General features: G+C 44.0%; 2 protein-coding genes and 1 long non-coding RNA gene across 3 annotated transcripts; all 3 read left to right on the top strand.

The window, feature by feature from the left end:
* The first annotated feature begins 73931 nt into the window (after nucleotides 1–73931).
* Nucleotides 73932–89085, top strand: LOC129060927 (uncharacterized). The gene is made up of 4 exons (XR_008527825.2): nucleotides 73932–74164; nucleotides 74278–74553; nucleotides 82646–82786; nucleotides 88907–89085. It is a non-coding gene; the product is annotated as an uncharacterized LOC129060927 (long non-coding RNA).
* A 5092-nt stretch (nucleotides 89086–94177) lies between these two features.
* NKX2-6 (NK2 homeobox 6) lies at nucleotides 94178–99116 on the top strand. Its single transcript, XM_002818909.3, has 2 exons — nucleotides 94178–94609; nucleotides 97771–99116. The coding sequence occupies exons 1-2, from the start codon at nucleotides 94336–94338 to the stop codon at nucleotides 98400–98402; spliced, it is 906 nt and encodes a 301-aa protein (XP_002818955.2). The 5' UTR covers nucleotides 94178–94335; the 3' UTR covers nucleotides 98403–99116.
* Nucleotides 99117–117865: 18749 nt separating this feature from the next.
* NKX3-1 (NK3 homeobox 1) lies at nucleotides 117866–122140 on the top strand. The gene is made up of 2 exons (XM_002818908.5): nucleotides 117866–118255; nucleotides 119221–122140. Exons 1-2 carry the CDS (start codon nucleotides 117964–117966, stop codon nucleotides 119637–119639), a joined length of 711 nt encoding a protein of 236 aa, XP_002818954.1. The 5' UTR covers nucleotides 117866–117963; the 3' UTR covers nucleotides 119640–122140.
* The last annotated feature ends 22039 nt before the right edge of the window (nucleotides 122141–144179 follow it).

Raw genomic sequence — 144179 nt, 5'->3', positions numbered from 1 at the left:
GTGAGTGTGCACCCTGTTCCAGACACTTGTTTCCTCTTTGAATTCTCACCAAACAAGGCAGAAGTATCAGCAAAAATAAACCAAAAAATAGTATATACAGTTTCACTGCACCTCTTCTTCTGGGGCTGAAGATAAATAACCCAAAGTTCTTGTCCCCTAGGATATGTATTCATGCTTCATGTCTTTGGCTCCAAATACAGTCCATTGTTTTTCATCAAACAACGCATACTACATATCTAGTACGTGCCTGGCACCAGGCTCTGGAGGGGTAGACTTAAAAAAATGAACAGGCTTCCATTTAGCTTTCCATCAATCCTTTGGACACTTAAAGACTATACATGAGTTTTAGTACAACTTTCCCTTGCTTTGGGAATTGGAGGCTTTGTCTACTAAAACAAGGAATAGTTTTTTGCTCCATATCCTGATATGATTAAAGTTATGAAAAATCCAATCCTATCAAAACTTTACTGCCAATTATCTCAACATCCTGCTACAATTTTATAATTATCCAAGGAATATATACAGCCAAAAAATAAAGTTTGAGGAATTATTTTTATACCGAATTTACAATTTTGCTAATGGTTGTTCCAAGGGTATTTTAAATTATTTTTCCCAAAGAATCTGCATTTAACTAATTAATATGCTCTTTCAAAATATTTCCTTGATTTTTAACTTTTTACATGTTTATATTATTTTCCTAGCTAGGGCTTATGCCTGTAACCCCAGTATTTTGGGAAGCCAAGGTGGGAGGATCACTTAAGCCCAGGAGATCAAGACCAGCTTGAGCAATACAGGAAGACTCTACAGAAATAAAAAATAAAATTCAAATTTAAGAAATCAGCATCTTATATTTTCCTCATTTTGGACACAGCTCCAAACATCTTGCTGGTTATATAGTATGCCCTTAATACACGTGTGGGAGTTTTGTTTGCTTGGTTGGTTTTGGTTCTGGTTTTGTAGCAATACACTCAAGAAAGGTATAAAGAACATATTTTTTTAAGCTTTATGCAATCTCAATGTTATTGCCTCCATTTAAAAATCAGTCTTGGCTGAGCCAGGTTGCTCATGCCTATAATCCCAGCATTTTGGGAGGCCAAAGTGGGAGGATCACTTGAGCCCAGGAGTTTGAGACTAGCTTGGACAATAAAGGGAAAACCCATCTCTACAAAAATATAAATAATTTTTTAAATATAACAGTCTCTAGTAACCACACTATAGTTATGTAAGAAAGCATCCTTAGAAAACACACATTGAAGTATTTAGGAGTTAAAAGGCACAATGTCTCCAATTTACTCTCGAAGGGAATGTATGTGTATATAAAGAGAGAGACAGAACAAGAGACAGATAACAGAGCGAGAGACAAACAGAGAAATGGTGAGACAGAGAAACGGTGAAGTGAAAATTGGAGTAGCCAAAAACATAGAGACAGAAAGTAGAATGGTGGTTGCCAGGGGCAGAGGCAAGGTGGAAACACAGTGTTATCACATCATAGGTATAGAGTTGCAGCTTTGCCAAATGAAAAGAGTTATCAGATGGAGTTATGGATGGTGATGATGGCTGCATAACATTATGAATATAATTACTACTACTGAACTGCATACTAAAAAATGATTAAGATGTTAAATTTTATGTTATTTGTATTTTACCATAATTTTTAAGTTGGGGGAAAAGACAGCAAATGGGGGAAATTGTCAACAGGTGATGAATCTGATAAAGAAGGGTACATAAAAGTTCTCTGGACTATCGTTGCAAATTTGCTGGAATTTTAAAATTACAGAAAAATAACAAGTGACCCAAATAAGTCAATATCTAGAAAAAAGTATACCCTAGAGTGAAAAATTCTATCTTCCATGCACTAGAAAGCAGGAGGAAAAAGAGGTTTCAAGTGCTGAGTTTCAGATGATGGATGAGGTGATGAACTATCAATTGCTTCAGTAAAGAAAGAGCCCTGATGTTAAATGAATTTTCACTTTTGCTAGGCTCAGTTTGGCTCTTAGACAACTCAGCCGTCAGACTTTAAGGAGCTTTGGGAAAATCCCAGCACACACGTTTGAGCACTGTCTAGGACTGCTTCTGAAAGCCCTGCCCTGAGACAGGTCCACCCTTGAGACACTGTCCAATGAGAAAGGAAGTCAGTGGAACAATGAGTTATAATTACAAGGGAGACGAGATGGCTGAGAGGCTGGGAAACAGCTGACATCTCTCTGCTTCTGAAGGCAATTCAAGGTGAGCTCCTAATGCTACAATCGCTCCTGAAACCACAAACTATTCCTTCTCTCCCCCAGTAAGTCATTATCAAATGCCAAAATGCATGGACTCGTGTGCTTCAGCTCCTGTATATTGTTAGGAATTTACAATTTAGAAGCCAGCATCTGGCACAGTCGGCAAAGTATTCTAATTTCCCAGCTCTCCCTTGCTGCAACCTGGTCCTCCCGAGTCCTTCTGCAGTGACCTGTGAAGCCCAGGATGGGCTTCTCATGTTCAGGTTTACTATAAACTGGCAAAGAATTAAGTCAAGAAGACTCAGGCAATGAAGAGACGCACGGGAATGCTGAGGCCTGACCACAATTGAAACTGTCTGAGTCAAAAGTCAAGAAGTCATTCACATGCCAAGGGCCATTTCCCCCACCTCGCCCCCACCCCGCTATGCTGGAAGTCAATTCTCCACAGTGCGTGGTGAGTCAGGCATGAGCACTTTGATTACAGCTCAGCTGATGTCATTCAAGAAAGCGGGTGGGGGGGGGTTACCCACTGCATCAGAGGAAGAGACATTTGACTGAGACAGATCCACCCTCGAGCCCTCTGGGGAGCCTGACATTTCCAGGACACGGAAAGCAAACTTCCTCTTAGGAGGGAATATGCTTTCAGTGTGGGAAAAAAATAAAAAAATTAAAAAAAGAGAGAGGGAGAGAACTGGAGAGGGTCAATAGGTGCTCACCTCTGGCTGAAAGCCCACAATCAGGGAAATTACTGTCCTTTCCGAAAAGGTGAAAGCATCAAAATGTCCTCTGGTTCACAGGCAGATCTCTGTGTACTGCACGTACACAGAGAAAACCTCAGTCTTGACCCAACAGAGCCTACTGGGTCTAGCAACCATGTAACTCCCTTTCAATTCAGCTCATACATTTAACTATTTATTGAGAGGCCACCTTGTATTTGGTGTCAAAGCTATTCTTTGTGGTGGGAAGATGGAATTCAGATCCAACAGGGCCAACACATAAGCTTCTGTTGTTGCTGCTGTTGTAACTTACCTTGAGTTCTTATGTTCTGACACTCCCTTTGCATGGATTATCCTATTTAAATCTCAACAATTTTGCCAAGTAGATACTATTATTTTCTCTATTTTATAAGCTAGGAAACTGAGACACCAAAATACTAAGTAATTGATTGAAGATCATGCAGAAAATGAGTGGAAGGGCAAGGGTTTGAGCCCAGCCTAGACCAGCAGTGTTCAATTGAACTTTCTGCAATGATTGCAATGTTCTATATCTTCCCTGTGCAATAAATAGGGTAGCTACTAGCCCTATGTGGTTAATGAGCCTTGAGATGTGATCGCTGCAACTGGAAAACTAGATTTTAAATTTTTATTCAATCTTATTTAACTTAAATTTAAGTTGTACTTGTTGCTAGTGGCTACCCCATTGGACAGGGCAGATTTAGACTGACTCAAAACCAAGGTACTTAACCATGTGCTAAATGGCAGATGACAGTAGGGAGGACCACACCCTCACCATCTTTTAGCTGATAGAAAGCCAAATTACAATAGACATCCACGCCATTCTTGAAGAGAAAGAGGGTCGTCATGAGGCTGTAGGGAGTGGACGAGAGAAGGCCATGACCTGCGGTTGCCAGAAAAGGGAACATAGGCTGACTGGTGCTCTCCTCCAGGCACTGATGGCATATGTGTTTAGACATGCTGAAAGCATGTGGCTCATATCCCTAGCTATCTCCCTTTTCCCCCATCTACCCACAACAGCCTCTATACAACTGTGACCCTGCTCCTGTAGTGCAGTCTGCAGGCCCTGAGTGCATGGAACCCCAGGGCATTCCACCCTCTGATGGGCACTGTGCCCAACACCAAGGAGGACGCATGGGAAAGATGTGCCCCTGGCCACCTGCTTGGGAGGAAGTAGCTCACACCCCAGAAGGCCAAGACTTAACAGCCTGAACTCACTGAGTCACAACAAGAGACAGTGTGTGAGTCAGTATAGGATGGGTTTCAAGGGAGAGACAAAAAAAGGATAACAAAGTTGGGCTGGATGAATAGGTAGGGACAATGTCATACAGGAAGAAAGATTTGAGCTGGGCTGCAAAGAATGGATGAATTTGGAAGGTACAAGAGGTGGGGAGGAAAGTGCCAGCCGACAAGAGTGAGCACAGATGTCATGAAGAGAGGTCTTGTGGCTTACGTTTGCAAGGTGGGACAGTGGTCAGCTTTGTGGCTAACCCTGTCTCACTCCAATGTTGGGAGCTCTGTTAAAAATGTCCTTGTTCTCAAAGTGCCAGAAGAGATCTGAGAGAATTTTTTTTTTTTTTTAAAGACGGAGTCTCACTCTGTTGCCCAGGCTGGAGTGCAGTGGAGTGACCTCAGCTCACTGAAACCTCCACCCCCAGGCTCAAGTGATCCTCCTGCCTCCCAAGTAACCAGGACTACAGACAAGCACCACCACGCCTAGCTAATTTTTATTATTTTTAGTAAAGACGAGGTTTCACCACGTTGGCCAAGCTGGTCTCAAACTCTTGACCTCAAGTGATCGGCCTGCTTTGGCCTCTCAAAGTGCTGGGATTACATGCGTGAGCCACGGCACCCAGCCCTGGGAGATTATTTAAGCTGGCAGGAATTTCATCCAATATAGAGATTTCAGAGACCACCCCATAGGGATTCCATGAGGTGTGGACCAGGAGTCCATTCTGTTTTGTTTTGTTAGCCAGTGAATGGGGTGATTCTGATGCTTCTGAAGCTCTCATGGGTGTACAGATCTCAACCACTCCCTTTTCTAAGCTAGGACTTGCTCAACTGTCAGAGGTCAAGGAGAATTTACCCCATTTCAGAGCTGTCCAGGAAGAATGACCCAGACTCTCCTGGGAAGTGGTCCTGAGAATTAGTAAGCTTAGCTCAAGATACAAGCCCTGGCAGGCTAAGGGAAGAACTGTCTGCCAAAACCCAGCAGCAACTTCAAGTGGCTGTATTGGAATTAAAGATTTCTTTGCAGGGAATTTATTTTTTTGAGGCAGAGTCTTATTCTGTTGCCCAAACTGGAGTGCAGTGGTACAATCTCGGCTCACTGTAACCTTCGCCTCCCAGGTTAAAGTGACTCTCATGCCTCAGCCTCCGAAGTAGCAGGAACTACAGGCACGCACCACCACACCCAGCTAATTTTTGTATTTTTAGTAGAGATGGAGTTTCATCATGTTGGCCAGGCTGGTCTTGAACTTCTGACCTCAGGTGATCCACTCGCCTTGGCCTCTCAACATGCTGGGATTACAGGCATGAGCCACCGGGCCCAGCCTTCTTTGCAGGAAACTGAAAATAGTTTCTCCAAGCCTTCCATTTTGCAGTAGAGGAAGCTGAGGCTTAGAGAAGAGAAGTGACATGTTCAAGTTCAGACAGCTATGGGGCCATACGCAGGAGGTAAAAACAGGTGCCAGAATTTGCGGCTGGGATCCTTTGACTCAGCGCCACCTGGACAGAACAGGTCTGTCCCCACTGCATTGACTCCTGAGTGCCATCCAAAACAAGAGACAAAACCCTTCTCTTGGCCTCTTTCATGCCTATTTTCATTAAACTATTTGACTTGACAGCAGTTCTGTATTAAAAAGCAGGCACATATCTTTCAAGGGCTGTGTTCTTTGTTGTACTATCTCAGTATTTTCCAAAAGCACAAGGAGATCCCGGGGAAGATAAACCTCTGCCAATAAGGTAAATGTTCACGTTGATTATGGGGAAAAAATATGAAGTCCCTCAGTGTTTGCTGCCCCTATGGGAAGAAGGTGGTGGTGAGCCTTGTTTTAACTCTGAATTTCCTCCTGGAGAGTGCAGGTCCTTTTTGTTTTTTGGTCTCCTAGCCAAGTCAACACATTTTCCTTCCTCTCTTAAGGAATTCCTACTCCGGATGGCAAATTTCACCCACGCAGCTCTGGGGTTCCCATGTGTCCAACTCAGAAGGAGACAGGTTGCAAAGGTAGCACTTCCCTTTCCTTTTTCATCAGCATAGGCTTGTGCATGATGAAAGTGCCCAGCACTTTCAGAGGCCAAGGAAAAGGCAGACCCGAAACAACAGCATGCATGATAATGAGCCTTTGCTTTCTCCTGGGAGGTGTCATGTGATATTCCCCTAGTAGCATCTCTAGTCCCTTCTGGATTCCCTCCTTGCAACCACTTTATAGGGTGGAAAGAAACATGGAGCATCGGAATATTTTTACGGGGGAAGAGAGGGTCTTGCTATGTTGCCCAGGCTGGTCTCGACTCCTGGGCTCAATTGATCCTCCTCCTGCCTCACCCCTCCATGTAGCTGGGATTACAGGCTTGAGCCCCCGTGCCTAGCTCAGATTTATCTTCTAACAATTTCTTTTAAAAGGTCATTTTAAAGACTCACTAATGATAGAACTGGTACAAGTAGCATCAACTACAAAGTGAAATTCACTTTAGCCTACATGGATCTCACTGTACATACATATCAATCCCTAAATTGAATGGTGGAGGTTGCAAAGTGTATTTGCACATTTTAAATCATTCTGTTTTAGTTTTTCCATTTTTATTCATTCTTATCCCTAGCCCCTTCTCATTCCCTCATCCCTTCTGTGGGCCAATAAAGTTTATTCTTCCCCCAAAAAAAAATAAAATAAAATAAAAAAATAAAAAATAAAATAAAGATTCTTTTTATCTAGTTTAAAAAAAAAAAAAGTCCCAGGAAGAAACTGAAGCAGGAAGACTCCTGCAAAGTTCGTCTCATAAATAGGTTGTTTTTTATCTGATGAAAATGCTCAGGTTGTGAATATTTCTGACAACAAGCTGGTTCACACAACAGAAGATACTGCTGGGAAATGTGGGGAGGAATTAGCCTGTGTGTGTCATTAGTCACAATGGGCCTTTCCTATTTAAAAAAAAAAAACAAAAAAAAAAACCCACCCCACACTGAAGAGGTTCAGAAAACGAATTGCTCATTTTTGAGCTGCGTTTCAGGTTGTGATAGAACTTAGAAACAAAGGAACATGCTCTGCCAGTCACAAACTCCATTCCAGAAATTAAGGCCCAGGGCAATTCTGATATTTTGATTTTTTTTCTTTCCTTTTCAGTGTGTAGAAAATGACTAAAGTCAAAAGCAAAGATTCCTAAGAGTCATTCTGACCGTCATGTGGGGCCAGGGACAGTGCTGGAAGATAGAGGACAGGCGGTTCCAGATGACATGCGAGATACACTGAAGCCCTGCACTCCTGCCCCCACCTCCCCAGACCAACGCCAGCCTCACAGTAGTAGAGGAGTTGATGTGTTTCAATAAATAAATATTTCTCTAGGCATTTAGTAAAGCCAGGGCATGTGATCCATTTATTTGGAAACAGAGTTTTATGTAGTGTTTTATTATTTTTCCCTTGTAAGATTTTTTTTTTTCCCAAAGAAGAGTACTCATTAATTTCAACCATGGCCCTTAGGTATGTTGAAATCTCCTACTTATATTGGCTACCAGAGAACCTAAGTTCAAATACCAATCTTTTACGAAGAACAAATATTTGTCAGTACTAAAATTGAATGTGTTCCTCTGTGAGACACACTCCAACACCATCCTAGAGACTCCAGGAACTTGGGTGAAGCTGTCACATAAAGAAGCTGGAACTTGGGGCTCTCTGATACAACCCCCAACTGTGATGCTCAGAGGGTCCATGTTTTCCATGGCTGTAAACTGGGATTTATCTTCCATGGGTATGCATCCAGCTGCTGGGGTACTGCATTATAATACATGACAAGCACCTTGAAGATAGAATTTAAGTCAATTCATTCCTAAAGCATCTGAAAAATCTGGCCAATGCCTTTTTCAGGGTGTGTATCTTCAGTAAATAATATGAGCTCATATATATTGAAAGCTTACTTTGCACTAGGTACTGTGATAAGAGCTTTCCATGTGTTGGCCATGCACAGTGGCTCACTTCTGTAATCTCAGAACTTTGGGAGGCTAAGGCAGGTGGATCACTTGAGGTCAGGAGTTCGAGACCAGCCTGGCCAACATGGTGAAACCCTGTCTCCAGTACAAAAACAAAAATTAGCTGGGTGTGGTGGCACACGCCTGTAGTCCCAGCTACTCAGGAGGCTGAGGCAGGAGAAACGCTTGAACCTGGGAGGCAGAGGTTGTGGTGAGCCGAGATCACACCACTACACTCCAGTCTGGGTGACAGAGTGAGACTGTCTCAAAAAAAAAAAACCTTTGGATTATTAACTTTTCTGTTTCTCTCAAATCTCACACACCCTACCCATTATGAGATAATGTTCACACTATATCAGAAATATATCCAATGTCCTGCCTCCTCTAACTACCCCCACTGCTATGGGTTTGATGGGAGCCACCATAAATTCTCACTTGGATTATTGAGATAGCTCCCTAATTGCTTTTCTTACTTCCACCCTTGCAAAATCCCCCTTTGAGAAAAATATTCATTTGGGCATGGTGACTCATGCCTCTAATCCCAGCTACTTGGGAGGTGAAGGTGGGAAGACTGCTTGAGCCAAGGAGTTCAAGACCAACCTGGGCAACATAGCAAGACCCCATCTCAAAAAAAAAAAAAAAAAAGAAAAGAAAAGAAAAGAAAAAATTCAATCATGTTCCTTGCAGTAGGTTGAAACACTTCCCTCTCTCCCAGATATCCACATCCTAATCCCTGGAACCTGTGAATATGTTGCTTATATGGCAAAAGAGACTTTGCAGATGGGGAGTGTATATAAGTATACCCACAAGGGCCCATATAAGAGGCAAGCAGTAGACAGATGCTGAGAGAGAGGACAGCTTCATGATGAGAGCAGAGAGAGGCTTGAAGATACCACATAGCTGGGTTTAAAGATGGAAGAAGGGGACCCAGCGTGGTGGCTCATGCCTGTAATCCCAGCACTTTGGGAGGCCTAAGTGGGTGGATCACCTGAGGTCAGGAGTTCAAGACCAGCCTGGCCAACATGGTGAAATCCTGTCTCTACTAAAAATACTAAAATTTAGCCAGGCATAGTAGCAGGTACCTGTAATCCCAGCTACTCAGGAGTCTGAAGCAGGAGAATCACTTGAACCCAGGAGGCAGAGGTTGCAGTGAGCTGAGATCATGCCACTACACTCCAGCCTGGATGACAGAGTGAGACTGTCTCAAAAAAAAAAAAAAAAAAAAAGAGTTTTCCATGTGTTATTCTCTCAGATCCTCCCAACAAGTCAATGATAGAGTCATCATTGTTATTCCCATTATATAGATGACGAAATGAGGCACAATAAGTAAAGCCAATCGCTCAAAATCATACAGCTAATAAGTGGTGGATGTGAGATACACATCTTAGTATCCAGACGCCCAAGCTTTAGAAAGCAAAGTCTCAAAACTATAACGCTATCCTGCCTCCCATGGAATAAAAGATATCAATCCTTGAGTGAGACATTGTTCTACCTTCAGAGTCAGCTCTTCTGAGATGGTTTTGCAAAGTTAGTTTTTGTATAGATCTGCATAAAGTTAGGTTATGCTACAGTAATAAAAATACCTCCAAAATCTCAATGGCCCAACACAACACAGGTTAACTTCTTGTTCACTTCCACTGGGACGTCATTATCCAGGTCTAGTCATGCAGCCCCAGCCTGACTACTAAGAAATACTGGGGGACACCCAGAACGTTTGGTGAGCAGTGACTATGCGCCACCACCTGGAAAGTTCTTCTCAAGTCTCCAAGGACTTTGTGGCAACAGCATTGCTCTGAAGGATGAGGTTCCAGTCCCAGGTCTTCCACAGACCCACATGTGGCTTGAGCAAATGACTCCTTTTCTGAGCTGCAGTTTCTTCATCTCTTAAATGATGTGATTACACTACTGTCCTTCAAGGTCACTCCAGCATATTTTTGAATTTACAAATTAATGTCCCTTACAAAAGACATGTGCCAAGGCTACGCTGGCACCCTCCAGAGGATGTGGAAACATGTCTTGATGTGAGGCAAGGCTGTTCTGTGGCACAAGTCAAGCTCACCGTTTTGCTTGGATGGCGGGCTTGGGGAGGCTGTTTGCCAACCTCACGGAATGGGGTCAGCGGTTCATGGCAACTCCCAGGCCTCTGGAGATGTTGGGAGCTTTTTTTGTTGGTTTTTACACCTAATAAAAAGCAATTTCCTCTTTTCAAAAGACACATTTTTTTTCTGTTTTGAAAGATTAGTGGTTTGTAGTGGGAGGGTTGTTTGGCTTTGTTTTTTAAATGAAAAGGACATCATCTTTTAAGGCTAAAGATATGAGTAACAGAAAGGACAGACAGGTTAACCCAGGTCACTCTGCAAGACAAGAGCAGAGCAAAGAGGAAATCCCACTGCCCTGGATGGGCCTCACTCCAAGGCAGGAAATCATTCCGGGATAAAAATGATTGCCAAATGGTCCGTGGTGAACGAGTGTAACGGGTCCCAAACATGGATTTTATATCCCTTTGAACACACCTAGAAAAGAGGACTCAGCAAAGTAGATTTTGGCTCCAACCTAGCTCTGAAAAGATGCCCATTGAGACACAACCCTGAACCAACCCAGGAGCGAGCTCCTTGCTGGCACCTTCTGGGAGCGGAGCAATTTTACCTTTTCTGGAAGTGAGATTAAGGGAAGGTAAGTGAACAGTCACACATGAGCCAGCTTTCCCTTCTTCAGAAACAGCCTTGGCTGTCTCTAGAGTGGAACGTGAAGAGCTCACACACCACGGCGTGTTCACACTAAGTTCTACCACCATTCCATCACACTAGCCCTGAAAAAAACATCTGCACACCCACAAGGCCAGCCTGCAAAGGAAAAAGAGAAATAGCAGCAGTGCCAACCCTTTCCCTGGCAACATGAATAATTCCCAGGTGTGTCTAAAGACCACGCTGCTTAATCCACTTCCTCCTCTTTTACCCTGAGGACCTGCTTGCCTATCCAGCAGAACATACTTCTCAGAGGTTTGCGGGACTAGCCAAGCTGACCCTGTGATATCCTTGGGACTCTGACAATACCCCAAAAGTTTCACGATATCTGAGGGGCTAATGCTCCCCTTTTCCCCAATATGCACCCCTCATATTGCCATAAGGAAAAAGCCCCTTACCCTACACCACTCGTGGTGACTTGATTTGAAAATACTTCCTCAAACATCCAGTTTGATGTTTATGACAAACTTCAGGGAACAAAGATTCTCGTTTCCACTGTAAGATGAGGAAAGTGCAGCTCGTAAGGCTTTGAGGGGCTTGCTGGGCTTCCGTGGCATTCACAGGTACAGAGTGAGAGTGTCGCAGCTAGAACTTGGACTTGGATGTTCTAGTTCCATATCCAAGCTCCTCTACCATTTGCCTGACATTCACACGGGTTCTTGGTTGAGTGTTACCAACATGATGTTTCCCTGCTGAGAGCATCAGGACCCCAATATATCTAAGTTGGCCCACAAGTTCCATAAACAGAGGCCGGTATTTCTCATGTCGGGGAGAGGACTGCCAGGAAATGATTATGAAAGTAAAGGAAACTGAAGTCAGAACAATCCTGACCCCAGGTCACAAATAGCCCTCGCACAGGAGGACATTCTGGCTGCTCCATGACTCAACCTGCGTGGGAGGCCCCTCTAATATCCAACTCATCTCCCAGATTGTTCAGGTTACCAGGGGCCATTTGCCTGGGAGAAATTCAAGCTCCTGGTCATTCGTCAGAGGCCTCGGGCCTCTTGTGGTCAACAGTCTCTTTTCCCAGGTCTCCATGCAACCATGACCCCAGGAAGCATCAGATGACAGGACGGCACATGTGATAACTGCCCAAGAAGCCCCTGCAGGCCTTGGAGCTCAAAGTCTATGAGACACCCCAAGATCTCCACTCCCCAACAAAGGCCCACTGACCTCAATAGGAAATTGGCACAGGGCTAGGACGCAGCGTACAGACACCCACTTCAACTGCTTTTGCATAGAAGGAAAGATCCACTTGAGGAAAAACAGGCAGTTCCACTGACGGCAGTTAATCATCAGGACTCTGGTTATCTGGAAAACACACAGAAAGTTACAAAGCAAGCTAGAGCGAAAGGACATGAAGAATCTTATTCTTGCCTGAAGCTTTTAATGCTCACAAGTGCACAGAGTCACCATCACATCTGATCCCACAACACCCCCCTCCCCCCCGGGAAGTGCAGAAATAATTATCCCCATTTGAGGAATAATTATCCCCAAGGAAATAACTTCCATAAAGATAAATTTGCCGCTGGTTCCAGAAAATTCCAGAAAAATAGATTTGCCCGTGATTCCACAGCTGTCTAGTAGATGTTCCCCACACAGACCAGCCTTGTTCAGCTTCTTCTGGGTCAACGGTGTCCTCCCTTTTGCCCTCTGCCCTCTCAAACCTTTCAAGGTGAAGTTCATGTTCATCTTCTCACAGAAGCTTTGCCTATTCACTCTAGAGCTAGAATTTGGTCTCTGAACTCCCTCTTCAGGCCCTTGTCCTTTTTCTTATCCATTCACCATTCATTCATCCATTCAACAATGAGATGCTGCAAGAGTTCTTCATCGGTGCAAATACCTCCCAAGCTTGGCTTCCCAGCAGACTTGGAGTTACTTGCTTTGCAGTCATTTGTGGACTGCGAATGTTTAGTTATGTTACTGCTCTGGAATCTTCTTTTTCCTTCCCATTTCTGCTCTCCTCTCCCATTCCCATTCAAACATTTTCTGAAAAATATTTTTTTGAGACAGAACAATTTATTCTTCCTCACATTTATTTTTAGCTTTAAGTTCAGGGGTACATGTGCAAGTTTGTTACATAGGTAAACTCATGTCGCGGGGGTTTGTTATACAGATTATTTCATTGCCCAGGTATTCAGCCTAGTACACATTAGTTATTTTTCCTGATCCTCTCCCTCCTCCCACCCTACATAATAGTGTGTGTTATTCCCCACCATGTTTCCATGTGTTCTTGTCATTTAGCTCTCATTTATAAGCGAAAATATGTGGTAGTTGGTTTTCTGTTCCTACGTTAGTTTGCTAAGGATGATGGCCTCCAGCTCCATCCATGTTCCTGCAAAGGACATGATCTCATTATTTTTTATGGCTGCACAATATTCCATGGTGTATATGTACCACATTTTCTTTATCCAGTCTACCATTGATGGGCATTTGGGTTGATTCCGTGTCTTTGCTATTGTAAATTGAAATTCAGGAAATCTTTTAGCAGGGTAAAAATAGGAGCTAGAGACCAAAGGATAAATCTAATACAGAACCATGATTTTGTCTTTTATTGTTGTATGATTTAGATCATTCAGTGTCTCCACTCTACTTTCACTATAAAGTGAGAGAAACTTATCACCAAGAACTAAATATCAGTGAAAACTAACTCATCAGTCTCCTTCAGTACAGCTGCATTAGCTGTTAAACTATTTCAATATGTCCCTAATGGTTTTAAAGAATGGTTAATGAAGCTAGACATGGCGGCTCTCATCTATCATCCCAGCTACTTGGTAGGCTGAAGTAGAAGGACTGCTTGAGGCCAGAAGTTTAAGACTAACCTAGGTAACACAGTGAGACTCCATCTCTTAAAAAGAGAGAGAGTTTTTATCCTTGCGATAGTTTACTGAGAATGATGTTCTCATTCACAGGTGGGAATTGAATAATGAGAACACATGGACACAGGAAGGGGAACATCGCACTCTGGGGACTGTTGTGGGGTGGAGGGATGGGGGAGGGATAGCATTAGGAGATATACCTAATGCTAAATGACGAGTTAATGGGTGCAGCACACCAGCATGGCACATGTATACATATGTAACTGACCTGCACATTGTGCACATGTACCCTAAAACTTAAAATATAATAATAATAAAATAAAATAAAATAAAAAAGAAAAAAAAAAAAAGAGAGAGAGAGAGAGTTCTACGACTCTCCTCTCCCAAACATAGTCCTAGAGCCACCCACACTTCCCATGATCCAGCAACTGAAGGGTGAACACCTGGACCAGCCTTAGAAACTTGCTTCAACACAAGGACACATCCTTTCTGACTGGTCAAAGCCTAGACATAAGTAACGGCTACAAAAAATCAGGAAAATAAGCCGAAGAGGGAGATGCAGCTCTGCGTGGAAGTGCAGCTCCTAAAAGCTCAGCAATGTAGTTGCTAAGTTGTTGAACTGCAGTGAAATCCGGGGTCATAAAGCAATTTTCACCTAGACCACAAAAGTTCTTCTCAAAACACATCACTTCTCCCATTGAGAAACACTGGACTTCTATGTCCTGTTTTGTTTGCTTTTAGCCTCTCTGCATGTCTTTTGGGGTTCTCTCAGCCTGTTCCCCGCAGACCCCAAAGTGAGCCCTGGCTGTGAGCAGGCTGATCCCCACACAGACCAGTCTTGTTCAGGTTCTCCTGAGTCAAAAATGTCTTTCCTTTTCCCCTCTGCCCTCTCACATCCTTCAAGGTGAAGTTCATGTTTATCTTCCCAGAGAAACTTTGCCTTTCCACTGTAGTGCCTAGTGGTTCCTCCCTCCTTTGAGCTCCTACAGCACCTATGATTTGGATAATATAATCTTTTGCTGCCTTTTGTTGTTTTTCTCTCATTTCATGCGTATTGATCACTTATCTTCTGTTTCACTAAAAGATCGAGAACCAATTCTTACCTTCTCCTAGATCCCCAGAGCACTGGCATAAAGCAGGCAACTTAGAAATGGTGTGGTACCTGCTTGTCCATGGAAATCATGCTCACATCTAGCTTGGTTGGTCTGCAAAGGTCTCTGTCTGAAATTCTTCCACAGGTCTATTTGGGATCCATTTTAGAATACATGGTGGGCATTTTTGACATCTGACAGCAAACTCATGAACGTAGCTAACATCATTCTAACCCCACAAACTGTGAGAAGATCCTAAAACCTGCTTTAAAACCAGACATTGATCAACAGTTACAGAAACCACCAGCCCTGTTGATTACCTTTGCCTAAAGTAAAATAAATATGTGCATAAACTCATTGACCATGAAACTGACCAGGGGGGTGGGGCGGGGGTGGTGCAGGGGGCAGTGGGGAGGAAAACTAACACCTGCCTTTACTGTTTCTAACAAAAGAATTAGCACCTCATTCCCACCTTCCCTCCAGAAAAGGGGAGGGAGACATGGATTGGGACTGGGGGAGGCCGATTTCCCTTCTTTATCTTTTTTTTAATCTGTAGAGTTTTAAAAGAGAAAAATCTCCTCTGCAGACAAGAAAATGAGACCAAAGACTATGTCTGTGCGTCTTATCTTTGGAAAAGGCTTATGTTTACTCTCAATAAACTTGACTGCTTCTGAGACAATGAAAAGAACGATTGCTTAGATTATGTTTGATGATCTCAAAATGTCAAACAATAATAAGGGTCAACCTTTAAGAGAGAAAATTATAAAATGAAAGGCAGGGGAGAGAAGGACAGCTGGAGGTACATGCAGTCACATTCCAAGTGTCCCTTTATAAATGGAGAAAGTCACATGGAGAGGGGTCCTCCCACTTTGATGAGCTACATCAGAATCATCTGAGGAGCCTGTAAACAGAAAGACACCTAGCCCCCACCCCAGGAATTCCAACTCAACAGGTCTGAGTAACAAAGTGTCTAGAGCATCACTCTTTGAGAAATCCCTTGCTAGAAGAAGGAAAAATAAAAATATAGAAGGCTTAGTGTTCCAGAGAGTAGGTCAGATTGGGAGACTCTGAATTAGCCAGAAAATTTAGGAATCCAAGTTACCCACAGAGAGGTATTAACAAGACAATTCACATATTCCTATATATATAGGGCTGGTTTGCAGCTTGCATGCACCTGCAGGGCCATACCAGTGATCTGTACCTAGTATCTGTGCTGATTGGCCTGGGCCTGTGCTATCTCAGTTGCTAAACCTTATGCATGTCACCATTGCAAGGACATGGTAAAAGCAGCTGAACACCAGCCATGGTAATTCTTAAAAACACTTAAGGGACCTTATTTGTAAAACTGACAAGTACACAAATATGGAGAGCAGATGAACATTTAAATGTTCGAAGGAGGTTTTGTTTCTTGTTATTCTTGCTTGAACTGAAATATTTGGTGATTTATGGAAGTAAAAGAAAGCTGCATATGTGACAATGTTTCTGCCTAAAAAGCAGAAGTATGGCCGGGAGTGGTGGCTCATGCCTATAATCACAGAGCTTTGGGAAGCCAAGATGGGCGGATCACCTGAGGTCAGGAGTTCGAGACCAGCCTGGCCAACATGGCCAAACCCCATGTCTACTAAAAATACAAAAATTAGCCAGGCATGGTGGCGGGTGTCTGTAGTCCCAGCTACTCCAGAGGCTCAGGCATGAGAATTGCTTGAACCTGGGAGATGGAGGTTGCAGTGAGCCAAGATTGCACCACTGCACTCCGGCCTGGGTGACAGAGCAAGACTCTGTCTCAAAAAAAAATAAATGAAAAGCAGGAGTGAATCCACTGGCTTATTGCTGCTTCCCTCAGTTCTCCATGTTTGAAGTGAATTCAGCTATAGTGTCAAGGGTGCCTCATGCACTCAAGAATCAGAAATTGCCCTGTGATTTGCCCACCACCTGGACCCTCCTCAAAGTGAAGTGGCTGTCCTAGTGACTGTCCTCCTTCTCATCCTCTTGACTGATTTCCTCTCACCCTGCCCTTCTGCCTCTACTTTGATCTGACCCCCTCCCGCTTAGTCACAACGCATCTGTTTATCTAAACATTATTGAGCTTTGGAGAAATTACACTACAGAAGCCAAATAGATAAATAAACTCTGATCTTAGACATCAACTAGATCAAGTTTATTAGTCCCATAGGGATGTTTATCTTGGAGAAGTGCAACTTCAGATCTGGATTCATTATTTGTGGAGGCTGCCAGATCCATCCATGGTACAATCTATGTGGGAAAAGGGCAAATGAGGACTGTGCTAATCCTAGCATTCAGGTTTAAGAGGCTCCCTAAAGAGCATCTCTCTTACTGGCCTGGGTTCTGAGACAACTGAGAAATGAAAGTAAAGCCTCTCTTTAATGAGAGGCTAAATTATCATCTTTATTACTGATAAATATTATAGTAGAGAATGTGGTGGCTAAGATAATGGAACAAATAGGCTTCCTCGTCTTGGATCCCAAAATTTTCCATATTTTACCAGGCAATCACAAGACGATGCTATCCTTGTTTTAGCACTGAAAGCCCCACATCCCAAGAAACCCCTAAGTCCTGAGCAAACCTGGATGATGGGTCACCCCAGCTAGACCAGTGTAGACCGCCTCCAACACCATGGGGAGAAGAACAGATTACACTTCCTACAGGCAGCTCCCTCTCAAGAGAAAAGAACCAGGAAGGCCTCGGCTATGGAGCCCAGTTTCTCCTTCCAAGCTCACCCATCAAATAAGGACAAGAGCATCAAGCTGGTGGATCACCACCTCATGAAAGGAAACATTTAAAGTGGGGGGAAACATTCCTTTTCATCACCACATTCGATCAATGTAACCAATACAAATAAACCCTTAACAATCCAGTAAGAATTCATTGAAAGTGTGACTATAGACTAATTTGAAAAGAGGTAATTTTAACCCACCAGGCCAACATGGTGAAACCCTGTCCCTACTAAAAATACAAAAATTAGCCAGGCATGGTGGTGCGCACCTGTAATCCCAGCTGAAGTGGGAGAATCATTTCAACATGGGTGGCAGAGGTTGAAGTGAGCCAAGATCTCACCACTGCATTCCAGCCTGGGATACGGAGTGAGACCCTGTTTCAAAAAAAAAAAAGAAAGAAAAGAAAAGATATATAATTTTGTGGGTTTCATACAATAACTCAAACTAAGCTTTATAAGTATTATTTAATAATAGTTTCATTGTTTAATAAAGTATGCATGGTATAATGGGGGTTTGTGGTTGGATTAGGCCACGTGATCAGTTCTTGCCATTGATTTGCGAGCATAAGCATTATGTGTCATTTCCTGTGCAAATGTTTAATTTCCAGTGCGCGGCCATTCAGTGCACTCTTTTCACCCTACTGTGGTAACCAGAAAAGTTCCAGATCGTGATTACTCTGAGTAAAGGCGATAATGACATGGCTACAGGGTCTCCAATCAATCTGCAAAGGACATGTAGCACAAGTGAGAAATAAGCAACTGTACTCCTGCACAATCAAAACTTGGAGGTGAGTATTACCACATAACAACAAAGTCTATCATGACTGATACCATGGGTCATAGCAACTACCTAAAACATGAATAGAAACAAGATTGAAAGGAAATATTAACAGTAATTGCCTCTCTGAGATAGGATTTTAAGGTCTTTAATTTCTGCTCCTTGATACTTTTTTGTCCTCCTAGGTTTGTTTTATTGAGATTGTTTTAAATGTCCCCACTAAAAAAAAAATAAACAAAAACAGATGACTTTAGATCACCTGCTTTGAAAATATAAAGAGGAATGCTTTAAAAGTATTGTATCAGTTGTTTATGTGCAAATCATGTCATAATACTAGTTTAATCTCGGTTCTAAAATATTTTCACATAAATTGAGTTAAAAATTCTGCTCTGTGTCGCATATATGAAGAAATACTTTCCGCAAAATTTCCTAACTGAGATGTCTATAAAACTCTTTGGTTTCTAAGGAATGCTGAAACTATTTAACTAACAAAGCACAGGATCCAAAGAACTTCCAACAATTCTCCACCTGAAAAGGAATTCAAAAATGTTTTACTTTTTAAGAGTCACCATGAAATCTACATTTCAGAAGAATAAAATGACACGAAGTGCATGCTTCTTATCATTACAGACATTCTATCCACTGTTCTCTTATTCTTTCTCTCTGTGATATTTACACGGAGAGAGAGGAGGAGAAAGAGAAGTCATTCCAAAAAGCAGAAGCTACATTTATTGGGCTACTCTATCAATTAACAGTATACTCTGGGAGCAGGATGTTCAAAATGTGGCTATAGTCAATACAAAGTCCTAACAAGAATTAATACAAATATCTCAACAAGGCCACATAGTAAGAGGTAAATTGCTGGAGATATTTTATAACTGAATATTGTACACTTTTTCTTTTTCCAACTCAAGGAGAATATTGAGCCTTCAGTGCTCCTTGGCAATTCCTTCATATAATTCTCAATCAGTGCTTTCTCTCAGATTCTCTGCAGTGGTTTTTTCAAACCCAATCCATCCACTCAATCCTTGGATCCAACCACTCCTTCCTAAAAGTTGACCTGACCCCAAGGAAGATTTATGAGTTGTTGGCCTTCCTGGTATGTAGTTCCCTTTCTAGTTTACAGAGAGTAACTTCAGACAAATAATTTAAGGAGCTCATTGTTACCTGACACATTAAAAAGTAAGTATCCATGCGATGGGGTGCGGGAGGGAGAAGTGGTACTCCTGGAACATACAGTACCTACTAGTTAATGGGTTGCCGATTTATGGTGACTTTGCTTGAGTGGGAAGGCTCGCTGGTGCAAGGCACTGAAGAGGAGTTGAAGGGTAATGTGTTGCTGGAGTAGTTGGTTCTTTCCTGACCTGAAAGCCAACCACTTACTAGACAGAGAGACACTGAAATTCCTCATTATAAAATTATAAAGGTAGGATTTGAATTGCATCTAAAATAAACTGAGTTGTAACTCATATAGCATTTTCATAATGAGCCACACATCACAGTTTACTTTTTTAAAAATCACTTCTTGCAGTTCTAAGAAGGGCATGGAGAATACCTTCAAGGACTTTTCAAAAAAGAAAAATTGGTTTCATCATGGAAGAACAAGTCATCTTAAAAGGCTATGAAGTTATCCAATAAACTTGCCTTTTTAGAGTGCTTAATAGCAGTCATTTAAAATAAAAGAATATCAAATTTTTTCTTTAAAAATTGTCACAAGCATGTAATAGGTACAAAGCCTCCACTGAAAATAAGGCTTATGAGAACGTTACCCAGCCGAAGCCAGCTTTGGCCCCGTCGGATGGGCTGAGGAGCAGTTGGCAATAAAGCAACAGGAGCTATCCTGCCATAAGCCCAGGTTCACAGGCATTTGCCAGGAGATCATCAGTTAGCGGAAGGCACAGACAAAGGCTCAGATATTGAGGTTAACTTCCAGTTTCTGAGCCTGGCATTTGATCCCCAAAACTCACAGGTACGACCTGTATAAACCAGGGACAAAATGTTACATTGTGAAGGCCTTCTATTTTGTTACTTCCATCAATATGAGTCTCACCTTCTGTGATGGTTAATTTTATGTTTCAACTTGAATGGGCCGTGGGATGCCCAGATATCTGGTTAAACATTATTTCTGGGGATGCTGGAGAGGGTGTTTCTGGACACAGTTCACATTTGAATGAATGGACTGAGGAACGCAGATGGTCCTCCCCAGTGTGGGTTGCATCAGCAACCTATTGAGGGCCTGAGTAAACAAAGAAGTGGAGGAAGGTGGAATTCATTCTTTCTCTCTCTCTCTCTCTCTCTCTCTCTCTCTCTGCCTGACTGCTTGAGCAGAGACATCAATCTTCTGCCTTTGAACTGGGATTTATGCCATTGGCGCTCCTGGTTCTCAGGCCTTTGGTTTTTTTTTTTTTTTTTTTTTGGCCTTTGGTCTTACATCATCATTCCCCAGTTCTCAGCACTTCACACTTGGACTAGGATTAAAACACACTATTGGCCGGGCACGGTGGCTCACACGTGTAATTCCACCACTTTGGGAGGCCCAGGTGGGCGGATCACAAAGTCAGGAGATCAAGACCATCCTAGCTAACATGGTGAAACCCCGTCTCTACTAAAAATACAAAAAAAAAATTAGCCAGGTGTGGTGGCGGGCGCCTGTAGTCCCAGCTACTCAGGAGGCTGAGGCAGGAGAATGTCGTGAACCTGGGAGGCAGAGCTTGCAGTGAGCTGAGATTGTGCCACTGCACCCTAGCCTGGGCAACAGAGTGAGACACCGTCTCAAAAAAAAAAAAAAAAAAAAAGACTCACATTATCAGTTCTGCTGATCCTCAGGCATCACACTCAGACTGTAACTATACCACTGGCTTTCCTGTCTCCAGCTCACAGATGTCAGATCATGGGACTTCTCGGCCTCCATACCATGTGGGCCAGTTCCATAGACAGACAGACAGATAGATAGACAAATGATAGTGAAGACAGACAGATAGATGATACATGATAATGAATATGATAAATAGATGATAGACATGACGATGATGATAGATAGACAGACAGACAGAAAGATCTCCTATTGGTTCTGTTTCTCTGGAAAATCCTGAGTAATACACCTTCCCAAAGTAGAATCAAAAAACAATATACTTCCCAGACTCCCTTGCAGCAGTTACAGGCAACAAACGACCTATCGGATCCACATGACTTGGATGCAGAAGGGAATTATATGAGGCAGTAACTGAATGCAAGCAGATGGATTTTGGGGAAGTGTAGTGGTAGAGGTGTCTGGTTCTCCTGGGACAGCTAGGATGGAGCTTCTGGATCCAGTACCAGACACCATTACAGTTGGGGAAGGTGGCAGCAGTGGTAGTTTTGCCAGAACAGTTCCATTATGTGGCTCGGGGTATCTCCTAACTACCTTGTTCCTGGATGGGCTGCCCACTCTCAGTTGGGCAGCATCCATTCTGGTGATCTGGCCCTCCCAGGGATTTTATAAGGTATGCAACATTCTTTTTTTTTTTAGAAACAAGCTCTTAGTCTGAGGCTGAAATACAGTGACGCAATCATGGCTCATTGCAACCTTAACCTCCTGGACTCAAGAAATCCTCCCACCTCTGCCTCCTGAGTAGCTGGGACTGCAGGTGCGTGCCACCATCCCTGGCTAATTTTTTACACTTTTTATACTTTTTTCTGTAGAAATGAAGTCTCACTATGTTGCCCAGGCTGGTCTTGAACTCCTGAGCTCAAGTGACCTTCCTGCCTCAGCCTCCCAAAGTGCTGGGATTATAGGCATGTGCCACCATGCCCAACCTGCCACATTCTTCAATAAATCTCTTTTGGCCTAAATTACCTAAGGTAGATTCTGTTATTTGCAAGAAAGAACCTTGACTGACAGAAATGACAGCTTACAAGATAAGGATGGAGCCAGTAAATATGGAGAATAATAATATCCAGGAGTGGCAATTATCATTTCAGGAGCACACAGAAGGCTCCATTTTCCCTCAGCACCACCCCTAAGCACCTGCTCTTGGTGCTTAAAGAGTGCTCTCAACTGAAGAAACCTCTATTTCTATGATCAAGTATAAGGATTAGAAGGCAGATATTTTTGGTAGAAATGGCACACAGGCTTAATCTCACAACATATTTTTTAAAGTCATGTGATTTTTTTTCTCTAGAGCAGGTTTTAAGATGAGGTGGTGAGGAAAAGCATGAAGTAACTGGATGAAGGATGAGCAGAAAAGAAGCAAGAGAGAAGGCAGAAGCAAGCACCAGAGATTTCATCTGCTTCTCAATTTTTCCTAAAACGTGGAGGGAAATACTGAAAATAAACATGCCAAAATATTAGGACCGTCGTCCCTCTTTATCTGAAGGTATTGGTTTCAGGACCTCCCTTGGATACTAAAATCCACCCATGCTCAAGTTCCCGATCTAAAATGACACAATAATTGCATAAAATCTATGCACATCCTCTCCTATACTGTAAATCATCTCTAGATTTCTTATAACACCTAATACAATGTAAATGCTACATACTTGTTATACTGCATTGTGATCGTTGTTATACTGCATTATTTGTATTATTTTTTACAAATAGCTGTTACATTGTGCTGTTTTTATTTGTATTATTTTTATTGTTGTATTATTGTTATTTACTGGGATTTTTAAAAATATTTTCCATCCACAGTTGGTTCAATCTGCAGAGGCAGAACCCACAGATACAGAGGGCTGGCTGTAGTTGTTACCATTACGTAGGATTATGAACAACACATTTCCTACACATTTATATTTTTCTTTACTTCCCAAATATTTTATAATCCACATGTATTTTATAACTGAATTTTAAAGTATTTTTAATAATAGATTATTCTAAGTCTCATTGCACTGAAAGCAATTGGTTACCTATTTAGACCCAGAAGAGAACTTTGGAGTCATCTAGCCTAATTTCCCACAGACAGAAGTGCCCCCAACATGCGAGACCTCCAGGATCCTGGCTGAAGAGACCCTGACCCTCACAGACCCTTCTTCACCCAGAGTTCCCTGACATACAGAGGACAAGCCCCTGCTTCCTCTCCTCATGACTCTGCCTCAGATGTTTGAAAATAACTTTCATTTGAAGGTCCTGAGACTTCTCCAAGTTAAACATCCTTGTATTTTTTAAGTAATTTCTCAAATGGCTTCTCACAACTCTAGTATACTGAGATTTACAAATGTCCTTCATAAAATATGGCACCCATATATGGAACAAGATATTCACATTGCCATCAGACCAGGATACGGTATACTGCCCTTGACATAACATTGACCATCAAATATATGTTTCTTTCCTTTTCTTTTCCTTCCTTTTATTTTCTTTCATTTCCTTTTCTTGTTCCCTTCCCTCCCTTCCCTTTCCTCCTCTCCCCTCCCTGTCTCCCCCTTCTTCTTCCCCTTCTCTCTCTGTCTCTCTCCCTCTCTGTCTATCTCCCTATGGCAAAATGTTGCCTTTAATGGATGCAGACTTTCTCATAGAAGCATTTTATGTTCCTATGATGATTTCATAAAATGTTAAACATAAAAAGAGATGTGTATAGAGAAATGCACTGAGCCCAACATACTGTGAAGGAGGCATAGAAGCAAGTTCATGTTCCCATCCCAAACCCTGGGCCTTCTTCCTATTTGCAGAGCCCTTGTTCCCTCCTTATGTACTGTAGCTGCTCAAGCCTCCCCTCACTGTGGAATAAACTCAGGCTCATGTCTGTAAAACACTTATCCTCCCTTCTCAACATATACATCTGGCATAGCTAGGAGGCATAATCTTGGTATTTGGCTTTATTTTCCAAGGTGACCACTTTTATTTGGTAAACCCCTATTCTTACCAATATGCCTATGGTCAATGATAGTTTTCTATTTTTCAACAGTGTTTGCATTTCAGCAGAGAATAATGCCTCTGCTCACAAGTCACACAGATCTAGGCAAACTGTCAAAGTGAAAAAAGTAATAACTTTACAAAAGTGAGTGTCATAATCTCCATGTTATAAACGAAAAAATGTCAGACCCTTAGAATTTTGAAGATGTTGCCAGGGGTTAACCCACTCATGAGTGGCAGAGCTGAGAACGTAATGACTGTCAACTCTGCGCTGCCTTGCCCTACTCCTCCAGATCAGTCACCGTGACCCCAGATCCTTTATTCTCTCCCTTCCCCGACTAGGAGCATCCTGTTTCTCCAAACACAGTAGCCAGGGGGCTTCACTGTCTTTCTCTCCTCTCAAATCAAAGCCTGCCCTCCAATCCTCTTTTCCTACAAGTGTGTTAAATACTAGTAGATATTATCTGTCCAGCAGGTTATATAAAAGACATTAAGGAGCTAAATAATATAACTCTAAAGTCCATTTTAAATATCAAGCTGGAGCAAGGAAGAATTCCTCTGAAATCACACCATATATTCCTCCTTTCATTAAAACTCACTTTGCCCTGTTGCCTAAAGATTAAGATTTTAGAGCAAAGTTGTCAGTTCCAGGAGGGCGCTCTTTCTCTCTCGTTCACTTCCTTTGGTCTCAGCACCTAATGCATTTCCAAGCACATTGTAGGAACTCAGTAAATACTTGCTGAGTTAATTAATGAATATGAATAGCCAACCCCCTACTGAAATGTTCTACAGGCCTGATGTGGAATTCCAAAGCCCACTTGACTTACAGATACTGAGCCCCCCAAGAAGGGGAGACCTGAGCTAGGGAAAATTTCTTGTAAGTTGAGGCTCCAGATTTACACAAAATAAAGAAAAGTTCAAAAAACTTCTCATTAAACTTTGGAATTCATTCCCATAGTCAATAAGCATGTATTAAAGCCTTCCACGAAGCAGGCACTGTGAGAGAGACTGAGCGAGCTGAGATGAATAAAACACGGCCCCTACTCTCAAGAAACCCACAAGCTACTCTGCAATACAGGCACATTAACAGATAATTGTGTCAAAATGAAGTAGGACTTCTCCTCCCCCGCTCTATGGAAAGGATATTTTAAAACTATGAGAAATCTAATTAAACCTGTTACTGGGCCAGGCATGGTGGCTCATACGTGTAATCTCAACACTTTGGGAGGCCGAGGAGAGAGAATCGCTTGAGGCCAGGAGTTCGAGACCAGCCTGAACAAGATAGGAAAACCCCATCACTACAAAACATTTTTTGAAAAATTAACCAGGTGAGGTGGCTCAGCCTGTTACCAACTGGCTGAGGCTTAAGGGCACTGGTAGCCACCAGGGTGGAATGGAATACTCATCACGAATGATAGGTTTTCTTGCTTTGCAACAGGCTGAGTCAATCACACCAGGAGAAGAAATTGTCCTTCCTCAAGCCTCAACTGTGTTGCCTGCCTTTATAAGGTGAGCTTGAGTTTAGTTAAAAGTCGTGGAGAGATCACACTGAAATTAGAGCACCCACCTCAATCCTTATTTTGAGAATTACAGTCCAACTCTATCCAGCCACAGGCAGCAATGAAAATTGGGACAAGTCCCATCAACATTCAGCCAATGCAAGAGGCATTCAGATCTGTAAGGTGCAGGGATTGGGGGCGTACACTTTGTATGGGGAATGGTGGAGTTTTCTGTGAAAGGTAATGGAGAAAAGGAACAGAAAACAGATCAGAAAACAGGGAGCACCACCTGAGATGTCCACTTTTCAAAGACCTCCATTTGTAATGCCCTCCCTGGGCAGGTACAAGGGAACAAGCACATTAGATACAGATATCATCTCCATTCAGTTCGCCTTCTTTTGTTCTTTTGACATCTACACAGCCCCTCAAAAAATGACATATTCCTCCACTGTCATAGAGTTGGGTCTGAAGAAGACTGGAAAAACTCTAGGAAGACATAGGAACTGCTCCTCAATCATGCTGCAGAGCCAAGGCTGGAGAGGCATCCATTTCTTACCCTTCAATCAGCACCTCTCTAAAGGCAAAGTCACCATTGATTAGCAACAGCTGCCTAGAAAAGCCCACGTCCAAAAGGCAGTAAATTCCCAGGTAATCCTTCATGCATTAAGAACAAGAATTAAAAGGCATGAAAAGTGAGGATCCCCCTACATGTGGGTTATAAAAAATATTATAATAGACACAGCAATGAAGATGTCAATAATAAATGCCATTTACTGAGTACTTACAATAGGCCCTGACAGTACACGTACATTATTTAAGATCATCCTTCCACTATCCCCATAAATGAAATATCATTATCCCCAATACATAAACAGCAAAATTGCAGCTCAAAATTGGAAAATACTTTTCCCAAGGCCTCAGTGCTGCCACTTATATCCAGGTCATGCTTCCTCTACAGTCCTTGTTCTTTTCATTACACCACAGTGCTCATTTGTTGGCGGACTTTGGAGGACTCCGAGCAGAAGCTGTTTAAGGGCTCCAGGAAGGCTTCCCGGAGGAGGTTTCACCTGACCTGGGTCCTAAAGGATGAGTATGAAATATTCAAAGAAAGGGCAGGAAGAGGAAAGGCACCATCTTCACCAAGAGGACCATCTAAGCAGAAGTGTGATATGAGCAGGAGCCCAGCAAGAGCTGAGAATGCCGAGGCCACCAGTGTTGTTAGAGCATAAATGTGAGACGGGCAGGCAGGAAGAAAGGGCAGAGGAGGCCGAGAGATCTGGAGAGGCTGGTTTGGGCTGGGTTTTGCATGCTGTTAGGAAGTCTGAACTTTCTCCTATAGACAGCATGGAGCTTTTGGAGGAGTTTAAGAAAGGGGAGTGATGTGATCAGATCAGCATTTTAAACACATCGTGGCAGATGAGTGAAGGGTAGATTGAACAGGAAAAAGACTAGAGGCGAGATAAGTCAGGAGACTGTGACAATAGTAAGGTAAAAAGTAATAAAGACCCAAACAGAATGTTTTTAATAGGAATGAAGATAAGAGACAAATCTAAAAATTAGAAAGAAAAGTTGGCAGGTCTTGGTGGTGATATAGATATTGCAGATAGGCGGGTGGGGGTGGCATTCGGTGGTGCATGTGGCATTCAAATCACCAGAAACAGAGCTAGTTTAAGGAGAGAATGAGGCCAGTGTTGGAGACATTGGGCTGAGGTGTCTGTGGGACCTTGAGTAGGATGTCTAGAAGGCAGCTGAATATACATGTCTGGGGGTCTCCATGGAGACCCGGAAGCTGCCAGCATGTAGGTGGTAATTGAGGTCATGGGTTTCGATGAGTTCTTCCAGGATGGAGGACCATGGGCTAAGGACAGGACCCAAGAGAACACAAACAGTGAAAAGTTGGACAGAAGGCCACATGCAGTGGCTCATGCCTGTAATCCCAACACTTTGGGAGGCCAAGGTGGATTGCTTCTTCCCAGGAGTTCAAGACCAGACTTAACAGCAGCATGGTGAAACCCTATCTCTAGAAAAAATACAAAAAATCAGCCAGGTGTGGTGGCACGCACCTATAGTCCCAGCTACTTGGGAGGCTGAAGTCAGAGAATCACCTGAGCCCCAAAAGTTGAGGTGGCAGTGAGCCATGATCATGCCACTGCACTCCAGCCTGGGTGATGGAGTGAGATCCTGTCTCAAAAGAAAAAAAAAAAAAAAAGTTGGACAGAAGGTAGGGAGCTCCTGAAGGAAGTGTTAATAAATGGTTGGAAAGGAACTAGAAAAATCAGGAGACTAACGAGTTCTGGAAGCCAGTGTATAACATTTTCAGAAGGTGAAAGTCATTCATAGTATTAGATTCGGAGGAAAGCTAGAGAAAACTCAGTACAAAAAAAAATCCTTTAGATATGGCTATTAGGGAGATGCTGTAACATAAAAAAAGCAGTGTCAGTCATGCTTTGAGAAGTGGTTAAGGGGGTTTCAAGGTCAAAGGAGAGTTGGGGGAACATCGGTATTATTAGGATGGGAAGGAAGTAACCATGTTTACAGACTGAGAGGAAGGAACTGTAAGGAGACAGAAAGATCAAGGATATTAGCCAAGGTAGGGAAAGAGATGGAGGGGTAGGTTAATGTATCAAAGTGATAGGAGCTGTGGTCAAAAGCACAGGCAAAGCAGCAAAGCAGGTGGCCATGGGCACAGAGCACAGGTGCACCCTGAGATGGCAGAAAATAGCAAGGAAACTACAGCTGCAGGTACATTGGAAAAGATTCTGGGAAGATTTAAATATATTGAAGAAAATCATGCCCTTTGGTTTCCATTTTTCTTGACAAAGTAGAAAGCAAGCCTTCAGGCCTTTGTAGTGATGTTAATCCACAGAGTTGTGTGGTTATCTCCAGCAGGAGTCAGGAAACGGAATGATGGGTTGTGGGGAGACAAAATTCAACATTGGCTTATTTGGGGATTTTGCAGCCAAGCAAAGCTGTGAGAAAGCCTAAAAGATGCATCTAGTGGCAGACAAAGAGTAAGTCTAAGAAGCTCAATCTGGGGCAGTTCTGAGAGTCCCACTCAAGATACTGTCCTACAACTCCCAATGTGATTTTAGTCCTGGAGAAAGACAAGATTCTTAGAAGCACCTTGCACTCAAATAAGTTGAGCTTCATCATGCTAAGCAGACTCTGCTAGTTTTGGGTTGTCCTATAAAGAAGTATTAAATTGGGACAATTGGTAGGACTCGAGCTAGTTGAATGGCACAGGCATCTCCATGCTCCCTGGCACCTGTGGGGTTTGTTTGCTTGTTTTGCATTTTGGGTGCTCCTAGGGGCTAGCTTAGTCAATGGACCATGCCTTACCCTTCTCCCCACTGCTTCTGTAGCTTTGTTTCTCTTCCAATAAAAGAAAATATTTCAGCCTCAAAGCTTTTAAATCAAAACCAGTTAATTCCAGGGCTCTCACCCTCTCCTCTTTGACCTTGGTCCATGCCCCTGTGCCTCCCTGCTGACTCAAAACCCCATGTATGCTACTGAAAGAGACTCTCTCCATCAACTTGCCTTGACTAAAGCTCACCCTTCCCCAGCATCAGTGCTTTCCTTTGTAGCTCTCTAGAATGAGGAGTGCATGCATTCCTGTGCCCCATATACTAGAGCTGGAATATTCTCCCAGATCTTCATTGTCACATTGAAAGTCCCTCCCTGTTGGCCCCCATGCTGTCTGGCTCTACCACTCACTGACTCTTCTCACAGTATTCGTGTCCTGACCTCCCAGTAAATCCCACTACGGTCATCAGCCTTTGGCAACTGGATCACTAGCTTCTTCCTCACCTTAAGCACTGCTGGCATCCTGGGGACAATGCTTCCGGCACCCTGGTTTCATTGTCCCAAGGTCAACTGCTCCACTTGCAAAATATTAGCCTCTTGGACCCTGGAGCCCACCTCCAGTGAAAACATCCCACCCTTGCAGCTTCCTCCCTCTTTTTTCCTACCCTACTCTCCAGCTTCATGGAGCACCCAGGGCCTTGAAGCCTTTCCTCCAAAGCTGTTCACCCTCCTCTGCTTCATCTCCACCCTTGTCCAGGCCAGACCCTAAGTGGAAGAATGTCAAACACTTCTCCCCATCACTCTCAACTCCCTTGTCCTGCCCTGAGCTACGCTGGTCCCTCAAGCTCCCAGGATCCCAACTATCCATGTTCCCCAGGATTATAGGACTTACTAAAGAAACATTACAGCTGGGGAGATTCGACATTCCCAATATATAGATTCCATTCTCAGCCAAACCCTCAGGTCTGCCAAGATATCCTGTTATATTCCTGAGTCAGCTCTCTTTCCCCAGTCTCTGCAGTAACGATTCCAACTTTAATACTCTTCAAACCCTCTCCATAACAACATCTCCACTCTGAATAAGCTTCTTGCCTCTTATTTCACCAAAAACAAGATGCCTCAGGCAAGATCTCCTTTGGCTTCCTAAGTGTTTCTGTACCTACCATTTCTTCTCCAAGCAGTGTTCTAAGGTTCATTCTTCCATCCGCCTTTGCTTTAGAGACCATCCCTGAAACATTAATTCTCCCTCTTTTTCTGTATCTTCTATCTCTATCCTTCCCTCAGATTTTAGCTTATAATTGCATTTAAGCCCCTCTCAACTTTAGAAAAAGAAGATAGTTACTGTAACTCAAGATCCCACTTCTAGATGGTGCTCTGCATAGCCAAGCTGTGCAAGAAATACTTTTCATTCATTTTTTAAATCAAAGGAATGCATAAGCATAGCTTTTGAAGTTAAATAATGCTGCAAGGCTTAACAAATTTTAAAGATATTTTTCCATAATCCTCATTTTTCTAAATAACATATGTACATTATACTTTAACTTTTTATATTTAAATATTATATTTCCCTAGCATGGAAGATGAGGATCAAGCTCTCTCTACCAACTGCTCACCATCTCCCACCAGACATACAAACATCCCTTTTCCCCTTCCTTCATCCTCCTCATATTGTTATACCATAATTAGTGGTTAAATTATTAATCAATATTCACATGGATATGTCTATATATATATCATACATTTAGTGTACTATGTTTTTCCTTGTACACATTTTGTTTTTACATATTTTTTCCTAATCTTTCTTTCCCTGTTCAGTCCCACGCTTTCCAAAAGAACAGTAAAACTCTTCTCAATACAGTGAAACACATGAGGAAATCCACCACTTAATATTTGTGTCTCCTATAATCTCTCCATCATCAGTTCCATATGGAAGGATTACTGCCTAGGCTGACTGTCCAGCTGTCATACTGAGGTTTTCCTTTGCTACCATCTGTTAATTTTTTCTTTGCTTCTCCCGGTTTTAGAAACCCCGATTCCTAGATTCTAAGTCTTTCTGTTTCTTAGTTTATATCCTTGTTTCGGTGGATCGCATCCTACAGTAGCTTTCTGAAAACAAGTGCAGGGAAAGAACATCTTTTGAGATCTTGCAAGTCTACTCTCACTCTTGAATGGTCATTTTGTTAGGACTAGGACTCTAGGTTGGAAATCATTTTCCCTCAGAATGTTGAAGGCACTGCTGCACCATCTCCAAACTGTAGAGATGTTCTATGATATTCTGATTCCTAGTCCCTAGTATATAACCTGTTCCTCTCTGGTAACTTTTACAAACTACTCTTTATCATTAGAGTCCTGATATTTCACCATGATGTACTTTATGTGTGAATTGTTTTTCATCTATTATGCTAGGCACTCACTGGCTCTTTCAGTTTGGAAACCCAGGTCTTCAGAAGACTTGAAAACTTTGTTCTCATTTATTTGATAACTAACCCCTTCTACTTTCAATTTTCTCCTTCTGGGCTCTTACTAGTTAGATGTTTGATCTTTTGGACTGATTTTCTCATCTTTTCTACTTTCCATCACTTTATCCTTCTTTCTACTTCTGAGACATTATCTTTCCTCAGCGTTATCTATTGGTCTTTAAAATTTCTACAATCTGCCAGGCATGGTGGCTCATGCCTGTAATCTCAGCACTTTGGGAAGCCAAGGTGGGAGGATTGCTTGAGGCCAGGAGTTCAAGACCAGCCTGGGCAACATAGTAAAATCCTGTCTCTAAAAAATTTAAAACAATAATAATGAGTATATGTGCTGCCAAAGAGAACACAAATAATAATAATTAGCCAGGCATGGTAGTGCATGCCTGTAGTCCCAGCTACTTCGGAGGCTGAGGTGGGAGGATCGCTTAATCCCAGGAGGTTGAGGCTGAGGTGAACTGTGATTGTGCCACTGCACTCCAGCCTGGGCAACACAGTGAGACCCTGTTTATTAAAAAAAAAATTCTACTATCATATTTTAATTTTCAAAAGCCCTTTCCTGTTCTCTGAATGCTTCTTTACATAAAATCCCATTCTTATTTCATAGATATATTTCCTCTTATCATATGAATAGCATTAATCATTATATTTTGAACTTTTTTATGCCCCCTACATTGTCTCTACTCCTTTCTTCCATTCATTTATCTGTCAGGACCTCCATGTACACTTATAATCTGCCTCAGTTTTTTGGTGATTCCTGGCTTCTCTTCATACTTAATGATTAGGCACTATATTTATAAGAAGTTTGTCATGCATGGGCAGAGGCTACTGCCTCGTGAGCTTCTCCAGAGTTTAAGAAAGGATCCATCTATTATGCTGCTAGGCCCTGTGTTTGGGGAGGCCAACCTCCTCATCTGGCTGCCTATGTTGAATGGGCTCTAAAGCAGAAGAGGCCAAGGGAACCTTCCTGTTCAGCATGCAAAGTGTCACTTAGTGACCCTGCTTCCAGCACATTACCTGAGTGCCAGAATTAATCTCCAGGCATGGGGTGTGGCAGGGGGAATGGCAGGTACAGGGGAAGTTGCCTAGTTGCCTGAAGATGGGAGAGAAAATATGGGTATCTAAATGGTTCCTTATGCAAATGTTCCTGCAGCCTGCTTTTTGCCCTTTCCCAGTGCCTCCACCTTCAGTGGTACCTGATGCCTCTGATTTCAAGCTTTTCAGAGTTTTCACAACAAGAATGGGTTTCTTCCTTCTTGATTTTACCCCCATGCCAACCTCACAGAGAGCTGAGTGTTAGCTTTCTCCAAAGGAGAAAGAGGGAAACAGGGAAGGTGGTGGGTGGGGGGGAAGAGAAAGGAAGGAGAGGGAAGGGAGAGATGGAGAAGAGGGAAAGTTTTCTTGAACATCTATTACGTACCAGATTCCATCTGTCTTGGGCCCTTCACATAAAGAAACATTGTAATCCCAACAACCTTCTTAGATGGCTACTGGTATCATTACTCACATCCATCATACAGTTGAGGAAACACTGCTCAGAGATACTATTGGGTTGGTGCAAAAGTAATTGTGATTTTTACCATTAGAAGCAATGGCAAAGACCACAGTTGGTTTTGCACCAAACTAATAGGTAGCTTGCTCAAGGTCATACAACTAGCAAATGTCTGCATTCATACTCAGAGCACTGTGACCCCCAAAACCCATGCTCCTTTCCCCTAATAGAGACATATGGCCCTGGGGACCACTGGCCACCTCTTAAGTCACAAATTGTTGGCAACCTCTGCCTTTCTTTCATGCAAAGCCAGTTCTGCTGCTGGGGTTGGCTCTGGAGGCCCTTCCATCTTCTGGTCCCCTCAAGCTTAGCTGGCCTCCTCAGGCAGTGGATAGAGTATTTTATATTCTTCCTGGAAGGGGACCAAGGCCCTGTGTTCTCAGCTGCCTGGGCTAAGATCTGAAGCTCAGACCCAGCCACTGACGTCACTCGGCGTGTCCTCCACTTCCACTGGGCCGTTTATGCTGGCACAGCCGGAGAGCAAGGCTGGCAGGAAGAGGATCAGCCCAAACAGCATTAATAAGAGGCAGCTGGTCTTTAAAAGCTTCCCTGACAATGTAAAGAAACTAAGTCAGATGTTTTTGGAAAGGGTATTTGAATGAATGTGTCTAGCACCTCATCTCTTTCTAGTGCCACTCTTCCTACTTCCTTCCCCACACACTTGCTGCAAGTTTCCTGTGGCTCCTTTCAGCACAAATGGATGATGACCTGATGGGCTAAGGTCAGACACTGGCCAGCGTGAGTTAGGGTCCCAGGACTGTGTTGCAGTTAGGGTGCAACATCAAAGCAGGTGCTCTCTCAGGATCACCCAACAAGCACTCTCAGTGCCTGGCTTACCATGCCCTGGTACCAGCCCTGTGGGGCAGAGTTGCTAAGATTTTTGGGTGAAAAAAGGGTAAGTGGACACAGAAAGTGGGCAGGGATTAGCCTCTTTGTGGATTGGCCTAAAAGCTGCATTAGCTACCACAGTCAAGGCATGGATTATGCCGACAAATGGTAACCTTCCTTCAGGGACTAGAAGAAACTAAACTAAGATAAACTGTGCACCCATCGCACACTGGGCAATGTGTTATGGTCTTTTATGTGCTTCAATTCCCATGCTTAATCAAGCCCTACCCATGCTGTCTTCATCTCAAGCTATTCCAAATACTTCCCCTCTGCATGACCAAGTTCTTGCCTCTTCTGTGAAGCCTTCCCTGGTCATCTCCTCCAACAGAGACCTCTGAGACCTTTCTGTATTTTCTATCTAACCAGTCCACTCTGAACCACATGGTTTTTGTTAAGGACAATCTGTCCTTTACATTGGCCTATGATTCCTACAGGAGGCCCCATGCAGGAAATTTCTTTACAAATTCTGTGCCAGAGGAAACTCTCATCGTGAAGAACTAGGATTCTCTCTCATTTCTGACAGTGAGATATTTGTAATGGACCATGTTTCCTTCTTGGCCTACCAGGAAACTCCAAGCACAGGGAAGGCTTAATTTAGGTTAGGCGTTCAGAGAAGGTGTCTACTCTATAAGGAAATGGTTTTTTAAGCTGGGACCCAAAGGATGAAAAAGAATTAGCCAGATGAATACTGGAGGGAGTATCATCCCTTTCTAAAATGGCAGCATGTGCTAAGGTCCTGAGGCAGAAAAGAACCAAATGCCCAGTGTGGCTGCAGCATGCTGAGTAAAGGAGCCAGCAGTACCAACAAGGCTCAAGAATGCATTTGAGACCCTCCAAGAAAGGGAGCTAACTCTTACAGATCCTGTGGGCCATGGACAGAAGTCTAGATTTTAGTCCAAGTGTGCTGGGAAGCACTTGGAGAGGTTAAGTAACACATTCCATCTTACCTGGCTTTTCAGCAGCAGAGCCAGGTCTCACAACAATTGTGCCTGGTTCTGAAGCCATTCCTTATGGTACCTTTGAAAGCTTGAGAAGTTTTACGTGTAGGTCTGACATGAGCCAATTTACCTCTTAAGATGACTTCTCTAGCAGCTCTGTGGAGAATGCATTGAAGAGAGACAAAAGCAGGAAGAGACAGATCAGTTAAGAAACTATTGCAAGTTGCCAGGTACAAGATGATGGCAACCTAACCTGGATACATCTGTGGTCATAAAGGGAAGTGAAGAGCACCATGGCATATTTTGGGCATGGAATCAACGGAACATTTTGGTCGCATAAAGTACCAGAAGGAGGCCAGGCATGGTGGCTCACGCCTGTAATCTCAGTACTTTGGGAGGCCGAGGCGGGCAGATCAGCAGAGGTCAGGAGTTCAAGACCAGCCTGGCCTACGTGGCAAAACCCCATCTCTACTAAAAATACAAAAATTAGCTGGGTGTGGTGGTGCGTGCCTGTAATCCCAGCTACTCGGGAAGCTAAGGCAGGAGAATCGCCTGAACCTGGGAGGCAGAGGTTGCAGTGAGCCAAGATCTTGCCGCTGCACTCCAGCCTGGGTGACAAAGTGAGACTCCATTAAAAAAAAAAAAAAAAGAAAAGAAAAGAAAAAGGATACGATAAGGAATGGCTTCAGAACCAGGCAGAATTGTGGTGAGACCTGGCTCTGCTGCTGAAAAGCCAGGTAAGATGGAATGTGTTACTTAACCTCTCCAAGACATAGACCCTTCATCTGCACGATGGAAATAACACCTACCTCAAAGGCCTGAATCAAGTATTAAAAAACATGATGGCCAGGCACGGTGGCTAACGCCTGTAATCCTAGCACTTTGGGAGGCAGAGACGGGCAGATCACGAGGTCAGGAGATCGAGACCATCCTGCCAACATGGTGAAACCCTATCTCTACTCCAATACAAAAAATTAGCTGGGCATAGTGGCGCATGCCTGTAGTCCCAGCTACTTGGGAGGCTGAGGGAGTGGAATCGCTTGAACCTCGGAGGCAGAGAGTGCAGTGAGCCCTCTCTGGGAAGAAGCTAGGAAGTAAAATTAGCTCTTTACTGAACATTTTGCAGTGTCTTCTTTCTACAAAGTCCCCTCTTTCTCCCCGCCCTTCTTTCCTTTCTTTTTCCTCCTGTACCCTCCTTTTCCTTTCACTTCTCCTCTATAGTCATGGACTCTGGAGATCTCCTGTCCCCAGTGTTAGGACCAAGAAAGCCCACCTCTGTCTGTTTTCCACCCTTCTTTCCTCAGCAGCTCACAGCTGAATTCTCTAAGGTCAGTGAATTCTCTAATGAGAAGTGAGCCTCTGAACTCGAATTCTCTCTTTCTCTGCTAGGAACCTAAGAAGTTCGATTTCACCAGCTTTCCCCACAAATTTTCTACAGGCTTAGGGCCACTGGCTATAGAATTCAGTGTCTTCAGTACACAAGACCAAAGCGGTTGCATAATGTCCGGCCAGGCTCCCAGAAGCCTCACAAAGCCAAGCTTCCAAAATAGCCCCGGTGAATGAGCTCAAATAATATGTGAAATTGTATCAGGGCTGCTGTGCCCAGAAGCCTCACACAGAATGGGGAGGGGCACTCACCAGACCAGGTTGCTGACACTCGATATCTTCTCGCCGCCATGGGCTGATTAGAAAGGGATTAAGATTAAGTGGACGGGGGCAACTCCAGTGCATAAGGCTGGAGCGTGACGATGAGAGGAGAGCAGTCAGCTAACAACTAAGCCCTACGATGGGACCCAAGCAGCCAACACACGGAACCCTTAGCGGTGGCCGGGATTCCTGTTCTGCACTTCACCTGTGTTGCTCTCACGTGTGTCCCCACGGCTCCATCATCATTCCCTCTTGGTAGATGGAGACACCGAGGCTCAGAGCTGCTCAATAGCCTGCCCAGTCACCATCATCTGTCTCCTCAAAGGTGTGCTCTTGCTCTAGGCCACAAGGGCTACCAGCTGTAGTTAAGTCATATGTCACAGGTGCAAGCCGGGCTAAGCTGCTGGGCTCCAGAAGGGAGGCAAGGAGGTGCTCCGGGAGAGACTGGCTCTCAGGAAGGACATATTTGGATCTGTCTCTGTTTAAAGTTCTCTGTGGCACTGGTTTTAATGCTGCATAATTCTAGCTGTTGAATAACAGCTCAGAGGACAGGGCAAACAAAAGGAGAAACTATGAATACAGTGGGAGCCCCTGGGAGCTGCAGGAGGAAGTCATGCGCAGTGCGGCCAGGTGTCCCACCTGCAGGCACTCTCGGCAACCCCAGTTGCTCCAGCAGAGGGTGCTGCTCGTGGTCCCTGCGTGGACCCCAAACCTGGCTCTTCATGCTGCAGCTGCCCTGTTGCCACCAGGCCTCTCTTCCATGGAGCCTCCCTCCTGCATCTGCCAAGAAAACGAAGTCTCTGGGACAGGACCTGCCTCAGGGTCCCATGCCCTTACCCTCAGCCTACCTATGTCCTCCCAATCCACTCCTAGCTTTTCTGTGCCAACCTCAGTGGGATGCATGCCCCTTTCTTCACCCAGGCAGGGCCACCAAAAATGCCCTCCTGAGCCTTGGTTCCTGTTGCTGCTCTAGTTTCGAATCCCATTTAACTCTTTCAGCCCCTAACCTTGCCCATGTTGTACTCAAAAATATCATTTAACATCCCAAGTGTCCATGTCAGATGAACGGATAAATGAGGTCTATACATACAGTGAAATATTATTCAGCTTTAAAAAGGAAGGAAATCCAGACCAAGTGTGGTGGCTCACAGTTGTAATCCCAGCACTTTGGGAGGCCGAGGTGGGCGGATCACTGGAGGTCAGAAGTTTGAGACCAGCCTGGCCAACAGGGTGAAATTCTGTCTCTACTAAAAATACAAAAATTAGCTGGACGTGGTGGCAGGCACCTATAGTCCCAGCTACTCAGGAGGCTGAGGCAGGAGAATCACTTGAATCTGGGGTAAGGGGTGAGGACGCAGTGAGCCAAGAGAGCACCACTGTACTCCAGCCTGGGCAACAGAGTGAGACTCAATCTCAAAAAAAAAAAAAAAAAAAAAAAAAATTCCTACAAAAAAATTAAAAAATTAGCTGGGCATGGTGGCGCACTCCAGTAGTCCCAGCTGCTCAGGAAGCTGAGGCAGGAGGATCAGCTGAGCCTGGGGAGGTCGAGGCTGCAGTGAGCCATGATCATGCCACTGCACTCTATCCTGGACAACAGAGTAATGACCTTGTCTCAAAAAATAAACAGATTTTTAAAAGGAAGGAAATCCTGACACATTGTGACAGGATGCCATGTGAAATAAGAGTCACAAAAAGACACACCGTATGATTCCATTTGTATGAGGCACCTAGAAGAGTCAAACTCACAGAGACACAAAGCAGAACAGGGCCGCCAGGGTCTGGGGGATGGGGAAATGGGAGTTTGTGTTTAATGGGCACAGACTTTCCATTTGGAAAGACGACAAAGTTCTGCAAATGGATGATGGTGGTGATGGTGGTCACACAATAATGTGAATGTTTTTATTGCCACTGAACCGTACTTAAAAAGGTAAATTTTATGTTATGTATATTTGATCCCTTTTTAAAACTTCACATAGAAGTAAAAACCAGTTTCAAAAATGAAATCGCTTAGAAGCCTCTCTCCAGGAAGCCTTCCCCAAACACCCAGGCTTCACTAGATGCTGCCCTGAGCTCTGTCCCTAGCTCTATCATAGCGCTTCTCACATTTTACTTAAAATGTCTACTATGTGTCTGTTTGTGTTTCACAATAGAACATTAAAGCTGCAGGCACAATTTCATCCGCTTTCGGGTACTTGGTGCCTGGTCAGCGCCTGTCACATACACACACTCACAATACATGTGCCTCCAATGAAACAACTGAACCCTACATCTGTAGCCTCTCATCCTCTGTTTTTCCATTGTCAAGCTCCTCAAAAATGTCAACCTATACACCCTTTCTTGTTTCTTCAGTTTCCATTCCTTCCTCACCCTCCAGCAATCAAACACCTTATTCAGACAGTGCCCTAGTAATTACTCCACCTCGTAAGCCTCTGCTCCGGTGACTGCTCTTCCAGAATCTTCCACCATCACCCAGTTGTGCCATGTGGTCTGTTCTCCGTGTTCTCACAATCCCTGAGTCACCTCCGTGACGTGATTTTCCACACTCTATATCAGTTATTAATTTACGTGACACTCCATCAACTGTGAGCTTCTTGGAAGCCAGAAAGGTATCTTACACATCTCAGAGCTCCAGTACCTAGCAAAGAGCTTGCCACATGGTAGATACTTGATAAATGTTTGTTGAATGAATTACTGAGCCCCAAGCACTTAGTTCCTATCACCAGTCACTTCCCTCTTGTGAACATCAGATTAAAAAAAAAAAGAAAGATAGGCAGACAGAAAGTGTAGTGCATGACTTAAAAAGGAACGAAAGAAAAAGAAAGAGGGGAGGAAGGAAAAGGGGAAGGAGGATGAAAAGGAGGGGAAGGAGGATGAAAAGGAGGGGAAGGAAGGAAAAATGCGGGAAGGGGCTGTCTACAGGACTAGCTCCTTAAAGTTTTGTTTCAGTTGACTCTAACTCAAATCCTTCCAGTGCCATCTCATGCCTCCCGAGGTGTCTTGTTCTGGCAGTTTGATTCATTCTTTATTTTAGCGGGCAGCCAAATACCCCACTTCCCTTAGTAGGCAGAGTCTCGGACAGATCTTGTTGCACCAGGAATCATCTGTACTCCAGAATCATCTTCATCTGTATTTAACTATCCAATTAAATCCAGGCAATCAGCCATCCTTCCAGATAGGGCTGGGGTCTGTGGTCCCCACGCATTTTGTGAGCTTGCAGCAACTCAGACCGACAGCTGCACAGTGTTTAGGTCTTTTTTGCAGTGGTGCGGGGGGTGGTCTTTTTGGTATGTTCTTATGGAAGGGATAGAGGAGGGGAAGCTGGGTAGATGCTGAGTGATCACAGTGTCCTGGAGCATATCGAGCATTGGGGGAAATTACCTTCCTGATGACTCAGAAACAGGAAGTGGTGACCCAGAGCAACGCACGAAGGGGAGGCATGCACATAAGTGATGACATCGTTTCCTATTTTGATGAGTGTGGTCGTATGGGAGTGGAAAAGAGGGGAAGAAAACAATCAGAGGGATAGGACAGTGAATCTCCTGCGTGTCTTTGCTCATCTCCCCACATCCCCAGCCCCCATTCCTCCACTGTCATAGGGGCAGCACCTCCGACAGCCTTCCTCTCTGTCAGCCTCTGGCTCTGGTGGAGAAGAGAGAACCTAGCAGAGCTCATTTTTTTTTGAGTCATCCTGACCAAGGACAGGAGCTACATGAGCAGGCAGGTGCCCTCAGTCCTGCAGAAGCCAACGTGCTGGAGGTGGGAATCCTCTGAACAGTCAGTGGAAGAAACCAGAATCCTAAGCTTGTGAACTCCTCACCTGCTCCTGTAGCACAGGAGTGGCCCCCGCCACCCCCATTTCACCACTGGGGGGAATGGGTAAAAGGGGTTGGAGGTGGCAGAGTGAGGACAGAGAGACCCAAGAATGTGCAGCAGAGCATCCCAAATGTCACCATAACATCCAGCAATTCTGGAGGGAGGTCAGAGCACAGACAGAACTAGGTCTATCGTGACTACAGAATCAGGCAAAAACTGAGGGCCAAAAGATCTTCCTTTCCCAAAGTTGGAATCTCGGCCAGGTGAGCATGCCCCCTCTGCCAAGCAAAAACACAGCCCCAGCTCTCTCTTTGCCAGGGTCCCCCAAACTTGCCCTCCACCACAGCAATGAACTCTGTATTAGTCTGTTCTCACGCTGCTAATAAAGACACACCTGAGACTGGGTAATTTATAAAGGAAAGAGGTTTAATGGACTCACAATTCCACATGGCTGGGGAAGCCTCACAAACAAGGCAGAAGTCAAAGGAAGAGCAAAGAGATGTCTTACATGATGGCAGGCAAGAGAGCATGTGCAGGGGAACTACCCTTTATAAAACCATTAGATCTCATGAGATGTATTCACTACCACAAGAACCGTATGGAGGAAACTGTCCCCATAATTCAATTATCTCCACTTGGCCCCACCCTTGACACGTGGGGATTATTACCACTTGGCCCCACCCTTGACACGTGGGGATTATTACAATTCAAGGTGAGATTTCAGTGAGGACACAGCCACACCACATCAAGCTCCTCCATCCCAAGAATCCTCTCTTTAGAAGTCACTCTGGTTGCACAGGCTTATCACCCACCCCTGGGAGCCCCCAGGTGGGAGAGCCCCAGCAGAGAGAGTATGGGCGACCCATTGGGAAGTTCTTGGAATGTAATTGACATTCCACATGCAGCAGCCTGCTCCCAATGTGCTCTCTTTGCAGAAGCTCAGGATGAAACCTGCAGCCCCGGTTGTCAATTTTGTGAAAATTGATAGATGCATAGAGCACAGCACATCAAGTCCACCTGCATAGATGGCACCAGGCCCTTGTGTTTGCCCATATTTGTCCCTCTGGCCATCTCCTCTAGGGGAAACCAAACCACCACCAATGCTTAGCCAGCCTTCTATGTGAGCAAACCCATGTCAGCCAATTTATCCAACAAGACAGCCAATCTGCAGCTAACCCAATAGGCAACTGTTTGGTTCTCTGGGATTTTTTTTCATGGAAACTCAAGTTTCCGTGAAACTAAATGGCTACCTGAGCATGTGTGCCCCAAAAGTCACTGTAGAGGGAACAGGAAAATGAAGCGTTATATCCAAAGTCTTATCTTTGGAAGGGACTGATGAAAAGTTTGTCCAGTGAGTCTGGGAATGTCCTGGTCCTGGGGTATCACATTGGCTCCCCCTGGTAGCATCATGTGTCCCTCAGCTCTCTAGCCTGCTCCAGCACCTGGTACCTTGGTCCACCCATTCCTTATTGGGGTAGAGTTGAGATGGTGGCTAAAGTGGAGGAAAGAGCCACCTTTGAATCACTGGGCATTAAAAGGGGTTCAATGGGACAAGCATAAGGAGAAGGAAAGGGAAGAAAAGGAAACATCTCCCTTGGGTCCAATGGGAGGTGTTTCCCATGTGTTACGAATTTGGTCCTCACACTTCTTCTACAAAATATTATTACTGCAGAAACTCAGGCTTGGGGAAGCAGAGTAACCAGCCCTATACATCACAACGAGTCATCAGCTGAGGCAAGGTTTGGCCTGAGGTCCTGAGATGCACTTTCTCTAATTTATCCTGTTGCCTCTGAAGAAAAAGGAAAGAAGTCACAGAGATTGATGACATGTGAGATGCCATGAAGTACCCTCCCCAACAGTAGTCTCCTCTGCTTCTATCACAGAACCTGAAATTGGACCACCCAATCATCATTCCCTGGATCTTAAAAAGGTTCTGGAGGTTTTGCTCAATTCATCAACACAGAGTAATTCTGTGGGCTTCTGCTATGTAACCAAAAAAATATAGATCCTAATTCTGTAAAGACTGAAAGTAGATTTGTGGTTGCCTAGAGGTAGGGTTAGGTGGAATGGGGATTGACGACTAATGGATATGAGATTTCCTTCAGGAGTGATGAAAATGTTATAGGTCAAGCACGGTGGCTCATGCCTGTAATCCTGGAACTTTTGCAGGCTGAAGTGGGAGGATCACTTGAGCCCAGGGGTTCAAGACCAGCCTAGGCAACATGGCAAATCCCTGTCTCTACAAAAAAATACAAAAATTAGCCAAGTATCACTGGGTGCAGTGACTCACGCCTATAATCCCAGTGCTTTGGGAGGCCAAGGTGGGTGGATCACCTGAGGTCAGGAGTTCGAAACCAGCCTGACCAACATGGAGAAACCCCATCTCTACTAAAAATACAAAATCAGCTAGGCACAGTGGCACATGCCTATAATCCCAGCTACTCGGGAGGCTGAGGCAGAAGAATTGCTTGAACCTGGGAGGCAGAAGTTGCAGTGAGCTGAAATCATGCCATTGCACTCCACCCTGGGCAACAAGAGTGAAACTCCATCTCAAAAAAAAAAAAAAAAAAAAAAAAAAATTAGCCAAGCATCATAGCATATGCTTGTAGTCCCAGCTACTCTGGAGGATTAAGCCCAGGAGGTCAGGGCTGCAGTGAGCCGTGATAGTACCACTGCACTTCAGCCTAGGCAACAGAGGAAGACCCTGTCTCAATAAAAAAAAAAGAAAATGTTCTAAACTTAGATTGTGGTGATGGTTGCACAACTTTGTGGATATATAATTCATATTGCATACTTCCAATGGGCAAATTTGTTGGTATGTGCCTTACATCTCAATAAAGATGTTTTAAAAGATAGGACCTATTCTTGAGGAGCTTAAAATGTAATTATAGTGAGAAGACCCATGCAAAAAAAAAAAAAAAAAAAAAAAAAACAAACAGTATACGCCAAATAGCAAGAGGCACCAAAGGAGTTCAGAAACAAGAAGGATCAGCTCTAATTGTAGGATCACAGAAGGCAGAAATGGTTGTATTTGGATAGATATAAAGGAAAAATCAACATTTCCAGGTTGGAGGAGTATGACCATGGGTGCAGGAGAAGGTGTGAATGCATGAGGCATACCCAGAAATAGTGAGTGAGCAAACCAACAAAACCCTGTTTGGCATCAGACACAAAGATAACTTACAATACTGTATCAGCTATCTATTGCTGTGTAACAAACACTCCAGAACTCAGTGGCTTATCAACTATGTATATGTTTGCAATTAAACAATCTACGTTAGGCTCAAGTGAATGGCTGATCTCCACTCCATGATAAGTTCATAGTTCCCCCAGGGCTGAAGAACCCTATGGCCTCACTCATAGTCTGGCACATCTAGCTAGCTGCAACTAGCTAGAGCTCGGTGTTCCTCTTCCTTTCCTCATGGCCTTTACTACTCAAGGGCCTTTCTGTCTTCCAAGAACATGCATCCTCAAGGAAGCTGGCCCAGGCTTTCTTGCATGACCTCTCAAGACAGCAAAAGAGCAAAAACAAAAGCTACAGGTCTCTTCCAACCTAGGCCCAACATCACATCCAAGCAAGTCATAACATCAACCAGATTCAGTGAGAAAAGGAACTATACAGGTGTGGATTAAGGGAAGTATGACTTGCTGGGTATCTACCACAAGGACCACTTAGTAAAGTATATACCTGCCTCAGAAGAGCTTCTTGTTCAATGGCCTGGCTGGCTTGAAAGGTATTTAGAGGCAGAACATATTTGGGAACATAGGATGGGGAGCTAAGCATAGAGGATATTGAATTCAAAGCTAAGGAGTTTGGATTTCATTCAAGAGTTCTTAGTGGAAATGCAAAAATCCCTAGGAGAGGTGATATTGTGAGAATTTATCGGACACCTTAGTAGAAGTTGATCATGTTGGCCAGGAATGGTGGCTCATGCCTATAATCCCAGCACTTTGGGAGACCAAGGTGGGTAGATTACTTGAACCCAGGAGTTCGAGACCAGCCTGGGCAACATGGCAAGATCCCATCTCTATAGAAAATACAAATATTAGCTGGGCACGGTGTTGTATGCATGTAGTCCTAGCTACTCGGGAGGCTGAGGTGGAAGGATCACCTGAGCCAGAGGAGGCCAAGGCTGCAGTGAGCCAAGATCACACCACTGCACTTCAGCCTGGGTGACAGAGAGAGACCCTGGGAGTAAGGCAGAATAGAACCCTGGGTCTATCTACGAAGTCCAGTCAGCTACAAGGACTACGCATTCCTGTTCCCTAAATCAGACACCACCACCTTTTGATAGAGGACTAGAGGATGATAAGCAGGTTTGCATGCCTGCAGCCCGGGGGACAGGCACATACCATAGATGATAAGAGACTCTGCTCCTTTATCCACCCTGTCTCTTCAATTCTCCTGTTCTTCTTTCCTCAAGAAACTGTTTGCATCTCCAGATCAGTGGATTGTAACATACTGAAGCTGGAGTCAGAGCTCAGGGAGTGAGAGAAAGGAAAGCAAAGACAGCCAGGGCAGAAGCCCGACTATGCTATGGCAATAAACAGCAGAGGGAACACTGAAAACGGCTGGTCCAACCTAATTATTTGAATAACAACTGCTCCTTTTCTGACCATTTCTCTCCTGACTTCACATTCCACTCCACCAAAACTCTAAAGCTAACACATTAATTAAATTGATTGTGGTAATCATTTCACAGTGTACACATGTATCACAACATCATGTTGTACACCTTAAATACATACAATATTTTTTCTTTTTAAGAACAAGATCTCGCTCTGTTGCCCAGCCTGGAGTGCAGTGGTGCCAGCATGGCTCACTGTAGCCTCAACCTCTTCAGTTCAAGTGATCCTCCTGACTCAGCCTCCTGAGTAGCTGGAACTACTCAGTTGTGTGCCACACCATGCCCAGTTAATTTTTTTATTTTTATAGAGATGGGGTCTCACTCTGTTGCCTAGGCTGATCTTGAACTCCTGGGCTCAAGCAGTCCTCCCACCTCAGCTTCTCATACACAATTTTACTTGTCAATTATACCTCAATAAACCTGGAAGAAAACAGAAAAAACTTAGAATTCTAATTCACAGAGTAGCGTGATTTCAGCTAACTGTGAGTGTGAATGAATATATGTTTGCTAAGAAGGCTCCCTATACCCCAAAGAAATGAATGTGGCCTGGTAGCATTTTAGGTAGAATGGAGAACATTGGTTTGTGATAGATCAGAATTTCCAGATAGATTTGTCTTTGTTTTTTGTTTATTTATTTTATTTATTTTTTTTTTTTTTGAGATGGAGTCTCACTCTGGAGTGCAGTGCTGTGATCTCGGCTCACTGCAGCCTCTGCCTCCCGGGTTCAAGCTATTCTCCTGCCTCAGCCTCCCAAGTAGCTGGGACTATAGGCACATGCCACCATGCCCAGCTAATTTTCGTATTTTTAGTAGAGACGGGGTTTCACCATGTTGGCCAGGATGGTCTCAATCTCTTGACCTCGTGATCCACCCGCCTCGGCCTCCCAAAGTGCTGGGATTACAGGTGTTAGCCACCGTGCCCAGCCTATATTTGTCTTTCCAAAGAAAAGTTGAACCAGGGAGAGAAAGGAAGGAGGAGAAGATAGGGACTTGACCTCACCTCTTGACACCTCATTCCTCCCTGCCCCCATCTCAGTCGTATCAATGTAACATCAGCCACCAACTGCGGTGACCCTCTGTGTATACAGAATGACTGTCCTGTGACAACAAGAGCCACGTGCCATCCACGTAAACACGGCATACATCTCATTCCTACTGTAAACCATTGTGAAACATCCAGAGGAGGGGACTGTTTCCGGCAGAAATCACTTCTGACGTCACTCCCCAAGTCTGACAACCGAAACTTTCCAGTGAGACAACAGCAGCAAACTTGGGCCTTTTGAAGCTGCTGAGATGCCAGCAGCTTCAAAAGAAAGGGGTAAAAAGAAAGAAACACTCACACTTGACAAGGAGCACCATCTAGGGGATTTATAAGGCAAAACTTTTCTTCAAGCAAATCCTAGAGCTGGGAGCGTTCAATAGTGAGGACTAAATGCTACCTCTACCTTGGGCCAGGCTACCAGGAACCTAGATCGGAGACGTTTAGCCACAGCTGACCCCGAAGCCCAGCTCTGGGCATCCATCTGACAATTTGGAGCGCCGCTGAGTGCAGAAAACTGCCTTTCTGGCACTGGAGAAGGGATTCCTGTTTGGAGAGTTGGGGAGAAAGGAAAATGTCTCTAAGCGCACTTCTGTGATTCTGGCAAAGCAAAAACATCAAGATCCATGTTTCCAAGTCTTCCTAAATGAAGATATTTAATTAGGGTGATTAAGAGTTCCACATTCAAGCAATTGAATTTAGTGTTTTCTCTTGAATTCTAACCTTTTAGTTTTAAAAGGATGTCACTGTTGGCATTATCTGACTTTATTTTGAGATTCTAATCCCCACCTGTACGAGGCAGGGTTCCTTCATTGGTACTGCGGGAATTATGCCTGCTGGCAGTGAGCAGGAAGACACCTTGCACAGTGAGACCCCCACTCCTCAGCCACTCTGAGCAGCAGGGTCCACAGGGTTAGAGGTCCTGAGGGAGTTAGGGGAGTAGTGAGAGACTCACTCGCTACCTCTCAAGCCTATCTGGGTCTTTAAAAAGGAGACTCCAGAAAAGTCCATTTAATTCAACCCCTCATTTTAGTGACAAGGAAAATTGAGACTCAGACTGATACTATAACGGTGGCTATGTATCCTTTGTCCAAATCCACAGAATGTCCAATAGCAAGAGTAAACTCTAACTTAAACTATGAGCTTCTGGTGATTATGACATGTTGATGTAGTTTGATCAATTGTAACAAATGCTCCACTCTAGTGGGGGATGTCCACAGTAGGAGAGGCTGTACATGTGTCAGGGCAGGCAGGATATGGGAAACCTCTGTGCCTTTTGTTCAATTTTGCTGTCAATCTAAATACTCTAAAAAGCCTATTTGTCTATTAAAAATTCATCTATTAAAATGTCTACTCGGCTGGGCACAGTGATGCATGCCTGTAATTCCAGCACTTTGGGAGGCCAAGGCAGGCAGATTGCTTGAGCTCAGGAGTTTGAGACCAGCCTGGGCAACATGGCAAAAACCCTTCTCCACTAAAAATGCAAAAATTAGCCAGGTGTGGTAGTGCATACTATGGTCCCAGCTACTCAGGAGGCTGAGATGGAATGATCGCTTGAGCCCAAGAGGTCAAGGCTGCAGTGAGCCTTGATTGCACTATTGCACTCCAGCCTGGGTGACAGAGCAAGACCCTGCCTCAAAAGAAAAAATCAATAAAAAGATTTACTCTAAATTCCCAAGAGAAGGAGGGCACGCTAGGCCATGGGAGGCCATCAGGATTGGGTCAGGAGGCAGAGGGCTTCCATGTGAAAGAAGAGGCAAGGCAGGGTAAGCAGGCTTAGGGCCAGCCAGTTTGAATAATTTCAGTGGGCTCTGGGGCTAGGGGTTGGCCCTAGTCATCTAGTACCTGACACTGGGGTAATGAAGACAAGGGAATAGCAGTCCAGAATGTGACAGCCAGATATAGAAGGTTGTTGAAGGAATGGGTTTTAGATGAGTTGCTGTGTATACGAAAGGTACACTCAAAAGCAAGTTCTTTACCATCTCTGGAAATTAGCTAGCCTTGGGAGGGATAGTCCCTCCAATGTCAGCAAGGCCCCACATGTCAAAGCATCAGAAACACATGGGTAATACACTATGGTCACGCAGTGCGCTTAGTGACACAGACAGGTAGGACCTGGGACTCTCAACCCAGTTCTCTCCTCACTGAAGTTCACTGCAGTCCCTCCAGCCCAGCCCAGCCTCATCTGCATCCTCTACCACCCTGCAAGCTCAAAACATTCTTTCTTAAGGAACTTGCTCATTTGACTCTGAGAGGCTTCTTTCTCTAGTTTATCCTTTAATTTTCTCCTCTTACCGTTACTTCTTTTCTAACAACAGAAAATCCTTTTATGCACATGATGCACATAAAGTCACCGTGTCCAACTGGGACTCACACCATAGGTTATTGGGCTTTACCCACTTTCCAGGATTTAGCTAATTAGCACACGAGGCCAACTGCATGAAACGGGCAGGTGTCAGCTCTGTGTTTTCCCTGGGGCTGGATAAGGTTTCTTGCTGCCATAAGGGGCTGTCTGCGGAGGCTCAGCCTGTCCTGCCCCATTACAGTTCAAGCGAAGAGTTAGCATCAGGGATGCATTATCTGTAACAAGATGTTTCTTCCCACACGGAGCAAGCCCAGGCCCCAGAAGGAAGGACTCTGAGGTCCAGGCACATAGGCAGGCATCGTCTGAAAGGTGTGAGTCACAGGACTCTGCCACCCAGAGAGGTGAGGCACTTGGTCTCAGCACTTGAGGAGGGGAAACTGGCAAGAATGAGACAGTCACGGAGGACCCCACCAGGTGATCAGAACACGAACCCACAGGGACGTAGCTCTTTGTGCAGGTACAAATCCTGGCAACCAGCACAGCCCTGAGCAGGGACTCAGTGAATACGGAATGAATAAAGGAACGAATGACAAAAATATATTGGGTGCATGGCAAAGGCTCCAGCGGTGGAACTTGGAAAAATAACCTTGTTATAAGGCCAAGTTCATGTATCAAATATAAGAGTGCAGGGGGAGCTGTGCGAAATAACAAGGCAGAGGTCTGTGGCTATAGTTGCAAAAAGAGTGACTCAACACTGCTTCGCACTTCAGTGTGTGTGTGTGTGTAGATTTGTGTCTGGAAGTAGGGGAACTGTTACAGAGCTGAGCCAGTGTAGACTACTCCTGCCTCGATTCAAAGTTGGCCTGAAAACTGGTGTGGAAGCTGAGCTGTAGGGGAGGTAAATCAGTAGCCTGCTCTGTAGAAACACAGTAACAGGGGAACCGAGGCAGGATCAGGGTTGAGTTAGGGTTAGGACAGGATTAGGGTTATAGTTAGAAAAGGGAAGGCAGCTGATGCAGTAAGCAAAAAAAAAAAGCTAATAGTTTATGCTTCTGACAGCATCAGGAGATTAGATTAATCTTCAGGCTTCAGTGTTCTGGGGCACATTGACCTCCCAAAGCCACCTTTTTCCTATTTTCATGCCTTGCACTAAGAAGAGCAAATCCCTTCCTTCCTTCCTTCTCAATTCTCAAAACTATGCTACCATCCTCAGTTTGAAAAGAACATTTGATTCTCAATCAACACAAGTTTGAAAGCCCACAGTATCCATGATGCTGCATTCATGCAACACTGCTTAGTGAGATGTGATCAAAGGGGTAATGTGTAAGCTGCCCTTCCCCTTCCCACAGATACACATCAACCCACTTGCACTCAGACATGTACACACAGTTGCATGCATCTGCCCTAGGCACAAGTTATTCCTTCATATGAAAGCATGTAAAGTGGAGTTTACACGTAAAAACACACTCAAAAAGACACTGCAATAAGTCAGGCTTTGCATCAGGAAGTAACTTCATCAGAAGGTAAATGTGAAAGATAACATATTTTCCCCACCGCCTCCCATCTTTCCACATATGTGTGATTCTAGCCACCCAGTGCTCTGGTTATCATCTTGTATTAAACAATTAGAATCCTGTTCAACCTGTACTAGACACAAAGCTGCTTCCTGCCCCAGAGCAAAGCAGGGCAGAGATCACCTCGGGGATGAGTCTGCCTCAAAAAGAGAAAAGAAGATATTAAAGGTTAAAAGGGAGAATTCCTTAGCAGGGTCCTCTTGTCCGCTTTTCTTCCAAAGGTCCCAAGTGAACAGGTACAGGGCCCAGACAGTGAGTAACAGTGGAATCTATTTTGCAAGCCACATCTTTCAAATTCCTTACATTCTCTGCTTAATTATTATTATTTTTTTTTTTTATTTTTTTTTTTTTAGACAGAGTCTCACTGTCACCCAGGCTGGAGTGCAGTGGTGCGATTTTTGGCTCACTGCAACCTCCACCTCCCAGGTTCAAGTGATTTTCCTGCCTCAGCCTCCCAGGTAGCTAGGATTACAGGTGCTCACCACAACGCCCGGCTAATTTTTGTATTTTTAATGGAGATAGGGTTTCACCACATTGGCCAGGCTAGTCTCAAACTCCTGACCTCAAGTGATTCACCCACCTCAGCCTCTCAAAGTGTTGGAATTACAGGTGTGAGCCACCATGCCTGGTTTAATTCTCTTTTGCTCTCTATGTAGTGAAATACATTGTTTCTTTAAAATCCCAGCTGATCCTAGCTAAGAAGATAGATCTAAAGATGGAGAAGCAAACTCTTGAGACTGGAGGTTCTACCCGGAGATGATCAACAAAACTTAAAGGGCAAAGTCAAGATTGTTTAATCAGCAACTCCTGCTCACTGGGACTTTTTCCTTTCATGTACAAGGCCTGGAGATTCTGCATTTTGTCTTATTAGAAGAGGTGCCATTCCTATAGAGCGGACTCAGAGGTGTGGGTCAGAAAACTACAAAATTCTTTGAGGCCAGTGATTCACTAACAGGGAAAGGAGAACAAGGAAGGTGAGGAATGGGTGGAGAAGTGGGATGCCTCCCCCATGTGCTTTATCAGGAGGACAAGGGCCTGGGAAGGCACTGGGTCCCCATATCTGGCCATTCTCACACTGCTATAAAGACACACTCAAGACTGGGTAATTTGTAAACAAAAGAGTCTTAATTGACTCACAGTTCCACATGGCTGGGGAGGCCTCAGGAAACTTACAAACATGGCAGAAGGTGAAGGGGAAGCAAGGCACATCTTACATGGCAGAGGGGGAGAGAGAGGTGGGGAGAGAGAGGCAGGAAGAGGGAGAGCACATAGGGGAAACTGCCAAACACTTTTAAAGCATCAGATCTTGTGAGAACTCACTCACTATCACCAGAACAGCATGAGGGAAGGGCCGGCATGACTCAATCACCTCCCACCAGGTCCCTCCCTCAACAGGTGGGGATTACAATTCCAGATGAGGTTTGGGTGGGGACACAGAGTCAAACCACATCTGTCCCCAACAAAAGGAACCCTGGAAGGAAGACAGAAAGACTGAAGGTACTATAAGACATTTTCTCAAGGGCTGACCACAACTTGCTGTTATCTTAAATTTAGAATCCAATAATCTAATAGTTCATTAGACATTCATCACTGAAGTTGATGATAAGTCATGCAAATTACTTGGTAAGTTAAAAACATAAAACCTCATCTTCAAAATCTGAGAACGCTCGCTCTAACCTATCTCCTGGGCTAGATAGTCTAAACTGACTAGGAAAGCATCTTGACCAGGCATGGTGGCTAACTCCTGTAATCCCAGCACTTTGGGAGGCCAAGGTGGGCAGATCATCCTGAGGTCAGGAGTTCAAGACCAGCCTGACCAACATAGTGAAATCCTGTCTCTACTAAAATAAATAAATAAATATAAATATAAATAAAAAATAAATAGCCAGGCATGGTGGCACAGGCCGGTAGTCCCAGCTACTCAAGAGGCTGAGGCAGGAGAATTGCTCAAACCCGGGAGGCAGAAGTTGCAGTAAGCCAAGATCACACCACTGCACTCCAGCCTGGGCAACAGAGCGATACTCCACCTCAAAAAAAAAAAAAAAAAAAGACTAGGAAAATGTCTAGATTATCATTTGCGTTGAGGATAACCAGAGCACATTCTGCCCCAGGTAAAACTGCAAATTCGCTGGAGCAACAGATGAAGGAACGCCAAGAAACAAATCCCTAATGGTAAGTGGTAGAGTATCAGGCTCCAAGAAAGCCAGATGGGGCAGATTTTGAAACAAGAAATAAGAATCTTTATGGTAGCTGATGGTCCCCAAACTTTGCAGGTGAAATCATCTGAGGAGCTTTAAATACTGATGCCTGGCTCCTGCTCCTAGACATTCCAAAATAACTGATGGGCCTGGAGTGTGATCTGGGCATTGGGACTTTTAAAATCTTCCTGGGTGGCTGGATTTGTTTCCTGTGGCTGCTGTAACGAATGACCAAAAATGTGGTGTCTTAAGATAACAGAAATTTATTCTCTCACAGTTCTGGAGGCCAGAAGTCCAAAATCAGTTCTCCCTGGGCTCAAATGACAGTGTCAGAGAGCTGAGCTCTCTCTGCAGGCTCTTGGGGAGAATCCAATTCTTGCCTCTTCCAGCTTCTAGTGGCTTCTGGCTTTCTGTGATGTGTGGCTACATCCCTCCAATCTCTGCTTCTGTCTCCAAATCCCCTCCTGCATTTGTGTATTTAATCTCTCTCCACCTCTCTCTTATAAGCACACTTATGGCTGGGCACAGTGGCTCGTGCCTGTAATCCCAACATTTTGGGAGGCTGAGGTGGGTGGATTCCATTGCTTGAGCCTAGGAGTTTGAGACCAGCCTGGCCAACATGGTGAAACCCTGTCTCAACAACAACAAAAAATTAGCAAGGCATGGTGGGGTGTGCCTGTAGTCCCAGCTACTCTGGAAGCTAAGGTGGAAGAATCACCTGGATCCAAGGAGGCTGAGGATGCATTGAGCCATGATCACATACTGCACTCCAGCCTGGGCAACAAAGGAGACCCTGTCAAAAAAAATAATATTTCTTTATGCTCTCATCTATCTCCAAAGAGTTTTCTTGGGATTAAACAGACACTGCATCCACAGAGCTTTTCTGAAATGAATGAGGAGGTCCAGGATGGCATGGTTACCTTTGCCCATCAAGGCTCTAGGTGTGAGGTTATTTCTTCTAACCACCCTCAACGTTGCCATATTGCATTATAAAAAGAAGAGCAGGCTGGGCCCGGTGGCTCATACCTGTAATCTTTGGGAGGCCAAGGCAGGTGGATCACTTGAGATCAGGAGTTCGAGACCAGCCTGGCCAATATGGTGACATCTCGTCTCTACTAAAAATACAAAAATTAGCTGGGCGTGGTGGCAGATGCCTGTAGTCCCAGCTACTGAGGAGGCTGGCAGGTGCCTGTAGTCCCAGCTACTGAGGAGGCTGAGGCAGGAGAATCGCTTGAACCCGAGAGGCGGAGATTACAGTGAGCCGAGATCGTGCCACTGCACTCCAGACTGGGTGATAGAGCAAGACTCTGTCAAAAAAAAAAACAAACAAAAAAAACACACACACACACACACAGATTCCCGACACCCATCGCAAACCCGTTCCATTCAACTATCCGTGGGTGATGCTCGGGGCAGTTCTGACGTGGAACCCCCAGGTTTGAAGGTCGCTGGCCTGGGTAACTGGGTCTCCTTCCCGGAGCACGGAGCGACCTCACCGCAGAGCCCGGACGCAAACCAAGCCGGTGCATGACGCTAGATTCCCAGCAGAGAGCAGTGTCGGCTCAAGGTTTTCCCACGGATCTTTCTTCCGCCTTAAGGTTTCCCTCCGGACCTAAACGCATTGTTTCAGGATTTTTTAAAATAATAATAAAAAGTACCAAATATAATTCATAATTCTATCACTTCTTTGAATTCTATAAAGTACAATCCAATCCCACCTCACAAAGTGACTGTAACATTTATTTGTATCCTTTCTAACTTGTTCGTAAGCTGAAACACACGAGTCCATTGTGCATTTACACATACCCATACATATGCGCATGTAAACTCTTTTTTTTTTAATGTGGAATTATATAAAATTTCTTGGTCCATAACTCATATTTTTCACTTTAAAAAATATATCATGATATCTTTTTTCCAAGTCCATACATTTTTATAGTGGGTATGTGCTATTTCACTGTATTATCACTGAAATATACATTAATGAATAGTTTTTTTGTTGTTTTTCAGTTACAAATGCCAGTCCAATTACTGTCCTGGGGCATACATCTTTATGTAATTATGGCATTGCTTTTGTAAAAAAGAAACAATTTGTTAAGTCAAGGAGCCCAGGAGTTTGAGGGTACAATGAACTATGACCAGGCCACTGCTCCAGCCTAGGCAAGAGTCTGTCTCAAAAAAATAAAAATAAAAATAAATTTTTAAAAACGGAATTGTTAAGTCAAAGGACATACTCAATTTACAGGGGGTTTTTGTCTTATCAATTATTGAATAGTTTAAAAATATATTTTGACATGTTCTGAGTATAAGTCATACCAAATACTCAGAAGTCAATTTTTTTAATTTAGCTTTTTTTTTTTTTTGGTGGTAGTTGTTATAAAATTGGCTTAGTTCCTCAATTACAAGTATTTTGAGACAGGAATATTTTTGTGGTCACTAAACCACTCCATGGATACAAAAGAATATTGCTTAGGATATACTACTCATTTATTTTAGCATTTAAAAAAAAGTGTTTGTGTTGCCTCATGTTTCACAAAAGATATAAAAAGTAATTCATATTTAAATCTCTGTTACATTCCTTATGGACAAAATCAGAGAAGCAAATAGACTCCAAGTTGCACAGTGGTGCTGGGATTACTTCCGTTAAAAATTGCAAGGCAGGGGCCGGGTGTAGTGGCTCATGCCTGTAATCCCAGCATTTTGGGAGGCGGAGGTGGGAGGATTACCTGTAGTTGGGAGTTTGAGACCAGCCTGACCAACATGGTGAAATGCCATCTCTACTAAAAATACAAAATTAGCCAGGTGTGGTGGCACATGCCTGTAATTTCAGCTACTCGGGAGGCTGAGGCAGGAGAATCGCTTGAACCCGGGAGGCAGAGGCTGTGGTGAGCCAAGATCGCACCATTGCACTCCAGCCTGGGCAACAAGAGTGAGAAAGGAAGGAAGGAAGGAAGGAAGGAAGGAAGGAAGGAAGGAAGGAGGGAGAAAAGAAAAAGGAGGGAGGGAGGGAAGGAGGAAGGGAAGGAAGGAAGAGAAAGAAAAAGAAAGAGAGAGAAAGAGAGAGAGAAAGAAAGAGAGAGAACGAGGGAGGGAGGGAGGGAAGGAAAGGAGGGAGGGAGGAAGAGACAGAGAGAGAGAGAAAGAGAGATTGCAAGGCAGACATAGATTTCATGCTACTTTCAGGGTCCAGCCCTTTCAGTTTCTTCCAAGCTCCTATATTCTCATTGGGATAAAAAGGGCCATTTTGTTAAATTGTACCTGCTTGCCATGCCTCCCTTGAAAGGGACCCTTCAAGGGACTCCCTTGAAGGAGACCCAGTTACCGAGGCCAGCGACCTTCAAACCTGGGGGTTGCACATCAGAACTGCCCCAAGCACCACCCACGTGTAATTCAATGGAACGAGTTTGCGATGGGGGCCAGGAATCTGTTTTTTTTTGTTGTTGTTGTTTTTTGACACAGAGTCCCGCTCTATCACCCAGGCTGGAGTGCAGTGGCACAATCTCGGCTCACTGCAACCTCCGCCTCCTGAGTTCAACCCTTGAAAGCTGAGTTTTTGCTAGATCAGGCAGTTGCCAGGTCAGGCAGTAACCAGGTGCTAGGCTCTTGTGAGTTTCCAATTTGAGACTAAAAAAAAACCTGATGTGTTATCAGTGGGGATAGAAGGCCCCTTGTTTAAAAGTCTCTGGGAGATTTTCTTTCTGGGAAGAAATTTCCATTTCTCTGGAAATGATACCACAATCTTAAGGGCAAGCAGGTAAGTAACCAAAAAAGGCAGGTCCAGGACTTTGGTTCAATTTGCACCCAAGAAGGCAAACAAGGGATTCACAACATTGAGAATTCAAACTCCTCAGTGCCCTCCCTCTGAATCCCCAACACTAGAGGCAGGTAATTTTACAAAAGCAAAAGTTGAATATACAATTTGGAAAAAAAAAAAAATCTTGAAGGAGTTTTTAAGAGATATTTTTCCACATCTAAACAGATTAAAAGTTGCATAGAAATGAAAGATGACATTGGATTTTGCAATATCAAAGTTTGAGTGGTATGTGGCAGGAAGCCTCGCAGGCAGTAGAAGCTGGCTTGATCTCTTCCTAAAGGTCTAGATTGGAGGTTTTCCTGGAGCAAACCACAACTGTTTTCTCCACTGTTCCGCTACTGGAGCTGCCAGTACTTCCTTGTGTTTCACTCAACTCTGCATCGTTCAATCCCACAGCTATGACATGACTTCAGCTTACTAACTGAAATCTAAATTCTGGCTCTTCGATGTCACGGAGCAACAAAAGAAGAAAATTGTAAAATACAGTACACAAGAAACAGGAGAAAATGTAAATGACACCTTGTTATCATTTGCTTTAAAAAGTTAATTTTAAATATTTCTCTTGCATATTAATTTTTGAAAGAGAAGACTATCTATTCAACTAGAAATAGATGCCTGCCACTGCAACAAAAGAATAATATGAGAAACCAAAGTTCAAAAGTTGAAGATGCAATAAGAAGGGAGTAATAAATTGGCCTCCCTAGGCCAAGTAGAGAGTAGGGGGTGGGACAAAGGTGACCAAACAGCTTACTAAATGGGAAGCACCACTTCCCTCCCAGAAGAGTAAACAACAGTTATTCTCAGCCAGGTGCGCCAGGCACTTGTCATGCTATTCATGGTTAGGAGACTGTTATGCCAACTGATCTGTCTAAATTACGCTCAAAGGAGGATGAGGGGAGAACCAGTGTTGTTTAATGAACTGAATCTTGGGAAGCAGGATGTCTCCTAACCAGCAAAAGACCTAACAGGGTCATCAGTGTCTCCACTGGCTAGGCTTACCATTTTTTGTCAAGCAGCCATATAGACTCCTTCCCTTCCAAAAAAAAAAGTGTCTGTCTGGGTGACAAAGTGTCAAGATATTTGATAATCTGCAGACAGAAGGTATTTCATGAGCAGAACAAACACAATACCTGGATTTTTTTTAATTCAAAATGAATTCATCTGAAAATAAAATAACCCATTCCACTGAGTTCTCCAAAGCATCTACACATCGCTGAAAGCAGCGTGGCTTTCCTCATTAATATCATAAGAAGTTTTTAAGGTACGAGATGGCACAGTGGTGGTCTAGGGACATGCTTAGAAATCTCATGCTTGAAGGAGCCGGGAATCGTGCACACACACACTTTCCACGACCTGAAAACAAAGGCCTCAGGGTAAACCACACTGCAGTTCAGGGTGTTTTGAGTACTGAAGAGTGAGTAGGGAAAAGCACCAATGTGAAACCTCATAGATTTGTAGGACTGTTGAGGTGAGAGTTGGGGGAAGAGAGGAGAAGAGAGCAGAAAAGGAGAAAATCTGTCCCAGAGCCAGTCCTCAGTGCATAAATATAGCAGCCAGTAATTCGCCCACCTCACATAGTCATCAAGACCCCATGACTACTGTCCCATCACCGTAAGGAACACCATGTGATTTTGATTAATTGTTTGAACCGGTCAACTGATTCTTCTCTTTAAAAAATCATAACATCTCTGGTCTTTCACATTCAATCTGGAGCTTTGTAAAGCAGCTATTTGTCTGGGATGATGGAAGTTGTCAGCAGGTGTTCTGCCCATTTCCAGGTAAGGCTGAACAACAAGATTTTGTTCATCCAGTTTCCTCTCAATGGGTCATCCAGACCTGTAAATGTGGACTTGGAGAATGTCACCTGCAGGCCAGCTTAAGATCCTTCCAGAAGAATTTGAATCCTGAGCTCATTCTTCCACTTTTTTAAAAGAAACAGACATCAGGATATGATTTTATTCAAATCTTTGCCTTTCTATCTACTTCCTGTCACTAAGACTCAATTTCTTCTTTTTCAAATAGAAATTAAACTGTCACCCTATTTGATAGTCTCTTTTACATCCCACTACTTTTAAAAAGTTAAAAACTTAAGGTCTTTTTAAAATATAAACTACAGGATTTTGAAAAGGTCCAGGGTTATGAACAATGAAACATTCTGGAAATTTTAGGATTCTGGATTTTTGAAACAACAGAGGGGAGAGTTTCCGTAGTCTTCAGTCTTAGACCCTAGCTCTGTTGGCCTTCTTGAGAAAGCTGCAGCTCTGATGCTTATCAAAGCTTCCCGGGAAACTTAGGGCCATTGCAAATAACTCTCAGCCAGTTGGGCCTGGTACCTATCAACCATCTGAACCAGGGCATTCTCCTTCTTATTAGCAAGGTCGTCACTGACTGCTCAACACCATGAACAGAAAAGGAACAGGTTTGGGGTGTGACTCTATCTAGCCACCAGCAGAGAATCACCTGCTCCAGCCAGGCCCAGGCTGCCTCCACCTACGGAAGGAGAGAGGAGCCTGCAGCTTGAGGAAGTTCAGAGAAAACCCAGCCCTTGTATGTACAGAGGCAGAAGTTATACCACATGCATGGAAGGCTCTGGGCTTCTCTAGCAAATTTTATTTTTTTTTTTTGAGACGGGGTCTCACTTTGTCACCCAGGCAAGGGTGCAGTGGCACAATCACGACTCACTACAGCCTCTGCGTCCCGGGCACAGGTGATCATCCACCTCAGCTCTCCAAGTAACTCAGACCAAAGATGTGCACTGCCATGCCCAGCTATTTTTTAAATATTTTGTAGAGGCAGAGGTCTCACTGTATGGCTGAGGCAGGTCTCAAAGTCCTGGCCTCAAGCCATCCTCCTGCCTCAGCCTCCCAAAGTGCTGGGATTACAGGTATGAGCCACCATACCCAGCCTTTAACAACTCTCAATAAAGATTTATCATTTTCACCACTAGAGGTCTTATACATATTTTTAAAGATTTATTCTTATGTACCTCATTTCTTGGACTTATTATAGATGGTATATATTTACTTAATTTCTGTTTATAATTAATAATATAAATGTTATTGGCTTTTTTTACCTTGGCTTTATGGCCAGCACCCTTGCTAAGCTCTTATCAGTTCTAATTATTTATCTGTAGGATCATTTCAATTTTTCATGTACACAGCCATATAATCTGTGAATCATGACTATTGTGTTTCTTCTTTCTAGTCCTTGTATTTTGTGTGCCTTGTCCGTGCATTCCTACACTGGTTAGGACCTCCAGCCACAATGCTGAAAACACGTGGTAGTGAACATCCTGTCTTACTCTTGATATTGTAGGGAATGCTTTCTGTGTCTTGTCTTTTACCTCCACACTGTAGGTTTTAAAAGAATGAATACACATTATCTGATTACGAAAGCTTTCTTCTATTCCTACTTTGCTGAGGTTTTCATTATAAACGTAGAATTATAATCAATATTGGCCAGGCACAGTGGCTCACGTCTGTAATCCCAGTACTTTGGGAGGCCAAGGCAGGTGGATCACCTGAGGACAGGAGTGCAAGACCAGCCTGACCAACATGGTGAAACCCTGTCTCAAAATACAAAAAAAATAGCTGGGCGTGGTGGCGGGTGCCTGTAATCCCAGCTACTCGGGAGGCTGAAGCAGGAGAATCGCTTGAACCCATGAGGTGGAGGTTGCAGTGAGCCGAGATCAAGCCATTGCACTCCAGCCTGGGCGACAAGTAAAAAACTCCATCTCAAAAAAAAAAAAAAAAAAAAAAAAAGAATTATAATCAATATTATTTCTGAATATATCGAAATGGCTCATTAACGTGACAAATGACATTCATTGATATTATAAAGTTAAACCAACCCTACATTTCTTGGGTAAATACAAGATTCAGTGTTGACTTTCTTTGTATGCTCTGGAATAGTTTCTGTGGAATTGGAATTACTTATGCCTTGAATATTTAGAAGAACTTAGTGCAGTCAATAAGGACCACTGCTTTCTTGAAGGGAAGATTTTTTAACCACCAATTGAGGACTGGGATAGTATACTGATTAAGAGCATAGACCTAAAGCTCAACTGTCTGCATTTACATTCCAGCTTAGCCTCCTACAAGCATGCCTTTTAGCAAGTTATGTGATCTGTGACTTAATTTCCTCATCAGTAAACAAGAATAATAAGATCACCTAATTTAAATGATCTGACCTACCTAAAACATTTAAAATGATGCCCAGCTCATGGCAAGGGCTACTCATTTGCTATTGTTATCACTGATAATGTCTTTCAAAATTGTAAAATTATTCAAGTTTTAAATTTTTATAAGTTATTCTAATTGTGATTAAATCTATATAACATAAAATGTATATCTTAATCGTTTTTAAGTTTATAGTTCAGTGGTATTAAGTATATTCATATTGTGCAACCATCACCACCATCCATCTCCAGAACTCTTTCATCTTGCAAAACTGAAACCCATTAAACAAGACTCCATTCTTCCCTCCCCATAGTGCCTGGAACTACTATTCTACTTGTTCTATCTATGAATTTGTCTACTCTAGGTACTTCATGTAAGTGGAATCATGCAGTATTTGTCTTTTTGTGACTGGCTTACTTCACTTAACAGAATGTCTTCAAGGTTCATCCTTACAGCATGTGTCAGAATTGCATTTCTTTTTCTTTTTTTTTTTTTTTCTTTTTTTGAAACGGAGTCTTGCTCTTGTCTCCCAGGCTGGAGTGCAATGGTACAATCTTGCCTCCTGAGTTCAAGCGATTCTCCCGCCTCAGCCTCCTGAGTGGCTGGGATTACAGGCGCCCGCCACCAGGCCTGGCTAATTTTTTTGTATTTTTAGTAGAGACGGGGTTTCATGATGTTGGCCGGGCTGGTCTCGAACTCCTGACCTCAGATGATCCATCTGCCTCGGCCTCCCAAAGTGCTGGGATTAAAAGCGTGAGCAACCGTGCCCAACTGCATTTCTTTTTAAAGCTGAATAATATTGCTTTGTATGTGTGTATCACATTGTGCTTATCCATTTACCTGTTGTTGGGCATTTGTGTTGCATCCATATTTTGGCTCTTGTGAAAAATGCCACTGTGAACATGGGTGTACAAATATCTTCTCAAGGTCCTGCTGTATTAATCTGTTTTCATACTGCTATAAAGAACTGCCAGAGACTGAGTAATTTATCATATAAAGGAAAGAGGTTTAATTGACTCACAGTTCAGCCTGGCTGGAGAGGCCTCAGGAAACTTAAAATCATGGCAGAAGGCACAGGAGGAGCAAGCAATCTCCTTCATAAGGCGGCAGGAGGGACATGTGCTGAGAAAGAGGCGCCGGCGGGAAGAGGCCCTTATAAAACCATCAGATCTCGTGAGACCTCTCACTATCACGAGAACAGCATGGGAGAAAACGCCCCCAGGATTCAATTACCTTCACCTGGTGTCTCCCTTGACACGTGAAAATTACAGGGATTACAATTAAGATGAGATGTGGGTGGGGACGCAAAGCCTAACCGTATCACCTCCTTTCAATTATTTTGTTTATATACCCAGAAGTGGAATTGCTGAATCACATAATTCTATGTTTAATTTCTTTTGGGAGCCAACATACTGTTTTCCACCACAGCTGTACCATTTTATATTCCCTCAAGAGTGCACAAGGGTTTCAGTTTCTTCACATCGTCACCAACACTTATTATTCTGGGATTTTTTATAGTAGCTGTCGTAATGGGTATGAAGTGGTATGGTCTTGATTTGTATTTCCCTAATGATTAGTAATGTTGAGCATCTTTTCGTGTGCTTGTTGGATGCTTGTATATCTTCTTTGAAGAAATGTCTCTCTAAGTCATTTGCCCATTTTTTAATCAGATTGTTTATCTTGTTGTTGTTGTCGTTGTTGTTGTTGTTGAGTTTTAGGAGCTCTCTGTATACTGTGGATACTAATACCTTATCAGATATGTAATTTGCAAATATTTTCTCACATTCTCTGGGTTGCCTGTTTTCCTGTTTTCTCTGTTGATAGTATCTTTTGATACACAAAAGTTTTTCATTTTCACGTGGTCTAGTTTGTCCACTCTTTCTTTTGCCTTTGCCTCTCCTGTCCTACATTCTCCCTTTATTCTTTAATCAGTTTGGGTATGCTGTATTCTTCCAGGAATTTGACCATTTCATCTGTTTCCAAATTTATAATATTCTTCTATCATGTGATTAATGTGTGCAGTGTATTTTATTATGATCCCATTTTTTTAATTCCTGGTATTGTTTTCTTGTGCCTTCTTCATTTCCTTAAACAATCTTGCCAGAGGTTTTTCGATTGTGTTCATCTTTACACACAGCATTTTGGCTTTGCTAAAGTTCTCTTTTGTATGTTTGTTTTCTATTCCATCAACTTCTACCTTTCTCTCAATTTCCACTTTCCCACTCTCTTTAGAATTCTCCTCCATCTTTTTCCTAACTAGGTAAATGCTTAGCTCACTCATTTTCAGCCTTTCTTCTTTTCTATTATAAACACCTTAGATCTATAAATTTTCTTCTATATTCCACAAATTCTGATATGTAGTATTTTTATGATTATTCAGTCATAAATGATTTTTAATTTGTATTTTATGTTATTCTTTAACTCATGGGTTTATAAATTATGCTATTATTTATAAGTTATATACAATACCTGTGACTGAGACTGTACATTAGGAACAATGGTGACAGAGAAATAATACTGCGGATTTAATTCAATACTCTGGTTCCAGATTTGAAAGCAAACTACATGGCAAATTAATAGTCTGGTCGCACTTATTTAAATAAGCCTAATCTCACAAAAGAAGCCTTATTTTGTGAACAAAAATAATCTTTCTTCGAGAGTATTATTGTCACAAGGGGGAATATCATCATGAACAATGTTCAGATTTTGAAATGTGCAAAAAAAGAAAAAAGAGATTACTAAGTGTCCTGTCTACAGCATCATTCCAGGTTATACCTGCCTTTCATTGCCTTTGAACTATTTTATAACTCCGTGAGTTGAAAAAAATCTGATAATGGTCCAGATGTTTTTGTCTATGGAAGTATAAATTAATTAGGTCCAGTTGAATGCAATTGATTAGTGACCCATTTTGCATCTATTTCAAATTTATTTTAGCATTCCTTATCTCTGTATGTGTGTGTGTCTGTGTGTGTGTGTGTGTGTGTGTGTAAGTGTGTTATTTTGAATTGTCCTTTGAATAAGTTATAACTTCTTACTGGTTCCCTCAGTAATTAATGAGATAAATTAGAACTCTGGCACATGTTCATTTAAAGAAATCAATTACTTGGCCGGGCATGGTGGCTCCTGCCTATAATCTCAGCACTTTGGGAGGCCAAGGCAAGAAGATCGCTTGAGCTGAGGAGTTTGAGAACAGCCTGGGCAACATAATGAGACCCTGTCTCCACAAAAAATTGAAAAATTAGCAGGGCATAGTGGTGTGCATCTGTCTTCCCAGCAACTCAGGAGGCTGAGATGGTCTGCACTCTAGCTTGAGTGACAGAGCTACACCCTGTCTCGAGGAGCAAGAAGAAGGAGAAGGGGAAGGGGAAGGGGAAGAGGTGGGGAGGAGGAGGAGGAGGAGGAGGAAGTCAATTGCTAAAAGAAATATTTTAAAATTTTTTCACTCTGGACATATATTCATCCATTTCTCCTTACACATACAATAATTTTTGCTCTATATGCTTTAAAACTATTTCATTAGATACATCAAAGTCTAGAATATTGTCTCTTCTTGACAAACGTAATCTTCTCTCATTATAGGGCAACACTTTTTCTCTAAGAATGCGTCTTAACTCAAAGTCTATTTTCTCATCATAATTGATAGTATTGAATTAGTAGGTATGTGCTTTATCTTTTTTCATTCTTTTAATTTCAAGTATTTTTAAGCGAATATGTTTTAGGTGTATTTCTTGGAAAAATCTATTTTTTAACTGCAGGATTTAGTCTGTTTGCATTTGTTGTAATTGCTTGTATATTTGCACTTACTTTTTTTTTTTTTTTTTTTTTTGAAACGGTCTCACTCTGTCACCCAGGCTGCCGTGCAGTAGTGCAATCTTGGCTCACTGCAACCTCTGCCTCCCAGGTTCAAGTGATTCTCCTGCCTCAGCCTCCCAAGTAGCTGGGATTAGAGGGACCCACCACCACGCCTGGATGATTTTTGTATTTTTAGTAGAGATAAGATTTCACCATGTTGGCCAGGCTGTTCTCGAACTCCTGGCCTCAAGCAATCCAGCCACCTCAGCCTCCCAAAGTTCTGGGATTACAGGCAGGACTACAGGTATGAGCCACTGAGCCAGATCTGCACTTACTTTTATAATCTTATTTTATATTTCCTATCTGTCCTGTCCCGCCTTTTATTTATTTATTTATTTATTTTTTGCTTTTTTGTTTGTGTTGCTTCCCTTTCTCTCCTTTCTTGTCTTTTTTTATAATGAAGAATTTTTTTTCTCTCATTCCAATTTCCCTCTACTATTTCTCTTCTTTTAATAGCCATTTGTTATGTGTTATATTGTGTCCTCCCCCTCCACCAAAAAAAGTGAAAATTCTAAGCCCCAGTACCCCAGAACATGACATCATTTAAATAGGGTCATTACCAAAATAGTTAAGTTAAATTAAGGTCATTGTACTTGGTAGGGTGGGCCCTTAACCTAATATGATTGATGTCCTTATGAAAAGACAGAGACACACAGGAAGAAAATCATGTAAAGATCCAGGCAGAAATTGGGGGGCTGCATCTCCAAGCCAAGGAACACTATGGATTGCCAGCCATCAGCAGAAGATAGGAGAGAGGCATGGAAGAGATTCTCCTTCCCAGCCGCCAGCAGGAACCAACCCTGCTGGCACCTTAATTTTGGACTTCAAGCCTCCAGAACCTGGAGAAAATCAATTTCTGTTGTTTTAAGCATCCCAGTTTTTAGTACTTTGGGATGGCAGCCCTAGGGAATTAATCTACTACCCCAGAAACTATAACATGCATACCCAATTTATCAAAATCATTACTATTAATGAGGTCATTGTCATCCTCATGAACAACGTAAGGACTATGGAATATTTTAACCATGGTTTTCCTTCCTGTTAACATGCTTTTTTTGATCTTCTTTTCTATTTTGTGTTTTTCCCCAATCCCATAAAATGTTATTTTTATGAATGTTATATGCCTTTGTGATTTGTTTAGTTTCAACTACCAATTCACCATCTTCTTTATTTACCATTTGTCTTTTGTATCTCAAACTTCCTTTCTGGGATTGCTTTCCTTGTGTCTAAAGTGCATTGATGAAGAGTTGCTGGTGGAAATGCTGTTAGTCTAATGATGTCCTTCTTAGATACACAGTACTAGGTTGTCAGGTGTTCACTCTTGGCATTTGACACCATTGGCATATCTTGGAGATATGATTCCACTGTCTTCTGGCTTTCATTGTTGCTCTTGAGAAGTGTATTGATAAGTCAGCCTTCAGTCTAATCATTGCTCCTTTTTGAGTCATCGGTCTTTATGGCTTCCTTAAGATTTTCTCTACATTTTGCAGAGCAGCTTCCTCTGATGTATCTAGGTATAGATTTCTATTTATATTTCATGATTGGGATTTGTTGGGATTCTGCAATCTGAGAATAGATATCTTTATCATTCCAGAAAAATTGTCAGCCCAGTCTACTCGAATATTGCCTTAGCCTCATGCTCACTCTCCTCGCCTTTGGGAACTTCTGGAATGTAGGTGACATATATGTTAGACCTTTTGCTCTCTCCTCTCTGTCATAGCTCCTATCTGTTTGTCGTTATATACTCATAATCAGTAAATTCTTTAGATGCATTTTCCAGTTCACTAATTCTCTCTCTAGTGTTCAAGCTGCTGTTAAATGTGTCCAATGAGTTTCTAACTTTATAATTTTATTTCTAGAAGTACTATTTGATTATTTTCAAATTGGCTTGATTTTTATATTATCAATTCTCCCCAGGCAAAGAACACCAGGAACACACCTGTAGTTGAACAAGTTGGTTCATTACTCATTGCAGCAAAGGCAAATGCATACCATAAAGAACCATGAGGCATCTCAGTAAGAGGGTAGTAAAAGAGCCAATTAAAAAGATTTGAACTTTGGCTGAGTGATTTGAGGGAAGGTTTAAGAAACCAGAGTTTTGCTTTGTATTGGATGCTGTCAGGAAGCAAAATTAATTCTATAACTGTGTATCAATAAATCTTATCTAAAAAGAGGACAATTATGATCACTCATATTAGCCAAGATACGGGGAAATTTGGTCATTTTTGCTATTAGGACAATGTTCATATGTCATCAGACATGACAGTGGAGGGGTCTTGGTTTTTCCCAGGTCCGTAGTGGTCACAGAGTGGCCTTGTCTGATGTTGATTTTCATTTTTTTTAGACAGTGTCTCACTCTGTTGCCCAGGCTGGACTACAGCGGCACAATCATGGCTCACTACAACCTCTGACTTCCAGGTTCAAGGAATCCTACTACGTTAGCCTACCAAGTAGCTGGGATCAGAGGCACATGCCACCACTCCCAGCTAATGTTTTTATTTATTATAGAGATGGGGGTCTCGTCATGTTTCCCAGGCTGGTCTCGGGCTCCTGGACTCAAGTGATCAGCCCACCTCGGCCTCCCAAAGTGCTGGGATTACAGGTGTGAGCCACAGCGCTCAACCAATTTTCTGTTGTCTGTGTTCAACACAAGAACAGCATGGACTAGCAGTGAGTGTCAGGCCAGATATTAGATGTTAGAGGCTACTTTTTGCTTTCTCAATAGTCACTTACATTTTAAATTTTCAATCCTTTCTCTTACATCATTACACACATTAAACATGGTTACTTTCGATTCTGAGTCTGGTCACTTCAATATCTATAATTTTTGTGGACCTAATATTGCCATGTGTTGTTTCCACTGGCCCTGGCTTATGGTTCTTTGTTTGTGTGTATATGTGGGAGGTTTTTTATTTGTTTGTTTGTTTGTTTTGAGACAGAGTTTCGCTCTTGTTGTCCACGCTGGAATGCAATGGCGTGATCTTGGCTCACTGCAACCTCTGCCTCCCGGGTTCGGGTGATTCTCCTGCCTCAGCCTCCCGAGTGGCTGGAATTACAGGTGCACACCACCACGCCCTGGTAACTTTTTGTATTTTTAGTAGAAATGGGGTTTCACCATGTTAGCCAGGCTGGTCTCAGCCGGACCTCAGGTGATCTGCCCACCTCGGCCTCCCAAAGTGCTGGGATTACAGGCGTGAACCACGATGCCCTGCCTACATGTGGTTTTTAACTCTGTCTTTGGTTTGGTTTCCTACTTTGTGACATTTTACCTGTGTGAATTCTGAGTCTTGGAGTTGGGTTCCTGCAGTGAACATCTGCACGTGCTTCCACCAGCACCCTGCAGGCACTACCAATCTATAAGCATGCTTATAAATTATTGACTTGTAAATTATCAACGTGATGTTCTGACCAGCCTGATGATGTGACTGGTGCTGCAAACCTGTGTGGGCGCCAGTTTTACGCTTGAGTTCTCAGGTAATATGTTTTTTACTTTCTGCTTTAGTAGGCAGATTAACTGGCTGTATCCTCTTTTCTAAATCATTCTTGCACAGAGAATGTCATCACATGAAGTCCCAGCTTTCTGTAGAAATTCTCTATTAGCTTATCCCCAGTGAGCCTTAGGCTCACTGTCTCTGGTGCCATAAAAACTGAAACTCAGCTGGGCATGGTGACTCACGCCTGTGATCCCAGCACTTTGGGAGGCCAAGGTGGACAGATCACTTGAAGTCAGGAGTTTGAGACCAGCCTGGCCAACATGGTGAAACACCGTCTCTACTAAAAATACAAAAAAAAAAATTAGCTGAGCATGGTGCTGGGCGCATGTAGTCCCAGGTACTGGGGTGGCTGAAGGAGACTGAGGCAGGAGAATTGTTGAACCCAGGAGGCGGAGGTTGCAGTAAGCTGAGATTGTGCCACTGCACTCCAGCCTGGGTGACAGAGCAAGACTCTATCTCAAAAATAAAACAAACAAACAAACAAACAAAAAACAAAGAGAAAAGAAATATATGATGCCACTTCTTCCAGTTTCTGAGAAACGCCAAAAATCGAGATTTGGTTATTTTTTTCACCCTTTCTCATTTGAAAAACTTTTAAACTTTAGAAAAGTTGCTAGAATAGTACAAAAATTCCCATGTGCCCTCTACCAAGTCCCCGGACATTAAAATTTTGCATTTATTTCATCCTTTTTTTCTCTCTATGTGTGTGTGTGTAAGTTATTTTGTAAACTGTGAAGTTTAAAACATAATGCCTCTTTCTACCTAAATACTTGGGTATATGTTTTCTAAACACATTCTCTTATATAACAAGAGTGAAGTTATCAAAATCAGGAAATTAGCACTAACATCTTACTCAGATTTCACCAACTTTCCACATATTCCCTTTCATAGAAAAAAAAAAAAGATTCCTGAATCATGTTTTGCATTCAACATCCAGGTCTCTTTAGTCTCGTTGAATCAAGAAGAGTTATTCATTGTTTCCTTAACTTTTATGATCTTAACAATTTTGATGATTAAAGACCTGTAATAGATCGCATGTTCTAAAAATGGCCACAATATTTCTAGTTCCATATGCTCTTCCAGAATAGTCTTGCCACTCTCCATTGAGAGGTAGAGTCCAGTTCTTGAACATGAGTGGGTTGTTGTTGCTTTGACCAGTAGAGTACAGCAGAGGCGATGCTCTCTGATTTCTGAAGCCAGGTTATGAAAAGAATGTGACTTTTGTCTGATTCTCTCTTTCTATCTCTATCTCTTCATCTCTTTTGCTGTCTCTCTCTTCACTTATCCTTGGAATCCAGTCACCAAGCTGTGAAGAAGCCAAGCAGGTCTCATGGAAAAACCACGTATAGGTGTTTCTGCCGAGAGGCCCAGCCAAGATCCCAGCAACAGTCAGCATCAACCACCAGACATGTAAGTGAATGAAACTTAAGACACTTCCAATCCCCAGGCTTTGAGTCTTCCAGCCAAGACCCACACATCATGGAGTAGGAACAAACCACTCCTTTTCGCACTTTCTGAATTCCTAGCCCAGAGGCCAGAAACAAAACAAATGATTGTTTGACATAAATTTGTGTTGGGGTTACTTGTTACACAGCCATAATAACCAAAATAAGACCTGTTATTTTTTAAGATATCCCTTAATTGTGTTTGTCCAATGTCAGATTTGTTTCTTAACATGCCTACTTTTTTTTTTTTTTTTTTTGAGATGGAGTTTCACTCTTGTCACCCAGGCTGGAGTGCATTGGCACCATCTTGGCTCACTGCAACCCTCACCTCCCAGGTTCAAGCAATTGTCCTGCCTCAACCTCCCAAGTAGCTGGAATTACAGATACCCACACCCACAGCCATGCCCAGCTAATTTTTACATTTTTAGTAGAGACGGGGTTTCTCCATGTTGGCCAGGCTGGTCTCGAATTCCTGACCTCAAGTGATTCACCTGCCTCAGCCTCCCAAAGTGCTGGGATTACAGGAATATTTCTACTTTTATAATATGGGCTTAAACTAAAACATTTTAACATACAGTGTGGACCAGGCAATGATTTTTTTTTTTTTTTTTAGATACAACACTGAAACACAATTCATGGAAGAAAAACTGATAAATTGGACTTCATTAAGATTTAATACTGCTCTGCAAAAGAAACTTATAAAACAATGAAAAGACAAGCCATAGACTAGGAGAAAATGTTTGCAGAATACATATCTGAAAAAAGGCTTGTGTTCAAAATATACAAAGAACTCAACTCTCAATACAAAAACAAACAACCTAATGTAAAAATGGGTAAAAGACCTCAACACACACCTCACCAAAGAAGATACGCAGATGGCAAAATAAGCACATAAAAAGACGCTCCAGTCGTTTCCCATTAATGAATTGCAAATTAACCCAGTGGTGAGATACCACTACAATGACTAGTTGACTAGAATGAGGTATCATTCAAATGACTAATACCCAAAACACTAACAATTTTGAATGCTGGCGAGGATGTGGAGCAACAGGAACTCTCACTCATTGCTGGTTGGAGAGCAAAATTTTACAGCCACTTTGAAAGACTGTTTGGAAGTTTCTGACAAAACTAAACACACTCTTACTGGTCCAGCAATCAAACTCCTAGGTATCTACCCAGATGATTTAAAAACCTCTGAGCATACAGAAATCTGCACACTAATGTTTATAGCTGCATTATTCATAATTGCCAAAGACTAGGAGTAAGGAAGATGACCTTCAATAGGTGAAAGGATAAGCAAACTCTGATACATCCAGATAATGGAATGTTACTGTGGCTTACGTCTATAATCCTAGCACTTTGGGAGGCCAAGATGGGAGGACAGATTGAGCCCAAGAGTTTGAGACCAGCCTAGGCAACATAGTGAAACCTTGCCTCTACAAAAAATAAACAAAATTACCCACGTGTGGTGGCACACGACTGTGGTCCCAGCTACTTGGGAGGCTGAGGTGGGACAATTACTTGAGCCCAGGAGGATGAGGCTGCAGTGAGCCATAATCACGCTACTGCACTCCAGCCTGGACAACAGACTGAGACTCTCTGAAATTTTTTTTTTTAAAAAAAGAGCTACCAAGTCATGAAAAGGCATGGAAGAACCTTAAATGCATATTGCTAAGAGAAAGAAACCAATCTGAAAAAGCCACACACTATGATTCCAGCTATACAGCATTCTGAGAAAAGCAAAGCTATAGAAACATTTACAAAATCAGTGGTTGACAGGGATTCAAGGGGGAAGGAGGGAGGGATGGAGGGAACACATAGGATTTTTAGGGCAGTGAAACTATTCTGTATGATACAGTGATACTGGATACATGTCATTATACATTTGTGAAAACCCATAGAATATGAAACACCAAAAATAAACTCTACAGTAAACTATGGAATTTAGATTAAGAATAAGGTATCAAATATTGGTTCATCTATTATAGCAAATATATCACATTAATGCAAGATTTTATTATCAAGTATGGGAAATTATATAGGTGGGGTATATGGAAACACTGCTTTCTGCTTAATCTTTCTATAAATCTAAAACTGCTCTTAAAAATGTCTATTAATTTGGCTGGACGTGGTGGTTCATGCCTATAATCCCAGCACTTTGGGAGGCTGAGGCGGGTGGATCACAAGGTCGGGAGATCAAGACCATCCTGGCTAGCATGGTGAAACCCCGTCTCTACTAAAAATAAAAATGAAAAAATTAGCCAGGCATGATGGCAGGCACCTGTGGTCCCAGTTGCTCAGGAGGCTGAGCCAGGAGAACAGCGTGAACCCAGGAGGCAGAGCTTGCAGTGAGTCGAGATCGCACCACTGCACTCCAGCATGAGTGACAGAGCAACACTCTACCTCAAAAAAAAAAAAAAAAAAAAGTCTATTAATTAAAAAAAAATACAGCATAGGCCAAACCTACCATCTCTGCAGGACCAATAGTTGGTAACCCTTGCTTAAAAGAAATGAAGCCATTAATATACAAATGAACCCTATTTTCAGAAAAAGGAACAGATGCCCATCATCGACTACAGTAGTTAGTTAATGGCTAAGTCAAGACTAGAATTTAGGCTTCTTGTTCAATTCCAAGTTCTTGTCAATACACCTTACTGCAACATTAGGGTCCTCACCCTATCTAAGAACAGGCTCAGATAAAACTTGTCTTTGCTCTAAGCGAGCTGTAAGTTACTACAGGAAAAAGTCCACAGACTGGAAAAATGATCATCACTCCCAAAAATGAGCTGGAATGAGGCCTGATAAAGTACCAAGGGCCAGTGGTCAGTGTGGTCAAGGATGCCTTCCAATGCCCAGCTCCAGAGGTCACCCCAATGCACATGCCCTCCTAAGACTGATGAGAGGTACAGAAACTAGTGCCGCCACAAACTGTCATTTTTCTTTCTATGCCTTTCCTTAAGAATTTTAACTCATAATAGGGAACCATGATCCTTGAGTCATTTCAGGGAGAGGAATGTAACTTTCACTTTTGAACAAAACAGCTCTGTGTGAATGCACATGTATTTAATATCCCTTTTATTTGCGTGGTTAGTCACATCAGTCTACCTTTTGAGAACTTACTGCAAATCCATGGAGAAGAAAATATTAAACCTTTAAAGTCAGTCAAGGCTTTACATCCAGAAAAAGCATGGGGGTTTTCCCCCATAATTCTCGCATAAACCCAGTGATACAGATTACTATGCCCATTTTACAGATGAGAAAACAAAGTTCAGAGAAGCCGTGTGACTTACCCAAATTCATGCAGTAAGTGATGTAAACCAAACTTGGCCTCCAAGAGGCCTGCTCTTCATTACAAACCCCCTTGTCTTTTTTTTTTTTTTTTTTTTTTTTGACCTTGTCTCGCTCTGTCACCCAGGCTAGAGTAGAGTGGCATGATCTCAGCTTACAGCAGCAGCATCCACCTCCCATGTTCAAGGGGTTCTCCTGCCTCAGCCTCCCAAGCAGCTGGAATTACAGGGGCACACCATCATGCCCTGCTAATTTTCGTATTTTTAATAGAAATTAGGTTTCACCAAGTTGACCAGGCTAGTCCCGAACTCCTGGCCTCAAGTGATCCACCCGCCTCTGCCTCCCAAAGTGCTAGGATTACAGGCATGAGCCACCTCCCCTGGCCAAACCTCCTTGCCTTTCTAATCAATTCATAAGCAAAGAGCCTGCTCAAGCAAAGGAAGGTGGTGCCAACTGAGGGCTGTGGGGAAGGGCAACTACCCTAAGTTTTCTGTCCCTTGAGCTAGCCCCAAACTCTGAATCCCTTAGACCTTTGCTATTCAAAGTGTAGCCTGAGGACCAGCAGCTTGTGGGAAGTGCAGAATCTCAGGTCCCACATTACTGAATCAGAAACTGCACTGTGACAAGGCCCAAGGTAATTCCTAGGCCCTTTAAAGTCTGGGAAGCCCTGGTACAGACACGCAGCCCTGTGGGATAAGGCATTGTCTCTAGCAGAACTGTCCCTCATCAAGTGAACATGAATAGTGGAGAAACAGATTGAGCCAGACACCCAATGCCGTCAAATCTGCCAGCAAGATTTTTGGTTTTTTCTTTCCCCAAAGGGGTATGTCCTGGCAGTAGGCCTCAGTGGGCAGGTGAGCATAGGTACATGAAGGCTGTTCCAGCAAGGCAGCTCTAGCAGTCACAAAGTGGGCGAGCTCTTGAATGGCCCCAGAGTGGTCCTGGAGTGTAGGTGGGGCACCACGGGAGAGCAAGAGGCAAGACTGTCAGCACTCCAGGAATCGCTTTCTAAGCTTGCCTACAAAACCTCAGGTGCGGGCTGGCCGGTGCCAGCAGATGCCAGGTAGGTGGTCTCCTGTATCTCCCATCCCTTCCCAGACTGGGAGAGCAGTGGATGTTCAGTCAAGGCCCCTGGGCTAGGAAGCCAATGTCGGCAGCCTCCTCCAGCCACCCAGGAGCTGAGCATCACCGTGCCAGGGATCCAAGTGAGAAAGGCACACGCAGCCGGGTGTGGGGCAGCTGCGGGGCAGATGAGGGGTAGGTGCGGGGCAGGTGTAGGTCAGGTGTGGGGCGAGTGCGCGCTGCCATCCCCAAGAAAGGTCCCTAAGCACCTCACCTCTTTCATCTGTAAAATGGGACTGGTTGTGGTGGGGAGAAGGGGTGTAAAATAGGATTAAACAATCTCTCGAGTGTGGTGTGCAGGTCACAGACAGTGTGAAAGACGATGAGAAGAGACAAACAGTTTTGCAAGTTATAATGCAGTAACAGCATCCGTTAAAGCATAGTATCATGTGCTTTAACGAATACTATTATCTAGATTTAAGTTAAAATAAATATTTTGTTTTACATTTTCTAAAAGGTAGTAAAATCAACATAAACTATTAAGTAAATAATATTAACAGTACAGAGGGAAGTGAGTGCGAGAGGAAAACAGGAGTAGGGTCGGGACGACGGGTCTTGGCCACCATGCAGGTAAAGTGCTCAGAGTGGGCGCGCGATCCCTGCCGGCTTAGCTCCTCCGGAGTCCGGGAAGAGTGGGAGGGCCCCTGGTCGTTTCACGGCTCTTTGTGTGCTCGCGCCCGCCCCTGACCAGCCCGGGGCCGCTGCCCGCCCCGGCTCCTCTTGCGTTCCCCCCGGCCGGCTCGGAGCTCCACCACCCGCCCTGGCGCCGGCGGCCCCGCGCCGTCAACACCGCGAGGTGTCGGGTGGCCCAGGGTGTTTGGGCCACAACGGGAGGCTGTTGGAATGACAAGGACTTCCCCGGGGCCAAACGAAAACAACCCCACCCCCTGCGGCGCCACCCGGCTGGGAGCGGAGAGAGACTGACGGCGGAGGCGGGGTCAGGGCGGGGACCCGGACCCCAGCCCCATCGGGGACAGAGTCCAAAAGTAAGCGGGGCCGCGGGAAGAGCGGGCACCACAGCCGCGCCCTTCCAAGAAGCGCCTAGGAGGTGGCCGCGGTGTCAAAGCCGTCCCTGAATTTGTTTTATTTGTCGTTCCAGATAGCTCGCGTCCTTGGTGTTCGCCTTGTCGCAGGAGCCTCGCCATCGCGCAATCTGCACTCGCCCCTCTGCAGATCTAAGGCCAGACCTGGGCCACCCTAACTTGTCGGTATCTCCTATTTCTACAAACCGGCCAGGTGGAGGATGCAGCCGGGCGTGGTGGCTACAAGGAAGTGCCCTGGTGTTAAGAACTCAGCCTCTGAAACTCGCCGCCCAACTTCGAGTCAGCGACGTACTTTTGTTGTCCCGGCCTTAGTATCCCCGCTGCAATAAGAGGTACTCAGCTCAAACCATCTGGACGAGGATTAAACGAGTTCATATCCATAAAGGACTAGAACAGGTCCTGGCACCACGTAAACATTCTTATCATCAAGGGTTAAAAAACAAAGTTCTCTAAGATTTCGAAAGTGAACAGGTTATTTTTCTACGAAGTATTTGTGTCTGTTTCAACGTAAAATTCAAGGTGTATATTTCAAAATATATAGCTAAATGAATGGCTGTTCTATTAAAATAAGAGAAACCTCTAATGAGAAAATGCAACATACAAGTAAATCTTTTACAAATAATTCTGCTGAGACAATCACCGATTGTCTTTACATTTTAAAAGTCAAATCGGCCGGGCGCGGTGGCTCACGCCTGTAATCCCAGCACTTTGGGAGGCCGAGGCGGGTGGATCACAAGGTCAGGAGATCGAGACCATCCTGGCTAACACGGTCAAACCCCGTCTCTACTAAAAAACAAAAAATTAGCTGGGCGTGGTGGCAGGCACCTGTAGTCCCGCTACTCAGGAGGCTGAGGCAGGAGAATGGTGTGAACCCGGGAGGCGGAGCTTGCAGTGAGCCGAGATCGCGCCACTGCACTCCAGCCTGGGCAGCAGAGCGAGGCTCCGTCTCAAAAAAAAAAAAAAAAAAAAAAAAAATCAAATCATAACAAATCATCCAGCAAGTTCTGACTTGCCTGCGAACTCATCCTCTACACCTTTTTATTTCTTTTTTTAAGACAGGGTCTTACTCTGTCGCCCAGACTGGAGTGCAGTGGCATGGTCAGGGCTCACTGCAGTTTCCACCTCCTGGGCTCAAGCGATCCTCTGCCTCAGCCTCCTAAATAACTGGGACTACAGGCGGGCACCACCATATCTGGCTAATTTGGGTTTTTTGTTGTTGTTGTTTTGTTTTGTTTGTTATAGAAATGGGGTCTCTCTCTGTTGTCCAGGCTGGTCTCAAACTCCTGAGCTCAAGTGACCCGCCCACCTCGGCCTCCCAAAGTGCTGGAATTACAGGCGTCAGCCACCACACCCCAGCCACCTTCTACACTTTCTAATTCCCCTCGTTTCCCTAATTTTGCCCTGAAATTCTTCCCCAGTTTGTCCATACATTCCCAGTAGTATGCGTAGGAGTGAACAGCTTCCTTACCTGCGTTGCTTTCTGCCTGGTTTTGCTGAGAATAGGGAAGGGGGCGGGGCTTAGGGAGCCTCCACCTCAGGGTTCCTCCCAGTCAGAAGCTGAAACCCTGGTGAGCAGCTGGCTTTTGTTAACTCAGAATACACCTGACTGGGAATAGTGACTTATTTGAAGTGTCTGCTCTATTTGTGGAGAAAAGTTTTGGTAAGAAAAAATAATTATAATAAGGACATAGATACTATAACACCAGCAATGATTAATTTTGTCAATACAAAGGTGATGACTACAGGCTGCTTTCAAAAGCTGGAGACACTGTTTCAGGCTAAGCCTTGTTATGTTCATTACATTCAAGTAAAGATAAATCAATTATCTCTACCACAGGACTAAAGTGGCCCTTAAAGAATCTCTACTAGGAAAGAATGTAATGTTCACAATGTCTTAACATAGTTTCACTTATGTTTCACTAACATAGTTTCACTTTATGTGCATAGCTGAAAACAGCAAAACTTTATCCTTCCACTCCTCCATTCTTTAATCAGAAAATAATAAGGGTTCCCCCAACCCCTGCCTCAGATAATCTCTATCCCTATTTTAACTGGGAGGAGGGATACAAAATATAGCAAACACACACACCAAAAAAAATGTATAAAATATAAATGTTGAAGCTAATGAATTGTAAAACAAACACTAGGACAACACCCACCCAGGTCAGGATACCCGGGAAACTCTCACAAGCCTCTTCTGGCTCACAAACCTCTCTCTCTCCCCCCTCCCTAGTAGTCATCACCACCCTTACTTTTATGGAATTCATTATTTTTCTTTTCTTTCTAGTAGTTGCATTACCTAAGTATGCCTCTGCAATATGCAGTAGTTTAATTTTACCTGCTTTTAAGACCTTATGTAAATGAAATCATTTAGTATGTGTTTTGTATCTGGCTTATTTTGCTCAACATTTTGTCTTTAAGATTCATCCCTGGGGCCGGGTATGGTGGCTCCCACCTGTAATCCTGACTCTTTGCAAGGCTGAAGCAGGAGGATCGCTTGAGCTCAGGAGTTTAAGACCAGCCTGGGCAATATAGTGAGACCTCGTCTCCATTTGAAAATAATTTTAAAATTAGCCAGGCGTGGGTGGCGCATGCCTGTAGTCCCAGCTACTCAAGAGACTGAAGAGGGAGGATTGCTTAAACCCAGATAAAAGATGCAAGGAGCTATGATTGTGCCACTGCACTCCAGCATGGGCAACAGAGCAAGACCCCGTCTCAAAAAAGAAAGAGAAAGATTCATCCTTGTTGTGTGTATCTGTACTTCACTTACTTTTGTTGTTGTAGAGTATTTCATACTACTTATTTATTACTTAGCATTTCATACTTACAGTATTTCATACATATTCTTCTGTGTCATTCCATACTATAACATAATTTGTTTTATCCAGTTTTACTATGGGTGAACATTTGAATTATTTTCATTTTGGAGCTATTGAAAACAGGACCACCATGAACATTAGCTTAAGTATCTCAGGGCAGGTGTTCACACACTTCAGTGGGGTTTATTTGCACAAGCGGAATTGCTAGGTCATAGAATAATTGGACTTCCAACCTTGTTAGACACTGTCATACAGACTTACACTTTTCACTCCCACTCACAGTGTATGGACATTTCTCTGGCTCCACATCCTAGCCTGCACCTCCTGTGGTCAAGCTATAAATTTTCAGCCAATTTAGCCTGTTGATGAATGCCCCTTTTAATGCTTATTGGCTGTTTAGATTTCTTCCTTCTGGGGAAAAAAAGTTGTTTGTCCATTTTTTAAATTCTTATTGATTTGGAAGAGATTGGTCCATATTCTGGATACCAGCTCCTTGCCAAGATGTGCTGCAAAAATCTCTCTGTCGCCTTTTTAGTAGAGTACTGATGGTTTTTGATGGCCAAAATGTAGTCTCATTTGCCAGTCTTTTCCTTCAATAGGTTGTACGTATTGTAAGAAATCTACCCCCACCCCGAAGTCATGAAAATATTCTTCCAAGTCCTTTTCTTTTTTTTTTTTGACAGAGTTTTGCTCTTGTTGCCCAGGCTGGAGTGCAATGGCGTGATTTCAGTTCACCGCAACCTCCACCTCCCTGGTTCAAGCGATTCTCCTGCCTCAGCCTCCCAAGTAGCTGGGATTACAGGCATGCGCCACCACGCCTGGCTAATTTTGTGTTTTTAGTAGAGACAAAGTTTCGCCGTGTTGGTCAGGCTGGTCTCGAACTCCCGACCTCAGGTGATTCGCCCGCCTCGGCCTCCCAAAGCGCTGGCATTACAGGCATGGGCCACCATACCCGGCCTCATTTCTAAAGAAGTTTTAACCATTTGCTTCTCACATTTAGGAACATTGGGGTTTTGAGTCGGTGCCTTAAAATTCTACCTCCAAGACATTCTCCTGCAATGCAAGACAAATATCCTCAGGATTCTGGTTGTGGCCTCTGTACCACTGGGTTTTCTTGGCCCCAGGCAGCCCGAAGTGGGGGAAGCTGCAGGAAGCCAAGGAAAATTCATTTCTGCTTCTGTGCAACCATCTCAAAGCCAAATGATGCAGATGTGTCCCATGTTTGCCCCTTACATCCCCAAGGCAACTTGCAAAAATACCAGAAAGCCCTCACGAACCTGCCCTGGCTGCAGGCTGTGCCCAACAGTGGGTTGCCCAACATGAGCCCTTCTCCAAGCTCCAACAGACATTTCTGGGCCAGGGAACTCTCTGGGAACCAGGAACTGGGCCCATTCAACATCCACCACCACCCCACCACCCCTGTCACTTCGTTATCCCTTGGCTTCTCCTCGTAGGATCACCTTCTCTAGAAACTGGGGTCTCCTAGGAGACTGGAAGGAGCCCCCCACCCTGCCCCCACCCAGAGAAGGAGTGGTTGTGAATGGATCCCGCAAGGCACTAAGGCCCAGCTGGGGACAGAGGGACTCAGACTATGCCCAGGGGCATCTACTTGAGACTCTCTGAGTGATGTCCATTTTTTCTAGTAGGTTCTGCCACCACAGGCCACCTTTCTGGAAGAACTGATGCCTTCCATCCTCCTCCCTCTCCCCCTTTATGCCAAGGAAAAACAATCTGAGAAAAATATTTATTACAGGAAAGTTTATGATGATGAACAACACTGTGGGAGGCCATTGTTTTAGACTGAGCTCTTGCACCAGGCTCCAACAGACCAGACCAGCCATAATGGAGTCACTCATGCTAAATGCCACATAATCAAACTGAAACTTTATGAAAGCAGACAGTTTTCAAAACGGACCATTTCTTTTCCTAAAAACAAGAGATTCCAGTCTACTCAAGTCAGGATAATCAGGAAGTCCCCTCTGCTTTAATCCTTACAAAAAAGTAAACTGATGTTAACCAATCAGCTTCTTTTTTATTGTTTTGTTTCCTTGTTCCCACCTTCCAAAATTCACTGTTCAAACACTGCCCAGTGTAGCTCTCCAGATATTTTGTAGAATGGAGGCTGCCGCCATTCAGGAATTGCAACTAAAAGTCAATTACATCTATCACAAATTTGGTACAATTTTATGTCTTTTGACAATAGAAATGTTACTTATAAAGGTAAAAATCTGTAAGAAACCTAAATATCCCACAAAATAACTCTAACATTAAAAATTCTATAGATCCACTGGGCGCAGTGGCTCACATCTGTAATCCCAGCATTTTGAGAGGCTGCGGCAGGCGGATCACCTGAGGTCAGGAGTTTGAGACCAGCCTGGCCAACATGGTGAAACCCAGTCTCTACTAGAAATATAAAATTAGCCAGGCATGGTGGTGGGCACCTGGAATCCCAGCTACTTGGGAGGCTAATGCAGGAGAATCGCTTGAACCCGAGAGGCAGAGATTGCAGTAAGCTGAGATTGCACCACTGCCCTCCAGCCTGGGTGACAGAGCAAGACTCCATCTCAAAAAAAAAAAAAAAAGGAAAAGAAAAGAAAAAAAATTCTATAGATCCACAGGATAAAATATTATATAATTATTCAAAATTGTGTTATAGAAGAATGTTTGATGACATGCACAATTTCTACAATATATTCTTAAGGGGGGGAAGCAGAAAGCCACATATGTAATCCTTATCTGTTTAAAAGGAATTAATTATATACATATACGAAAAATAAATAAATGTATAATAACTTTTTTTCTAGGTAATGGGATTAGGAGATTTTGATTTTCTTTGTGTTTTTCTAGATTTTTCTTTGTGTTTGATGAATGCGTGCTACTTTAGGAATCTAGTGACTTTTGAACAAAGGAAGAAGGAGAGTGATCGAGAAAAAAAGAGAGATTGAGATTGACTCATGACATTTTCAAAACTGCTTTGGCTCCTTGGGGTGAGGGCAGATCTGTCATCAAGGCTGGTTTCTGTGCAATCAACTCTGAGGCCAGGTCTATATCGCTAGAAAACTCAGAATTGAGGCAACTACTGGGGTAATTCAGGCAGCAGATGAGAGAGAGAGAGAAAGACAGAGAGAGAGAAAAGGGAGGAAGGGAGGGATGGAGAAGAAACCTCTGCTGTTTTCTGCCTGGAGAAGACTGGAATTTGCTTAATAAATGTACTCTTTATTCCAGTTATTTTGGTCTTTCTATGCAACCTTCTCCATTTGAATTAACCTACTCCCTGTCAAATAAAAGCCAATCCCAGTTACTATACTCAGAGGTTTCTTTGAACCACCCCTGAGCACTGCCAGAGAAAAGCCAATCTGTGTTGCCAAACTGGAGAGCCAAGGCAGAGCCCCCGGGTCCCCCTCCTGCCTGGTACAGCTGCCCAATTCACTCACCGTGACTCATCTTGCACAAAGATGAGTGACCACACACACGCATTCCTGGCTTCTGGAGGCCCAGGCTCTGAATCAGCATGCCCATCCTTTGGGTTTAGCTGGCAGAAGTGACTGTCACCCACCCGCCTGCCCAGCCACCCTGCCAAGGTCACCATTAACTCTCTGTTTTTAAATTCAAGATTCATCTCTAGGTCCTCTTACTTGACCCACCAGTAGCATTTTACATGGAATTTTTTTTTTTTTTTTGGATTCTCACTCTGTCCCCAGGCTGAAGTGCAGTGGTGCCATCTCGGCTCACTGCAGCCTCTGCCTCCTGGGTTCAAGCGACTCTCATGCCTCAGCTTCCTGAGTAGCTGAGACTACAGGTGCACACCACCACACTCGGTTATTTTTGTATTTTTAGTAGAGACAGGGTTTCACCCTGTTGTCAGGGCTGGTCTCAAACTCCTGACCTCAAGTGATGGGCCTGCTGTGGCCTCCCAAAGTACTGGGATTACAGGTGTGAGCCACTATGCCCAGCTTTGCATTTTACATGGATTTTATTCCCTCCTGCTTTACACACTTCCTTCACTTGGCTTCCAGGACACCCATTGCCCTCTCTGGTTGTTCTGCTCTTCTGTGGAGTCTCCTATACTGGTTCACCCAAACTTTTTTTCTCTGACAGTTTTATTTTGAAATTTTCATACTATAGGAAAATTGAAAGAACAGGGCAATGAATACCCACTGGTATTTCCCTCACCCAACTAATCACCTACCCATTCACCAGCTATTACCATTTTGCCACATTTGTTCTCTCTTCATGTGTATTTTTTGAGCCATTTGAAAGTTGCGTATGCCATGACTTTCAACAAAACCACTCTACTACTGTTACAGCTAAGAAAATTAACATTAATACGATACCGTCTAATATCTATTCAGATTTCTCCAATTGTCCCAAAAGGGTTTGTTTGTCGTAGCTTCTTTTTAGCCAGTATCCAGTGCAGGTTCACAAAATGTATTTGGTGGTGATGACTTTGGTTTCTTTTCATCTAGATCAGCTCAGCACATTTACAGAAAGTAATAATAACATTGACCTTTTTTGCAGAGTTCAGAAGAGTTGGTTTGTGAACTTCTCCTATCCCCGGCCCTCTTAACTTTTGGGTTGCCCGAGAATTTGGTTTTGGACTTCTTTTCTTCTCTATTTACACTCACTTTCTTAGTGATCTCATCTGGGATAATGGCTTTAAATATCATCCACATGCCAATAACTCTCAAATATATATTCTCAGCCTAGGCCTGTCTCCTGAATGGCTGACTCTAAGTATTAATGGAGATCTCTACCTGGTATTTCATAATCAGCTCAAATTTTAAAACTGATTATTTGGTCTTCCCAAAACTTCTTCTGTCTGTGGCCTTTTCCTTCTCAACTGATGGCAACTCCACCTTTCCATTTGCTCAAGCCAAAAAACAGAATCGTCCTTGACTCATCATTGTGTCTTACTGTCTACGTCCAATCTGTCTGGAAACCCTGTTCCTCACCCTTCAGAATATACTCTGAATCTGACCACTTTTCACCACCTCCACTGCTTCTACCTGGGTCTGCTGTCTAGATTATTGCAACGGCCTCTGAACAAGTCTCCCTCCTTCCACCTCTGTTGTCCTGTAACCTATTCTAACACAGACACCAAGGAGGGCTTTCACGATCTTAAGTCACATTATGTATTATATACTCTCCTACTCAAAACCTTCCCATGTTCTCAGTTTGCCTCAAAAGTAAAAGCCAAAGATCTTCACTAGCCTATCAAGGCCCCCTTACCTCTCTGACCTTATCTCCTCTACCCGCTCTCTCCTCTTCCCCTCATTCACTCCATTCCATCTATCCTCAGCACGTTGATTCTCAAACATACCAAGAGTGAGCCCCTCTTTGGGCCTTTGCACACTCCCTCCAGACACTCACGTGGCTCCTTTCCCCACTTCCCTTGGGTCCCTTGCTCAAATGGCACCCTCTCAAAGAGGCCTATTCCTGACTTTTCTTCTTAAAATTGCAATTGCTCACCTTTGTGCAACACACATGCATGGCACACACACATCCCTGATCCCCCTTACCCCTTATCTTATATTACCGTCTAATATGCTGTGCAATTTACCCATATGTTATATTTCTTGTTTATTTCCTATTCTTCCCTCCCCAGTGTAAGCTCCTAAAGGCAGAAATCAAGCTGACCTAAGCAAAGACCTGAAGGAGCTACGAGGACATCTGGCAGAAGAGATAATGCTACGGGTAAGGAATTGTACAAACATATGAGAAACATCCACAGAAAGTACAGCACCTGGTAAGCACAGAATGAGTACTAGCTATTATTAATATTTAGTCCACCCTCCCTTCAAAATGGAAAAGCAATGCTGTGAATTTTAATGAATTGTTTATAATTAAACCAACCATGTTTATTTAAAGCTACTTGGCAGAAAGGCACTAGGTAAGAAGGCAGGGCGGGGGGAGAATGCCAAAAGCTGATACCCCACAGACACCTAACTCATGCCTAGGAGACCCAGGGAGGAATGTGGCATTCCCAGCAGAATAGGAGCCCTGATCTTTTGCTTCGAAGGATGTGCTTTCAATCACATTATTCAATTTCTCTGGCCCTGTCTGTAAAAATGAAGGGGGTAGTTGATAATGCCTAGAGTTGGGTAAATTAATAGCCAAATATTAGCTTTTGATAAAGAGTCCCTCCTGGAATAAGACATGAAATAACAATTATTGTTAGGACTGGCAGCTTTATTCTCCGCATAAACTTGGTTTGACACTTTCTCCTGTGTATTTTAATAAACACAATTTCAGCTCCTCCCTTCCTATCTATTCCCAGACTCTCAGAGGGATCAAAAGGAAACAGAAAGTAAAATTTTGAAGATGTGGCTATTTGACAGTCAGCATGACGGTTCAGAGTCAAACATTCTATAACTTTTTCTTATAATTTCTGTTCTGCAATCTCTCAAATTGCCAGGACTCGGGAATGGAGAATGAATTAGCAGCTCCTTTTAGGGTAAATGTATTCCCCTTCCATCCTCCACCTACCCCAAGCATGCCCAGGGTCTTCTGGCCACAGGTCCACTCCAACCCTGCTCCAGGCCCTAGAGTGAGCAGTCCTGCCAAAGGAAGTTGGATGAGCAGCTCTGGCACAGTGAGAGCCTTCTGGGCCTAATTCTCTTATGTAAAATGGACCTGCTCAAAATAAGACCTTCCCTGGGTCGCTTTTAAATGACCCATCCTGCTCTCTAATACTTCCACCCAGCGTCAGACTGTCTGGGGGAGGAGGTAGAAGGGGAAGCACACACTTGGTTATCAGGATAATTTATCTACATGGCACCAAACATCAGCATGCCGCTGTGCCTGCCTGCTCCATCTTTGTCCATGTAGTTGCTCCCCACTGCACTCCCCCTCCCGCCACTGCTATTCATGTTTGGAGAGTGGCCACTGGGGAAAGAGTAACGGACTGTACTGCAGCAGCTCCCCAGGCCCTGGGCTTCCCCTTCACTCCCCCTGCACAGTAACTCACATGCCCTTCTCCTGTGTGTTGAGGGAAGCATCCACAAGCTCGCTGGGCATTGGTGGAGGATCTCAGGAGACTTTCCACTTTCCCTGGCATCCTTCCAGGATTAAGGAACATGGAAGCCTGTGGCCACACTACAAATTAAGTTCCTTCCATGCAAGGCACCCTCCAGGGCTGGGTGGTCCCACAGACGGCTAGGGACATAGTCTGACAGTTGTTGCCTCAGCAGGCAATAGACGGTCAGCCTATGAGTGCCTTAGAACTCAAAGAATGCTGTGCATCAATGATAGACTGGATAAAGAAAATGTGGCACATATACACCATGGAATACTATGCAGCCATAAAAAAGGATGAGTTCATGTCCTTTGCAGGGACATGGATGAAGCTGGGAACCATCATTCTCAGCAAACTAAAACAGGAATGGAAAACCAAACACTGCATGTACTCACTCATAAGTGGGAGTTGAACGATGAGAACACATGGACACAGGGAGGGGAACATCACGCATGGGGGCCTGTCATGGGGTGAGGGGCAAGGGGAGGGAGAGCATTGGGACAAATACCTAATGTGTTCCGGGCCTAAAACCTAGATGATGGGTTGATAGGTGGAGCAAACCACCATGGCACATGTATACCTATGTAACAAACTTGCAAGTTCTGCACATGTATCCCAGAACTTAAAGTAAAATTTTAAAAAAATTTTTTTAAAGAGTGCTGTGCAGAGGCAAAATACTCTGAAGGATGGCGTGTCATCTCATTCACACCTCCATTCAGTCATGAGCCCCAGAAGCTGGGATACATGGGTTTTGTTTTGTTTTATTTGTTTTGTTTTTTGAGACAGAGTTTCACTCTGGTGCCCAAGCTGGAGTGCAGTGGAGTGATCTCAGCTCACTGCAACCTCTGCCTTCCAGGTTCAAGCAATTCTCCTGCCTCAGCCTCCTGAATAGCTGGGATTACAGGCACCTGCCACCACGCCCAGCTAATTTTTTGTATTTTTAGTAGAGATGGTAGTAGAGACAGGGTTTCACCATGTTAGCCAGGATGGTCCCGATCTCCAGACCTCCTGATCAACCTGCCTCAGCCTCCCAAAGTGCTGGGATTACAGGCGTGAGCCACCCTGCCCGACGGATGGTATTTAACTAGGAAGCCCACTTCACAGCTGCTCTTAACACTTAGAACTGCTTCTAGTTTGGCCTGACCCACCTCACCTTAGCAGGTTTCTCCTTTTCCTAAAGAATGTGCTTAAAAAGTCTTTTAAAAGTTAAACTCACAAGCACAACTAGTTTATCTGTATTATACCCCAAAAATAGCTTTTAATTAGAAAAACAAGTTCAGAAGCCTGGGCTGGCTCTAGCAAGTCACAGGAGGCCCCTGGAGGGTGAATTCAGGAACAATCCTTGGGAACTTGCAATTATGTTGAAGAAAGAAATCAGCAAGGGTTTCTGTTTGTTTGTTTGTTTGTTTAAATGGCTTTTTTTTTTGGTAGAAAGATTCCATTTAGAATGTTATTCACTGTGGACACCTCCCACATATACAGCCAGTGGAGGGGGTGGGTGGCCCTATATTCAGTGGACACAAGGAGAGGTGTTGACATATTTTACATTTCCAGAGAATAACAATAACGACAGTAGAAACTTATTTATAGCAATGCGCAGGTTGGTAACTTCTTAAGGAAAGTGCAACTTGGAGCCCTGGGCTCAGCCCCGGGAAGCCATGAATAGCAGACCTGTCATGTCCCCCTCCCTAGGCAAGCGGCTGCCCAGCGGCTATAAACGAGTTAAGGGACTCCTCTGAGCCTCAACATCCCATCCCTGGAATGGAGAGAAGGACGTCTGCCCTGCTTATCTCAAAGGGACATCGATGAGATCATAGAAGCCCAAGCTGAGGTTACATCTGATGCTAAAAACTAGACGAGAAAGGGTCTGTCTGACCCTCAAGGTCAGCAATGTGTGTGCAACTCCCCTCTCGGGGTCTGGGGATGCAGACATGTGTTCCATCGCACACCAGGCTTTGGGGATATTGTAGGGCTCAGCAAGACCGCCGACTGCTAGTTTATTAAAAGAGCAGCTGCCATCCCGCCGCGCAGTGGGACAGAGAGCTGCAGCCCGGCGCAGGCTCGACCCCGCAGGGAACCGAGACCCGGGGATAGGCAGCTCTGGGCTGCGCTGATCTGGGACTCTGTAGGCTCTACAGACACACACACACGCGCGCACGCGCGCACACACACGCGCGCACACACACACATGCACACACGCACACACACACGCACGCACAGCCGCTGGGCCGAGAGTTTATTTTTCCAGGGGCTGGTGGGGACTCCGCTCCCGCGGCGGGCGGCGGCACTGGAATGTTAATTGAAACGGAGCTGGCGAGCGCGGCGCAGATAAGCGTCGCCCGGCAGCGTCCCCACCTGCGGCTCCCCGAATCCGCGATCCGGAAAGGCCCCGCCGCCTCTCCGACCGCTGAGGGTTTTCTTTTCCACGCTGGAGGAATGGAACGCGCGCGGAGGCAGCTCGGCGCCCGCAAACCCCGGAGTCTGCCCCCGGCGGTCTGTCCCAGAACTAAACGGTCTCCGCCACCCAAAGCCGAGAAGCTAAGAGGCCGGCTGGGGGAGGGTGACACGGAGAAATGGAGAAGCCCACCCAGCGGTTACATACCAGCAGATTTTTATTTCGTTTAACTGGTTGGTTCTTCTAAACATTTAATGCAAGAAATCTCTTGGCCCGCTTCACTTTACTCTCCACCCATGCCCTTCCCCTAACCCTTAGAATTTTGCACAGATTTTCGGGGTTCGCGGGGAGCGCCTCTGAAAGTGATGGCGGACAAACTGTCAAAACGGCCTCAGCATAGCAAATTAGGAAAAGATCATATCAGATCCTTAATTCACACCATACACTCGAATACACTCGAATGTAAGCAAAGAAATTATAACAAATACTAGAATAAAATATGGGTGAATTCCTTTTTAACCTCAGTGTAGGAAAAGAAAGGTCTTCTCACCATGACTCAAATCAAGAAGCAAGTAAAGATAACACAAATGATTACATTTTACAAAATGCATGATAAAAAAGCACTATAAAAGAAGTCAAAAAACAATTGTCAAACAGGAAGAAAATATTTGCAACATATAGCACACATAACCAAAGTAACTGACATTGAGAAAACTTAAACATTGAAATTGGGAGACGGATACAATTTGCGGTTGTGTATGTATGTGTATATATTTATGTGTTTTTAATTTTTATGTATATTATACGTGTATATGTATAGATAACATACACATATGTATATATCCCTTAAACATATAAAAGGATGTTGCACCTCACTTATAATTAGAGAAATGCAAATTAAAAACAACACTGAAATACTATTTCTCACCTATCAAATTTGTGAGAATTAAGAGGCATGATCATGCATTCCATTGCCCAGGCTTCCTGGGAAGCAGGCGCTCCCATACAATACTGGTGGAATGCAAACCTGTAGAACCTTTCTGGAGAGGAGAACTCCTAAAAATATTATATATGCATTTATGTTTCACCTATGGTCCCATTTCTTAGAAATTTGTCTTTTGACAAATTCAATGGACAATTGTCTTTTGACTGTGAAGAATGCCTCCAACAATATAAAAACACATACAAACTTATTACTGTTACTGTAAACTACTGGAAAACTCTGAATACTCATTGACAGAACAGTGGTTGAATAAACTTTGGTACATTCATGCAATGGAGTACTAGGCAACTATAGAAAACAATAAGGAAGACCTCTTTGGACCAATATGATGTGACTGCTGAATATATTGTTAAGTGAAAAAAAGCTAATGGCAAAAGAGTATCTTCAGGAATCAATGAGAGCTGGGAACAGCTCATGTTCTGGGGAGAGGCTGTGCCGGCCATGGGGCTTTGGGTGTGTGATTGACTGCAGGTGTGCTTGCTTTGTGGCAGCAGAAAAAGGATGCACCAGTGATCAACCCGCCTCTTAAATATGGTAATCAGATCAACATCATAGATTTGAATGACGAAAGTATCATTATAAATGAAAATGTTATCCATCAAGTGAATGAAATTAGGCACATTAATGCCAGTCCGGCAGACAAAGGTAAGCTGGTGACATTCTACAATAAAAGTTAATGTGTCTTCTCCTGACTGGACTGGATACTCCTGGAGGGTCCTGAAGTGTGTACTATTTATCTTTGTGTCTGAGTGCCTTGTATATGGGGTGACCATATGTACAGTTGTGGTTAGTTTGTATTTGGCACACCATCTAGTTAGTGTTAAAGGACACTTTCCACTTTCCCAGTGTTAAAGGACACTGGCCTTTCCCAGTTAGGCCAGGTGCAGCAGCTTACTCCTGTAATCCCAATGCTTTGGGAGGCCAAGGTGGGAGGATCATTTGAGGCTGGGAGTTCCAGACCAGCCTAGGCAACATAGTGAGACTCTGTCTCTAAAAAAAAGGTATCCCAGTTTGTGTGACAGATTCTATGATTACCTTTTCCATGTAATAGGCACTCTCAGAAAATATCTTCTGAATTGAATGGAATAATTTGGAACATAATGAAGTAATAGTTTGCTAAAATGTTTTAAATGTTGAATATGTTTTTCTACGGAGTGAGTGTACTAACACGTACTGAGCAAAAAAAGTAGGAAGAAACATAAAAGGCAATTACTAAATAAATGCATTGATAGATGTGGCCTCAAATAAGTTTCTTAACCTTCCTTTCTCTTAGTTTCCTCATTTATAAACTAGAAATCATAACTATTTTACACATCTCACTGAGATATTTTGAGAACCAGTGAGATGAGATGTAAATATACATTTTTTAAAAAAGGAAACCATACAGGAAATAATCTAGATCTGTTTGCCAAATCGTTCCCCATTATTTTTCAACTCTTCATTTCTACTCTAGAGGGAACTGATGCGGGAGCAGGGCCACAGAAGTGCAGAGCGATGGCCCCAGGATTGGTAGTGACAAAACCTGGATTGTAATTTTCCTCTGCTATGTGATAGCCATGTGATCTTGGACAACATGTAATCTCTGTATTCTTTATCTGTAAAATAAAGATGACTAAGCTAAAGCCATCATTTAAAAGAAAAAATGAGAAAATTCACTGAGTCATTTTGAGGGTTTACTTTAAAATTATCATTATGCACTCTGAAATATAAGGTTATAAAGCCCTATGCTAACAGTCATGAGTAGTAGGAGATTCTCACCATCTCCTACTGTATACTGCAGGCATGGAATAGCTTATTTTGAGCAAAGGAGATATAGGTAGAAAGTACACAGGCATTGTTATTGCAGCTATTGTTCTAAAGTGGTGGCCATGCACAGGTAGCAACCAGAGGCATGATATCAATTCAAAAAAAAACACACACACACACACAATAAATGTCATGGCTTTACAATAAGAAAGAGTATCCATATTAAGCTACCTTGTCATGTAAGAAAGAAGGATAAATAAGAAAATACACATATACCTGTTCATTTGTTGTTGTTGTTTTAAAGCACAGAAAGGACAAACTAATGAGATTTGAAGTGTGTACCAACTAGGAAAGAAAGGGGAGTGGGAACAGGAATACAGGGATAAAGGTGTACTGTCACTTCTTTAAATATATCTTTTTACATAATTTTGATTTTTGAGAACCATGTTAATTTTTCAAATACTCAAAAATATAAATACATTATTACAGTATTAAAAAGTGGATCCCAGCAAAAGGGACCATGGCAAAGTGGAAATTGCCACCACTGATGATCCCCAGACACCCTTTGGGCCAGTCCCCAGAGTATCCTAGGAACTATCCCCAATCAAGCAGGACAGATACCTGTCCCCAGTAAATATTTGTTAAAGATCTACTACGTGCCTTGGGGACACAGCTGCGACAACAGACCCAGAGCCCAAGTCTAGTCTAGTCTAAGGGGGATCCTGCACTTGGGTTAAAGAGGATTGATTTCACCTCGGCCCACAGGGCCCACTAAGCTGCGAGGTAACGAGGAATTGCCTGTTGAGTATGGTACTTGCTAGAGGGAATCCCTTCGTTTTAGGAGAGTGAAAGAAACAGGAAATAATGACTTTTGTTAACCACGGAGAAGAAGAGGTTCAGGGCCGGGCGCGGTGGCTCACGCCTGTAATCCCAGCACTTTGGGAGGCTGAGGCGGCAGATTACGAGGTCAGGAGTTTGAGACTAGCCTGGCCAACATGGTGAAACCCCGTCTCTACTAAAAATACGAAAATTAGCCAGGCGTGGTGGCGGACACCTGTAATCTCAGCTACTCGGGAGGCTGAGGCAGGAGAATTGCTTGAAACCGAAAAGGCGGAGGTTGCAGTGAGCCAAGATCGTGCCACTGCACTCCAGCCTGGGCAAAAGAGCGAAACTCCTTCTCAAAAAAAAAAAAAAAAATCAATAAATAGTGTACAAATTCCGTCTGATTGTGAAAGGTAACACAACGCATGGGAATCATTTAAAAGTCTGTCTTCTATGCAAGAATGCAAGTAGGATAAGAGGGCTGAGACCTCTCATTTTCTCAGTATTCCCAGAGCTTGGGCAGAGCTGGCCCATGGTAAGCGCTTAAAACACTCTGTGGACCTGAATGAAGCAAAGCGGATCAATCACACCCCTAGCACGGCCGTCTCCATCTCACCTAAGAACAGAGGTGATCACGATGTCTCCATTCCTGAGTAAGGGACACACACACACACACACACGCACACACACACACACCTCCCCGCACCACGCTGTGGGGGCTGCACGGAGTCCTGCCTAAGAGTCTCTGGACTCTCTGGCTTTTCTGCTCTCGCCGCCCCTCCTAGATTCCTCCCCGGCTCTCCTGGGCGCCAGCGCTTAGGCAGGTGGCCCGTCGCTCGCGCCTCTGTTGCACTGCGAGGCAGCCGCTAATGCGCCTCCAATTGAACCGGAATGGGCGAGACTCGAGGTACCGGTTCCACTCTCGGCGGGCGGGCAGCTTTCAATGCTCCTGGCGCTGAAGGAGGAGGAAGGAGGGACTCCAGTCCCCTCCGAGAGGTGACCGAGAGAGGGCGAGACCCAAGAGAGCGAAGAAGCTGAAACCAGAACGCAGGACACTGCAAATTCCCGCCGCGTGGCGCGGTGCTGCAGAAAGACAGCCTTGCTCCCTGCAGGGGTTGGGCGAGCGCGACAGGGACCCCTATCCCCAGGTCTGCGCCGGGAGCGCGCATCCTGAGCCGAAACGACCCTTTCCGTAACAAGGACTCGCTACGCTGGGGAGCCTGCTCTTGGGAAGGGGAGGGTAAATGCTCCGCAGACCCGGACTCCGGTCGAATGGAGATGTTTCCATCCCTCGAGAGGGGTTAGAAAGCATTTTCACGTACAAAAATCTCATTTCATCCTCGCAGCAAGCCAGGAAGGGCAAGGCTGGGACCTAGGGCTACGATTTGAACTCAAGGCTTCTGACGCCAAGTCCCCCACAAGTTGTCCTTTCTCAAGGCTGGGGACCTAGGGCTACGATTTGAACTCAAGGCTTCCGACGCCAAGTCCCCTACAAGGTGTCTTTTCTTCTACGACTTAGGTAGAGCGCGACTGTCTGCCACGAAAGTCTATCACTTGTCTATCACCAAGTGATAAGTCGCTGGAAGGTTTCTGGCGTTAGGTTTCTACCCTGAGTCGCCCTACTTCCCCCCTCCAGCACTTGGAAGACGAGAACCCAGCGAGTCGTCAGTATCCCCTGGAAGGACGAGGCGGAGCTCCTACCGCGTAAATATTCTAAGTTCAGGGTCTCTTGTGGGTGCCCGGTGATGATTGTAAACACCCGTAGACCAGGCACTCGCCTGCACCTCCGGGAAAAAAATACGATAATACTGTTTTTCTAGGAAGCCCTGGAATGGCGTGTCTTACGAGCATTAAAATATTTGACTCATTGATGTTTCTTCTACATATGTATCCTGGGAAAATAATAGAAAATATTGACAAGGATGAAAATTAAAGGCACAAAATAAAGTCTTATTTACAGTGATGGAAAAAAAGATATTATCTAAAAATACAAACACAGTCTACTACGGTCTATCCATAACATGAAATAGTAGATTCCTATTTTAAATTATACTTGTTTAAAAAATTCTAAAGATGAACTGGGCATGCTTATGATGTAAATTTAAACATATACAAACATATATACCCTATGAGCTCACAGATACAGAAATAAAGAGGAGGTCCACTAAAATGTTGTCTCTGGGTGGGTATTTTCTTTTAACTTTTCTTCACTTTTTCCAAGGTGCGCATGATAACTTTTATCAGGAAAAAAAATCCAAATAAATGTATGGGTCATCAGAAGATTTTGAGATCTCTAAGAGCAAAGGATGTATATTTCAAAAATAAAGAAAGACAGGGTAAATTGTCTTGGTTTAGAGGCCTGTCCGGTCTTGCCATTTGATAAACTATCTGGGCCACCTCTCTGATCTGGACTCCTCGCTGAACAAAAAAAAAAAAAAAAAAAGAAGAAGAAGAAGCTGGAAACATTTGGGTATAGATTTGATGTGAAGATTAAATGTTACCATGTATAAGAAGTCATTACTTTGTACCTGAATGATCAAATGTGCTGAAATTTTGCATAAATCTTTGTGTGCAATTTTGCATCCATTAGCCTGGGGAGATGAGTTGGGTTTATCTGAATTTCAGGAGATAATCATATTCAAACAGCTGTTGTAACGCCGAATTCACGTAAGTAGGTTTAAGAAGCATTTGAGGCCAGCGCGGTGGCTCACACCTGCAATCCCAGCACTTTGGGAGGCCGAGGTGGGCACATTGCTTGAGCCCAGGAGTTCAACACCAGCCTAAGCAACATGGCGAAACCCCGGCTCTACAATAAATAAATAAATAAATAAATAGCCAGGCTTAGTGGCTGCATCTGTGGTCCCAGCTACTCAGGAGGCTGAGGTGGGAGGGTCACTGAGTCCGGGTCGAGGCTGCAGCGAGCCATGATCCGGCCACTGCATTCCAGCCTGGGAGACAGAGAGAGACACTGTATCAAAAAAAAAAAAAAAAAAAAAAAAAGGAAGAAAGAGAAAGAAAGAAAGGAGGGAGGGAGGGAGGGAAAGGAAGGAAAGAAAAACAAAAAGAAACATTTGATCTGAGATCCCCAAAAGAACTCTAATGAGATCCCATTGTGATTAAAACATAATTTTTAAACCCGCTTCGCTTCAGTGCTGGAACTGCTGACACCAAATCACGTTTCCCTGATCCAGGAGTAGTAACAGCAGGGGCTGGATCTGTTGGCGCTATCTCCATGTTGGTAACGTTTGTGCCACACTGCGCCATTTACTCGGTGCCCGCCGTAACCGAGGGCCTTTTCTGGAGATCTAATGCGAGTCAAATCTTCCCAGCCCTTCGGCGGGCGCCGCATTTATACGCGCACACAAGCTGGCACGCTCCAGGCAATCCGCTTTAAGGAGGATAAAGGAGAGGAAGAAAAGGAATGTGGGGACGCCAAGGGCGACGGGAGCCCACTCCCCGCCCCCCGCCTCTGACCACTTTGCCCGGGCCGCAGCGATTGCCTTCCCGTCTCCCCCACCATTCGCGGAGCCCTTTAAGAGGTCGAGGGCTCCCCACATGTAGCCCCCACACCCATTCCTCGGTCCTGGGGCTGAGACGCTGCTCCTAGGAAGCGGCGGGTCGGGACTCCGCAGACCTGGATTCGGTTCATAGAGAGAGGTTTCCATCTCAATATAGGCCCTGGCGGGTCAAGACTCACTTCGACTCTGCGGTCCGGCCTCTGCGCACGTAAGATCCCAGCGCACACCTCAAATCCCGCGGGTCCCAGCTGTCTCTATCTTAGCTTTCCTCCGCCATAAGAATGCAGAGTTGAGCTAAGACCAGGCTGGATGGACCGGATCGGGTTGCACAGCAAGGACTCCACCTCCAATCCCCGCATGTCCACTAGGAGGGTACCCGTGGACCCTAGGTTGACCTCAGAAGCTCCCGCTAGTACCGTATTGACGGAGATCCAAGCCGCGGGCAGCACTGTCTCTCCACGTTTTCTTTGCTTTGAGAACCGTCAATACGAACCAAACCTCCCAGGAAGGCGACTGGGGACTGGAGAGGATTAGACGGGCGCGGGAAGAAAGCGCTGGGGGAGGAAGGTGCAGGGCTAGCACGTGGTTTCTGCGAGAACCAATGGGGGGCTACGGTCTCGTCACCCGGCCCTGGACCTGGGCCCACCGGCATGGCCCAGAGGAAGGCGCTGTCTGGGACGCTGGGAGTCTGTCCCAGAGCTTGGGTCTGTCTGCGGGGCCTACAGCGACAAGACGGGAAGCTCAGGGTGCCGCTCCTCACCGGGACCTCCTCGGCCCCGCCCCATCCGCCTTCGGGATGCTGCTAAGCCCAGTCACCTCCACCCCCTTCTTGGTCAAGGACATACTGAGACTGGAGCGCGAGCGGAGCTGCCCCGCGGCTTCACCAAATCCGAGGGTGCGGAAGAGCCCGGAAAACTTTCAGTACCTGAGAATGGACCCAGAGCCGCGAGGGTCAGAGGTTCACAACGCTGGTGGCGGCGACGGTGACAGAAAGCTGGACGGTTCGGAGCCTCCTGGGGGTCCCTGTGAGGCAGTCTTGGAGATGGACGCGGAACGGATGGGGGAGCCACGTGAGTAAGCGCTCAAGTCTTGCCTCCTACGGGGTGAATGTGAGGGGGGAGGGCGTGATCCATGGGTGCATGGGGAAAAGACGCCTCCTATCTCCTGGGTTCGAGACTGTCTCTCCATTTTCTCTCACTTGAGGAGTCCACAAAAGGCCTCTCGAATCCCATTCCCACCCTCTCCGGACACCCAGTGTGCTTCACACACCCCTAACGAAATTAAGGCCCTGAATCTTAAGGATTCACTTTTCCCAAATCCGCTCCTCTGATTCCCACAAACGCATCGCTCCCACTAGCAGCCACAGTGCCCAGAACCTCCACCTTCTCATCTCCACAGCGAAACCCTCCGCAGTGTTTCAGCCGTGCCAGTCACCACCGCCCTTCCCTACCATCACCTGGTGTCTCTCCACCCCCAAACCATTTGCAAAAGCGTGTGGCCATCAAAGCAGTGGAACCCTCGTGGCTCTGAGGTCACTCCTAACAGGGCCCTTTCTTGCTGGCCTGGTCGGGGCCCCCCCATTCCTTCTCATGGATTTTTCTTCTGGAAGACGGAAGGTGGGGACCGGGTGGCGATTGAGTCTCCCGAAGTGGAAGGCCCCGTTGGCGCAGGATTCTCCGCGTCAGGGAGAATGTTAAAGGCTGCCAGGGTTTTCTCTGCCCAGGGACACGGTTCTGGCCGAGTCCTGTCGCCTGAATCCGAAGGCGCATCCGTTCGCGCCGGGCTGCGAGGCCCACGCACCTGTGTCCAGCCCGCTGGAAGGGAAGGGGCTGGCGGGGAGTTGTGTTGCGTCGATCCGGAGGCTTCGGCTGGAGAAGTCCGACATTCCAAGGGATGAAAACGCCACTTTTTCTCTCCAAACCTTAGCACCTCGCTCGGCATTCTCAACGCAGGGGCCCAGAGTAGCGCCGGGCAAGGCAGGCCTCCTCTGCCAGACTGTGCCATGGCGCCTCCATTCAAGGTGCAAACGAACGAAATAAATCAAGGGGCTAGATCGGAGTTATTTACCGGCTTGCAGGCCGGCTACTCACTAACTCCAGAAGCCTAAGAACATTATCTGCTCTGTCCGCGAAGAAGCTGGTAGGTTTTCTGCAGCGGATTCTAAACTCCCTCGGCGCCGCTCAGCCAACTCGGCGATCACTTCGGCTCTGCTGACAAAGGATCACGTTCCTTCGACCACCACAGTCGCCTCGCAGCCCATGGTATTCGCGGCGCCTTCCTTCTCCCGCTGGAAACCAAATCCTGGGAGCGTCTCTTCTGCGGCAGCAATGGACGCGGCCGAGGAGGGACCCGAGGCCGGCTCCAGGAACTGAGCCCAAGGTCGGGGTAGCGATCCGGACAAGGAAGGCACCTTCGGTGGGCTTCATGCCCTCCTCCATCGCAGCCAACCACCTTGCCCTCAAGAACTCCAGGATTGTGAACAGGAGGGCGCAGGGTGCTGGCGCGCCCTGCGGTGCTGTGCAGCCCCAGGGCCTGCATGATCTGTGACTTTCAAATGGGGTCCTCCTTGCTCTGCAGCCTGGCTGAAGGTCAGTTGTTACCTTTCGATGTACTAAGAAAACAAACCCTCCTCAGGATTTTTCCTCTTTACAAGGGGAGATGGCCTCAGTTTATCTGGGCACAGGCGTCTCTGAAGGAAGTTGTTCTCTCCTCAAACTTTAAATACCAAACAGCTCCATCCCCCCCAGGAGATTGTGCCAGTGCCTTGGGTATTAGGAGTCTGGTTCCAATCGCACTGGCTCATTTAGAGTCCTGTCCCGTCTTGCCATGAACTTGCACCCCCTCCATGCTCCTGGTTTTCTCCTGGCGTGAGATCCCATGAAAACTCAGCATTTCCCTTCGATCCACCCTTGGGGTAAAACAGGGCTTAAGCCCAGACAGGAGAGAAGTGAGAAGGGAGGAAAACGCTGCATCTTGGTGGGCACAGTCTCAGCTGTAGGGGTCACTCTGGGTGAAAGGAAGACTTCAGGGTGAAGCCCACAACACCTGCTTGCCAGAAAGACCCCAAAGGAGGGAGAGGCTACTTTTTAAGAAGCCAAATGTGGACCTCAACTTTATGCATCTCTCAAAGAGAACCTCAGTTTCTGAGCCAAAAGTCAGGAGCCAATAAATATTTTGTTTTCATCATATATTGTTAATTTGGATTACAAAGCATCACATCCAAGAAAGCAGGGATGCTTCCCTGGTGTTGGTGCAGTGCTGCATCAAAAAGACAAGAGTGTGCACAAAAGTGTGGTGAACGTAGGAGACACTCAATGTTCCCGCTCCTGGACTTAGAGCCGAGTTCCCTGCAGTGCGCTTGGGGCTGCGAAGGAAAATGAGGCAGACAGGAGCCTCCTGAGAGCCTGTCACCGAGTTTGCGCCTTCTTGACACCCAGGCTTCTGTCTGTTTTTCCTTCCTTTCCTCCTCCCTCTCCTCCTCCTCCCTCTCCTTCTCCTTCTCTCTCTACTTCCAAGGAGGGTCCAAAGTCCAATCTGATAGACACCTCCACTTACACTTGTTCCTCACAGCGAAGGTTTACCATGAACACACATTCTTTTTTTTTTTTTTTTTTTTTTTTGAGACGGAGTCACGCTCTGTCACTCAGGCTGGAGTGCAGTGGCGCGATCTCGGCTCACTGCAAGCTCCGCCTCCCGGGTTCACGCCATTCTTCCGCCTCAGCCTCCCGAGTAGCTGGGACTACAGAAGCCCGCCACCACGCCGGCTAATGTTTTGTATTTTTAGTAGAGACGGGGTTTCACCGTGTTAGCCAGGATGGTCTCGATCTCCTGACCTCGTGATCCGCCCTTCTCGGCCTCCCAAAGTGCTGGGATTACAAGCGTGAGCCACTGCGCCCGGCCCATGCACACACATTCTAAGAAGGAAATGGAGCTGCCTTAATTCTATCTAGAGTCTACCTTTTGGAAAAGGACGCACACAACGGGGACCATAAGGTGTCAAAATTTATGTTCCAGCAGTAACATATAAAAGTGACAGAGCTTGGAGGGAAAAAAACATTGAGACAGTCCTGGGACAGGGTACGTCCTGGGACAGGGCTCGTGGGCAGTAGGAGGGAGAAGGGGGCTGCGCAGAGTGAAGGCTGCCAGGGAGAGGAAAGTCTTGAAAACTAAGTAGAAACTGCTCAGGTGAGCCTTAGGCTGGGCGCTGATGTGTCCCTTCCTGTGCTTTTAGAGCCCGGCCTGAGCGCGGCCTCGCCCCTCCGCGGCGGGACCAGGGTGCCAGAGCGCGGCGTTGGCAACAGCGGCGACAGCGTGCGGGGTGGCCGCTCGGAGCAGCCTAAGGCGCGGCAACGACGGAAGCCGCGCGTGCTCTTTTCGCAGGCTCAGGTGCTGGCCCTGGAGCGGCGGTTCAAGCAGCAGCGGTACCTGTCAGCGCCCGAGCGCGAGCACCTGGCCAGCGCGCTGCAGCTCACGTCCACGCAGGTCAAGATCTGGTTCCAGAACCGACGCTACAAATGCAAGAGACAGCGCCAGGACAAGTCGCTGGAACTGGCCGGCCACCCTCTAACGCCGCGCCGAGTGGCGGTGCCCGTCCTGGTGCGCGATGGCAAGCCCTGCCTGGGCCCCGGGCCCGGCGCACCTGCCTTCCCCAGCCCCTATGGTGCCGCAGTGTCGCCCTATTCTTGCTACGGAGGCTACACCGGAGCACCCTACGGCGCAGGCTACGGCAGCTGCTACGCGGGCGCGCTCTCGGGTCCTGCGCCACACACACCACTGGCCAGCGCGGGCTTCGGACACGGTGGCCAGAATGCCACCCCGCAGGGCCATCTGGCAGCCACGCTGCAGGGTGTCAGGGCCTGGTGAGGCTCCTCGGCTTGACTCTGCCCACCAGGGCCAGATGCTCGTTCCCCTCCCCTCCGCCCGCAGGTCGCGACAAGAAGGAGGGGACGCGGCGCTGGAAGGAAGCGGCTACCCAACGGCGCTTCTTTCCGGAGCGATCTCTGAAACTGCGATCTGCACCACAGTCACCCAGTTAAAGGCCCCGCCTGGGACGTTCTTCCCCCAAAAGGCGACCCCTCCACCGGTCACCCACCAAGCAACACGGGGACTGAAGAACACCAAGGCTGGCTGGCAGTTTGGGGTGTGGGAGCAGTACTAAGGCGCGTGACTTTTGGGGCTTCAACCCCAGAGGCCCGAGAGGCTCTTGTATCTGTACGCAGCAGCCCCGGGGCATCGGGGGAGAATGGAGATGGTGATCTAGCGGGCCTACCATCCTCCAATTAATGACAGCTGTTGGGGAAGAAAGACAAGAGGACGGGAGGGCGGGAAGGGGTCTGAAGAGCTGGGAACTTGAAGATCCGGGAAGTTCACGAAGAGGAACCTGCTTTGAGCCTCTTCCTTTGGGATTTAAACATCCCCACAAGGCCGCGCCCCTGGGGACTCCGTTAATCCAGAGGAGCGCTCTTTTCTGGCCAGGACTGCTCTCCTGGAAGTAGGCTCTACATTCCGGTCCCTTTCCCTGTTGTGCATTTTATCTCTTTGTACAGCACAGCACCTCCAATAAATATACTAAATAGGAGTGCATGTGGTTGCGTGTGTGGAGGCCGTTAGAACATATATTCGCCATTACCTTGAAACAATTTCGAATTAAAGTAAAAATGAAGCCCAGATGTGCTAGGAGAACAAAACCAATTCAGTCTTGGAGGTAGGTTTCCTAATTTCTTCCCTAACTCTCCTCTCGCCCTCTTTGTAGGTTTTCTTTGGAGCATCAGCAGTTTCTAAGTTTTGAGCCAGGAAAAGATCAAGTGCCCCAAAGTCCTAAAAAGATGGGTAGAAAGCCTGACCTTTAGGCTTTCTAAAATTGTGACATTTTGACATCTTCACCCCTAACGTATCTGAGGTCATGCAAATTCAAGAATGAAAACAAACTCATTTTACTCATAGGGACATGGGATCAAATAGAAAATGTGTGTTTGCCAAGACAGATATTATAGAAAATTTAGTAGGAAAATATGGCTTTTTTTTCTCCCCTTGGATTGCATTTTTAGATAATAAAAATTCTAATTGTTCATCCCGCAGGACTACTGACTTCTTGAACGTTAAATTCTTGTATTTGATAAATTCCCATGTTTAATTCAAATGTACTACCCCTGAATTTTCTCATTTCGAATATGGCCTGGTTGTTTTACTAAAGTGAGAAGCAGACTGCTTGAGGGTATGTAAACTATACCTGACCGTTGATAGCTTTCATCCCTTAGAGTGTATTTGTTTAAGCTTAAAAAAAAAAAAGTAGTGGTTAATTTTTTTACTATCATTTTCTTACATTTTCTCTCCTTTGGGTTTTTTGCCACTTCTCTCTTTAATTTCTTTTTTTCCGTTTATTTATTTATTTATTGGGCTGGGGTATTTATTTATTGAGCCTGCTCTATTGCCCAGGCTGGAGTGTAATGGCATGGTACAATCCTAGCTCACTGTAGCTTACACCTCCCAAGCTTGAACCATCTCCCCACCTCAGCCTTTCAAGCAGCTGAGACTATAGGTGCATGCCAACACACCCAGCTACTTTTTTAAATTTTGTATATAGAGAGGGTCTCCCTGTGATGCCCAGACTGGCTCAAGTGATCCTCCTGCCTCAGCTTCTCCAAGTGTTGGGATTACAGATGTGAGTCACCTAGCCGAGCCCAGCCCTCATTTCTCCAGGCTCACTGCCAATAAAAGTGTGTTCAGAAACACTTCACAGTATCTTCCAATTATAGTGTTGTGCCCCTGGGATTGAAAAGTGGATATCCCTATTTTAAATTTGGGAATATCGGTGAGTCAACTTGGTCAACAAAACTGAGAAAAAAGGTGGAGATTACAATGAAAATCTCCACCATGAGAGAATTGTCATAGAGTGCCACCACTCTTCTTTCACTTGGGAGGCCATTCCTTACAAGAGGAGAGGTCTCACCCTTGGACACCAGCCTTAGACCAATGACAGGTGAGCTGCAGTCCAACGCTGCCACTGAGTTATACATAATCTGCCCAGCCCGCAATGGTTAAGTGAGATTTATTAAACTTTTCTATTATCAGATTCTAAAATGCTGTATGTTAATTTGTTTAAAATCCTCCGGGTAAGGTCCCTACCCCAGAAATATAGGTCACTGTAGTATGGATTGAGAAGTACTTGGCACAGAGTAGGAAATTAATAAATGTTATTTCCTTCATCCTCTCACCCTCTTCTAACATAGAATAGTAGCAGAAGAAGCAGGTACTAGATATGTGATGTTTTGAATAACCTTGTCTCCAGAGTTAGGGCGAGTGAAAGACTCCCATGTCTTCTCTACACCTTTGTGACCACAGGGAGAAGTACAGGAAAATCAGGGATGGTTGGGTCAAGGCTCACGGTGAAGGGGGAAAGAAAGGGGCTCAGTTTAATCATCAGGAACTCAAGCATTGCTGAACATTCCTGGTAGGGACACAAGAAAAAAATAAGATTTGGCTGCCACCCTTAAGGAATGTATTTTCTAATTGGGAAAGCAAAGACCAACATGAGGAAGGTGTCTAAAAATACAAGGTGGTATATGCTGCATGTCAAATAGGACAGACATTAAGCTCACTCTAGAGAGAAAGAAAATGTGGCCCAAGCTGGGGTGCTTAGAGAAGGCTATATGGAGGATGGGGGTTAATCCTGGTGATTAGCAGGGGAATGACACTGTTTACTGGGAAAGGTTCCAGGAAAGCTCTAGGACTTTGGAATGGAGAAAAGAAATGGGTATATGCCAAAGCCAGAGCTATATTTTATAGTAGTTTGAGATACAATTCAAGTGAGCTTCTGGGACTTTGTAAACTGCACTCGGCTGGCTGAAGGGGTTTGGGAGGTGGGAAGGGGTGTCAGTTACACACCCAAGATCCTTTAGATATTCCATTTGCCTGCCACATTTTTTGTTATGCTCCCTAGATTGCTGAGGCATCTATAACTGTCTGGCAAAAAGAAAAAAAAAACTATAACAAAAACCTTGTCCATGTGCAATCCACATGGCTTTTCCTTCAGACCACAGCAAGGAAGTTTGAGATTCACATGACAGCAAAGATTTCATTCCTAAAGGAAAGGAGAGTGAAGGAAAAATTCTCTTCCCCCATCTCCCCACTCTCTGCCTGTCAAGATCACTTTAAAACGCATCACTCTCCCAGCTCATCAAGCCCACCCCCAGCTGCCTGTCTTCCGTCTCCGTAATCTCTCCTCTGCACTGAAAGCTGCCCCTTTTTGTGTGTCTCTTACCGACAACTGCTTATCCTCTGCAGAGCTTTTACCAGGGAGCCGCTCTGTAAGCAATCAGCCTCTTATCTCCATCGTTCACTCCGGTCACCTCTTAATGTTCACAAGTTCCCCAAATGGGAAGTAATTGACCTCTAAGCAAAACAAAAAAGCTCTCAGAGAAATAGCAGAGGTTCCTTTCCTGACTGTCCCAGGGCTAGGGGTCTCACCTAGGCCAGGTGGATAAGTCAATAAAGTTGCAGACTTCCTGGCTCCCTGTCTTTCCCTTCCCATCCCAGCCCCACTCCAAGCCAGCTCCATCCTGATACCATCTGCAAGTCAGATGGAGTCTAATTCTAGATCACAGACTTGCCGGATTCCTGGTATTTATTTTTCATAATGTTGTCATTATTATGATTAACGAAATCATTATTATGGTTTGAGGAAGGCATATTTAAATCTTTTAAAATTCCATTTGAAAAGTGTTTACAACCCTCAATGTTTCTGCCAGCTCTTTATTATTTTATTGGCTCACCAACTGGCCCTTTTTCTTTTTCACAAAACGAGGGAATTCTCAGGCTTCAAAGCTGTGCTCCTCCCTTCCCTTCCCTTCCCCTAATGAAGAGTCCAGAGACATAGAGAAGGTAGAGGAACCTGACTTTGGAGTCCTTTCATTCTAGTCCCAGTTTCACTAAGAACATGCTCTGTGACCTTGAGTAAGCCTCCTAACCTCTCTGGACTTCATTCTCTGCACCTATACAATTGAGGAGATGGATCTCTGAGGCTACTATTCTAATTTGGGGTGGCTCCCTATTGATTTCAGATGCCTTTAATTTTTTAAAATTATGAGATACATCACAGACCCAGAAGACTACATAAAACATATGTACAGTTTAAACAATGCCTGTAAAGTGAGCACAGATGGAAGTCCCACTCAAAGCAAGAAACATGGGATGCCAGCTCCCCAGCAGCCCTTCTTCCCACACCCCTCCTAGAATGCCAACCCTTTCCGCCTCCTCCTCTCAAAGGAGGTACCAGCTACTGTGACTTCTCTTTAATAGTAATAAATAATAAACAGGCTTCTCTTTATGGATTTACCAGTCTTCTCTTTTTGTATTTACCCATATGGACACATCTCTTAACAAATATGGTTTAATTTTGCTGGATTTTGAATGTTCTATAGGTAGAATCATACTACATATATCTTTTTCCTTTTTCCTTTTTTTTTTATTTGACACAGGATCTCACTCTGGTTGGAGTACAGTGGTGTAATCATAACTCACTGCAGCCTTGAACTCCTGGGCTCAAGAAATCTTCCTGCTTCAGTCTCCCAGGTACCTGGGACTACAGGCACACACCACTGCACCTGACTAATTTTTGAAAAATTAAATATTTTTTTAGAGACAGAGACTGGCTATATCGCCCAGGCTGATCTTGAACTCCTGGCATCAAGCGATCCTCCTGCCTCAGCCTCCCAAAGTGCTGGGATTACAGGCAGGAGTGACTGCACCCAGCTGTGTATGTATTCTTTCATGACTTGCTTCTTTTATTTAATTTGGTGTTTGTGAGATTTGTTCATGCTGTTGTGTACAGCTTCTGTTAGCTCATTTTCATTGCTACTCTGTGTTCCATTAAATGCCTATACCTCAATGTATGTATTTATTGAAAATGTAGGGAGTTTCCAACTGCAGATAGTAACAGATTTCTGTTAGTGGTACCCTGTCTCACAGGTACAGCTGGATTCCATAGCTGGAATATGTCCTGGGCTGTCGTGCACTTTTGTGACTTGCTGGCAAGCATCCATCCTCTGATAGATGTATATTTTATATAACAAATAGTAGCCTTGCACTGGCATATCCTTTGAACTACGGTATGATTTTATTCTGTACTTACCATCCATACAAGGCAGAATATATTACTACTCCCATCCAGAGTCAGAGTCTAAGGGTCAGAAAGGTGACAGCAACACTGTGAGTTAGTGATGGAACTGGAAATAGACCCTGGGCTCCCTGTCCTTTCACCCCGGGTTCCTTCCACTGAATACTCCACAAGGCATTCTTGTCTTCATACAAATCACAGGACTATTGAGTGACACTTTCTTTCTGTGCTGAGTGAAAAATGCATGAGAGGTAGGAGGCCTTTGGAAAGCATGAAGAAGGAAGAGCTATAAAGCAAGATGCCAGAAAGGGTGGGAAGGGAAGGGAGAGATACAACTGCATCTTCCGATGCCTGTGGGTGCGAAGACCCTGGCTTCTGCATTCCCTTTGCCTAGTTCAGTCCACATTTTCCTCTGTGCCTTGAAGCCCTGGGGACACTGATGCAAGCTTTTAAAGGCCAGCTCTTCAGAGTGGGGAGCATTCCCCTGACTGTTTCTCCTCCTCAGTTCCACCTCCCCCCACAGTGGGGAGAGGGCTTCCTAGGAAGTCGATCTGCCTCCCTCCCTGACCCTCTGTTTAGACTGTCTAGCAACCCCCACACAATCCAAAAGAAAGATGTGGTCTTAGTGACATAGTCCAGATTCCACTGTAAGAAAAGCAAAGATATGCCCAGCAGCCCTGAGCACAAACCTCAGAGTGCTTTGGACTCTGTCCCTGTGGAACTGTCCTTGTAAGCTGGTCTCAGTTAAGCCTGCCTCCTTCCCATTCATGCGACAGTGACTCCTGCTTACTCCCATCACCAGTCCAGTTCAAATGCCTGAAATTTGAGGGCACAGGATTGAAATCCTAAGTGAGGACTTTAGTGGTCCAAAGGGGATCTTTTCCTTGCACAGCTCCCCTATCCAGGCCATTGCAGAGCCCTCTGGTGCCTCACCTAGACATTCCTGGTAGAGAGCCTGTCTTAATGCCCCAGTTGGGTCAGGTGCCTCCGGCATGAGATCCTAGAGTACCCCGGATGTCTCCACGACAATTCAGTGACTCTCCATATTCATTGTCCTTTTTAAACAATCAGTTGTTTGTTCTTTTTAGGCAATCAATCTGCCCTATGTATTTCCAACTTGCCCTGTGCCCAACATAGAGGAGGGGCCCCATACCATTTGTTGATTGATCAAATGAGTGAATGGCTGCTGGTTGGCTTTTTTGCATGACCTCACAAAGTCTTCACTAAACATTCAGGCTCTGAGCTGGCTCCTGAGCAGTCAGATCCTCTGGAAGAAATCCCTTCTCTGTGCGGAAAAGGACCCAGCTCTTGGCAGGGATTGTCTGATCCCTGATAACAGGGACCCTAAGAATTTCTGTCAGCCAGGATTTATGGCTATGGAGAAAAAGGAAGTTCTTTGTTTGCTTCTTCCAACCATTCTCCTGTAGATCAACTTAACTTTAATTAGCAAGTATAACAAATAAAGCACTGTGGGTGAATATAAGACCAGTATCATTAAAAAATATTTACAAGAGAACTATTACTTAGGGCCAAGTACTCTTCTATGCACTGAGAAGGAGCATAGAGAGCAAGAGAGACCCATGGATGCAAAGAACGTTTAGTGCTATTCTCAAGAAGATTATAAACTGGCAGGTGAAACGTCACCTCTACAGCTAATTATACCACATGGAAAACTAGAAGAGGTGCATTATAAACATCACATGGGAGCACATGGAAGGGAATTATTTATTCTGACTGTGGTCAATCATTCATTCGATTAATTGAATATCTGCATTACGATTCCTGTCCAAAAGATGCTTATGATGAGAGACAACCTGGCTGTCATTCAATGTCCATTTTCCCTCTTTCCTCTTTAGTAATTGAACCCCAGGGTTTTAGTTAAGCACACAGTCTCCCAGCTAAGGATTATATTTCCCTGACTCTGCAGTGAGGGGTAGCCAAATAATTAAGTTCTAGCCAAAAGGATGTAAGCAGATGTGAGGGGGGCACTCTCCAAGACACAGCCTCCACTTTCCTTCTCTTCCTGCTGCTGGCTGGAATACAGATGAAATGGTGAGAGCTGTAGCAGCTATCTTAGATTATAACAGAGCAATAAGATAGAAGAAGGCTAGGTCCCCAGGTTACTCTCTCCCACCTGGCCGTGTGCAGTTTCTCCTAACTGGCATCCCTGGATGCCAAGCCATTCCTTTTTCTCTCCAAGCCACTCCTCATGCTTCTACAGGATTTTTTAAAAGTTATGTTTCTTGATGAAAAGACTTTCAAATGTAGTCTGCATTCTTCAACCAGACACACAAGTTTCAATAATCTTTCTCTTCCCTACATTTCCAGTCTCATTCCCTGCCAAATTGTTCTGCATGCTTTCTGCTTGCAGTCAGCAAACCTCTGGCTCTCCAAAACACATAAGGCATGTCTTCTTCTTTTGGTCTTTCATGCACAGTTCAATGCCACCCCTAAGGAAGTCCTCTGAGTTGCCCAGTCAAGGACTCTGGTCAGGGTGCTCCAAGCTGTCACAGCTCATGGTTTGTTCCCTGTCGCAGCACATAGTTCACCCTTGGATTGTAGTTGGCTGTTTCCCTAATTGCTCTCCAGTAAAACTATAAGCCACTTAATTGAAGAAATCAGTTTTAGCCAATTTTCTTTATGTATATACATTTTTATTGAAGTATAGCATATGTAGAGAGAATTGTATAAATAATAAATGTACAGCCAGGTAAAATTTAATAAAGTGAACTTCCCACATAATCAGCACCCAGATCATGAAACAGAACTTTGATAATCCTCCCTCACAGAAACTCTCTTGTACTCTTTTTAGGTCAGCACCACCCAAAGGAAACTACTATCTTGACTTTTAACATCATAGATTAATTTTGCCTGTTTTTGAAGAAGGCAAAAGTAAACATAAGTTGAATCATATGGTTTATACTCTTTTTGTCTGGTTTCCTTTGCTTAACATGATGTGTGTGAGTTTCATCCATGTTGTTGCAGGTGGCTACAGTTCATTCACTCTTATTGCTATTTGGTTTTCATTGTATGATTATACCACAATGGATGTATCTATTCCACGATGGATGGGCCTTCCTCATTCTATGAAACTGATGCATACTTTCTCTTTTCCCAGTGTCAACCCAAACAATGAAATTAGTGCTGCTATGAGCACTTTTTTTTTTTTTTTTTTTTTTTTTTGAGGCAGAGTTTCACTCTTATTGCCCAGGCTGGAGCGCAATAGCACCATCTCGGCTCACCGCAACCTCCACCTCCTGGGTTCAAGCGATTCTGCTGCCTCAGCCTCCCGAGTAGCTGGGATTACAGGCGTGCACCACCACCCCCGGCTATTTTTTTATTTTTAGTGGATACGGGGCTTCTCCATGTTGGTCAGGTCAGTCTCAAACTCCCGACCTCAGGTGATCTGCCCACCTTGGCCTCCCAAAGTGCTGGGATTGCAGGCGTGAGCCACGGCACCTGGCCAAATATTCTTGTGCGTGTCTTCTGGTGAACATATGAGGATATTTCTGATGGGTATATACTAGGTGTGGAAATTCTGAGTCATGGGATAGGCATATGGCCAGATTTAGTAGATCTATTTATCCAGAGGAGTTGTGTTAATTTATATTCCCACTAGGAGTGCCTGAAAGCTCTGGCTGCTCCACATTTTCACCACCCCTAGTTAGCTGTCTATTCACTGCTCCCTTCTTCCACTTCCTTGCCCAGAACAAGGCAATACAGACAGTGAGAGTATCATGAATGTTTGTATAATGGTATATAGTTGAGTTGAACCATTGGAGGAGCAGAGGGAGGTAAAAATAATGAATGTTCAAACCCATACCGAGTGCTGAGTTCTTGACATGCTTCATACTATTTAATCACCATAATCACTCTCTACATTCTAAAATCCAGTGAAGCCCAATAAACTCCCAAATTAAGAAACTAAAGACCAGAAGGATTAGGGAACTTATGCAGAATCACCATCACTAAAGGTAGAGGTAGAAGCTGAGCCTCCAAAGTCCACTTGCTTTCCATTATATTCTGTTGCCTTCTGGCACTTACTACAATTTGCTGCTCCTATTCTTTAACTACTTAAACATACAGCTATATTTGCTAATGATTCAGCACCCAGCATCTGCCTTCTGATTGTGGTGTTTTTTTGATCCTGCTATTTTCATCCCAGCCTCAGAGGGAGTGACTCGGAGGGAAAGTGTCTGGCCAAAAAAGCACCTTCAGATGTTTCAGAAGGCTAAGATCTCAGCGATGCCCATGGGGATCTGATCTCTATCCAGGGGTGTCTGCATTCAGAATCTATAAACGACTCATTACATATGAATGTTGCATATAACTTCAAGAACATCTGTGCTAGAGGTAACACCTGTGGAGCCATTGCTTGCAGAACTTAAACTGCCCACCAGGGGACACCATTGCCTCCAGTTTCCCACTGTGGGAAAGAGGAAATTCCCCCAAACTCCTTGGGACTCCACTCCAAGCCTTTGTACTTGACTTTGAGCAATGATTCAGGTTTCTTTTTTCAGGTCAAGCCCTTTACCTTCCTATTTGGATGTTGACAGTTGGGGATGAACTGGAGACATTGAATCAATAGATTAAGGGCTCCAGGGATAGCTGCTGTTAGCAATGGTTTTTCAGTGTGGCAAATATTAATGATAACATTGGTGATGCTGGTGGCTATGAGATCAGTGGGATGCTTTACAATGCATTAATGTCCTCATCTCACTGCAACCTCTGCTTCCCAGACTCAAGCAACCCTCCCACTTCAGCCTCCCCGCCACACACATCCCCCTTCCCCCAGTAGCTGGGACCACAGGCATGCAGCACCACGCCTGGCTAATTTTTTTGTATTTTTGGTAGAGATGAGGTCTCACCATGTTGCCCAGGCTTAACTGCTGGCTTTGAAGGTAGAATATGTGAATGAGATTTTTTTTTAAGTCCTTTGCATTTCCATTGCCACGTCATAGAAGTAAAACACTGGAAAGGGGCTTTGACTGTGCCTGTGACATTGGGTTTCTTTTTTTTTAAGTACATGAGATAAATCAAGAATAGCAATTACCTCCACTTTTTTAATTGTTTAAAACATGTTAGCGTAAAAAAAAAATCCTATTTTTTAGGAGATCGAATTAAAACTGACCTACACATTGAGAGACATAGGTCAAAGTTCTGACTTGGTCACTGACATGTAATTTTTGATGAGTCATTTAGATTATCTGAACCTCAGTTTCTCCACTACTACAATGATACCTAAGGCCTTTATCACGCAATTCTGTGGATGTTTAAGTGGGAATGCTGCAATGTCTACTGTTCCTGGACATTCTCCTCTCTCTGCCATTCCCTGCTTCCATGCCTTCCAGCTTGTTCCCTATCTCCTTCTTTCCTCCCCCAGCCCCTCGAGAGGGGAAGGGAGCCTGGATAAATATATGAATGGATGAAAGGCTCTGTCCATGCCCAAAGCATTTCAGGCATCAGGGCGCTGCTGCAGGGTGGTCTCGGGCATCTGTCCTTCCTTCCCCACATGCCTGAGGTGGCCATTTCCCTTATGAGCTGTGAAAACATCAGGAGGGTCTTGCCTGCCTCCCTTCCTGGGAGCAACAGGGATGGGACTTGCCTCAGGCCAAATAGGAACTCCTGGCTGAGCAAATTCCTCCCCACCCAGTGGTCCAGCGTTGTGCTGTTTCAAATAATTTTCTGGAAAGTGTCCATCAGAGGAGCCGCAGTCAGAAGTCCAGGGAAAAAGCTGTTTGTTTTGTGAGGCAGCCTCTCCGTCCCGCAGGTCCTGTCCAGTCTCAAAGATCAGTAGAATCCTCTGGAGAGCCAAGCAGAAGCCTAGCCTACAGCCCCTCACCACAGGGATCTGCACCCACCCTGTGCCTGGAAATGGGCTCCATCACCTTCTCAGATGATCATCCACCTGGGAAGGAGTCATGTTGGGGCGCCACGAGGCTACAATAACCTGCTTCACTTTATGGTGGGCACTGTGCGGCAGGGAGTGGCAGAGGGAAGGTCTCAAATTGCTCAGGCAGGCAGCACAGGGTGGGAAGGTCAGAGCCTCCTCCCTTAGACAAACAACACCCGATGTATCTCCCAGGCGAGGGTCTTCGTTAAGCTATTGAACAGGCTCGGAAGGACCAAGGCCACCCAGTGAGAGGGCAGGGAAACTTCTGCCGACTCAGCCCTGCAGCCTGGGGCTCTCCAGAAGCCGGCAGCCATGGAGGGGTGAGGAAAGGTGACCAGCGCACTGTTAGCAAAATACTCTTGGATTCCTATTGCCCAGTAAATCCCCCCTGGTGGCTCACTTGGGCCATAGCATTGATGAGGGCTGTAAAGAGGTTGAGCTATTATCTGCTGCAAACGTTTCCCAAACCTTCATTTCTTGGTCTTACAGAAAGGCCTGCAGGGAGAGCTTGCACACACAGCTACAGAGTGGCAAGGTCAGATATTTTTAAAGGGTTCTGGGATGCAAGGGAAGAGGACTTTTGGCAGGTATAAGATAGGAAGCATGAATGGGTATGAGCATGAGATAAAGAGCACAGAAACACATGAGGTCTGGAGTCCCCAAGAGGAACGATGGAGACCATTGGATGAACCTATAGTGGCCTCTGCCTCCTCCTCATAAAGCCCCCTCCCTCCCTGGCTGAGCCGCTCAGAGCCCTCGGCTCTCACTACTCAAGAGAGAGAGGGTTCACTGGACCAGTAGCACAGGCATCACTTGAGAGTTTTTCAGAAGCACAGTCTTAGGGCCCTCCCAGATCTACCGAAGCAGAATCTACTTTTTTTTTTTTTTTTTTTTTTGGCTGGAGTGCAGAGACGTGATTGCTCTGCAACCTCTGCCTCCCAGGCTCGAGCGATCCTATCCTCTCAGCCTCCTGAGTAGTTGAGACTACAGGCACATGCCACCATGCCCAGCTAATTTTTTGTGTTTTTTGTAGAGATGGAGTATCGCCATGTTGCCCAAGCTGATCTCAAGCGATCCACCTGCCTCAGCCTCCTCAAGTGCTGAGATTACAGGTGTGAGACATCACGACTGGCCTCAGAATCTATATTTTAACAAGATCTTCAATGTGTGTAAGCGCTGCCCCAGCAGTTGGTCTCTTTACCCTCCCCTCTTGTGCCAGGTCTCTCATAACCTGCAGCTCTGCCCTCTGCCAACCACCAGCTGGAAAATAAAGGTCAGACTAATTCATGCCACTGTGTAAATGGTGGAGGATCACTTAGTGTGCCGCCAAACTCACATCACATTTTCATATTAACACATGACAATAATCTTAACCAAATGCCACAGGGAAAAATGTAGGGCCCGGAGCAAGACCAGTGGGGAGGGGCTGCCAGGGAACCACTTAGGAAAGGAAGTGGCCTGAGGGCAGTGTCATTTGCCTCTGTTTCCATTCTTCAATGACCTTGCCTATTGGGCTCCCTTGGGAAAAGAAAAAGAGAAGCAAGCCAGGAAATAGGGTCAACTAAGCTAGGAATTTTGGAGAAGCCGTGGAGGACTGCTGCAACCCTCGGGAAATCGTCCACAGTCCCGGCTGCCTTCCTCATTCTATGAAACTGATGCATACTTTCTCTTTTCCCAGTGTCAACCCAAACAATGAAACCCAGGCTGTCAAAGAGCCTGATCTGTTCTCAAAGCCATTTCCAAATAGCCAGGTCAACAGGTGTTTATGGAACACCTGCTATGTGCCCAGTGCATGGGGTCGCGGGGAAGGCACAGGCTTTGAAGCCAGGACAACCTGGGTTAACAGTGAGAACCTGGGCATGTTACCTTCATGTCTGAGCTTCCTTCTCTGCACAAAACAGTCCCCAGTGGGTTGTAGTGCTTATCGAATGTCTACGGTGAGCCTAGAGTGAGCACTCAACAGGTGTCAGTCTTCTCTCCCCTGTCCTGGTGTGGGACAGGAAGAGGAGAAGCCGAAACACAACCCTGGGCCTCAATAAGGTTTACAAGAAAACTGGTGCTATGGTTTGAATGTGTCCCCTCCAAGGTTCAAGTGTTGAAATTTCATAGCCAAGGTGATGGTATTAAGAGATGGGGCTTTAAGAGGTGATTAGGTCATGAGGGCTCCTCCCTCATGAATGGGATTAAGGCTCTTATGAAAGTGGCTTTACAAAGAGTTCAGCCTCTTGCCATGTGAGGACACAGTGTTCCTCCCCTCTGGAGGCTTCAACATAATGCACCACCTTGGAAGCAGAGAGCAGCTCTCACCAGACAACCGAACCTGCTGGCACCTTCATCTTGGACTTCACAGCCTCCAGAACTGTGAGAAAATAAATGTCTGCTCTTGATCAATTACCTAGTCTATGGTATTTTGTTATAGCAGCACAAACAGACTGAGACAACTGGTGAGCATCAAAAGATTAAATACTCTAAAGCAATGTAAGATTATGTGCCCAAATGAGCCACAGAGCCATCAATGAAGGCTGGAGAGGGCTACAAAGTCTTTTGGGTGGAAATTGAACCAGTGAATATAAACAAGAGACAGGAAATGTACATGCAGCTTGCAAAAAGGCCTAGGACTGATAGAACTGAGCATAACACGAGCGGGAATAGTGACAAACCAGTCGGGAGAGGCAGGGGAGAATGTCAGTAAGGAAGGGGAGGGAAGACAGGGAAGCTGAGGATTGTGACTAACTATCCAATCCTAAATCTGTGTAGCTGTCTGCTCGCCTAACCCATTCCTTTTCATTAAAACCACCATAAAGTCCCCTCTGTGTCCCAACTGACCCTGATGTTTCCCTGAGTGGCCCTGCAGTCTGTGCCCCTGCTTCTAGGGTATGTGAGTACAAAACCTTCTTCCAGGCTGGGTGCGGTGGCTCATGCCTGTAATCTCAGCACTTAGGGAGGCCAAGGCAGGCAGATTATTTGAGGTCAGGAGTTGGAGACGAGCCTGGCCAGCATGGGGTACTAAAAATACAAAAAAAAAATTAGCTAGGTGGGGTGGCGTGTGCCTGTAATCTCAGCTACTCAGGAGGCTGAGGCAGGAGAATCGCTTGAACCTGGGAGGTGAAGGTTGCAGTGAGCTGAGATTGCTCCATTGCACTCCAGACTTGGCAACAAGAGTAAAGCTCTGTCTCAAAATAAATAAATAAATAAATAACACCTTAATCCTTCATGACAGTCACTTCTGGGTCTGTGTGTCTTACCATACCTGATTAAAACAAACCCCAGATACATTTTCAAACACACATATAGGGGCCAATTCTATGGGCTCTGGTTGTACTTCCTACCCTGGAGGGTAGCAGTGGAGGCAGGTGGGGTGGGTGGAAGGATGGAGGGTGATGCAGTGGAGACATCCACGGGCCTAGAGGTTTAGGGACTCAACTTTGTTATAGTTCTTGTCATCTCTGTAAACTTAAGGCTCGTTCCTAGAAAAGCAAGACATTTTCTTAGATAATCCTGAGGTCCCTCCTAGCTCTTAGGTGGTTTCTAAAACATGTAATGGAGCAATGTAAAAATGTTTACGTTTAATATGAATTTGGGAGGAAAAAGGGATACAAAATTATATTTATCTTACCACTGAAGATAGCCAAAGACTGGAAGAAAATACACACACACACACACACACACACACACACACACACAGTTTTAATGAGGGGATGGGATCATGGGTCTAAAGAGATATTTATAACTTAAAAGGAAAAAAGGATCCAAAGTTCACATCTGCAGTCAAGGTTGAGCTGGTAGGGCCTCCTTCATCACTGCTGCTCTTTTACTAGTGCCCCTATATTAGTTTCTTAGTGCTGCTGTGGCAAATTACCATAAAGTTAGTGGCTTAAAACAATGCACATTTATTATGCTACAGTTCTGGAGATCAGAAGCCCACACTGGCCTATTGGGCTAATATCAAGGTGTCATCAGGGTTGTGTTCCTTCTGGTGGCTCTAGGAGAGAATCCACTTCTTTTCTTTCCCTGCTGCCCGCATCAGTTGGCTCCTGGCCTCCTTGCACCCTCAAAGCCAGCAAGGGCCAGTTGAGTCTTTCCCACAGTTGAGTCTTTCTAGCCTTGCTTCAGTTGTCATATCTTGTCTGACTCTGATTCTCTGGCCTCATACTTGTACTGATAAAGACCCCTGTGACACAACAGGCTCACTTGGATAATACAGAATAACCTTCCCATCTCAACATCAGCAGACCACCAAACCTAATTCCATCTGCAGCATTAACTTTCGCTGTCTATTTACATAGCACATTCACAGAATCTGGGGACTAGGGGTTGGCCATCGCTGGAAGGGGGTATTGTTCTGGGCTGCAGCCCCGAGTGTCTCCAGATTGCCTTGCACATTTTCACCCAGTTTAAACTGCATAAACATAGCAAGGGGAGGAGGACGAGCCTTCCACTGTGATTTGCCTGGGGGTCCTTTGGCCCCTTATGGATAATTCTGCTAGCCAGTGAGATGTCTCATAACAACTGGAGCTGGACATTGAGCCAGCAAGCATTTATGGAGCACCTTCTGTATGCCAAGAACTAAGCCAAACTTTAGGGATGGTACAAATATGAGGAGGATACAGTCCCTTCTGAGGGAGCTCATCGTCTCATAAAGAAGATGAGCCATCCACACCCCCAAATACAAAGCACAAGGGGAGAAAAGATGCAGTGAGGTGAGGCCGAGGACCGTGAGCTGCGGCCCCACTCACAGGCCTGAGGAGGGTGCGGTGGAGGAGGGCAGTCCAGGCTCAGCTCCAACTTGATATTTTTCATTTTTTAAAATTATTAACGAGTACAAGGAAATACACCCTGTTCCACTATCCTCCTGTCCCTCTCCCAACCTACTGTCTCCATCTCACTGAGCAGAGGTAACTACTCTATGGAAAAAAAGAATACATATGTATAAATCTTGTTCCTGATATATTCTGTATGTTAAAGTGTTCAAATGAAAACATTATATAGGTAACTTATAATGCTGTTTTATACAATGGGTTTTGTCTATAACACACTTTGCAGCTTGAACCAGTCCCTGACCAAATTGAAGATATGTTCCCAAGTCAATACATTGTGTATTTGTGCACTTCTAGGGCACATTGCCAAACACAGAATAGCTGTGTCAAAGGATATGCTCAGTTTTAATTTTGACAAATATTCCCAAGTTATCATCCAAAAACAGTCATGCATCCTTAGGGACAAGAATATGTTCTGAGAGATGCAATGTTAGGCAATTTCATTGCTGTACAAACATCATAGAGCTACTTACACAAACTTAGATGGATATAGTCTACTACACACCTAGGCTACATGGTATGCCCTATTGCTCCTAGGCTACAAACCTGTACAGCATGTTACTGTACTGAATACTGTAGGCAAAGGTAGTACAATGGTAAGAATTTGTGCATGTAAACATATCTAAACATAAAAAGGTACAGTAAAAATACAGTATCATAACCTTATGGAACCACCATCATATATGCTGTCTGTCACTGACCAAACGTCACGATGCAGTGCATGGCTGTATGAGAGCAGCTGTTCCACCACACTCTCACTTACACTGGACATTATCCATTTTTTCTAACCTTTGTCAATCTGAAAGGTGGAAAAGGCTTGTCTCAATGTGATTTTGATTTGCATTCCTTCACCGATGAAGTGTAGTTAAAATATTTTTTTTCACGTGCTTGTTTGTGTTTTACATCTTTGAGCTGTCTGGAATTTATTTTGTCATAAGAATAGGACTTTATATTTTCCAAATGGCAGCACTTGTTATTAAATAATTCACACTCAACTCTCAATTTTAAAAATGAAAGGAGGCCATCTCAATCTAAACTTCACACTATATACAAAAATTAATTCTGAATGAATCATGGATTTAAGAGTAAAGCATAAAACTTTTAGAAGATAACATAGGAGCAAATCTTCAGTATTAGGACTAAGCAAAGAGTTCTTAGGCAGGACATCAAAATCACATTCTGTAAAATTCAAAAATTCATAAATTGATCTTCAACAGAATTAAAATCCTTTGTTCTGTTGAAGATCCTGTTAGAGGGATGGAAACACAAGCTACAGACTGGGAGATAATATTTGCAAATCACCTACCAAACAAAGACTTACATACAGCAATATATAAAGAACTATCACAACTCAATGGTTAAAAAAAAGAAAGAAAGAAAAATTCAATTATAATATGAGCAAAAGGTTTGAACAGATGTTTCACCAAAGAGGAAATATGGATGGCAAACAAGCACATGTCAAGGTATTCAACATCCCTAGGCATTTGTGAAATGCAAATTAAAAATTTAAACCACAGTAAGGCCAGGCACAGTGGCTCACACCTGTAATCTCAGCACTTTGGGAGGTGGAGGCAGAAGGATTGTTTGAGCCCAGGGCTTTGAGACCAGCCTGGGCAACAAGGTGAAACCTTATCTTTACAAAAACTACAAAAATTAGCTGGACAGGGTGGCACACACCTATAGTCCCAGCTACTAAGGAGGCTGAGGTGGGAGAATCTCTTGAGCCCAGGAGGTTGAAGTTGCAGTGAGCCATGGTCTCTCCACTGCACTCCAGACTGGGCAACAGAGCAAGACCCTATCTCTAAATAAATAAATACATAACGTCTGTAGTCTAGTTAACTGTAACGTCCCAATGTAAATTTCCTGTTTTCTACATTGTCCTACAGTTGTATAAGATGTCATTGGAGGACACTGGAGGTATTATTTTTGCAACTTCCTGTGAATCTACAACGATTCAAAAGAAAACATTCAAGAACGTTCTAATATAAAGAGACTGAAAAGATGAGAGAAGAAAACCAGCTTTGCCAAAGTCTTTCCCATTGCACAGGTAGTTTTCTTTGGCGGTCGCTTTATCGGCAATAACCTATTAACTTTCTTTCCTCCAGAAACACATGACACACCATCCTTTTGAAAAGTTGCCAGTCGAATGGAAGGCGTCTTAGACCAGCACAGACAAAAAAGTTGCATTAAAAAAATGGTTCTAAAAAACATCAGCCTACCCTTTTTCCAGATTACCAACTGTTACCATTTAACCCATTGGCTTTATGGTGTGGGATCCATCTATCTGCATCCTTGTTTCAGAACCATTTGATGTAATTTCCATAGATCTTGTGCCTTTGCTCCTACTTAACTTCAGTGTTTATTTCCTAAAAATATTCTCTTATACACTGACAGTACAGTGTGCAATTTCAGTAAATTTAACATTAATTCAATACTTCCATCATCGGCCTGACGCTGAGACTCACACCTGTAGTCCTAGCACTTTGAGAGGCCAAGGCAGGAGGATCACTTGAATCCAGGAAATCGAGGCTGCAGTGAGCTATGATGGCATCACTGCACTCCAGCCTGGGCGGCAGAGGGAGACCCTGCCCGTAAAAAAAGAAGAGAAAAGACAAGGAAAGAAAATACTTCCATCATCTCTGTTCCACTTTCATCTGTTGTCACGGTACCGTCCAGTCCAGTCACAGTACCGGTTGGACCAATTTGGCTAACCCATTGTTTAGCCAATGGGTTAAATGTTAACAGTTGGTAATCTGGGAAAAGAGTATGCTGATGTTCTTCTGAATTACTTTTTTAAATGCAGTTTTTGCGTCTGTCCTGGCCTAAAACGCCTTCCATCCGTCTGGAAACTTTTCAAAAGGATAGTATGTCATGTGTCTGGGGAGGAAGGAAAGTTAACAGGTTATTGCGGATAAAGGAACCACCAAAGAAAACCACTCGTGCAGCAGGAAAAGGCTTTGGCAAAGGTGGTTTCCTTCTTTCAGCCTGGGGTCTGGCTGCATCTACTTGTCATGCCTCTTTGAGATCGTAGATATTGCAGATCTGAGTTTGCCACCGTCTCTCCCAGAGACAGAGAACCCAGAACTCTTACGGTACCGCGCGGCTGCAGTGACTGCGTGCTCATCCGCTGTGATTGGCTCTGAAGGTCCTGAAGAGCTAACTGGAGTGTTTGTCTTGGTCATCCCATCCCCAGGAGCTTCTCAACTTCTCTTGCGGGTGGGTTGGGGCAGAGGAGCCCCGCTTTGGGGTGCGCTCCCGGCCTGGGAAAACGGCTCAGGGCGGAGGGAGGAGAGCTGGGGAAGGAGAGGAAATTGGGGAAGGAGAGGGAATTGGGGAAGGGGAGGGAATTGGGGAAGGCGAGGGAATTGGGGAAGGAATCCCCTAGGGAGGAGCGGAGCGGTGCAGTGCTCAGGGCTCGCAGTTCCGCTGGGTCACCTGGGGCTCAGGGCGGCCAATCCGCGGCGTGGCCCGTCCCGCGGCCAATGGGAGGGCGGCGCGGCCCGCTCCCCTGGGCTATAAGCCAGCCTCGAGGCGGAAAGTGAAAGCGGTGCGGGCCGGGCGGGCGTAGTCGGGCCAAAGCCGGGCAGCCGGGCAGCCGGGATGCTCAGGGCTCCGGAGCCGCGGCCCGGGGAGGCGAAAGCGGAGGAGGCCGCGCCGCCGACCCCGTCCAAGCCGCTCACGTCCTTCCTCATCCAGGACATCCTGCGGGACGGCGCGCAGCGGCAAGGCGGCCACACGAGCAGCCCGAGACAGCGCGACCCGGTGCCGGAGCCAGAGCCAGAGCCAGAGCCAGAGGGAGGACGCGGCCGCGTCGGGGCGCAGAACGACCAGCTGAGCCCCGGGCCCCGCGCCGCGCCGGAGGAGGCCGAGACGCTGGCGGAGACCGAGCCAGGTAAGCGGCGAGGCCGGGGCCGGGGGGCAGCCCAAGGCGGACCCCCCAGAGCTCGGGGTGCAGGGACGCGGGGCCCCGCGGCGACAGGCAGAGGGACCTTCCCGCCTCCGCAGCCACTCGCGCGCCCCCGGAATGAACCCTGAGCCCCAGCGTCAGGGCGGCGCAGGATTCTGACACCGCAGGACTCGCCCGGCTCCGTGCCCTCCGCCCCCCGGGGCTCAGAAGCAGGCGCGACCGCAGCGCCACCGCCCTCCACGGTCCCAGGAGCGGATCCCGCCCCGCGCCACCCGCGATCGGCGCCAGCCCCCCGGTAGTTACGAGAACTAATAATAACTTATTAACAGTGACAAAGCAGGGGTTGACCAGCAAAGCCTCCGTGTTCTTCCCAATCCCGTGGGCAGTAAAGCGATACATTTGGGGTTCCCTGCGGTGTCCAGGAGAGAGAGTCCACTTCTTTTCTTTCCTGTCACTTCTGATGAGGCGACCGAACGCCTCGTTTAGCGAAGAGGGAATTAAAGCCCAGAATGAGCCTGCCTCTGCGTCCCCAGTGGCACAAGCCCTCTCTTGCCCACCTGGATCCTAACACCGGATGTCTTTTGGTCCGGCCTTCCCGGGTATCTTGTTCCATGGCATTTTCCCGGCCTCCCTCTCCCGCCTCTCCTCAGCACACAGATCCAGAATCCCCATCTAATTCTTCTAGACAGTAGGGAGAAAGTTCAACCACGAAACGCCTCTAACTTTGGGTTCTTGATGATTCTTAGAAAATGAATGCGTAACAAACATATTTACTCACTCTTCACTCCGGAGAGCTCCTTAGTCATGTGAAAAAAGTGAAATGTATCCACGATGACAGTGGGCTGTTTGTTCACTCACTAAAGAGATAAGGGTGGATTGAATTCTGTTCTCTTCCCTGCTAACATGTAACTTTTGTCTTCCCATCCCTCCTTCCCGGCTCTCCTTTCCAGAAAGGCACTTGGGGTCTTATCTGTTGGACTGTGAAAACACTTCAGGCGCCCTTCCAAGGCTTCCCCAAACCACTAAGCAGCCGCAGAAGCGCTCCCGAGCTGCCTTCTCCCACACTCAGGTGATCGAGTTGGAGAGGAAGTTCAGCCATCAGAAGTACCTGTCGGCCCCTGAACGGGCCCACCTGGCCAAGAACCTCAAGCTCACGGAGACCCAAGTGAAGATATGGTTCCAGAACAGACGCTATAAGACTAAGCGAAAGCAGCTCTCCTCGGAGCTGGGAGACTTGGAGAAGCATTCCTCTTTGCCGGCCCTGAAAGAGGAGGCCTTCTCCCGGGCCTCCCTGGTCTCCGTGTATAACAGCTATCCTTACTACCCATACCTGTACTGCGTGGGCAGCTGGAGCCCAGCTTTTTGGTAATGCTAACTCAGGTGACAACCATGTATGATCAAAAACTGCCTTCCCCTTTTATGAAAAGCACAAGGGGCCAAGGTCAGGGAGCAAGAGGTGTGCACACCAAAGCTATTGGAGATTTGCGTGGAAATCTCAGATTCTTCACTGGTGAGACAATGAAACAACAGAGACAGTGAAAGTTTTAATATCTAAGTCGTTCCCCCACTGCATACTGTAGGTCATTTTTTCGCTTCTGGCTACCTGTTTGAAGGGGAGAGAGGGAAAATCAAGTGCTATTTCCAGCACTTTGTATGATTTTGGATGAGCTGTACACCTGAGGATTCTGTTCTACAACTCCATCCTCCTGTGTCACTGAATATCAACTCTGAAAGAGCAAACCTAACGAGAGAAAGGACAACCAGGATGAGGATGTCACCAGCTGAATTAAACTTAAGTCCAGAAGCCTCCTGTTGGCCTTGGAATATGGCCAAGGCTCTCTCTGTCCCTGTAAAAGAGAGAGGCAAATAGAGAGTCTCCAAGAGAACGCCCTCATGCTTAGCACACATTTGCATGGGAGGGGGAGATGGGTGGGAGGAGATGAAAATGTCAGCTTCTTCTTATTCTTTTCTATTCCTTTTAAAATGGTATGCCAACTTAAGTATTTACAGGGTGGCCCAAATAGAACAAGATGCACTCGCTGTGATTTTAAGACAAGCTGTATAAACAGAACTCCACTGCAAGAGGGGAGGCTGGGCCAGGAGAATCTCTGCTTGTCCAAGACAGGGGCCTAAGGAAGGTCTCCACACTGCTGCTAGGGGCTGTTGTGTTTTTTTATTAGCAGAAAGTGGAAAGGCCTCTTCTCAACTTTTTTCCCTTGGGCTGGAGAATTTAGAATCAGAAGTTTCCTGGAGTTTTCAGGCTATCATATATACTGTATCCTGAGAGGCAGCATAATTCTTCCTTCCCTCCTTTTAAAATTTTGTGTTCCTTTTTGCAGCAATTACCCACTGAAGGGCTTTATTTTAGTCCAGATTTTTAGTCTGGCTGCACCTAACTTATGCCTCGCTTATTTAGCCCGAGATCTGGTCTTTTTTTTTTTTTTTTTTTTTTCTTTTTTTTTTTCCTCTCCCCAAAGCTTTATCTGTCTTGACTTTTTAAAAAGTTTGGGGGCAGATTTGAATTGGCTAAAAGACATGCATTTTTAAAACTAGCAACTCTTATTTCTTTCCTTTAAAAATATATAGCATTAAATCCCAAATCCTGTTTAAAGACCTGACAGCTTGAGAAGGTCACTGCTGCATTTATAGGACCTTCTGGTAGTTCTGCTGTTACGTTTGAAGTCTGACAATCCTTGAGAATCTTTGCATGCAGAGGAGGTAAGAGGTATTGGATTTTCGTAGAGAAGGAAGAACACAGCGCAGAATGAAGGGCCAGGCTTACTGGGCTCATGGGCGGGACATGGAAAAGAAGGCAGCCTAGGCCCTGGGGAGTCCAGTCCACTCAGCAAGCAAGGGACTGAGTGAGCCTTTTGCAGGAAAAGGCTAAGAAAAAGGAAACCCATTCTAAAACACAACAAGAAACTGTCCAAATGCTTTGGGAACTGTGTTTATTGTCTATAATGGGTCCCCAAAATGGGTAACCTAGACTTCAGAGAGAATGAGCAGAGAGCAAAGGAGAAATCTGGCTGTCCTTCCATTTTCATTCTGTTATCTCAGGTGACCTGGTAGAGGGGAGACATTAGAAAAAAATGAAACAACAAAACAATTACTAATGAGGTACGCTGAGGCCTGGGAGTCTCTTGATTCCACTACTTAATTCCGTTTAGTGAGAAACCTTTCAATTTTCTTTTATTGAAAGGGCCAATTTACTGTTGGTGGCAAAATTGCCAACATAAGTTGATAGAAAGTTGGCCAGTTTCACCCCATTTTTTGTGGTTTGGGCTCCACATTGCAATGTTCAATGCCACGTGCTGCTAACACCCACCGGAGTACTAGCCAGCACAAAAGGCAGGGTAGCCTGAATTGCTTTCTGCTCTTTACATTTCTTTTAAAATAAGCATTTAGTGCTCAGTCCCTACTGAGTACTCTTTCTCTCCCCTCCTCTGAATTTAATTCTTTCAACTTGCAATTTGCAAGGATTACACATTTCACTGTGATGTATATTGTGTTGCAAAAAAAGTGTCTTGGTTTAAAATTACTTGGTTTGTGAATCCATCTTGCTTTTTCCCCATTGGAACTAGTCATTAACCCATCTCTGAACTGGTTGAAAAACATTTGAAGAGCTAGTCTATCAGCATCTGACAGGTGAACTGGATGGTTCTCAGAACCATTTCACCCAGACAGCCTGTTTCTATCCTGTTTAATAAATTAGTTTGGGTTCTCTACATGCATAACAAACCCTGCTCCAATCTGTAACATAAAAGTCTGTGACTTGAAGTTTAGTCAGCACCCCCACCAAACTTTATTTTTCTATGTGTTTTTTGCAACATATGAGTGTTTTGAAAATAAAGTATCCATGTCTTTATTAGATGTATCTGTGTGTGATTTTCAGTTTCCTAAAAACTACATGCTGTGTAACTTAGATATTTCTAATTACCATATCCTCTTGCCCTCGTCCACCTAACACACCAATTGCAACCTATGGTGATCAAAAGCCTCAGCCTACCCAGTAGCTGGTGACGGCCATCCTTTTATAAATGCATTGTCCTTCATTCCTGTTAAGTCATGGGGAGAGGAAGGCCTTTTCTCTCTTCAGTCTAATAATCAACTGTTCCACTATTCACAATAGCAACATCATGGGCTGAACCTATGTGTCCATCAACAGATAATTAGATTTTAAAATGTGGTGCATATATACCATGGAATACATATGCAACCATCAAAAATAATGAAATCACATCTTTTGCAGCAATATGGATGGAACTATAGGCCATTATCATAAGTGAAATGACTCAGAGACAGAAAGTCAGAAACTGCATGTTCTCATTTGGAAATGGGAGCTAAACGATGGGTGCCCATGGACATACAGACTGAAATAAGAGACACTGGAGGCTCCAAAATGTTGGAGGGTGGGAGGAAAGTGAGGGATGAAAAATGACTGGGTACAGTGTTCACTATTTGGGCAATGGGTACTAAAATTCCAGGCTTCACTACTGTGCAGTAGATCCATGCTACACAACTGCACTTGTACCCCCGATCCTATAAAAATAAAAATAAAAACATTTAAATAATCACCTACTCCAGCCAAAGAATGCCTTTTGTTAAAAAAAAAAAGATAACCAAGTATTTACTTACATTTCTTGAAGATCTTAAAGGGAACACAAAGACTACAGCAATCCTTCTTTAAAAGTTCCCCTTTGGCCAGGCACGGTGGCTCATGCCTGTAATCCCAGCACTTTGGGAGACCAAGGCGGGCAGATCACCTGAGGTCAGGAGTTTGAGACCAGCCTGGCCAACATGGTGAAACCCTGTCTCTACTAAAAATACAAAAATTAGCTGGGTGTAGTGGCATGCACCTGTAATCCCAGCTACTCCAGAGGCTGAGACAGGAGAATTGCTTGAACCCAGGAGGCGGAGGTTGCAGTCAGTCGAGATTACGCCACTGCGCTCCAGCCTGGGCAACAGAGCAAGACTCTGTCTCAAAAAAAAAAAAATCCCCTTTTATGTTCCCCTAGCCCCTCACACTATAACTTCCCTGGCTCCCGCATCTCCCAAAAAACGTCACCTTCATCCAGAGCTGACAGAACTCTTGCAAGTGACGCCTTTGAACTGGAATCACAAGTATGAAAAATAGATTTTGTTAATGTGTTAAAATAAAACATAAACAACACATCCTTCATCTCCCTGCACTTAAACCTTCATTAAATCCCACAAGAGGAGAATCCCATGCACCTGATTACCTTCAAGAATTGATGGTTTCTTCCTCCCTCCTTCAAGGAAATAGAAGCTTAAAGAGTCAGATGCTTACTCTAAAGAAAATATATCATAATTTCAAACTTTGCTCTAATCCTTTAAGCACATGTACACACAGGTGGGGCTTCTCTTGGCATGCCCACATCATAAGATTTACCTCTTTGCACAAATCTGTAACCGTCCTCCCCTCCCCTGGAAGGCCATGAGCTCTCAAATTACAAAGACACTTGCAGTCAATTAACAGAGGTAGATTTTAACACAGTGAAATCCTGTCTCTACTAAAAATACAAAAAAATTAGCCAGGCATGGTGGTGGGCGCCTGTAGTCCCCAGCTACTTGGGAGGCTGAGGCAGGAGAATGGCGTGAACCCGAGAGGCAGAGCTTTCAGTGAGCCGAGATCGCGCCACTGCACTCACTCCAGCCTGGGTGACAGAGGGAGACTCCCTCTCAAAAAAAAAAAAAAAAAAAAAAAAGTAACTAATACAGGAAATTAAATAAAAATCTCCCATCCCTTAAGAAAGTCCTCTTCTGCCTCCTCTTTTTGTCCCTTTTCCAACTTTCTTTCAATATCTCTGCTAATCTCACACCCCTCTTCTTCTAGCAACTCCCCTTAGCATGCCATCCAGCAACCCCAGTTAGCATGCCACATGTTCGTGGCATCTGGAATTTCTCTTCAATTTGTCTCTCAAGTTACTTCTGGTGAAAGTGTCTAGAGCCACTGCAGCTTTGTCATCTGTGGTCCCATTGGTTCTCCCCAAGCCTCCTTAGGAAGGCCAACCATAGCTGTCAGAGGGGAAATGAATGTCAGAGGCTTGCATCTAACAACAATGTTTTCCTTCTATCAAAGCAAATTACTGTTGTAGGGTGATGTTAATTTCACACATCTTAAAGCTGACCTTGAAGGAAACAGTGGCCATTATGAGAAAGTCACTTAGCTTAGGTGCCCGGGAAACAGCGCCAGTGAATGGGGAATTGCACACAGAAGCTTTCTTGAGAGGGTGCTTGGGACACATCTGGGAGGAAGTGAGGAAGGCAGGGTTGAGGAGAAGGACACTACTAGTTTTTAAAATAAGTACTGAGGCCAGATGCCTTGGCTCACACCTGTAATCCCAGCACTTAGGGAGACCAAGAAAGGAGGATCACTTGAGCCCAGGAGTTAAAGACCAGCCTGGGTGACATAGTGAGACCCCTGTCCCTACCAAAAATACCAAAATTAGTCAGGTGTGGTGGAGGAAGGCAGGGTTAAGGCAGCTGCAACTGAGGCTTCACCCAATACCTTAAGAAGCTCCAAAACCACTGTGCACCAAATTGAGGATTGTAGGCTGGACATTTGTATCCCAGCATCAGCTGCCTCCCAAAAATGAGAATAACCTTGGGCAATGTAGTCCTGTCAGTGTTAGGCGATGGCCATCGAAGGACCCACCTGTGATTCATTGCACCAATATGCCTAGCAGCTGGGAGGGGGCACATCAGCCCTGCACAGGGGGACTCAGTGGAGCACCATGTGATCCACTTTAAAACATAAGATCCTTTCCTTGGTCACTCTCAGGGCCACGGTCCCCACCATTTTTCAGAGTGAGAAAATCAGTGTCAGACGAGGCTTGGAGCTCTGAGTTCTGCACCCAGACAGCCAGACTCTGCTCCTCCCATGGCCATGATGAACACGTCACCAGGGCATGCTTTTCAAAGCTGAGAGTTATTTACTGCTCAAGAAAAAGGGCAGGACCGATAGCCCTGGGACACGAAGAGCTCCTAGTTTAGCCTAGACTTGGCCTTCATGCAAACTTTCCCAGACAGACTACCCTGTGGAAAGGGTTATCTAAAGTCTGCAAGGGAAAGGAAAAGAATTTCAGTTTCCATGGTATGTTCTCCCCTAATTTATGCAAAGGCTGTAGATGCAGCCTTGACTTATTTCCTGAGCTTGCTCTGGGTCCAATATTGAGTTTAGGATAGATTTAGGACAGAGATTTAGGATAGATCCATTGTGTGGCATCTTCTAATTGGGCATTCTTCACCTGTTTCCAGCCAGCTCAGTCATGGAGAGAGCCCATACTGGGGAGGTGACTAGGTGGAGAGAAAAGGGTGATACACAGAGAAAAGTCCTATTTTCTCATTGGAATGACTGTGGGATACCTAGAGAATTTGTTTAAAGCCTAGTGTATTAGTCCGTTTTCACAATGCTATAAAGAACTGCCCAAGACTGGGTAATTTATACAGGAAAGAAGTTTAACTACTCAAAATTCCACAGGCTTAACAGCAAGCATGGCTAGGAAGCCTCAGGAAACTTACACTCATGGCAGAAGGCAAAGAGGAAGCAAGCAAGTCTTACATGCGGCAGGTGGGAAGTGAACTGAGAGTACAGGAAAAACTCCCACTTTTAAAACCATCAGATCTTGTGAGACTCATTCACTATCATGAGAACAGCATGGGGGAAACCACCTCCATAATCCAATCACCTCCCACCAGGTTCCTCCCTTGACACATTGGAATTGCAATTCAAGATGAGATTTGGGTGGGGACACAGAGCCAAATCATATCACCTAGAAATCTGCATGGGAGAATAAATACTGATTTTGCTCTCTTAGCAGTGAAAGTCCAGCAGTAATTAGTCTCAAATGCCAATTGTACCTACAGTTGCAGTTGCATCTGTGGATGCCTTTTATCCAGGGGCTGTCAGCATTTGTTGCGCAACAGAATTTCCTGGGAGTCTTTGAAGACATATGAAGGCCCAGCTCTACTTCCTACCTAACACCAACTGTGCTGTAATCTCTGGAAGTAGGGCTCAGGCATCAGTTTTTTGTTGTTGGTTTTTGAGGTTTTGTTTGTTTTTTGAGAGAGAATCTTGCTCTGTCACCCAGGCTGGAGTGCAGTGGCACAATCATAGCTCAATGCAGCCTTAAACCCCTGAGCTCAAGCCATCCTCTCGTCTCAGCCTGGTAAGTAGCTAGGACAGCAGATGCACACCACCATGCCTGACTAATTTTGGTATTTTTGGTAGGGACAGGGGTCTCACTATGTCACCCAGGTTGGTCTTTAACTCCTGGGCTCAAGTGATCCTCCTTTCTTGGTCTCCCTAAGTGGGACTACAGGTGTGAGCCAAGGCATCTGGCCTCAGTACTTATTTTAAAAACTAATAGTGTCCAAGGTTACAAACCACTTCCTTATCCTCCTTTCAACTGGTTTGTCTACTCGGCCTCTCAGCCCTTATAAAATCTTGTGAGAGACCAATGGATGCCAGGACAGGAGAGAGACACCTGGAGGTGCCCACCAGGAAGGGAGGAGTTGGGGGTGGGTTTTCTTTGTTTTGTTTCCTTTTTGACTTGCTTTTTCTTTTTACAGAAAACAGATGTTCAACCTTTCTTACTTTCCTCCCAAGCCTCCTCCTCCTGGAATGCCTGACATCATCAAATGCCCTTTGTAATCTAGGAGACCCCAGCTCATTCTGGTTGATCCCTCAGTAGAAGTTTAAGGGACCCAAAGTGTGTGGGTGCATTTACTAACCTGGTCATCCAGAAGCATTTATTACCCGTCTCCAGCCCAGGACCCTCCAGACTGGCAACACACTCTTTGACTTTACCAATGGAAGACAGAAAAGAAAATCTCATTTTTGACTGTGCTGCTGAGGACTTTTCACCCACCCAGAACCACAGAGCCTTCTTAGTGCATCGCTGGGAATAGCAGGTGCCAGCTAACATGTGTCAGTTAGCATCACGCTTCCCTGACAATTCATCTATCAGGATTAAATCATGTCTTAAGGCTGACATAACATTTACACATCCTTCTGCCAAATTGGTAATGTACATTAAAAATTTTTTTTTGTCTTGTTTTTTTAGAGACAGTCTTGCTATATTACCCAGGCTGGACGCAAACTCCTGAGCTCAAATGATCCTTCCACCTTAGCCTCCCAAATTGCTGGGACTACAGGTGCACACCACTGCATCCTGGTAGATAGCAGACTTAAATTATGTGTTCAGGGATAGACGGGTGTGGAGGGTGCTCCAAGGAGAAGGAATATGCCTTGCATTTTAAAGTGAAATTTGCATGCAATTAATGCAGAGTTGGCCTTAGAACTCCATCCCAAAGCCAGAAAAGCTTAAACTTGACCTAATCAGCATCTGCAAACAAGAGGGATGGAAATGAGTTAGTTCTTTTACTAAGAAGAATGCAGGCAATATTCACAACATGAACTTGAAGGCAGGGAAGAGATGGCATTCTATCATGGAAGTTTGGAATCTCTCCCTCACTCCATCCTGAGAGATGGTTTATACTTAGATCCTTTATATTTTTTTCCCTTCAAGGAAGATCTGACTCACAGAAGGCTAATATGTGCAGGTTCTCCTGCTTTGCAAAGACTTGGATGGCAGGTGACTATGTGGAGTGGGCACGGAGGATTGCAGTGAGTGAAGATACATGAGAAGGTGCTTAATTAGCTTTAGCAGAGCTCTACTTAGATGTTCGACAATTTCCTTCCTGTGGGGGGAAAAAACCCAACATAATGAAAATAACAGCATGAGAGACTTTTGGATTAAATTAGAATGTACAGACTTACAGAGGGTGTGGATTTTTCTTTAGCTGCTCCCTTAGCAAAACACACAAATTGCCAGAGAAAATTGATCATCAAAGTTTAGGACAAAGGTCCTGGGGTCCACAAGGTGACTCCCACAAAGGATTTCTCTGAGTTTTCAGTTTTCCTTATGTGTAAAATGCATAGACAAGACCCTCTGTAAATTGCAAACTGCATCAAGAAATTCCGGTGGAAGTAATTCTTTAGATTTAAAAAAAAAAAATGAACAGAGTAAAGGATAATGGCATGGGCAAGAAAAGACACATTAAAGACACCCGCAGTGCAGATTTCAGAATTCTGCAACCTCCTATCTGCAGAATCCCAACTTCAGAAATGTCTCTCAGGCCCTGACTTCAGTTGTGTACCCTGTTACTGCGTTGTCGCCTTTCTTTGCTTTGAGCCAGTTCAACTGCATGGGAAGAGCAAAGGAGAAGGAGGAGGGACCGTGAAGAGTCCAAAGTGAGGGGGAAGAACTGGACAGGTAGTTTTCCACGGGCTACAGAAGCATCTTTGTACACATGTGAGCTCACTACTCCTCTTGTTGGCTCCTGATTGACCCCTGCGCAGAGAGATGGCTCCACATCCTGGAGATTAGATTTTATTACAGAGACAGACTAGGGGCATGTCAACTTTGGCATCAGGAAGGAACAAAAGCTGGACTGGGATCTGAGGAAAGGTGTTCTCATTATAACCCAAATAGGTTTTATAAAATCCTTGCAGGCACACACCCCCATACAAAAATGGCCAGCTTCGCACACAGAGAAGCAGCTTGGCGGAGAAGGAGGCACACTACATAGGAGGTCATGGGGAAAAACTCCAGAGAACTCGTTGACAATGAACACCTAAAAACCAGAACTAATTTGATCTTAGGCAGCAACCAATAGTGTATGGCATCTCGAGCAATGGAGCTAAGTGTCCCCTCCCTTCTCTGAACTGATCAGACAGAGGTTTGACACTAATCAAATATATGTCGAATGAATGAATAAATGAATGAGTGAGTTCAGACCTCGCCTGGAGTACTAGGTTCAGTTCTACACACCATACTTTGAGAAAAACTATAGCAAGTTCAGAAGAGCATAACTGGGAGGATGCAATAGTACAAACGTATCACATGAAGAAAAGTAGGAGAAACTAGGAATATTTAACCTGAGAAAGGAAAGTCGGTGCTAGGGGTGGGGAAGGCATAGGGTTCAAGGAAGAGAAGAAGGACTAGACTTTTTCTGTGTTGTCCTAGGTGGAATCTTCAAGGTGACATATGACAGTGATCAGCAACGCCTGCAAAAATACTGGGCTGATATGTGTTCTGTGTCATTGAGGAAGTTTCTGGAAACTAATAATTATTTGGTAAGGAGGTCTTGAGAAGGATGAACAGCATGGTGCTACTCTAAGATCCTTGCCAACCCTCTGGTTCTATCGTTCTACAGAGAAGTATGTGGTTGCAACCCATCTGCCACCTAATAATTGTGAGATGTAGACAAATCACCCAACTTCTGTGAGTTTCAGCTACTCTTCTGTTAAATGTAGAAATTAATTCTTCTGGTGGTTAATTGAATCAAATCAGCTCTGCAGGTCCATCTTTGATTCATAAGGAAACCAACTGTGTGATTTCAAGGACACTGAAGATCTACTGATTGATTGATACCTGCTGATTAATATCTGAAGTTCCACCTGGAGGGATTCATTCTTGAACCTTAAGAATTTATCTCTAATTAAAATATGAATATTCATGGAAGAAGTAATGAATTAAACATAAGGAATCATTTACTTCTAATATGAATAATTTTCTTAATTTCAACACAGCACCATGTGTTACAGAAAATAAATTTGTATAAAAGAGAAGGGAAAGCATACTGGAGGCTTGAGAAGAAAAAGATAAACTTATATTTCTATTTCTAAATTTCATCTAAGTTTAGCCCTGCTTATAAGTCAGATAATTCTGATTGTTTTATTGCTTAGTCTTACATTCTGGGCTTAAGCTATTGCCTTATTTTCTTGGAATCCTTTTGACTTTAGACCTCAGAACATATATATTGTGTCCTGGAAAATGGATATCCAGTGACAGAGAGGTAACAAAGTTGTTCTAGAAGCAAAAGGACAGAGAGGGATGATGATTTCTCTCTATTGTGTCAGTCATGTGTCCTTTCCTCCAACTCAAAAATTATTAATACAGTGAAGATGAAGGGGGACAAGAATATTTTTATATTTACTTTTATTTTTATTTTTAACCTGAAATGCTACAATTCTAAGCCCTTTACCTAAGTCTATCATTGCTTAGATTTCTCTAAATATAGCATGGCATAATGAAAAGAGCAAATTCCAGCTTTAGGACCAACCTAGAACTCTGGCTGTACCTTTATATTAATATTAGCTGTGTGACTTTAGACAACTTATTTGAACCACTGAGACTCAGGTTCTACATCTTCAAATGGAGGTAATAACGCCTAATTTACAGGATTGTTCTACAGGTTAAATGAGATAAATCCAGCGTATATTAGGCCATTAAGAACTGCTAGTTCACTTACTTCTTTTTGAGAAAATGTCTAAACTTTATCCATGTTACATAAATTTTTCAGACTACAATTAAATATATGGAATGGTCACTTAATATGTTTCAGATGTGTTGTTCCATGAAGCTACACAGCAGATGATATTTTCATTTGCATTTTTTGTGGTCACTTAATATGCCAGTGAGTTAATACTCTATAATATATAACCACCATATTATTGGACATGGAAATTGGAAGTAGGTAGGCAGGTAGATAGATAGATAAAAACATTTCAAAGCAGAATCAGAGAGAAATGCAGAAAATGCAGAAATAGTTGCCACAAAAAGAACGTGAGTCTCCAAGATAGAATAATAACTCCGGGGCTGAGCTATGACTCCATGGAATCCCATATGGGGCCATTCCTATAGAAAAAGAACTATATCCCCTGAATTTAAATCATTAGAGGTAGAGGACCAGAAACCAGAGCTGCTTGCTTCTATGCCCAAAGCTGGATTGCACAAATACAGACAAAGAAAATAAATCAACAAAAATAGCTAAGAGGCATTTCTAAACATGTCCAGCTGCAAAAATTTATGACTATTAGCTCTTGGAAAAAGGTCATTTCAGATAAGACAACTATTTATACAGAAAACAAAAATGAAACATATATTGATTGGTTTTCAGTTGACTCTCCCAGTCCTGGGAGAGGTAGGAAGTAGGAAAAAGCCCAGGTAAACTGCTTGCTCCCATCCACGTAAAGTCCCCAAAATTTGGACAAGAGGGTGGCTTCAGAAAAAGTTGAAGTTCAGTGTTTTATGACCATGTGGACCTTTTTTTATTTTCTCCAGCATTCTTTTGTAAAAGAGAGGAAAGGATCCAAAGACATAAACATTCTTGAGATGGAGGCTTTTCCATAGCCAAGTTACACCTTTGAGTACTACAGGAGGAATGGTTCATGGCAGAAATTCCCCTAGCAGGGAAAGAAGACTTTCTCTTTTAATTGTTCCAATGAATCTACTGTTCAAAGGCTGTATGATGTTGGAAAGTTATCCACTTCTCTATGTCTTAGTTTCCTCATCTATAAAGTAGTTGCTGAGATCTCTTCCAGCTCTACCAGTCAACGTTTAATGATTTTTCTTCTATTTTTGAAGCTGTCAGACTCTTCTCCTAACCATATAAGTTTGAATACATTAAAATGTAAAACTAAAGTTTGCATATAAAGTGTCATTAAGTAGATCCCTAGTAATTCGTCACAATGTCCAGCCCAATGCAGACTGAGTTAACTTTGCACAATCTACAGAAAGGGTTTGCTTCACATAACTGTTAAATAGAGTCAAAGGAAATAATGCTGTTAGAGTAATTTGATAACAAACAGGCATCCTTACTATAATATGTGCAATGCAGATGCTAACCTAGCTGAGGTCTCCTGGCCCCTGGAGAACCAGATAAACTTATCTCCAACCACTATTCATGCCCTGTCAAAATCCAAACCTCAGCAAGATGGGTGCTAAGTCCTGGTGGGCTCATTTCATTCTCAGCTTCCGCAGGTGTTCTCTGTTCTTCACTGCAAAAGTAGAACTCAAGTTCTTTCCTGAATTCCTAAAAAACAAAACAAAACTTTCACACAAAGCATTCATAAGTGTGATAGACTTTACTGAGGATGGGTTGAGGTGGTTAGAGACAAAAGTGAGTGTCATATCACAGCAACAGGAAGATTTTCAAATTCCACATCAGGCATCCCTAGTCTTATATGGTGGAATTTCTAATAGTTGCTTCATTGCATGTGGATCTCAGCTTTATTTCATCTGCTAATTCCTCCAATCTCCTTTCTTAATCTTTCCTTTCCTCTCTTCTGTATCCTCCCTCTTGGGAACACAGAGCACCTTCTCCTTGGTTCAAGCAGGGCACTATTTTTTTGTTGTTGTCTTGACTTATGCCTTTGGAAATTTTACCTTCTTTTCTTAGTAACTTATCAAAATGTTTTTTCCAAACAATGGCATTTTTCCCTAAGAAGAATTCTGCCGCCTAAAATATTTTAAGTTACCTTAGCTTTTTCATCTGAAAATTTTATGGTTATAAATTATTACCATAAAGTGGTAAATTATGGCAATACATTATTACCATTGTGGTAATAATGTATTACTCATCATAATGGTACTATATAAATATACAATTCATGACTGTAGAAAATTTTTCAGATGAAAAAGCTAAGGTAACTTATTTTCCCGTAGTCTTAAAATGACTTCAGTTGTACTCAGAAGTAAACAAACTGTAGACAATTAATTCAGAGCCTGTAATTAAGTAAGGCTCTAAGTTAGACCTTGATGAATCAATGAAGCTTAAAATACAATATGAAGGCAAAAGACCCAGAATACCCAACATACTAAAAAAGAAGAAAGAAGTTGAAGGACTGACATTATCTGACCTCAAGACTTACTATAAGCTACAGTAACCAAGGCAGTGTGGTCATTAGTTAAAGGAGACATAGATCAATGGAACAGAATAGAGAGCCGAGAAATAGACCCATGTAAATATAGCCAAGGGAATCTTTGACAAAAGAGCAGTAAATGAAATCTAATGGGGGAAATGATAGTCTTTTCAACAAATACGGCTGGAACAATTAGATATCCATATGCAAAAAATAATAACAACAATATAGGCACAGACCTAATATTTTGCACATAAGTCAACTCAAAGTGGATCATATATAGACCTAAATAAAACATACAATGCTATAAAACTTCTGGAAGAGAACACAGAAAATCTATGCCACTTTGGGTTTGTGGTGAGTTTTTAAATACAACACCAAAAGAATAATCCATGAATGATTTCCATGAAAGAAAAAACTGATGTGAGATCTCACTAAAATTAAAAACTTGTGCTCTTTGAAAGACACATTTAAGAGAATGAAAACGCAAGTCATAGACTGAAAGAAAATATTTGCAATCACTTATCTAATGAAGGATTCATCTCCAAAATATACGGAGAATCCTTAAAACTTAGCAATAAGGAAACAAACAACCCTATTTTAAAATGGACAAAACATTTGAACAGGCATCTCACCAAAGATATACAGATGGCAAATAAGCCTATAAAAAGACACTAAACATTATTTGTAATTAGAGAACTGCAATGTAAAACAACAAGATAACACTACATACCTATTAGAATGGCTGAAATTAAAAAAAAAATGACAATACCAAATGCTGGTGGGGATTTGGAGTGGTAGGAACTTTCATTCATTGCTTGTGGAAATGAAAAATGGTAGTCACCTTGGAAGGCAGTTGTTTCTTAGAATGCTAAACACAGTCTCACCACATGACCCTGCAATTGTGCTCCTAGGTTTCTAGCCAATTGATTTGAAAACTATGTTCACACAAAACATACACATGAATGCCTATTGAAGCTTTATTCATAATTGCCAAAAAGTGGAAGCAACCAAAATGTCTTTGAATATATGAAAGAAGAAACAAACTGTGGTACCTCCATACAATGGAACAGTATTAACAACAAAAAGTGAGCTATCAAGCTATGAAAAGACATGGAGGAACTCTAAATCCACATCAATAAGTGAAAGAGGTCAGCATGGTAATGCTACATACTAACTGATTCTAATTATACATTCTGGAAAGAGCAAAACTATAGAAATAGTTTTTTTTAAAAAAATCAGTGGTTGCCAGCAATTTGGGGGAGTAGGGGAAGTATGAATAGGTGGAGCACAGGGGATTTTTAGGGCAGTGAAACTTCTATGTAACATTGTAAGAGTGGATACCTGACATTATGCATTTATCAAAACCCATAGAACTTTGCATCACAAAGAGGGATGCTTAATATATTTTTAAAAACTCACTTAGTAGGCTGGGTCCAGTGGCTGACACCTGTAATCCCAGCACATTGGGAGGCCGAGGCAGTCGGATCGCCTGAGCTCAGGAGTTTGAGACCAGCCTGGGCAACATGGCGAAACCCCATCTCTACAGGAAATATACGAGATGAGCCTGGAACACCTTACAGTTTCAGAAAGTAAGAAAGCATTAAACACACACACACACACACACACACACACACACAATGATGGGGGTATATCAAAGGGACACAGGAACCAACTGAAAGAGATCCCAATAGCCAAATATGAAATAATTTAAGTAATAAAATTAATAAAGGAATAATGGATTATAACCCCAAGCATGAAATAAATACACATGAGCCCATTCTAGTAACAATAAATAACTGAATGAATGAATGAGAAGAAACAAAATCCTGTGCAGAAAAATTCAAAATAATTTATGTAGATATTCCATCCTCAACGAAGAGGGTGGAATACTTTGCTCTTCACTCCTTAAGATGGGCTGCAAATAATGACTTCCTTCCAAAGAGTGCAGCTTGGAAAGGGAGAAAACAGGATGAATTTTGCAGTGGAGAAATGTGACAAACACCAGTTCATCCTGTGAACAAGGTCAGTCGATAGCATGTACTCTAAATATAACATGGTGAAAATGGCACTTTACCTCTCTGACCGTCCTCCCCTAAACCCATGAATCCAGTCTAATCATGGGAAAGCATCAGACACATTTCAATAAAGGGCATCCTGCAATATACTTGACCAATACTTCTCAAAACTGTCAAAGTCATCAAGAACAAGGAAAGTCTGAGAAACTCACAGCAAAGAGGAGCCTCAGGAGACATGACCAAATGTACTGTGGTATCCCAGATGGGGTCCTCAAATAAGAAGATGACATTAGGTAAATACTAACGAAACCTGAAAAAAATACATTGGTAGATGTCAGTTATTAATAATGTATCAATATCAGTTCATTAATTGTAACAAATGCATTCTAGTAATGTAAGAGGTTCATAATAGGGAAACTGGAGAGGGTAGATGGGAGTTCTCTGGGGCATATATAGTACTCTCTGTGCTATCTATGCGATTTTTCTGAAAATGTAAAACTTTTCAAAAATTAAAGTCTATTAAAAATATACGGTATATTCACCATTAAAAAAAAAAAAACAAGTATAAGAGTAGGCTGGGTGCAGTGGCTTATGCCTGTAATCCCAGCATTTTGGGAGGCCGAAGTGGGTAGATCACTTGAGGTCAGGAGTTCGAGACCAGCCTGGCCAACATAGTGAAATACCATCTCTACTAAAAATACAAAAATTAGCCTGATGTGGTGGCGTGTGCCTGTAGTCCCAGCTACTTGGGAGGCTGAGGCAGGAGAATCACTTGAACCTGGGAGGTGGAGGTTGCAGTGAGCCGAGATCACACCACTGCACCCCAGCCTGGGCGACAGAGCAAGACTTCGTCTCAAAAAAAAAAAAAAAAGTATATAAGTGATGGATTTGTTAATTACATTGATTTAATTATTCTACAATGCAAACATATAGCAAAACATCACACTGTACCTCATAAATATAATAATTTATACATCATTGTCTATCAAATAAAATGTATAAATAAATAAAATAAAAACATACAGTATGACACACAACAAATATTTATTGAACAGGAAAATGACAATGTATATGGCATCAAGGAAATTATATTCTGCACAAAAAGAGAGAACATCATATGTGAAAATGTTAGTAATATGAGGCTGTCTGATCTGAGTGTCAAATAACTGCTAATAACAAGTAACATTTATTAAATGCTTACCATGTGTTTACTAACACTTCATGTGTATTATCTTATTTAATGCTCACAACAGCCTCCAGAAGAGGTGCTACGATTATTGCCATTATAATTATCTCTGTTTTACAGATAAGGAAGCCGAGGCTCAAAGAGGTTAAGTAATTTGCCAAGTCATATGGACGACAAATGGCAGAGCCAGGATTTGAATTCAGCCTCTCTGATGACAAACTTAGTATATTACAGCTTAAAGGAGTTACAGAGACAGAAGCTGTCTTCTCTGGAGGGCCAGCCAGTTTTTATGGTAGCATGGGGATTTGAGCTGAACTCTGAAGGCTGGAAGGACTAAGATGAGTGGAAAGATGGAAGGAGAACATTTACAGTGGAGAGAAGTCTGTGAGCAAGAGCTGGAAGGCTAGTGTGGCCAGTGCCTCCAGAGAGCAGAAGCGAGCCTTACCCTCAGCCTCCTTTGTAGCACTTCTCCCAGCCCTGCTGGGTCTTCTCAAATCCAGAGCTGGGGAGCTTCTACCATGGCTCCATCCGGCTGCTTTGGGAGTCAGGCTCATGCCTTTCTATTGCACCAACATGGAAGGACAGGCATCCTCTCCGGAAACCCACAAATACTTCCAAAAAACCAAAGTTGAAAAAAAAAATCCTAGCCACTGGAATTCCTTAAGGAGCTACACGAAGGAGAGCGGCACAAAGCCACACGCCCCTGGGGGGCTTTGTGAGCAGTACACCTGCTCAACAGAGACCCACACTTCCAGCCCAGGTTTATGAGAGTGGCCACTGCCCTTCTATCACATAATGACTCGTTGTCTGCTACATTAGAGCCACCAAGTCTCCACTCTGACTCCTGCTGCACCTCTCAGATTCTAACCCTGGATTCTGTCTCTTTACAAAACAATTTCCTATATGCATCTCAAAGACCACTCCTCTGCAATTTACAGACGAATGTGATTCATTACAGCAGCCCAAAGATCTTTCCCTGGAGAAAGTCTTTGGTTAATTTGTGTGGCTCTATGAAGTCGATTTTCCTATCAAGTCACATGGCCTTCTCCTCCCATATCATCAAAAGTGGTGGCATTCAACTACACATCGATTAATTTTCTTCAGTCCTGGGCCTAAGCAAAGGCAGAGAGGCTTGTCTTCAGTTCTCCCCTCTGTTCACTAACAAGTTGGGGTGGTCCTTCCTCTTGTGCAGCCTTCAGCAGCCCCAAGTCCTCCCCAAGGCCCACAGATACCTTCTCAGCAGCAGCCCCAGAGGCCAGGCCTTCTTGGAGCACCAACATCTCCACACTGCTTGCTGTAGGCTCTGTTCCCGGTGTAGGAGGAACTGCTCTGGGTGAATTCTTCCCTAGATTACAGGTTTCTGTACTCAATACTCTGTAATTGTGATAGCCTTTATACCCAGTGTGGTGTTTGGACAGGGAGCCCATCTGGGAAGGGCCATTGTCAGAGCTGAGGGTCGCTGGGCACTGCCATCTGAGTTTCAGCTAATTGCCAGGCAAGGCCCTGGGTACTGGAGAGGACATAAAGGATTGCATAAATAAAATGCAGTTCTGTCCTTCCAATTGAGAAAAATTACATAGTAACTGTAAATAGTCAAATGAGACTCAGAATTGTTTTTCTCTGACAAATAATATTGTAAAGAGATGCAGCAGATGGTCTCTAAAAACATTTTTTATTGTCATTCTGTGATTCTCTGAATGATTTGCATTCATTCATTGGGCAAACACAGATTAAATACCTACCAACTTGTATCCTAGGCAAGACATTTAATCTGCATTAATTCACCCAGGACATTTTACCTGATTGGAGCCAGAGATGCAGCCCACGGCCATGAAATAGAAAAAAGCTAACATGCCCACAAAGGAAAAGGACCCATACTTCAGCTTTTGTTAGTGCCCACTTTCAACCAGCTGAGCTAACCACTCAGAAAAGGAGATTCTAGCAAGCCTTTGGTACATACACTATCTGAAGAGTCCTCACGGGCCCCCAAGTATTGGAGAAAGGAAATCAAGCCACCATTTCCAGTTTGGTTCCTAAATGGAGCCAAAGCAGAAATAGAACCTAGGAACTTTGGGCTTCCAAGCAAACACTGTATTTATGAGGCTCTGCACCTCCCACTGCCCCAGAGACTGCCAAACCCCATCAGAGTGAAGAAGCAAAGTGCAGACAATGCAATCTGTGGCCCCTGGCAAAGGACTAGGGATGTGCAGGATGTGCTCTGCTTTTAATGCATGTCCCCTTTTAATTACAGAACTGGTCAAGAGCTCTCAGCTCCCACACACCCAGCTCCTTATAATGCTAGACTGTTCTACAGCCATCTCCAGCAGCAACAGAGTAACAAACACAACTGCTAGCCTCAGCTCCTCAAGGGAGCAGGGGTTCCAGCTGATATGACCAGTTCAGCAACAGTTCCTTGTTGCCTTGCTTTTTTCCAAACCAGGGCCTGTTGCCATGGGTCAAGGAGATGAACCCTCTGTTGTCATCCTCTCCCCAAAGAAGTCATTTTCCAGGGCAGGAAAAGGCTCCCATTAAACTTCTTTCTGCCCTGGAACAGAAGAGTAGTTTGCAGGAAGAACTTCAAATCTGGTTTCTGATGCTATTCAAATCAAAACACAGTACCTGAAAGGGGAAACCAAGTGAATTCTGGCAAGGATGTTCAGTTCTGCCTGGGAGATTTTAGCTCCAATATTTCCATGGCTACACAGACAGATGCCCAAGGTCTAAATTGGGTGAGAGCGTGTAATATTGGGATATACTATGAAATACATATTTGGTCTCTGCCTGGGATTCTTAAAACCTTTGGAATTTCCTGAGTGGTAATAAGAGGAGCGTCTTTTGTTATTCGTAATAAGCCCCTTTCAACTATACCTGAGTTTATGCTAATGAAGTGACTCTTGGAGGATGGGGCCTGGACCCCAGAGGAACCAACCATGTGATTAGAGGACTGGAACTTTCACCCCCACCCTGGAATTCTGGGGAGGAGAGAAGGGCTGGGGATTGAGTTCCGTCACCAGTGGCCAATGACCTCATCAAGCATACTTACATAATGAAGCCTCCATAAAAACTCTGCACCATGAGATTCACGGAGCTTCTAGGTCAGTGAACACATGGAGGTTTGAAGAAGATGGCACGCCCAGTGAAGACATGGAAGTTCCGTGCCCTTTCCCCATCGCTTGCCCTCTGTGTCTCTTCCATTTGGCTGTTTCTGAGTTGTGTCCTTTATAACAAGGGTCCTCAACCCCCGCCCCCACCCCCCACCTCTCTGCCGCTGGGCTGCACAGCAGGAGGTGAGTCTTAAGTGGGAAAATAAAACTTCATCTGTATTTACAGCTGCTCCCCGTCACTCCTATTACCAACTGAGCTCTGCCTCCTGTCAGGGCAGCAGCTGCATTAGATTCTCATAGGAGCATGAACCCTACTGTGAACTCCACATGCAAGGGATCTAGGTTGTGCATTGCTTATGAGAATCTAATGCCTGATGACCTGAGGTGGAACAGTTTCATCCTGAAACCATCCCCCCACCATCTGTGGAAAAATTGTCTTCCATGAAACCAGTCCCTGGTGCCAAAAAGGTTGGGGACTGCGGCTTTATAAAACTGGTAATAGTAAGCAAAATGTTTCCCTGAGCTCTGTGAGCCATTGTAACAAATTATCGAACCTGAGGAGGCCGTCATGAGAACTCAATTTATAGCCAGCTCATGCAGAAGCACAGGTATTAACCTGGGACTTGCAACTGGCATCTGAATTGGAGGCAGTCTTTGGGACTGAGCCCTTGCCCTGTGGGGTCTGCATTAACTCCAGATAAATGGTGTCAGAATTCAATTGAATTATAGGACACCCAGTTGGTGTCTGCAGAAAACTGGGCAATTGCTTGGTGCAGGAAAACGCACACATTTGATGATGAGAGGAGCATAGTCAGAAGTGTTCTGTATGAGTGTAGAAAAAAGCTTTTTTCTTTTTAGAGCCCATGAGTACTCAGATTTCAGATTCTAGGGAATACAAGGGAAAGAGGACTGAAGAAACAAATATCTTGGAGGCTTATCGTCTCTTTCCTGAAACACAAACATTGCAGTAACTCACACTTCTTTCAGAGAAGTTGCCAACACAGAAGAAGATATAGAAGAGCCAGGGAATTCCAAAGCCTCAGGCTCTGGGAGGAGAGGGTTCTATCTCCATTCTGTATCCACTTCTTGAGAAGGTCAGTACAGAGATAAATATTCTCTAAAATAACTAGCCACACAGCTGGTCTCCAAAACCACTCTCTATTAGTGTCAGGCTGTTATTTATAATCTTCCTTCAAGACTATGTAATGTTGATAATGTGAGTGTTTTGTGGATAGGATTTCTTCCTGGTGTATTGCCTCTCATTGGAGTGAAGAATGCAGAATCTCAATTTTACAGATTAGCTCTACCCTGGAATGGAGTTTGGGGTCTTGTGTCTGTTCTATATGACTCTCTCACCTTTAAGCTCTTCAGTTAACACCTGTGCAACCAGCTTAGTTGGGTTTCAACTCCAACCCAAGTTATCTACTGAACTTTTCATTTACACCAACAAACAAAATCCCTGAGCTCTGCTTTTCTGAAATTTTAAGGAACAAATGTAAATATTGAATATCTATTCTTTATTTATTTATTTACTTTTTTTTTTTTTTTTTTTTGAGACAGGGTCTCACTCTGTCACCCAGGCTGGAGTGCAGTAGTGTGATCACAGCTCACCGTAGCCTCAAATTCCCAGGCTCAAGTGATCCTCCCACCTCAGCTTCTTGAGTACCTGGGACTACAGGTGTGCATCACCATGCTGGCTGTATTTTTAAAATTTTCTGGTAGGGACAGAGTCTCACTATGCTGCTTTGGCTGGTCTTGAACTCCTGGGCTCAAGCGATCCTCCTGCATCAGCCTTCCAAAACACTATGATTATAGGTGTGAACCCCACACCTGGCCTGCCTACTTTTTTTAAGGCATTAACTCTTATTGCTTGAGTTACAAATAATACCAAGGTTGTCTGATATTAATAATTTAAATTTATGAAATTATTTTATTTTTTAGTTGTCTTCATATAATTTATTTTTTGAGCCTTCCAGCATCTGTGAAGAAGCTAGGACAAATAAAATGTATAAGGCATTGTTATTATTATTGTTGCCATTTAACAGAGAAGGAAATTAAGGATCAGTGGAGCAAAAACTTGGCTGGGCTTACGTAGCAAGTTGGGATTGAAACCAGCACCAAAACCCTGGGTTCCTGACCCTTAGTCTAGTAAATAACTAAATACGGAAAATCCAGTCTGTGTTTTTGTAAAAAATGATACTGAAACTTTATAACACAGTGCCCCTACTCCTTTTCCAAAAGGCCTGCTTTAATTTCTGAATGGATTCCAAGCTGATGACCACCTGTTGGACATACTGTGGAGGAGACTCTCGCATTAGGCAGAAGACCAGACTACTTACACAATCAAGCCTCTCCTAATGCTAGGATTCTATTACACTAGAACCCATTTCACAGAGAAAGCAGTGAGCACTCCACTTATTATGTAGATAGCAAGTTGCCAGACCAATGGCTCTGAACTTGAGATTATAGACACTTGAGGTTTACAGTATCTTTTTCAAATAACCAAGAACTCCATTGTGAATCAAGCAGTCTGAATTAATGATGAATAATTTCTTGAGTACATAAGTGCCATTGTAATTAATAACACAAAGTTATTAAAAATTTAGCAAAACCCAAAAATTACATGATCATCTCAATTGATGCAGAAAAAGCATCTGATAAAACTCTCCACCCTTTCATGATTTTTTTAAAAAACACACAAAATAAAGAGGACTAGGTCTTCCTCAATCCATTAAAGGGCATATATGAAAAACCCACAGGTAACATTATACTTAATGGTGAAAGACTGGATGCTTTCCCCCTATTATTTGGAAGAGACAAAGATGTCTACTCTCACCACTTCCATTCAGTATTACTCTGGGAGGTTTTAGAGTAATTAGACAAGAAAAAGAAGTAAAAGGCATCTACATTGGAAAAGAAATATAATTACCTCTATTTGCAGATGACATTGATCTTATATATAGAAAACCCAAAAGAATCCACCAAAAACTATTAGAACTACTAGACAAGTTTAGCAAGTTTGTGGGATACAAGATTAATATACAAAAATCAATTGTATTTCTGTATACATGCAATGGAATGATTTGAAAATGGAGTTAAGAAAACAATTCCATTTATAATAGCATCAAAAAAATGAAATACTTAGAAATAATTAACAAAAGAAGTGCAAAATTTATACTCTAAAACCTACAAAACATTGTTGAAAGAAATTAAAGAAGACATAAGTAAATGGGAAAACATCCCACATTCATGGAATGGAAGACTTAACATGTTAAGATGTTGATACTTTCTAAATTGATCTACAGATTCAACACAATCTCTATCAAAATCCCAGCCGATGTCTTTGGAGAAATTCACAAGCTGACTCTAAAATTCATATGGAATTATAAGGGACCCTAAATAGCTGAAACAATCTTGAAAGAGAAGAAACAAAGTAGGAGGACTCACACTTCCAGATTCTAAAACTCACTGCAAAGCAATTGACATCAAGATAGTATGATGCTGGCACAAAAACAGACTTATAAATCAATGGCATATCGTTGAGAGTACAGAATTAACTACATATCTCTCCAGTCCATTGATTTTTTTTTTACAAGAGCATCAAGACTATTCAATGGGGGAAAGAATAGCCTTTTCAACAAATGATGCCGGGACAACTGGATAGTCATGTGCAAAAGAGTGGAGCTGGTCCTCTACCTCACACCATATAAAGGGCAACTTAAAATAGGACAAAGACTTAAACATAAAAACTGAAACTATAAAACTCTTAGAACTCTTAGGAGAAAATATAAGGCTAAGTCTTTACGACCTCACACTCAATAAAGGATACTTAGATATAATGCCAAAAGTATAAGGAGCAAATGTACAACTACTATGTATCTATAATAAATACACTGGACACAATCAAAATTTAAAGCTTTTGTGTGTCAAAGGACTTCATCAAGAAAGTGAAAAGACAACACACAAAATGGGAGAAAATATTTGCAAATCATATATCTGATAAGGGACTTTTTTCCAGAATATATAAAGTACTCTTCTAAATCAATAATAAAAAGACAACATAATTTTTAAAATGACCAAAGAACCTACATAGACATTTCTCCAAGAAAGATTATATAGTTATCAGGGAAAGGCAAATCAAATTCACAATAAGATGCTACTTTATCTCCACCAGGATGGCCAGAATCAAAAAGTCAGAGAATATGTCTTGATGTGGATATAGAGAAATCAGAAAACCCTCTGATTTTATATTAAATGTAAAATGATGCAGACTCTGTGGAAAGCAGTCTGACAGTTTCTCAAACAAATATACATAGAGTTACCATATGAACCAGCAATTCCACTCCTAGGCAAATACCCAAGAGAAGTGAAAACGTGTATCTGCACAAAAGCTTGTACCAAGATGTTTGTAGCAGGATTCTTCATAATAACAAAAAGTAGAAAGAATTCAAATGTTTGTCAACTGATGAATAGATAAACAAAATCTGATATATCCATCAACAGACTATGATTCAGCCATAAATAAGAAATGAAGTATTCATAAAAGCTACAACATGGATAAACCTTAAAATGATTATGTGAATTGAAGGAGACCAGTCACAGAAGACCGCAATTTCATCTATATGAAATGTCAGAATAGAGTAATCCATAGAGACAGAAAGTAAATCACTGTTTGCATAGATCCGGGGCAGTGGGGAGAATGGAAAGAGAGGAGTGTTAGCTAAATGATACAGGGTTTCTTTTTGAAGTAAATAAAATGTTTTAAAGTTGACCACAGTGATGATTACATGGCTCTGTGATTATACTGGAAACCATTGGATTGTACACTTTAAATGGGTGAATTGTATGGCATGTGAATTGTATCTCAAAA

The sequence above is a fragment of the Pongo abelii genome, chromosome 7, assembly GCF_028885655.2.
Source record: "Pongo abelii isolate AG06213 chromosome 7, NHGRI_mPonAbe1-v2.0_pri, whole genome shotgun sequence".
Lineage (NCBI taxonomy): Eukaryota > Metazoa > Chordata > Mammalia > Primates > Hominidae > Pongo > Pongo abelii.
The sequence above is the reverse complement of the archived record's forward strand: the minus strand, read 5'-3'. Positions and strand labels throughout refer to the sequence as shown.

Bases quoted from the DNA above. Each gene is read 5' to 3' on its own strand.
- NKX3-1 (XM_002818908.5), top strand. From the start codon at position 117,964: ATGCTCAGGGCTCCGGAGCCGCGGCCCGGGGAGGCGAAAGCGGAGGAG. The intron at 118,256-119,220 runs GTAAGCGGCGAG...TCTCCTTTCCAG, and splicing joins GCTGGCGGAGACCGAGCCAG to AAAGGCACTTGGGGTCTTAT.
- NKX2-6 (XM_002818909.3), top strand. From the start codon at position 94,336: ATGCTGCTAAGCCCAGTCACCTCCACCCCCTTCTTGGTCAAGGACATA. The intron at 94,610-97,770 runs GTGAGTAAGCGC...CTGTGCTTTTAG, and splicing joins GGAACGGATGGGGGAGCCAC to AGCCCGGCCTGAGCGCGGCC.